The 144,179-nt window shown below is 40.3% G+C and overlaps 1 pseudogene; it reads left to right on the plus strand.

Annotated features, from left to right (window-relative positions):
* Positions 1-141,679: 141,679 nt before the first annotated feature.
* On the plus strand, positions 141,680-142,690 carry LOC147458437 (uncharacterized; annotated as a pseudogene).
* The last annotated feature ends 1,489 nt before the right edge of the window (positions 142,691-144,179 follow it).

Genomic DNA, 144,179 nt, shown 5'->3' on the forward strand with positions numbered 1-144,179 from the left:
ATAGACCCAAAGTAGTCACCCACAAGACAATATAACCATTAACTCCATCATCCATAGTATTGTTTTCAGAATAAAGATACAAAATTGACAAAAGTAAATTGATGAAATAAATCCATGACAATTGTACACATCATAGGCAAAATCACTTGATTGTTAAACTTTGCAAATGTAATAGTTACAACACCATTGTCATTATTGAAAAGACGTATAAAAGTCCTCTCATGATACATATGCTAGGACAAAAAGAAACTAATGCTATCTAGCCACGGCTAGACTGATGTCGTTTAATCAGACGTCTCATCGCGTCCAAGCGGTGTATCTGTCGGATTCAGCAAAAAAAAAAAAAAGACATCTTTCTAGAAGTATAAATGTATAAGGACGTTTATAAAACAATACAACAAATAGAAAAGAGTAAACCCTAATACTAACCATGCCACCGTGAGAACTTAGAATGTCCATCAGGGCGTTTAAGCCCTTCCTGCGTGCATACTCGCACTCGTACAATGTGGGGTCACTTCCTGTCATCGACGACTATCAAAACATACAAAGAATCCATTATGTTAAAATTAAAAACCCCTGAACCCTAAGCTATCAAACCTAAAGAGCAATGCAAAAACACTTAAAAAATCAGCCTCAAATGATGTCCACCCGCTGCTCCCCAAGTGGTGCGAGCTCTCTGCCTCTACTCGCGCTCTGGCTGCCTCCTTTTGTTGCTTCCAGTTGTCGAGATTCTAGCGCGCTGCTTTCTTCGGTCCAGTTCATCTGGTCTATTCCATCCATGCTTGATTGCTTTTTGCACTTTGGAACGCTTGTGCTTGCAGTATTCGTGCAGGTCTTCATTGAAGTGATCATCCCGTGTTGGAACGAGAAACTTTTCATGAAGCATGCTGATGACTCTGTCTTTTAAATCACTTGGTACTTCACTCCAGGTGTTTAGTATGTAGTGTCTAAACACCTGAGAGCAAAGACCGTGCATGCACGAGATTACCTTCTCGCCTTCATCATCCAAGATGATACCGCCGCTGAAGTCGACGGAGTAAGGCAAGCCCTCTCGCCAGTGACGCATGAACCTGGGTGTCTCAGCAACTGGATTTTGGGCCCCGAAGTGAGGAGTGTCGACTGGAGTGACTCCTGGAGGAGTAGCTAGTGGTGTGTAGTTGCTAGGAACGGTCGTCAGTCGTGAAAAACCTGATGTAGATGGCGATGCCGTGGCTGGTGTCGGGGCGGGCAAAGAAGGGGAGGGTAAAGAGCCTCGTTGAACACGAGGCGGTGTCGAGGCATCGACGGCAGCATCCCCACAAAAACCACCACCACCACCACTAGAGCACCGGTGCTTAGAAGAGTGTGAAGATCGTCTCGTCGACACCAAAGCTTTGGAGTGCTCTAAATGCTCCGAAACAGAGGGAGATGTGGTCGGAGTAGGAACGCACGATGGTGCACCATACGATGACGCTCCACGTACCACTGTCTCTACTCGGGTGACAAAGAAGAAAGAAATTGCTCATCATCCATACCTGTATTAAACACACGAACATTTAAACTTAATATTGAATGAATGGAGAAGAAAACATGGACAAGTAGAGAGAGAGAGAGAGAGAGAGAGAGAGAGAGAGAGAGAGGACTCATAAAGGGGGAGGGATTCCTGTGTTGAGAGATTTCATTGAATTTCTGTGAATTTGTAAAAGCACTGCGCTCCGGGTGCGATGGAGACTGAAGCTGCATCGCAAAGGTCTGCTCATAGAAGTTGCTTGCTCCACCACTAAATCTAATTGATCGGATGAAAGAGACGCTGAGAAGTATTAGTAGTGCTTCTTGGTGTCTCTTTCACCCGATTAGCTAGATCTAGTGGTGGGACGAGTAGCATCTATATTGAGCAAACCAGCTTCGTGATTGCAGCTTTAGTCTCTATCCCACTCGGAGCGCAGTGCTCATCGTCCCTGCTTGTGAGAACATACTTAAAGCATACGTACCTAGACTGGATGCAATGACCATCAAATACAATGATGCAATGATGCAATGACCATTAAATACAATGACGCATATAGACAGAAATGGACAAAAAGCCACGTGAATACAATATACATTATAAAACATAGCTAGATTGTTCAAATATAATATTTATGGCTTTAAAAGGTCTCTCTCTCATCCGCGCAAAGCTCAGTATAACTTCCTATATCCATTAGGAGAAACTTGGACTCAATTTTGGGCCCTGTAAGAAACGCCAACTCAGCATAGAGAGAGGTAATTATGAAAAATGCAAAAGTTTTTTTTTGGAATTCTATTTCTCATAGTACATACGTAAAAGTTTGCTCAATCACTTAAATGCATGCTCGTATAAAATGCTTTTCGAGAGCCCAACCTAAGTGTACACAAAAATCCATGTCTACGAATCTTAATGAGTGATGTGATGTGCGATGAGAGAAAACACATAAGAGTTGTTTTCAAAATACAAAAATAATACCACGGATGCATCCGGAACGTCCAAAAACCTTAGGACAACTCTTTTAAAACGCTGAAATCTGACGTCTCTGGCTCAAGATATAGCATTTTTAGGCCTAGGGCCTCATGAGGTCAGTACCAATCGAATAGAGGCCCTTGAGACCCCTCAAGGGCCTCTATTCGATTGGTACTGACCTCATGAGGCCCTAGGCCTAAAAATGCTATATCTTGAGCCAGAGACGTCAGATTTCAGCGTTTTAAAAGAGCTATCCTAAGGTTTTTGGACATTCTGGATGCATCCGTGGACTTAAAAAATGCTATATCTTAATCCTAGGGCCTCATGAGGTTAGAACCAAGCGAATAGAGGTCCCAGAGACCCCCTAAGGGACTCTATTCGCTTGGTTCTGACTCCTTCATAGTTTTAAATAGTACCTATCAATCACTATCAAGTACGATATGTTTGAATTTAAATTGCGAGTACTTTATAAAGTGATTGATACTTGTGCGAGATGCACAAGTACAAGTACTTCATTTATAGGATAGCAACATCGGGTCATAAAAAGGTGTTCGGCGCTTGTGCAAGACGTCATTATCAAGCGCCTTACTTTTTTGATGATAGTGATCATTTCACCAAAATGGTTTTCATGGACATTTTCAAAATGATAAAAAATGTTTTTTCAACGTAATGTTAGCCTTCTTCCTATTGGCTAAGGAGCATTCTCTCACTAGAGCTAAAAGGACCAAAAATGAGTCCATTTCTTTCCTAATGTATATAGAGCTCCCCATTTAAACAGATGTCCTCCGTTTCATTTGTAGATCCTCTGCATGCACCCCATAGAGAGTAGCAGCTTGATGCTCGTCTGGCACCACCTCAGCGGCTTCTGACTGAGCATCTTCTTCGATCTCCTCCATTGATGCCGCTGTGATTGGCACATGGTAGCCTTCATACGTCCGTGCACTACGAGGGGATACCTCTATGATGTACCACCAGTTTGATGCAGAATTTGTAGGATGAAATATCACCTGCCAGAGCCACATAACTTACATGCGAGCTTCCAAGCACATACCTTCTAAAATGGGATGTTAACTATTTACATACTTACTTGTTCACAATGCTCGGGTAGTACAAAAGTATCTCTTAGGTCAGTCCATTTCTCAGTTGAATCCACCTCAAGGAAACCAGACTCTCCTCTACGCACAGTAGAATTACGACCCTCCATGATTATCTTGAACCATTGCACGTCGAACAAGTCGACAAAATATCCTCTAATATCGACCCTCAAAATATCTTGTAGCGTGGAAGTAAGTGAGTTCTACCACCACATGATCTGCATCAGAGGACCGTCGTCGATTAGACTGTTGAAATTTTGTCATGATTCCACAATCTTGAGTAAAATGCTTTTTGTCAATCCGTTCCACCCTAAAATGTCGACCTTTACACCATGCTACTGTGTATGACTTATACTACAACCAACAAAGATTATGAGTGGCCATTCAAACATCTAGAAAGTCACTAGTCATAGATTGCAAACTTACCTTGGTCGTGCAACCTCGATAGTACTCCCACTGCTGCTCAGTCACTTCTTCACCGCACTGTTGTGCGCTTTTCAATTGTTTGTGCAACCATCTTAAGCTCACGAATGTTGGTAGGCACTTCAGACCCGTCGGATAGTGCATCGGTGGTCGTCTTCCCCGTCTCCACTCGATTTGTCCCGTTTTTCGCTGTTGCTTTGCATCCTCATATTGTGAAATCCACTTTTGCGTCATTGGATTGTGAAGCATGCAAAATTGGTTTATTTTAGCCTCTATATCTTCCGTCATCTTCTTCTCAACACCGATTGCACATGACAATCCCAGATGTGCACTCATCATCAATGGTTCGCCATAGCGTGTCCCGGGATTTAACAAATCCATCTAGCCACTCTCCAATGTACACTAGGGAATCTGATACCAGCCAACCTTTTGCCATGCTACCCTCCGGACGTGCCTTGTGACGCAGATATCCCTTGAGCATTTTCATGAAACGTTCTAAAAAGAACATGCATCTGGAATGTACTGTTCCATGTATTTCCACCTTATCAACTATGTGAACAAGAAGATGCACCTGAATGGTTAGCATGGTAGTAGGAAAGTGTTTCTCAAACATGCACACAACCTCTGTAGCGTTTAGTTTGGCGAATGGTATGGAGTCTATGTTGATCTCCTTTGGTGAGATCCATTGCACCAACTTCGCAAGTTTGTAGATTGTGTTACGGACGTCAAGAGACAAACATCCCTCAATGGCCAACGATAAAATAAACTGCAAAACACGTGCAACAATGATATTAAAGTCCACACACGAATTTGTTACACAATTCCCACTATGATATATTCACCTACGAACATACCTGACACATTTTATGCCAGTCGTGTGACTTCAAACCGGTAAGCTTTCCTTCTTTATTAAAACACGTTCGGAGCGAGTGCATTACGCTAGTAGGGGTCCGCAAAGATTGAATGGTCTCTATTACTTTGCGTTCTTGGGCTCCTGGGAAAATCCATGGTGCTTTAGGGAGTTTTATCGATCCATCGGATGCTGTCTACGGCCAATATTGCTCCATACGATCCACATTTCTAAGGTCAACCCTGGCCCCCAAAGTACCTTTCTTGCCGATCAGATGGTCCCATAGTAGATTACCCACATTCTTGAATATGTGCATTGGATCGAGAAAATGATTGATCATGATTTTGGGCCAGTATGGTAACTTTTACAATAGAGATAGTCTCTTCATCCCTGGAGGCAAACCATGCTTCTGCAGGCAGACATCCTCAATGGATCTCTTCCCAAAAAGCCGTCGCGTAACACATGATTCTCTGGAAGATATGCTTGATGACCTTCGTAGATTTTCTTCTTTAATGAGGGCGCCCGACATGCATTCAATCTAGGTCCACATGTGACACATGCTCTGTATCTGCTTGTTTGAAGCCCTCCATGTATACATATGATAATAGATAAGCTTGAGAAAAACCAAGATTTATAGTGTTTGAGTGAGGAGTGTAAATCACTTGAGTATTCTGTTAGTCCAGGATAGTCATGCATGGTCCACATTAGAATTCCTATGATCAAAGCATTTCATCGACCTGTGTGTTAGCTCATATCCACCACTTCTATGCCAATCCACAATTGTTGTAGCTCTTTCAATAGTGGACGAAGATACACATCCATATTCTTCACTTTATATCACCCCGACACAATCAAGCTTAGCCATAGGTGCCCCTTCTTCGTAGTCAACCACAGGGGGAATGTTGTAGTTGATGATGACAACGGGCCATACACTGTAAGATGTTGATCTTTGACCAAATGGATTTATGCCATCCATAGCCAGGCCTAAGTGCAAAATTTGAGCTTCCCCGGCAAAATCCGACCATGTTTCATCTATATATTTCCAGGCTCCGCAATTTGCAGGAATCCATAGCACACGATCCGAAGATTTATTCTCCTCTGTAACAAGACTAGGTGCCCTCCTGTTGTAGTGGTTAGATGCAATTGGGATAGCTGGCGTAATGGTTAATTATGTGCTATCCATGTATTTTACTAATTGACTTGATGATGATTTTGTAGAATGGAATGCGGGGAGTTGATGAAGAGGCGACGGCAATTACTCTTGGCCATTTTATATTTGCAAAGTATTTTAGAATATCATTTCAATAAGCCACTATGGCTCTGTAAATAGTTGTAGTGGGAACTCCCCTTATGGGTCATGCAAGAACTAATGAGCTTCACTCATTTACAAAACTGAAGTGGTTGTAAAATAAGGGGCCTCAATTTTTGGCACCTTAAACTCACAAATAATATATTAAATACCAACTGCACAAGAGAGGTGCCGTGGAGTTTGGGGCTAGATTTAGGCCTTTCTCTTGCAGATTCTCCTCACTACTCTCTTATGCTATGGTTATTTTGCTATGTACTCTCTAATCTAGTCTCCATCTCTTACACATCTCTTACACTCTCTTACAAGCATGTCTATGTCAATTCTATGTTTACTGTGTGTGTGTGTGTGTGTGTGTGTGTGTGTGTGTGTGTGTCATAGTCTAGGTGTGAGTGTGTGTGCTTGGAAATTGAAAGAAGAGGTGGACAAGTTGATGGTGATGCTTGGGAGCTTGTGTTGAATAGTTTAAGCGGTCGGTCTCCCCCTCTTCTCTTAATAGTGGTATCAGAGCGAAGGTTCCGTTCACTTGGAGTAATTATGCGAACAAGAAGACTCCATTTCGTTAATCAAGAAGCTATGGTTGCAAAAGCCGAGGTACATTTATAAATTTTTATGCAAATTTTCATGAAGGAGTTCTAGACATCGAGCAAGGATCAAGGAAATCTATACCGACCACAATTCAAAAACCGACAAAGCTTTGAAATCGGCAAAGCTTTAAAATCTTTCCACGAAGACTTGAAGATTGAAGGAAAGCAAGAAGCGGCAAAGAAGAGAAGATAAAATTTTGTAGGTATTCGAGAGGATTTCAAGAGCTTTTAATCTGGGCAAATTTTGACCTCAACTAGCACCTCCAAGAGGCTCGAGCTTCTCCAATCAACGTGGGAACAGGCCCTTGATCGCAATCACTCAGTCCTGTCGACCTCAGTCAAACCGTGCTACGACTGCACAACGTTAGTCGCTTGGGCCTCGGGGTTGTTTCACTGGGCATGCACGTTGACAACAGACGCTTCTGCGGGTCGCCCTCGGCCCTGTCTACATCGCGCTATCTGTTGAAGCCTGCACGCCACCATGCAAGGCTTTATAGCGTCTCTACACACTTTTAAAAAAAGGTGTGGCTTAATGTAATGGCTAGGCATTACTTGGCCGGCCGCCCACTGAAGCCCTCAAGGTATTTTTAACAAAATAAATAAATTTCCAAAGGGTTTTCCCATGCTACTTCGGCCGCCCAGCGCAGAGCTTCAGCTTCCGTTTTAAATTTAATCTCTTCATCACTTCAAGGGGCAGTCATTCCTCCCTACTGTTCGACCACTGAAAAAGTCCAAGAAACCCACTGACGACAAAGAAAAACTTGCGCTTCAATTGGCTTTCCGCAACATTTGATATTGCCAATCGCCCTTAATTTTACGATCGATTATTTAATATTTTTGATCGCTTCTAATCCATAGTTTTTCAAGAAGCACATCCAAAGATCAAAGCAGACGGCGAGCAAAGGCCGTGAATCATTAACGACTATCCGCCCCGACACAGGGCACGGATCGGACAGTGACCATACCGTAAAATTGACAGTTGTATTATCATTTTGGGGTAAGGGAGACCGGACGTACAAAATTCAACTGGCTCGGTGACGCACCGTCGGACCGTCCACTTCTCTGGCAATTTCCTAGAAAATCGTCATTCCGGACTGGACGCCACCGCTATTTTCTCAGCTAAGTACATTACATTTCTGTTATTTATTTTACTCCAATTTTTGCCCACACAGTACAAAGCTAAAGCACGACGTCAATGGGATTTAATTCGACAGGGCTGAAATGAAGATGTACAGGGTTACATTGACCGTTTTTGGAATTGTTTAATTCAATTGCAAGCTATTGAATATGTTAGTCGCAGGAAATTGAAGCGAAAGTACATATCAGGCTTGGCACTACAAATTAGTGTTGAGGTAGATATGTAAAAACCAGATTCTCTGTCAAAGGCTATTAATTTGGCCCTCAACGTAGAAAAGAAGAAAGCTGGACAATCCTCTCACACTAATCAACCTGCTAACACTAACCATAACAAGAGACCTCCTTTCTCTACTAACTTTGACAGAAACAAACACCAAAGCCATACTTTTTTTCAAAAGACGTAGATTTGACAATTCTCCTACTTTTGCTCAACCTCACACAAGCAGCAACAACAACAACACCCAACAACGAGACAACCAAAATTCTTTCACCCAACGTTCTCCTCCAAATTCTAATGGTAACAAAAAGGTGAAGTGTTTTAAATGCTTTTAGTATGGTCACTATGCATATAAGTGCCCAAATGGTCATGCTAAGGGCAATGGTCAATCCAATGGCCATGCCAATGGAGTCAACAGAAATTCAAGTCAAAAACCCTTCAACAACAATCGCCCCAACGGAGCTACTCTTAACCTCATCGAAGATGCCACACCTGACGACAATGAAGTCTACGGTGAGGGATATGATCTTGATTATGATAAGGATGACAACCCATCATCAGGTACTCCTATATCTCCTCACACTTTGTTTAAAGTGCAAGGCACTGTTAAGGGTGAAAATGTCACCATCCTGTTAGACGATGGTAGTAGCCATGATTTCATTTCCACACGATTGGCACAACAACTATCACTCTCTGAAATCTCATCACCTCACAAGGTCAAAACTGTTTTTAATAATCAACGTTTTAATTGTAAAACTCAAGTCACTGTTGAAGTTTGCATTGGTGAATTCACACAAGCACGTACATTTTTGGTAGCACCATTGCATGGTCTTGATATGATTTTGGGAATGCCATTTCGTCATGAATTTGACCCGTTGATTAATTATAAAACACGTACAATGTCTCTCACTCATAATAATAAAAATTTCTCCATCCAAGCAACACTGGCACATAAAAAATTTCCACTCCTCTCTCACACTCAAGCTAAACGAGCAATTCGAAAACAGGGTAAATCAAATTTCTGCTGAAACTGAAACTTCACGTAACTCTACACACGATCAATTTCTCTCACAATTTAAAGATTGTTTCATGCATGATCTGCCACCTGGAATTCCACCATCACGCCTAGAAGACCATAAAATTGACATTATACCGGGTAGTGAACCTCATTGTAGAGCACCTTATCGTGTAAATCCAACCGCACACAGGGAGATACAAACTCAAATTACTGATTTACTTGACCGAGGCCTAATCCGACCTAGTAGTTCACCATACGGAGCTCAAGTACTTCTTGTCAAGAAGAAAAATGGAACCTTTCGTATGTGTATCGACTACAGGGCTCTAAACAAGATCACCATTAAGAATAGGTTTCCTATTCCTAGAGTGGATGATCTATTAGACAAACTGAAAGGGGCAAACATCTTTAGCAAAATTGACCTCAAATCAGGGTACCATCAAGTTAAAATGTTTGAACATGATGTCTACAAAACTGCTTTTAGAATACAAACTGGACACTATGAATTCCTAGTCATGCCATTTGGTTTGACAAATGCACGAGCCACCTTCACACGCATGAAGAATATAATTTTCATTGACCATCAAGATTTTGTGATTGTATTTTTTGATGACACTTTAGTATTCAGTAAATCTGAAGAAGAGCATAAACAACATTTAACATGTGGATTTGATCTGCTTGCTCAAAATCACTTGTATTTGAATCCTGAAAAGAGTTCATTTTTCCAATTTGAAATTGAATATTTGGGACACATTGTATCGGGTAAGGGAATACATGTCGATCCAAAGAAAATTGAAGCCATTCAATCATGGCCTAGACCCAAAAACTTGCATGAGCTATGATCCTTTATCGGACTTTGTAGCTATTACAAGAAATTTGTTCGTAATTTTTCTTACAAATCACATTATTTGACTCTCCTGTTGAAGAAAAACACGCTTTATGAATGGATTGATTTGCAAGAAAGTTCATTTAATGCACTTAAACATGCTTTGACTAATGCACCTGTATTGCAATTGCCTGATTTTGAAAGACCATTCTTTGTGGTAGTCACTAATGCTAGTGGAAAAGGTATCGGTGCAGTCCTTATGCAAGATAACCATCCAATTGCTTTCGAAAGTCGTAAATTCAAACCGTCTGAAGCAAAGTTCAGCTCTTATGATAAAGAGTTGACTGTTGTGGTACATGCACTGAAAATTTAGAAACCCTGTGTAATGGGTACTGACTTGATCATTAAAACTGATTAACAAAGTATCAAATATTTACTATCTCAGCCCTTAATAGATGATAGACATATTAAGTGGGCCAATTTTATTCAAAGTTTTCAGCCCAACATTCAATACCAACCTGGTAAAGAAAACGTTGTAGCTGATGCTTTGAGTAGAAGACCCTGACTTAATCATCTATCAACCATTACGGGAACTTCATTTGACACTATGCTTGACACTTATGCACATGATGATGACTTCAAAACGACATGGTTGCACATGCTTGATAATTTTGTACCCACATTCCTCGAATACACTATTCAAGAAAACTTCCTTTATTTCAAACAAAAATTGTGTGTGACTAAACCTTTTCGTACATTAATTATTGAAGAATTGCACAGACCACCTTATGTTGGACATAGAGGATTTGCTGCAACTTTTCAAAATTTATGTCGTGGTTTCTATTGGCCTACTATGAGAATGGATGTTAAACAGTATGTTTCAACTTGTTTGATTTGTCAAAAAATCAAAGCAGCTACAAGTAAGAAATTGGGACTTTTACACCCTCTCCCCATTCCTGAAAGACCTTGGGAACATATGTCAATGGATTTTGTTAGTGGTTTCCCACTCACAATGCACAAACATGACATGATATGGACTATTATTGACCGTTTCTCTAAACAAGCATATTTCATTCCTTGTAAGAAAACACTCACAGCACATCAAGCTGCACTTTTGTTCCTTAAGACTGTTTTCTCACATCATGGTTTGCCTAAAGTGATTATTTCTGATGGAGATTCAAATTTTTGTAGTGATTTTTGGACTACTGTGTTTGAAAATCTTGGCACAACACTTGACTTCACTTCTGCATTTCATCCTGAATCTAATGGTCAAATCAAAGTCACCAACCGCACATTGACTTGTTAAAGGCTTCTGCTTCTTCTCAACCTAAGAAATGGGATGATTACCTACATATTTTGCAATTTTCATACAACAACACCACTCACACTGCCACGGGTAAGTCTCCATTTGAAATTGTATATGGTCACTCTCTTCCTACTCCCGCTTCACGTCTTTCTAATGTTGTGCCTGCCGCTGATGATTTCACTACTGACTTTCATGATATTTATGCAAGTGTGCATTCTGCCATTAAACACTCACAAGAACTTTACACCAAGCATGCTAACAAGCACCGCAAGGCAAACCAATTCAAAGAAGGGGATCATGTTTTACTTCGCATCCAAAAATGAAGGATCAAAAGTGTTGATACCAATGTCTTTGTTAAGCTTGCTCCTCGTTTTTATGGACCTTCCAAAATTTTAGCTGTCATTAATGATGTTTCTTTCAGTTTAGAACTACCTGCACATTGGCACATTCACAATGCCTTTCACATTAGTCTTTTACACCCATTCCAAGGACCCCTACCTACACACCACATTTATGAAGACCCACCTTCACTTGTAGATCAAGAAGAGAAACTCATCCTTGATAAAATAGTTGATCATGAGACCACCACTACACGCACTGGAATGGTTTATAACTGTTACCTTTTGACTTTCAAGGGCCACCCTAGAGAGGATGCCAAATGGATGCCTAAAAAGTTTTTTCGCAACTTTCCCGACCTTCTCCACACTTTCCATCACTCATGGTCCAGCTGATTTCTCTATTGAGCAACTGAGGACAGTTGCTATCCTTGGTGGCAAGGATGTTACGAGACTGGGCACCCTCCTGTTGTAGTGGTTAGCTACAATTGGGATAGCTGGCGTAATGGTTAATTATGTGCTGTCTATTTATTTTACTAATCGAGTTGATGAAGAGACGACGGCAATTCCTCTTAACCATTTTATATTTTCACAGTATTTTAGAATATTATTCAATAAGCCACTATGGCTCTGTAAATAGTTGTAGTGGGAACTCCCCTTATGGGTCATGCAAGAACTAATGAGCTTCATTCATTTACAAAAGTGAAGTGGTTGTAAAAGAAGGGGCCTCAATTTTTGGCACCTTAAACTCACAAATAATATAATAAATACCAACTCCACAAGAGAGGTGCTGTGGAGTTTGGGGCTAGATTTAGGCCTTTCTCTTGCAGATTCTCCTCTCTACTCTCTTATGCTATGGTTATTTTGTTGTGTACTCTCTAATCTAGTCTCCATCCCTTACACATCTCTTACACTCTCTTACAAGCATGTCTATGTCAATTCTATGTTTACTGTGTGTGTGTGTGTGTGTCATAGTCTAGGTGTGAGTGTGTGTGCTTGGAAATTGGAAGAAGAGGTGGATAGGTTGATGGTGATGCTTGGGAGCTTGTGTTGAATAGTTTAACCGGTCGATCTCCCCCTCTTCTCTTAACATCCTCATGCCATGATGCTAGGGCGGCCATGGACTCACATTCGAAGAAATGCTTGATGCGAGGAAGCAGAGGAAAATGTCGCAAAATCTTTTGCGGATTTTTTGTTCCGTGGAGATCTACTCGATATCTCTTGGAATCACATTTCGGATACTTGTCCATGTCTATGTATTCTCCTCTGAAAAGAATGCAGTCGTTGGGACAAGCGTGGATCAAATTGTAATGCATTCCCAAGTTTCGCAAAATCTTTTTTGCTTCCTCTCTGGAATCTGGCATCACATTATCAGCTGACAGTATGTGCTCTTTGAGCAATCTACACAACGAAAAAAATACGGTACAATTGTGTAAAAATCTATCAGATCATTATACATCTAGAGTTTTTTATTAAAGTAAACTAATTGTAATAGATCACCTGAAAAGCGCTATGACGCTAGTGTCACTCCATTCAAACTTTTTCTGCATGTTGAGAAGAACCAGGAGCGCCTTCAATCTAGACACACATGCTCCATTATACAATGGCATATCGGCTTCACTTTTCATATCATCATAGATAAGACTTTCTGAATCCATGATCGTCTCAACCATTTCATCGATCTCGGGCTCAAACATTGCCTCGTTGGGAATGTGGTCTACATGATCATCTCCCAAGCTGGTAGAGGCTACATCTTGTGGCCTCACATATGATGCTTGACCAAAGCGCCTGCGAACACGTCTATTGGGTTGTAGGATTGCTGCCTGTTGGCCAGCGTCAGAGTCTGACGAGTTATAATTGGCAACAACTCGATCTATAATAGATGGATCGAACTCGCCAAATTTGCAAACGTGCTGCAAAGAGACGCATCTTGTCCGTCGCACATCATGCTTGCATTGATTAGAAGGACATAAGATCCTCGTTGAGAGATAGGTGTTTCGGTTGGACGGTGCCACATCCTCGTCACTGCTCATAATGAGGGTAAAAACCTGATAACCTGGACAAAAAAATTAATCTTCTATTGGAATTCTTTGTCTTTTAACCTAAATCTAAAAAAAGCTAGTCCATCGAACATAAATTTAGATCTAATTTAATCTTAAACTCAAAATAAACCTAAAATAATTTAACGTAAATCTAAATCTAACGTAAATAAACCTAAATCTAATCTAAAGTCAATCTAACTAAAAATAAACCTATCTCTAATCTAATCTAACCTAAATAAACCTAAATCTAATCTAACATAAGTCTACATCTAACCTAACCTTTAACATCTCTTGGGATAGTTTCCTACGACGTTAAAAATCTCTTCTTCTGGTGTGTGTGTGCCAATAAAAAGAGAAAAATGGTATAACCTTTTTATCACCCAAGTGTGGTAGATTGGTTATGCCATTTCCCTCTTGAATAACAGGTCTTGAGTTCAACTCCTCGTCGTCTAGATCTTTAAGGTCTCTTGGGATACTTTCCTACGATGTTAAATTAAACTCTCTTCTTCTCGTGTGTGTGTGTGTGTGTGTGTGTGTGTGGGTGTATGTGTGCACCAATAAAAGGAGGAAACTGGTATAACCTTTCTATCACCCAAGTGTGGTAGATTGGTTATGCCATTTCCCTCTTGAATAACAGGTCTTGAGTTCAACTCTCGTCGACTAGATCTTTAAGGTCTCTTGGGATAGTTTCCTACGACGTTAAAACTCTCTTCTTCTTCTTCTTCTTTCTCTCTCTCTCTCTCTCTCTCTCTCTCTCTCTCTTTTCCTCTCTCAATGTGTGTGTATGCATTCTTTGTTTATGCATGTGTGTGTGTGTGTGTTTTTTTTTTTTTGTTTATGCATGTGCTCTCTCTCTCTCTCTCTCTCTCTCTCTCTCTCTCTTTCAAAAACACAATGTGTGTGTGTGTGTGTGTGTGTGTGTGTGTGTGTGTGTGTGAGAGAGAGAGAGAGAGAGAGAGAGAGAGAGAGAGAGGGAGAGAGAGAGAGAAAGAGGGAAAGGGAACATGAGAGTGAGGAGAGGGAAGGAGCATATCTGGCTCTCCTTCCTCTCCTCGTGTGTGTGTGTGGAGAAGAAAGAGAGAGAGAGAGGGAGAGTGCGGGTTACCTTTGCTTGCTTGAGCGCACGCCGAAAACTCAGATCTGAGATCTGAATTTTTGAACGCTCTCGGTTATTTTTTTACCCCTGTCGGCGTTGCTATGGGCGTCGCATGAGCATCGCTAGTTTACTTGTAACTTAGCGACACTCATAGCGACGCCTATAGCGATGGCGTGGGTTTTGACTTTTGAGAGTCGCATTGCGAGCGTTGCTAATATTAAGGACCTCTTGTAGTGTTAGTGATTGGTTTTCTAACATATATTGAAAAGAAGAAAAATGTTTTTAAAACTGAACATCTAGTTTTTATGCTTTCAGTATTAAATTGAGAGAAATGTCAGCACAAGTGGTACGAAGAAGGCAAAGAATAAAATATCCCCTGGCAAAGAGTGGGATTATGTTCATAAGATATGCGGTCGATATATGGAGTGGTAATGTAAATTTTGCTTCACTACAAAATTAAGCGGTGCACCACGTATTAGGGAACATTTTTGGGTAGCATTAAAAAGAATTGTAAGAAATGTGAACATCCTCAGGAACCTGTAATTGCATAGCGTTAGAGAGAAGAGCTCGCTGAAAAGAGTGGCAAGAGACAACGGATACATAACTCTATTATGGATGCATGTCAAGAGCACTTAGAGCCAAATATTAACTTTGTTGATTCTGTGATGACACCAACTAACCCTGCAGAACAGCCTGCTTAGAGAGAGAAAATATCAAGCAATGTTCCTTTTAAGCGTCACAATGAAGGTGGACTTGGACAAATGCATCAAAAATCATTGCATCAAAGCTTTCGAATGCAGTCTCTAGAAGAAGCACAAACCGCACTCGTCAAAGAATTTTTTTTCAATTGAAAGTGCTGTAGTCATGGTAGACATCAATCATTGGAAGGCCGCATGGAAGAAAATTGGTGAGTTTGGCCCAAGATTTTCAGCCCCTTTGTATCACACGATACGAAATAAGCTTGCTTTATGGAGGAGTGTAATGGATGCATACCATATAATGATGCTCGTTATGTTCGTGATTCGCAACCTTGGGGGGGTCACTTAATAATTATGTGATTATCACGTGAGTGTAGCAGAAGGGGTTATTAAAGTTCCTTTTTTCTCACATTTTCACATACAAAAGCGTACCATATGGAATTGGGAAATTTTTTACAGATTGAATAGAAAAAGAGTGTATTTTATTTTTCTAAATTTCATAGATAAGGAGTTTAATAAATAGTCCCTGAATGCACGTGATATACATAATTTATACATAGTGACCCCCCCGAGTCCGCAACCTTGATCAAAAGGCGCCAATAATGGAAAAAGTGTGGATGACATGGTGGTAAGTCCAATAAAGTCTTGAAAATCTTGAGGAGCTAAAAGAGTCTGTAGTAGAGAAGGAGTGGTGACTACCATTCTCTATTGAACAACGAAGAATTTTGGCCAAGTATTTTCATGCACGATGGAAGAGTGCTCATAGTCCACTCCATAGTGTGGCTTACATGCTTGATCCGGAGCATTGGAATTTGGATCTGATGTCCAATATAGAGGTGGTCAGTGATTTCTATCACGTGGTCAACACGTTCTACTCCAATGTTAAGGACCAAATTGATTGTATCAAAGAAATGAGTGCATTTAGAATAAAAGAAGGTCCTTTGTGAATGATTTTTTACATTCAATGGCAAAAGAGCAACCTATATAGAAGTGGTGGAGAGCATTACTCGACCTTATGTCCTCTTGCAATGAAAGTACTAGTGCAATGTGCAGCAAACTCAAGTTTGGAGAGAAACTGGAGTATGTACAAGTATATTCATAACACTATTCACAACAAATTATTAGTAGAAAGAGCAGAAAAATTGGTGTATGTATTTTGCAACGAAAAGATCTTGCATCACATTGAAAGTACTGGCTACGAGGAGGAAATTCCAATTTGGGTATATGATTGTCAAAATGAAGACGAAGAAGAGTATGGTGGAGTATCTCAATGCACTATAGACAAAATAGACGAGAATCTGATAAAAGATGTGGAAGTTGAATTACGAGAAGACCCACAACACTCAGACTCAAAACAAAATAACAACTTCACATATTCAATATAGCTTGAGAGTAGAATGTAGACTGTGTCAAAAACCATTGTGAAAGAGCTTGTATTCAACGTGTTTTGATCATATATAATGCTTCATAGTAGCGATTATACATAATCTATCAATCTCAATTGTTATGCTCAGAACTTGCATCTTCGTTACCAAATAGATTTCTAATTGTGCTAGGGGTGTCTTGGAGGGCTTGCTTGAACTTATACTCATTTTCCATGCCAAACATATAATATATTCCTTGTGGAATATCGTGTGAATAGATTGCACATTGAATACTATTTTGTATTAAGTGAATTAAACACACGAGGTGATAATAATGACCACATGCCAATGTGATAGAATCCACTCTATCCATCAAAATTCTTGTAGCATACTGGACACTGGGAAGATGATGAAGATGCATCTACTTGTGATTCAAGGAACAACTCTCGATGCAGGATAAGGTGACTAATGTGTGTCCCTTGTACAGGCAAAGGATTCACTCGTTGTGTCAAATTATGAACATCCTGTCTTAAGCGATGAATACTTTTCTCCATTTGGACTTGGGATTCTTGGGGTGTTTGGGTTGCTACAGATAGCTTTGTTATTTTTGCATTTTTCTCTACCAGCTCATCCCTTGTGAATGTGACACAACTCTCCCTAATATCATGGGTGGCTACAGTTGTTTCCTTTGAGGAAAAGTTTATTGGTCGTTGCTGCACAAAATGTACATACAATATGTTTGCAAAATATAACGGACAATCTACATTGTGAAATGGATGGACAAAAACTTCCAAGTAGATCCTCTCAGCATTATCTTTGATCTCTTGGTGAAGGCACTCTGATACTTTTCACCATCCTTTCTTTATCTCCGCGTTTTCACATGGCCATATTGTTTTAATCATATCCTTGATCACGTATTTATTGATATCTTTCCATTACAAATGGTTTTGATTTGCCCATTTTGATAGTCGTTGAGCAGTGCGTGTCGCTTATTGTAATGACATACCGTGCACTAGAGATTTCATGCATTGAAACACATTAACTGCCACTTGCTGTTGATCATCTGGCACCATTTGGCTACCACAAACTTGTTCTTCATCAGCCATAGTATCTTAGAACTGCAATGGACAACTAGACCAATATTCAATATCTTTGACAAAAATTTATTCTCACAATTTAGTAGTTTTAAAGATACCACAAGGTTTCGTAGTTCAGTCAAATATTGTGCAAATGATGCGAGAAACAAAATCACAACTGATCCAATTGAACCACAAGATAATTGACTAAAGACATACGAATTCAAATATACTTTAAATGACTCAATGAGGTGAACCACCCAAAACCCAAAAAATAGACTTCAATGCAAATAAAATACCCAGACAACAAGAAAAAATGCGAAGTATAAAATATTCAGGCCGGGTAAAAAGACGGCACAAGTTTAACGAGCGATCGCTAGACAAGATTAGGGTCTGTTTTTAGATACTCTTTGGAAAAGATCAAAACATTTGATGCGTTTCTTCTAGCTTCCCGCTCTCTTAAATTCATCCAACAGTCCACTTTTATCTAAATAGCCCTCGTAGCATCTTGATCAGAGTGGTAAAATACTTCTTCTAGACTTTCCTAGCTGCACTTCAAAAGTTTATCATCATGTCAAAAAGAAAACCTAATGTATAAATTTTGCTTTCTTTTGTGTATGCATCTGTGCACAGTGGATCATTTATTTGTGGAGCAATCCACGATCGCCAATCCACGATCGCTTTGCAATCTCTCCTTCCCCTGCTTCCTTTGCCTCCAAAATTGCAAAGTCCAATTGAGCGCTTGGATGCAAATAATTATTTGAGATGCACTTGGATGGCATTCTAAGAATCATACCCCAATAAATGATGTTGACGTGGGGTTTATTTATGCGAGTAAAGTCTAACATTATGTTGAAAGGATGCAGGTCGTTGTGCAGTATGCAGGTCGTTGTGCAACACCATTAATTAAAACGTGTAAGATTACTGGCATCTTCTCAATCATTGCTTTGATTTGTGTAGTCTCTATCTATTGTAAGTGCTGATCTGTTGGTGGCAGAGTCCTCCAGCCATATTATAGCCAGTGCATATAACATCTAAACGCTCCGTGGGCGAATGGCAGTCTGCACATCATGTCCCCCAACTTTCCCCCGTTGTAGTATGGAAAGATTGTGATCTAGGCCCACCTCGTTGGTAAAGCCAATGCATCTTACAATGGAGGGGTGAAGTGTTTGCATTCCTTGCTCTGTCTGAAAGCTATCAAATTTTGCATCACTCCATCCCTTGTAGAATTTTCCTAAATATGTAATGTGCTCTGGAAAGAAAGAAATGCCTTTAATGGTATATAATGTGCATACACCAAAATAGCCTGCTCCAACCCTTGCACCTTTCACCAGAGCATCATAGGGAATGCCGAGCAGATGAGTGTACTTGTCATTCAATGTTGTGCGTATGATTGTGCCGGTGCTGCTGGCATCTGATCAACCGCCCATAACCGCTTGCGTATCTTGGGCCATATTCAATCTCTTGGGCAAGGAAGATTTGTCTTGAGATTTCACCCGCTTCATCTTAACCTTCTACTCCTCCCATAATTTGTCCCACAGCTCTATCTTTGCCATATCACAAGTGGGAGGGAGATCTTCTTTCTTGTCTCTGCCAACAGACTTTCATATTGCCCAACACTGTCCTCACCTTGTTGTGGGGGTCAAGTTCTCGGATCCCTATAGGAATCAACAACTCATAGTGGCCTTCACCTCGCAACCTATGCTCTATGTTCTCCTATAAAGTGCTAGTGAGGTCTTTAATGAAGACATCACTTTCATTGATCTGATGTATGCGACCATCTGCACATGATGATATTGCAAAAATACATTCTTTTTGAATGGCATGCATAATAATTTTCTTTTGATCTGGCGTCATTTTTTCAATAAACAATAAAAAAACATATCAATACAGTTTTATGGGTGCACTGTCACTCTCACACTAGATCATGCAAACCATAACCGTGACTTGAAGTCTTCAAAAAATGTGCATGATTATATTGGTATAGATTGAAAACCATTTTCACTTTAACATGCTATGTTTAATTGTGTAAAATACATTAAAAACAAGTAACTATTAAAAAAACCATCCATATCAAACAATACAAGTTAAAAACCCAAAACATTTCAACTAAACCAAAGTCATGTGTTCAGATACTTTGCTGCTGCCACACACTGTGACGTAGAGCATGCTCCCACACGACCCCCCCCCCCCCCCCCCCCCCTCTCTCTCTCTCTCTCTCTCTCTCTCTCTCTCTCTTTCTTTCTCTCTCTCTCTCTCTCTCTCTCTCTCTCTCTCTCTCTCTCTCTCTCTCTCTCTCTCTCTCTCTCTCTCTCTCCCTCTGAGTGGCTCAATAAATAACACCCAGTGGGCCCGATTGGGGCCCTATATATATTTAGTTATAGGCCCGTCAAGATTTAGGGTTTTCTTGACGGACCCGCAGGGAAAACATAAATGCCCAGCGGGCCCGCAAGGAAAACTAAATTACCCGACGGGGGTTTCTAGGTTGCTCTCAACCCGGCTTGTTTATGATCATGTTGAGTGTGATTATGTAAATATTTTGATAAGACCTTGTGAGCACACAAAATTTTACGTGACTACTACGTAAATACTAAATCCCTGCCTCCTTGTAGTGCACACATGATGATTACTCTAGGCATGCATGGATGTATCCTTTGAAAGCAAAGTCCGAATTTTTCATGTGCTTCAAACACTTTTGCTTATGGCTAAACGTTGAATCTAGTTGTATTGTGGGCACCCTCCATTCAAATCGAGAGGGGAAGTATATGTCAAAAGAGTTCAATACATTTCTAGTGAGTAATGGGATAAAACACTAGTGCAAAGTGCCTTATACCCCTCAGTAAAATGGTATTACAAAGAGGACAAATAGGTCACTTATGGAGATGGCATGATGTATGGTCAATAGCCAAGCTCTACCACATGCTTTTTGACTTGAGACTCTCATGTGTGCTACATATGTCTTAAGCAGGTGTTCCACTACAACATTGCAATCTATCACTCCATATGAAGCTTGGTATTGCAAGAAGCCATCTATGGTTGAAAGCAAGGGATGGTGGTACAAAATTGGTTTTCTTGACACCACCAAGGCTTGATGGGTTCCTTTGTAGAACAAGACTAAACTGAAAGAGGGTAAAAGGGAAATAAAGGAGAAAATCAAATGCAAAATTCTTGGAGGTTTATTACTTGAGTCTTCTTTTTTGAAACGTCCCGTAACACATTGGCTTGGGTGGGGCCCAAGACGTGGGTGGGATTCAGCCTCTCTCTCTCTCTCCCTCTCTCTCTACCTCCATGGAAGTTGAGGCCAGTACCATATCTATAGAGACGATGTTGGAAGCCGATCGCAATCCATTTAGCAACATCGAGTTAGAGATACTTGCATTTACAGAGGGTACTATAATGTGAAACATGAGCATTCATGAACTTGTCAGCCAACGAAGAATTTTTGCAGGGCTATTGGGCAGGAAAGAAGCGTGAGCAACGACGCAAGGAGCACAACCTTTCTAAGATAACTGGACTTTCTACAGCCAAGTCAAGGAAAAATTTATGCAAAGTCATGGTTAGATGTTGGCATTGATAGACCCAAGGACTAACAACAGTACAACAACAAGAAATTCTAGACCAGCTCATGCATTATCAGCCATTTTCCAAGTTGAGGAGTTTGGATGTGCAATTGGGTCTTCTTTTCGGCCTTCGCAACACATTGACTCAATTGAAAGTACCCCACTTTTCAAGTGAGATTTTTTTGAAGAGAACCTCTTTGACGATGATACTAAACAATTGCGATCAAAAGACAACGTCAGTGAACTAATCCAAAATTGCTGCTGTCTTGGGTTTTCATCGATGAAACACAATGGAAGCAAGAAGTCGATTGGAAATGAAAGATGAGGATGAAGTGTTGCCACTTACTGCTTGTCACAGAAAATTGCCTCTGCATACAAGTATCACAAGTGAAACTAGAGATTTGGTGACTGCTTTCTAGAAATTTGAGACGAGAGTCCCACCTAACAAAAAGGATATTTGCACGCATAGGATCGAGGCAAAATGTGTCATCAAACATCCCATACATCTTAGATGACTCTCAAGTAATATGTTTATCCTACTATGCAATTCTGGTGGCCTTGGTTTCAATTGGATTAGTGCTCATAAAATTTATAGTCTTTAGGCGGCATTCATGTTTGGTTGTACAGTAACAAATTGGTAGGTTTTTTTCCAACAATCACTCTAGGCCAAACAGTACCAATTTGGTACTTTTTGGGTAGCAGTCATTGTAGGTACCATTTCCCAGCTCCATAGTACCAATTTGGTGCTTCTTTGGATTTTGCATTGTTCCCAAGAGGATGCACAATACAATTTTTTGAACGCAATGCCCAAAGGTATGGATGCACATTCTCAATTTGGTACTTTTGATTTTCACCCAAACTTGGTAGGGTAATACCAAATAAGGTTTTGGAAACAAATCTGGTGCCTTCATTATATCCTGTAAAGTACCAAAGTAGAGAGATTGTACCATTTTTGGCTCTTTTTTGTATCTAGAAAAGTTCCCAATTTGGTACTCTGGATCCAGTTTTTAATTAAGCAATAGAAAGAAAAGTACCCAATTTGGTACTATGCAGGTTACTTTAGGTGTGTCTGCATACTACCTAAAGGGATCCATAGTACCAATTTGATACTTTTGGGAGATTCTTACACTCAAATGTATAGTACCAAATTGGATTTTTGGTGCTTGTAATGTTGCCTGCAAAGTACCAAACAAGATGCATAACACCAATTTTGCTGCTTCTTGGAAAATAAAAAGTACCCCATTTGGTACTACTAAATTACATTGGCATTATGAAGTATGTAGATAAAATTTTTTGTTTGGTGCTATGAATTCAGTTTGGTACTATGAAGTGTAAGGAAACGTACCCAATTTGGTACTATGCAGGGTGCTTTGAGTTGCCTGCATATAACAGTATCAATTTGGTACTTTTGGAAATCACTCACACTTGGTAGTATAATACCAAATTGGGTATGGAAACAAATTTGGTGCCTTCAAAGTATCCTGCAGAGTATGGCAACAATCTTACCATAGCGCTTGTCATCCAAGAGGCCAACGACGTTTTGCAATTTAATATGAGGCTGTAAGGTGCCGAGGAGGTACTATGGAGTTTATAGAAAAGTACAAAATTGGGTATAAAGTATAGGGGATCCATAGTACCAAATTTGGTGCTTTGAAGTAGCATAGTATTAAAGATTATATGCAATTAATTCTTTTGTGCACCAGTCTCACCGAAGGTAGTATAGTTCAAAAAACAGAGTATTTGCTTTTAGGGGACTTGCATAGGTCACATAGAACCACAATGGTGCTTTTTTGTACCCAATTTGGTACTATAGTTTGATTTTTGGCAGTTCAATGCCAAATTTGGCATTTTAGAACGAGTTGATGTTTTACAGTACCAAATTTGGTACTGTGAACTGCTTTGGTGCTTTACTCTTTTTTTGTAATATTATGAGCTCTAATGTGGATTATTTTTTGTTTATAGGTGGAGCTCTACAAAAGGTTCAAGAGCACATATATTCCTGCAGTGAAGTTGTCACTTAGGTCCTTTGAGACACTAAAACCATTCTTCGTCTGAAAATTGAAAGAGCGCTATACTTGCTGCTGTGTTTACCATATACAAATGGTATACTTCAAGGATGATTTCAACCAAATGCGCCAGAACAAGTTTGGGCATCATGCAAAAGAAAATCCTTGTACATGCTCCATTTGTGGTACATATAATTTCGCAGGTCAGTGTTTTGCAAACGAGGCAGTTTTTCAGCACATAAGTAACTTGTTGGATTCCATATTGTGCCCTCGCCCTACGGATCATGAATATCATGCAAAGATATTCTTTCTTGGAGAGTGCCCTAAATGTGGTGTAAGAAAGTTTTCATTCTGCCTAAACGAGATTGCAATAGATAGCAGGGAGGTGACTGTTAAGGTATTTAAGGATATTGGACAGGTTAAGTTTGAAGGAAAAGAGAAGAACAAAAAGGACTTGGTTGTGGAAAGGATGATAAGTGAAACTTTCATTCATCTTTTTTCAGATCATCTGAAAAGATTTGTCATGCATAACTTTGTGTTTAGGTGATATGCCCAACAATTCAAAGATTGCTTGCTTAAGTTTCCCAAAGATGTTTTCATTTTTTTTGTGTTGATTTTGTAGAGAATTACAACTTTAAAGTGCAGAACGAGATCCATTCCATGCATTGGTGGTCAACACAAGTAACAATACCGGTGCACATCTCTTATATCAAGAATTTAGTAGGAGCTACTAGGAAGACTCTGTATTTTTACATATCGGATGATAAGCTCCATGACACTCTGTTTGCTTAGCATTGTTTTATATTGCATGACAATTGGATGAAACAACAAGGACACTGTTTGCGTTATCATTGGGTGTGGTCAAATGGTTCCACTTTGCAATTCAAGGCCCAATGACCACACATTTTGTAGCTAGGTATTATCAGTTTGACATGATTGTATATGATGCATAACTTCTCCGCTTTAGGACTTGGAAAAGGAGAGCATGATGGTGCAGGTCTGTTATCAAGAGAACTCTTACTCATAAAGAGCTAAAACCCAATGTGGCTGACTAATGAAGTGTGTGGTTGATGTGGTCAATTTTTTGAACGCGAGGTTTTAGCCAACAAGGGTAGGTGGGGGTGTTAGCACAAAGAGGGTCTTTTGGTTGGTTTCACCCAAATGAGGTGATGCATTCTCCACTATGGGACTGTAAACCAATTGCAAGCTCTTGCTCTCTCCAATGTTGTGTTGACGGCTACTCAACGCATAATCCATGCTTGATATCCTTAAAGAGCTTAAATTTGATGAACCAGGGACTTATCTGACTACTTATGCCAACTATAAAGGTGTCAAGATGATCACTAGATTACTCAAGTCTTGTATTGTGGATGATGATTCTCCCTCACTTAAAAGACCTAACTCTCTAACCACCCCCAATAACTCTTTCACATCTTTTTTAACCCCCATTACTTCCTCCAACTTTAACAAGGGAAAGTCTCGTAGTTTTACTAGAGGAAGGGGTAGAAATACTCCCATCCAACACCTCCTTGACTTAGGATCATCTATAATGTGTACGTTGCTTTTGGCCCTTGTGGAAGGATGCATCTCACAAAGAAGACTGCTACTTTGGAGTCTATCTACTTACATTGTCTTTTCCATTCTGGATTGGTTTCCCCCCAAAACAGTATTCTGTGAGTTCTTTGACTTACTTTTTGGCAAGCATAAGATGCTTGATAATGTCCTTATTGGCTGGAGGTATCAGCAACCTATTAAGAATCTTGTCTACAATAATGATTTTTTATGTCACACCACTATCCTAGAATGCGCTTGTGATAAGTATATCACTTTTTGCAAAGATTTTGGTGATTTGGGAAAACATGTCTGCACTTGTGATCTTAATATTATTGATGACACCACGGTCCAAAAAATCCATATCTTGCCTTGTCAGCTTCACTTAGCTGACCTTGTCAATTCTCTTCGACTAGAGAAGATAGTCCTACTGGACTTAACTAAATTAGTTGAACAATGTTTTTTTCAGAAGACCTCTTCCCTGCCATACAAATAGCTGTCTACTAACAATACTTTCAAAAAATCACACATAACTGGCTCGTCGTAGGGCTTGATGAAAGTGCCAACTATCCTACTCTTATGTGAAAAAACTTGGCTTGGAAAGAAGCACATTCTCGTGTTTTGGAAGGGAATTCCTGTTGGTTATCCATAACCCTAGCATGATTACTGATAAGATCACTAAGTAGCTTAATGATATTGGATATTCTCTTAAGACAGTCAAGCTTTCTGTGCTATTTCCCACATATAAACAGCATAAACATAAATTCAATTGGACATCTGATGCCTCAAATGGAATATGCACCAACATTACTAAAAATATCACCCTTTGCCTCGACCTTATACTTTTTTATTTTGAATATATGTGTGCAACTAAGCAAAAAATTTGTTCAAACTTCCTAAAGATACACTATAACCCCTTCTGGCTAGTTAAAAACTTCATTGAAGTCACTTTCAACTTACCTAGAAAAATATTTTATCTCTTCACTGCAGATATCACTCAATGCTACAAGAATATACCCCTGAATGGTGAATCAGGGCTAAAGAATATTTTAATTAAGATGATCAGGATAGCTTCTAAGCGTGCTAAAGAAAAATGATTTTTTACCGTCTCCCTCACTAATATCCAAGATGGATTAAGAAGTCCCACTCACCTCACCCCCTTCCAGTTTGATGAGGAAATATGGTGTATTGCATTACCTGGATTCTTGACAACTTTTCTATCATCTTCGGAGACCAAGGTTTGAACAAAAGCCTAGGCATCCCTATGGGTTTTTCATGCTCACCCCTTATGTGTAATTTATATTCAGCATTCTTTGAATACAAATGGTTTCTCAAAACCATGAGGGATAAGGATAATTGGTCATAAACTCTCCCTATTTAATCATACTTACAGATACATGGATGACATTCTAAGCCTCAACAATATATCTTTTTCAGCAGAAATTAACCTTATTTACCCTAACTACCTTAAAATTGAACCAACTTATAGTAAAGGTTTCACTACATGCTCTGGTTTCTTTTCCACCTCTGCTCAATTCCTAAACTTTTCTATTACGCTACATAACCCCTGTAATGGAGGATATGACTACCGTTTCACCTGGAAAAGAGATCTTTTGAATATCTCTTCCATTGAGTTCATCAAAAAGAAAATCAACCAACCTCATAAAGTAGCTCTTAATACATGCATGAACCTCCTTTACTTAGTGTTATATTCATCCTCTAATTGATTCTTAGCTTGGGAAGACATTAGGATTCTTATACACAATTTTATTCTCAATGGTTTTAGAAGGAATGACCTAATTGTTACAATCACCAAGACTATTTCCCAGAATGACACGCCTAGGGGGACAGGACAGGTACACACACACACACACACACACACACACACACACACACACACACACACACACACACACACACACACACACACACACACACACACACACACACACACACACACACACACACACACACACACACACACACACACACACACACACACAACTACTGGGGATTGATTGCTACAACCCTACCTCTCACCCCCTTCGGGTTGTCCCCCCCCCCCCCCCCCGCCCCCCAAGTAGGCATTATAGAGCTTTATTGCTATACTACTTACACTATAATGGGGCAATTCCCTTGCTTAACCGAAGTGTGAAAATAAGACCATGCCATCATTATACGGGGAAGGCGACCCCTTACTCACTGACTATAGACCTCCCCAGGCGATGGCACTCGTCACAGGCCAAGAACGGGGCTCTCACAGTAGAGGGCGGCCGGGCGCATTCACCTCACCCACTCTAGAAGCGTGCATGCCAACCTATATAAACAGAGGTGAGGGCACACCTTGGCCCTCACTTAGCCTTGGATTGGGGTTTTTTCTCTCTGTTGTGTGTCGTTACTGTCTAAACTTGCTGAGCAATGGAGCTGGCTGCTCAAACATCACAGGTGATGTGTTTGTTCTACCTTACTATCAGTTCCAGTTTGTTTCCATTGTGGTACTATGCATGATTATGATACTATATTGGTTGTTATATATACTGTTGATTGGTCTTGATCACAAAATGCTGCACCAGGGTTTTTGGGTCTTGGAGACCTCGTTTGCACAAAAAGCGGTGGTATCTCTGTCAAGTACATGCATGGACTGTTTTTTTTTGCTACAGGATGTTGGACTTCACCGTTGCAGGAATTCACCCTTGCATAAGTTGTTGTATGTATGTGAGTGTGTGTATGTGTGTGTGTGAGTATGATGGTTTGGATTGATAGCATGGCCGCTCTTAACATCTGCTACATCTGGACACATATACTGATTGACGAGGAATTGGTTTTTTCTGACTGAAAAAAGTAAGGCAACATTTGAGGATTGGTTGGGGTTTTTTACCTCTGCTCTACCCACTGAAAGACACTGCATGAACTGGAATAAAGACTGGATATGTCACTGTTTTAACTGGTTTTCTCATTAGGAAGAAGAGTCAATTGTTTAGTACCTTTGGATGGTACACAACATGGAAAACATGAAGTGATACCTTGCACAAACTTGGTTGGATATTACCTTTCTTTGTTTGAAGGGATGCTAATAACTGGTATAATGAAATCATGGGTCTATTACTTCTGAAGGTAAGTATATAAACAGCTACTTTGGGTTCTTGGCATAATAATTGAGCTATGGTTCTTAATCTATTTTCTGATAAACAACATAACATGAGGCATGACTGGCATGATTGGAAACAACTTGTTTAAAACACTCTCTGTTAGAATGTTGCCACACCTGGGCATGCATACAGTATTGTCCTCGAGAGTCCATATGAGGCAAAAGTTTGGGGTATTATTTATCTCATCTAGTACCTTTTTTGTGGTTGAAATAGTAAGGCATCTTACTCAAACAGGGACGGACACTACCATTCTTTATAATGCTAATGACTTGTAGAAATCTTAAGATTTTGAAGGTAAGTATATGGATGACACTTTCAGCTTTGGCATAGCCATTGAGCTATGGCTCATGATATAAGGTCCCTCTTTGTAAAGATGAAGTCTCGCTACTCTGTTGACTGGTTATACTATCTTTTTACTCGTCATAAAAAGGGAGGTATTCAAAACCCTCATCTAGGTACCATTGGTAAATGAACAAAAGGATAACTAGGCATCTTACACTGATAAAGTCGGACATACCTCTCTTTGTTTAAAGGGAGGCCTATGAAACCTTGGGATTGCTACTTCTGAAGGTAAGTATATGGTTGCTACTGTAGGCTTAAGAATAGCTACCGAGCTATGGCTAACAAATAAACTTCACTATTTTAGATTTTCTAAAGAATAAAATCTTGATATTTGGATTCTTGGTGGACTTCGCCACTCAGATTAGAAGGTAGATTGAACCACTCATTTTGGAAGTAATGAATAAAGACTGCTAACATATAAGTTCTAATAAATGACCTAGCTTGGCTAAAGTAAATTAAATTTTGTAAGATGGACATGGATAACGACTGATATGGTCCATTGATACGTGTAAAACACATCCAAGGCTAACTGAATTGTTGTCTTGTTTGGATGGATGCAGGTAAGGACTCTATCCTATCTTGGAGGGTTTTATTTTCTTTGGCAAGCTACCCTACTTTAATGAAGCACTCACTGAGGACCGGGTAACGATTTTTTTTGCCTGGGCTAATTGTCACACACACACACACACCCACACACACATTATACCACTTACCTATTAAGAAATCCCGATCTTACTTAAACTCTTGGGTTTTTACTAAAACCTACCACCTCTGATCTCCACCATGGGGCATGACCCTTGCAAAAGCATGAGTACTACATCGTGGTACTGCCTCGGGTTAACCCGACAGTGAAAGTACTTGGGTTGCCTCTGCATTACACCTCACAGGCGGCCTCCCCATCTTTGCTAGGGATCCCTCCACGCATGGAAATCCGCACGCTATGCAGTTATGGCGACCTCCCTCCCTGCTCTATTTCAAAGGTGAAGGTGCAACTCTGCCCCTCACCTAGCTTTGTTTGTGCTCCATTTTTACATAAAGAAATACTGCGTTTTTGGCTGTCTACTGCACCTAAGAATGGAGCTCATACACAAATAACACAAGTCTACTACTTTTACTCATGGTCTTTTTCGCACCTATTTTTTCTGTATAATAAGGAACAAATGATTGTTTTTTCTGCAAGGCTTTAATCCCAATATTGGGATTCTGTGTCACGTTAGGACACTTGTGGTTCTTTTTTGGTATGGATTACTACTTGCTGTTGCTTTTAAACTCTGGTTTTTTTTTAAAAAAGAGGAAAAACCTACCTACTAGCTATTGTTCAATGACTGACCACTAGTTTGGTTACGGCTCTATCCTGGTAACTGCTTTGAACAAAACAGATTTTTTGGTGTTTACTAATTTGATTGCAGGTTGGCATGCTATTTGTGGCTTTTTGCATAGGTTATTATTCTATGTCTTGATAAACCTTATGTTTTGGATATTGATGGGAGCTTGAAATATGGTGGTGTTGTTCAACCCTCTGCACATTGGTAGTGAATATTTTTTGTGGATAAATGGGCCAAGTGGCATGATACTACTGTATTGAAACATGCCTTTATGGCCAGGGAAAAGGATGGTACTTTACATTTTCTGCTTACTCACTAGGGGTTGATGTTCCCTTTGGTGCTTGCTTTTTGTTTTGGTCTATTGCCTTCCATTACTTAGGTTGGTTTTGTGAGGAGAAACGGGTTTTTACCATCGCACAATGTTATGGAACATTATTATGGTATGGGAAGTTGCCATGACTGCACTCCATGATGAAGACTTTTGGGATTGTTCCCGAATTTTGGTTGAGTTACTACTTATTGGTATTTACATAGACATTATGGGTTTTTTTAATGATAAAAACAAGGCTTGGCCATGCTACATACGGGTGTTTGATGATTTTCTCTGGCCCTACTGCTTTCAGTTTACTGGTTGAATGGCTAAAATTGTCGTGCTAAAGTACTGCAAGGATCTCCTCTTTCATTCACATAAGGATTTGGAAATTGTGTAGCATAATTCTTCTTTTTGTTAGACTCATGTTCTTACTTGATTCAGCAAGGGCATCTTGCCACCTGGGTAGACCATAATGATATATAAGGTAAGTGACTTGCAAAATGGTGGATTTGGATAACATGGTGGGCCTAAACTTTACCCAACTTAAAAACAAACATTGAACTAGCCTATGGGGGATTGGAAATATTATAGGATTTTTTAAGACAAATGAAAACCTATTTCTTCAAAACTTCATATGATGGTGCTTTCATTAATCTAGGAAGATTAACTGTGATAATAAAAGTGGGGGGGATTCAGACACTTGGACTAGAAGGGGTGATGGCCTTCTAATCAGAATGATATAAAATTCTTCTCTAAATTAAAGAAATTTTGGGTTCTTTTTGAAAAACATTGGTCATGGACTTAGCTTGAAAATGTTTTAAAGAAAGTTTGTAAGATGGACATGGATAAAAGCTGGTATATTGCATTAATACCTATAAAACACATCCAAGGCTAACATATCTGTTGTCTTGTTTGGATGGATGCATGTAAGGACTCTATCTTATCTTGGAAGGTTTTTTTGACTTTGGCAAGCTGTCCTACATTGGATTACATACTCACATACTATTTGGGAAGTTCATATGCTATTTGTATACTGGAATGAGACCTCATTCTTACAAACATTGTACATAAATAATTCTAAGACTGAGTTGTTTTTTTTCTTAGCTTTTCATTTTTCTAAAGCGAGCTGTCTTTTGAATGTAAAAGTTCAGTTATGTTTTATTTATATGATAAAACAGCTACACACACATCCTATACATAAGGCTTTTCTTTCTAGAAAAACCAGGATACTGGCTTTGGATCTAATTCCAAAATTTAGCTCTAGGATGGACCCACAGTCTGTATATCCCTTGACTGGTTGACTGGTGTTAGGTGGTCCTTCATAGACTTTATTTCTGGTCTCTTGCTCACGGTTATTATAGTCTTTGACTTTGCCACTTTAAGGTTTGTAGGAATAAACTACAGTAATTGATCTTCTTCATGTTTAAATTGTTCCTTTTCAAGACCACAAACCCTTTAGAATGATAGCTCGCATGATTATTAAACACAACCCTAAGAATCATACAAAGATTCTCGAACAGATTAAGTTGTACCTTAAAGACCGTAAACCAAGAATGCTTTGGCACTTAGAACTAGACCCTTCCTTGTTAGAAAGGCCAAAGATTGTATTACTTACTACAGTAAGTAAATGTAACCTCAATGTATTTTTTTGAAATATTGCAGACTCTTGCTCTCTCACAAGGATTGGAATTGACCTCTGAGCCCCTCTTGGTGGCCACGTGACTTGTCCTCAGATGTATTACGAGCTTGGATGCCTCTCAACTAATATATGACTCGGCTCTTACCACAGACATGAAAATGTCTATCTTGCATATGCTCTCTTTTAATGATTGGGTTAAAGTTTTAGCTACCCTAGACAAGGACTCCAAGGAAGGGGTAAATTTGATTTCCCAATACATAGCCCAACTTCCCATACTTTCTTCACAATACCAACAAGAGCTTGCCCTATTCTCTTCCTCTGGTGCTAATCTATCTAACATTTAAGGAAGTTGTGCGGCCTCAATCCATCTTTTTTTTGTACACCGGCTACCCCGACTATCCCTCAAACTGGTAGTATCTTTTGTAGGGATAGTGCAGCTCTTGAAGCCATCAAAGAATTTCAGAGTAATATTTGTTCCTTCAATGACTCTAACCTCTTGGAAATGGTGCCAAAAATCTTTATATTCTTCCTGTCTTACCTGTTAGACAGATTGAAACTGAATCTTTTGGGGTTGACCATCAGATTTGGGTCTTGCCCAACGAGGCGTTCTTAGCACCTATTCTGAGTGAAACATGGGTATACATTGCGAACCTCCCTGCCTCTACTACTATGGAAGACTGCAGACTCAAGATCTTAAAAGGTGGAAAATTTCTTGACAAAGGGGAGCTCATCAAAACACCCTTCAACCTCAATCTCATGGACCATTCTAAATGCCCTTCCAATATTGGCCTCTACAACCGTATTAAGAAAACATGTAATTTGCTAAAAGTAACCCGGAATTCTACACAGAATCCATCTGGAATGTTTTTTAGTCTTATATGAAATGTGCCTGTAGATTTCTTGACCCTAAAGCTTCTTGCGAATCCAGCATCATGTGGTTTGATCATGCCATTTGGTTCATTCTCAACCATCTTCACCTACTCTTCCCTGAAAAATGAGTGGATTTTCACCTCTCTCTTATTTGTTCTTGGTTGGGTGGCCAAGCTAGACAAATAGTAATTGCTCAATTTACCTTTAACATCTTTTGTGGATTAATGCTGGATATCTTAAAAGAATTAAAGTCTGATGAGGCAAGGATCTACCTAAATATTTATGCTAACTACAAAGGAGTTAAGATCATCACTAGCTTACTCAAACCTTGTATTGATGAGGATGATTCCCCTGCTCTAAAAAGACCAAATCTCTGACTACCCCCAACTCCTTTACTTCTTTTTTAACTCCTAGCTCTTCCTCTAACCAGGTAAGGCTCGTAGCTACACTAGGTGAAGAGGCAGAAACTCCCCCATCAGGAATTACCTTGAATTGTAATCCTTGGTGATTGTTAGCAGCACCTAACACAGGCTACACCGGTTATGCATCAAGCAGGATACATGCTATGGATGTGCATAATATTTTACACTCACTTTGTATAAGTCTTGGGCTCACTTGGAGTTCCAAAGTTGTATATTCTAGTTAGAGGGATCGAGCTTAAACCCATAGTAGAATGTATTGTGGTGAAAGCCTTTAAAAGGAAGCCTTTATGCAAGGAGGCTTTATTCTTGAGTATCCACTCTTTGAGAGCTCCCTCTCTCTTGAGTGTTCACTCTGTGGCCTAGCCTTGAGCTTAATGTCCATGCTTAAGAGGCTAGAACTAATCGATTGTAATTAGGGTAAACTCTTCTTGATTAATCTAATTCCTATTTTCTCATTAGTCTACTTCTTCTCTACATTTCATTATGTCATGAAGTAGTATTACACTCATTATTCTATATTTGAGAGAGGTATGTACTCTTGCTATTAACCACTCCTATTCTTCTACAAGCATTCATTTTGTGATATTTAGCATCACTAATTAGGTTCATTAAGTTGGGTCTTAATCTTGTAATTAGTGTGTGTGCCCTATTGTTTTCTTGTGTGTAGATAGGTTTTATGAAACTCTAGCACCATTCACCTCGTGTGTGTAGCTATTCTTGAAGTATCGTGATTGACATGTGGTGATTGGATAGGCCAATACCAATGTAATTAGTGCGTGCTTATCATTAGTGTGGTTGGGGTTTCTAGTGTATGGTAAGTTGGACTTCGGTGGGCTTGATGTGTGTAGGAGTTGATTGATTAGTGATTAGAGTATGTTTAGAGTTAGTCTTGCCATGGATAATCTCTACTTGCATTGGAGAGGTGATCTCTTGAATCCTCTATTTCTATTCATCCAATGCTCGTGCTTCCATACCCTAGCCGGGTTGCTGATCCACGGATTTGATAATTTTGCGTGGGTTGCAATTAGGTCATTGCTACGCCTCCCAACATTTTGCGCCATTGCGGGGACCGATAACCTAAGCTAGTGAGCTTAGGATGTGTAGAATAGAGTAATTTCACAACTAATTTCTCGGTTTTTGAATGTGTGTAACTCAATTTTGGTGTGATTTGATGATATTGTGCAAGTAATTGATGCTAATGTTGAGTTATGAATACCCCAAACCCCCAATTTCACTAATTTCATACTAACCCTTGCTAATTTTTCTTCATTTCCATGCTAATTGTACTAATTTCATACTAATTTCTACTAATTTTTGACTAACTTTGCTAACTAATCGCTAACATTGAAGTGTAATGTATGTTAAATCCCCTTTTAACAGGTGGAATCATCACTCTAATCAAGTTAATTGTACCAATTTATGCCTAATTTGATGATTTGAGTGTTTGATTTTTGGCCTACGATGGTAAATTTTGGAGCCGATTTGATGGTGCACACACTTGTGTGTGCAATTATGCGTCTTTGTGTGGAGCAAAGGAATATCTTGGAGTGTAATTACAATGTAAGTGCACTCACTTGATTATGTCAATTCTTCATTGATTAATGTGATTCAATGTGCTAATTATTTGCTAAAATTAGGTGTGTAATTCAATTGACCTACACTTTGCACCTAATTTGATTCACTTGGAATGAAATTGATAGTCAAATTTTGACTAATGAGCTTTATGTGTATCAAGATAATGCTTAATTCTCATCAAGAATACATGTGTGTGCATAAAAATCATTGTGTGTGTAATGCATCAAAGAGGAAAAAAAACTGTCAAAAATTTCAAGTGTGTGTGCACCTAATCTTGAGTGTGTGCATGCATATAAAGTGATGGAATTGATGGTATCTGAGTATGAAATCATGTAATGATGTGCATGCTAGGCTAATTCAATCATTGGATAAGCGTAATTGCCAAAAAAATGGGCAAAGATTGAGTGTGTGTGCCTATCCAAGACTACTTGATTATTGACAAATCTTCGAGCTACAATTTCTACATGTCACATGAAAAAGTACCTATCATACTATATATCAATGGATAGATCTTCAAAAGGAGAATCTAAAAACACAAGGTCTAAAAAGTTTTGACCTAAACTACAAAAATTTTACCAGTCCCCACTTTTTCATTGGTAGAAGTAAAATAGGTCCTTTTTTTTAAACCACCAAACCACGCTTTCACCCCTTCACTTGTGGATCAAGAAGAACAACTCATCCTTGCACAAATAGTTGATCACGAGACGTATTGAGCTTAGGAAATAAACGTTCCTTGCCTTTCCTTTTCCTTAATCTGGCCTTTTCAAAGCGCAAAAGCACCCAATCACCAAGTAAAAATACAAGTTCACGACGGTGACGATCAGTAGCTTTCTTTTGCTTAGCCCGAGTCTTCTCAAGAGCAATCTTAATGCCTAAATGCATTGCCAATTGAGCCAAATTTGATTATTTGCACTTAATTTTTGAGTGTGTGCATTGCTTGATTAGGTAAAAATAGTGCTAATTTTTTAGAAATTAAGCATGCATGCATTCATTTATGCTTGATTGAATTTGCAATTTGTGCATTGCAATGTGGAATTGATGTAATTTTTGCATATAATTTCGGCCTAAATGTTGGTATGTGTGCCAATTAATGGCATGTGCAATCCAATGGGTTAATTGGTATTTTTTACCAATTATGATGATTAATTTGGCCAAATAGTTGATGTGTGTTACACAATTGGCTTTCAAGATTGAGAAAGATGACTCAATTGATACACGATTGAGAATGATATATGTGCATATTTATGCCAAATTGATTGGAGATCGTAAAACATGTATTAATTTGTGCAATCATGAATTGCCATAATCAAGTGTGCATAGACTTACACGCAAATGGAAAATTTAATTGCGGTTTGAATGGCTTTAATATAGGATATGAGCAATCAAGATTGTATGATTAGTGGTCGTGAAAATGGAAAATAATTTTGCCTTGCATTTTGTGTATACAATGCTTGCTCCGAAGTTATTTTCAATTGGAAAAGCAAACGTGTTCGGGCTTGCATATGAGAATTGGTGCATGAGTGACACTAAACAACATTTCTAATTCAATTAAGGAATTTATTGATACACAAAAAATTGGCTTGAATTTGGTTGAGGAATGCTTCAATGATGTGGAATGGAAGGAGATCTATGTGTGACCACTAAAATAGACCGCCAAATTATTCCATATGCCTTCACAATTGAAAAAAGTAAAAATATAAAAAACAAAAGCATCAAAAGTTTATGTGCCTATGCATGATACTTAAGAATTGTCATGATTAATTGGATTTGTTATGGTGTGTGCGCCCTCATGAGAAGTGTGTATGCCTATGATGTGCCCAACTGCTTTGAGCGTGAAGATGCTCTTAGTGAACTTTTTCACCAAAAAAATAAAATAAAAAAATTGACCCTCTAACTTAGCATACCATTTCCTCTATTTGTGCTACCAACGAGGCGATGCTATTTGCTGAGATTCGCTACAGAACACACACCCCTCAATCGTTTGTGTGCTCCAGAATCTCATCTACTCCCACTTTCCCTCTCACCTACTTGCACACATTGCTCGTAGGTTGAAACATCCATGATAGTCTAGTTGAGAAGACCCGGCCTTGCCTTGCATTAATAACCCCACACTCGCCATTAGCTGGCTTTGGTGAATCACCCATCACTTGCAAGAACTTATTATAGCTCCCAATTTTGGTTGGTTCTGTTCCAAGATCCTGAATCTAGCTCGCACTTTGTCTCGACTCTCATTTCCAATCCCCATTGGTGCAGTCACTATGTCGTCTGACCTACCACACTCTGGCAACAGGCAAGACAACACACACACACACACACACACACACACACACACACACACACACACACACACACACACACACACACACACACACACACACACACACACACACACACACACACACACACACACACACACACACACACACACACACACACACACACGGTCCCGCACACACAAACACACACACAAACACAGCCACTTGCCCACCCTCTCTGCGGATCTCCACACACACACACACACGCCCGGGATCCACACACAAAAATCTACAATTGACGACTTTGGCTCATCCCGATTCCCACACACACACACACACACACACACACACACACACACACACACACACACACACACACACACACACACACACACACACACACACAGACACACAGACAAAGACACCTTCACTTCAGCTGGCTTGTAGCGTTCACCTGTTGACCCCATCCACGTCTTGCTCGTTGATTTTTGGCTACAGAAAAATGCCATGCTAACCTCATTATGCCGCCAGTGATGATTAAAGAAAAGAAAAGAAAAATATTGAGAATGTAGGGGATGCTTCCCACGGGTCACCCTCCTCCCCTTTTGAAAACCTCATATCCAATCGAAAATGTCATTGAAGAGTCGTTCGACCTTCAACAAAAGAAATTTAGAAAAATGGAAACTTGGTATTGAGCAAAGAACAAACAATCCGCTTACTTGCATGGATGAGTGCGATTATCATATCTAGTGCATGATTTTACTGAGATTTTTCGTTTGTGCACTAACAATTAATCTATTTTGAAGCGGTGATTAGAAAGGACGAGTTTTTAGTGACTAAAGGAAGGGAAGATACAATGCTTGGCCATGCTAAGCTTGCATAACTTCATGGCTAGCAATTTTCAAAGTCGAGTTTCTTATGAATTATGCATGTTATCCTCAAGAGACCGCTCATGATAAGGGAGTTCAAAGTGAAGATCCATTTCGATGATAATAAAAACTTTCTTGTTATGTGTGCTAGATGATGCATGATAATCAAAGTTACTCATATTGTGTGTCTTCATTGCCCAATGCCAATTCTCTCTCTCCTTCCTTGCCCTGTATGTCAAAATTGCTACAAAAGAGCATGAGAGCACATTGGTACATCCAAGGTGTCATGAATTGAGGTTTTTACAAGGATTGGGTTAATTGTTGAGCATGTTGTGATGTTTGTTTTGATCCGATCAAGAGCTCTTTTGCACTGAAAAATAAGCTCTTGTTTTGCTATGGGTCTCACTTTTAAGAGATTATATTAGACATGCAGGCTTGATCAAAACACTTGATGCACAAAATTGGATTTGAATGTTATATATTAGTGCTTGATTTAAAATAAATAAATCCTTGCATAGCAATAAAATTGAGGTTTTTTGAGTGGCTGTACAATATCGTTTTGAGCTTGTGGTTGATCGTGCATTTTTAGTGCTTGTGTTGAAATGACAAATGATTTCATGCACTAACAATTGTGCTTTATTTTGAAGGTATGCGGCAACATTGGGATTTCATTGATCCAAAGTGGGAGTCATCATTGCAAAATATTGCAAAATGTGGCTAGTTAGAGCCATTCCAATTGTTTGGATTAAAAATTGTATATATGCTAGCTCATAGCTTGGTCAAAAGTTAAAGTTTTTCATTTTGAGCTAGTGCGTACCCAACGTTTTTGAGAGATTTCAAGTAGAAAATTTGGCTTTTGAGAGCCATTTATTTTCATTTTATCAAGTTGCAGTCATCTCTAGCTCATAGATTGCTCTAAAATTGTAAAATTTCATGTGAGCTAGTTGTTAGCCAACTTTTTGAAAAGCTTTAAATTGTAAAATTTGGCTTTCAAGAGTCACTTTATTTCATCAAAGTTGCATTATTTTCAGCTGTTGGCTTGTTTTAAATTACATACTTCAAGTGAGCTAGCACTTAAATCAACTTTGAATCATGCATGAGAGATGGTAAAAATTGCAAAATTTTCTTATGTAGAAGCATTTTATCTCTCTCATTGTTGTTATGTATGCATAAATTTGCTACAAAGAGCATCATGTTCATAACCAAAGGAACTTTTTTCCCTTGGGTTTTTTTCCTTTGGTAAATTCACGTATGCAAGACCCTAGCTTTAGGTTTTCATTAATGTTTTTGTGTGCATTTGGCTTTCAATAATTGGATTTTTGTAGCTTGTGTTTACACTTAACTTCAAAAAGATTCTTTTGCAAATAAAAAGATCAAGAGACTTCTCTACACAAAGGGGATGTTTGCTCCAGGATGCACAAAGAGCATGAAAAGGTGTAATCCTTCCATGATTTTGCTCTTTTTCTCATCTGTCCATTCTCTATGCTTGGCTTAAGTAATTTTATCTTCTAAACTCTGGTTCTTTCATGTTCAAAAGCTAGGCATACTAAAGTTTCAACACTTTGCTTTGTGAATATTAACTCATCAAAAATTTAGGTTCTATTTTGTGCTAATCATAGGTAATTGGGCTTGACCTTAGGTTAATGTAGGTTCATTTCTCATTAGTCCTAGATTCTTAGTGATAGTCTTAATACTCCATTCATTTTTAAACATGACCTAGGACTATGATTAGGCTTTTTAGTCCTTTAGTCCAATTTCCATTAGCATCTCATATTGGAAGAAATAAAAAAGTGCTAAAAATAAAACAATAAAGAAAAGAAAAAACAAAGTGTCAAGAAAAAGTAGCAAAAATGCTACTAGACACATGAAAAGCAATTTTCTATGTTATGTTGTGTCTATGTGAGGCCTAGCGCCTTATTAGCACTTGGCAAGAGAGGGGAATCACCTTGGCTCGCTTGGTCAAGGCCCTACACCAATGCCCTGGGTTGATAGGGGTTAGCCGTCGCCTTGGTAGGCTAGTAGGCTTTTGGAACACCTTCTTGAGGGTTCAAGGAGCCGAGAGTTGCACCTAGAATTTCCTTGGGGTGGAAGCTTTGTGAGTGTGCTTTACGTTTCTCAATGAATGACAAAAACCAAACTTCCATGAGCTTCAAAAAGCTGTGACAATGTACTAATAGATTAGGAGCTTTTTTTAAGCCCATAGACATGATAGACTTGAATGATTTATTAATATTGGTCACATGGTTTTATGGCTAGTAAGTTTATGAACTTGCATTAGCCTAGGGTCATAATTGATTGTTTGTGTTTCATGCATAAAACTAAAATTTCAAGTGGTTTGGGTATTTTTTTGCTTTATGCTATCTAGTTTTTGACTATGATTCGCCCATCTTTTAGAAGAAGAAAAAAAAAAATCACTTTGCATGATTGTTCTTTGTACTTCATGTTGTCTATCCTTGTTGGCCTTTGATGCTCATTACTTGTTCTTATGTTTTGTAGCTCAACATTTCTTCCACGGACTTGCTTTCTACCATGTCACCGTGTCTTGCTTCACTGGCACACGAGGACGTGTGCAAAATTAGCAGCGGCTAACACAGGCTACACTAGTTATGCATCAAGCGGGATACATGCTATGGATGTGCATAATATTTTCCACTCACTTTGTATAAGTCTTGGGCTTACTTGGAGTTCCAAAGATGTATATGCTAGTTAGAGGACTCAAGCTTAAACCCATAGTAGAAGGGATTGTGGTGAAAGCATTTAAAAGGAAGCCTTTATGCAAGGAGGTTTCATTCTTGAGTATCCACTTTTGAGGATCCACTTTATAGAGCTCCCTCTCTCTTCAGTGTTCACTCTATGGCCTAGCCTTGATCTTAATGTCCATGCTTAAGAGGCTAGGACTAATCCATTGTAATTAGAGTAAGCTCTTCTTGATTAATCTAGTTCCTATTTTCTCATTATTCTACTTCTTCTCTACATTGTAGCAACGACCTAATCGGAACCTACTATCAAGTCCGTGGATCGGTAACCCGTCTAGGGCATGGAAGCACGAGCATCGGATGGATAGAAATAGAGGATTCAAGAGATCACCTCTCCAATGCAAGTAGAGATTAGCCATGGCAAGACTAACTCTAAACATACTCTAATCACTAATCAATCAACTTCTACACACATCAAGCCCACTGAAGTCTGACTTACCATAGACTAGAAACCCCAATCACACTAATTATTAGCATGCACTAATTACATTGGTGTTGGCCTATCCAATCACCACATGTCAATCACGGCACTTCAACAATAGCTACACACACAAGGTGAATGGTGATAGAGTTTCATAAAACCTATCTACACACAAGAAAACATAGGGCACACACACTAATTACAAGATTAAGACCCAACTTAATCAACTTAATTAGTGATGCTAAATATCACAAATCGAATGCTTGTAGAAGAATAGGAGTGGTTAATAGCAAGAAGTACATACCTCTCTCAAATCTAGAATAATGAGAGTCTAATACTACTTTACGACATAATGAAAGGTAGAGAAGAAGTAGACTAATGAGAAAATAGGAATAAATTTAATCAAGAAGAGCTTACTCTAATTACAATGGATTAGTCCTAGCCTCTTAAGCATGGACATTAAGCTCAAGGCTAGGCCATAGAGTGAACACTCAAGAGAGAGGGAGCTCTCAAAAGTAGATCCTCAAGAGTGGATACTCAAGTTTGAAGCCTCCTTGCATAAAGGCTTCCTTTTAAAGGCTCTCACCACAATCCCTTCTACTGTGAGTTTAAGCTTGAGCCTCTAACTAGCATATACAACTTTGGAACTCCAAGTGAGCCCAAGACTTATACAAAGTGAGTGGAAAATATTATGCACATCCATAGCATGTCTCCCACTTGACGCATAACCGGTGTAGCCTATGTTAGCCGTTGCTAACAATGATATTGCAGGTTACTATAAGTCCTTGCGATCGAAGAACTCTCAACAAGGTTGCTCTTAACCAAGGTTATATCTACATACACTGTCTCTTCCACAATGTACTTCTCGATTGGATACAAACTAAACCCCTTTTCTGTGAGTGCTTCGATCTTCTTTTTGGCAATAAAAAATTACTCGATAATATACTCATTGGATGGAAGTATCAATAACCCGTAAAAAACTTGGTTTATCAATAACCCATAAAAAATTTGGTTTATAGTAATGATTTTCTTTAGCATGAATCTATTCCCAAATGCACATGCTACCAATTTACCACATTTTGCAAGAGCTTTGATACATATGGTAGGCAATTTGTACTTGTGATCTTACCATTATTAAAAATATTAAAGTACGTAGAATCTTGGCCAATGGGCTCAATCACATACCTAACTCCCCCAAAAACCCTTACCTTTCTCTATCAGCTATACTAAGCTGCCACACTGACCTTGTCAGTGCTCTCCGACTGGAGATTACAGTCCTACCGGACTTAACTAAAGTAGTGAAAGAATGTTTCTTTCAAAAAATATCACAAATTCCTAGAAAATGGTTATCCTCTGATGATTCGATCATAGCTTGCTCTTGACCCGCTCTTGACTTTCAAACTATTTCTAATAAATGGTTCATAGTCGGGCTTGACAAAAGCTCTAAGTGTCCCAGTCTTATCTACAAAAACCTTGCTTGGAATGTTGTCCACGATCGGGTGTCTGGAAAAGAATTCTGTAGAATTAACTCATCATTACAAACAGTTACCAATAACATCTCAAAACACTTAGGAAATCTAGGCTATTTTGTACAGAACACTCAACTACCAGTATTGTTTCCCACCTATAAAATACATAAGCATAAGTCTAGATGGATATCTGATGCCTCCAATGGTATCTTTTCTAATATCACCAAGGATATCACTCTTTGCCTTGACCTAATACTAGCTGAGTTAGAATATATTTGTTCCACTAAACAGAAAACCTGCCACGACTTCCTACAAGTACAATACAACCCCTTTTGGCTAACAAAAAACTCTACAGAGGTCTCACTTAACCTCGCTTAGCAAATCTTCCACATTTTTATAGCAGATATCACACAATGCTATGAAAACATCCCCCTTGATGGGGATCTTGGCCTTAAGAATGTTCTAGCCAAGGTGATTAAGACGGCTTTCTCCAATGCAAGAAAGAAGTATCTTTTCTACATTTCTCTTTCCAAAAAACCTAGGTGGTTAAAAAAGACTTACTCCACACACCCCTTACACTTCAATGAAGAGAAGCTTTGTATCTACATCTCATAATTGCTTAATAACTGTACTATAGTTTCTGGTGAACTCTGTTTCAACCAATGCCTAGGCATCCCCATTGTTACCATATACATGTGGTAGTGATGTGTGTGAACACACTAGGACCGCCGGGGCATTTTTTCCCTCTTTAGGAGGTTTTTTCCCCCGTGCATTGTATATACGCCCATCACTCTAGGGCTATCTATCTTTCCATTGCACACTAAGTAATACACTCTCTATTGTGTGCCTTGAGCTTCCTTCGTCTTCTCCAAGCTGTGTGTGTTTCTCTGCAACCCTAATTCCAACAATTGGTATCAGAGCAGGTCACGTCCTCCCGGGCTTAGTCGCCAGCTGCTCCAGCACACGCCTGCTCACTTTCTCCGATTTCAGTGAGCTTTGGCAAGCGTTCGCAGGTCGACAAATATTTTGGGAAAGCTCAAAGAGCTTGGTCTGCTCAGAATTTTGATTTGGGCTCATTTCGGCCTCCGTTTCCATTACGGGCAGTACTGCACAGGCTATTTCGTCATTTTGTGCAAATTTTCTGTCAGTGCCGTTTTCTGCATAACAGGTGCCTTATAGTCTTCTACGGTTTGTGCTATATAGCACAAGTTGTTCCCGCTCCATTTCTCCTATTTTCGGGCAGTTTTCACATCAGGTGCAGCATTTACCATGGCTGACAACAACAACACAGATGTGTTCAAGATGTTTGCTGCTGAGGACAGGTTGGATGGGGACAACTACCCTATGTGGGCTTATATGATGCAACATGTTCTTGTGTCAAAAGGTGTCTGGAACATTGTGCAGGGCATTGATGTACGTCCTGGTTCTGAAGATGTAGGCGATATTGAGGATGTTGCAGGTCTTGCTGCAAGGATTGCAGCTGTTAGAGTTGTTTTGCCTACAGCAGAACAAGCTCGTTGGGATGTTAAGGATGCGCAGGCTCATGCATTGATTGCGTTGTCTGTGAAGCGCACCATTATTCCTCACATCCGTTCAGCAAAATCTGCAAAACAGGCTTGGGATATTCTAGCAGGTCTTTATGCCAGCCGCAATGAGGCTAAAATTGCTTTGCTGCGTAAAGAGCTAGAGTCGAAGATTATGCATGAGGAAGATGATATGGACACTTTCCTTGCTAGTGTCAAGGATATCAATGAGCAACTCATTTCTGCAGGTGAAGTCATTTCTGACAGTTCCCTTGTGCAGACTGTTCTTGATGCCTTACCAGATTCCTACCAGACTTTTGCTAGTACTTGGAGACTGATGACCCAAGGAAATCCTGAAGTTGTCAAGTTTGATGCATTATGCACATTGCTGTTGCAAGAGTCACTTTCTAGAAAAAACAGGACTAGGCAGCGTGCAGTTGAACAGGCTTTTATTACTTCTCAAAGAAAGGGTGGTAACAGTAATGCAGCCACTTCTTATGGTTCTGCTGCGAGTGGCAAAAATTCTGTTCCTAATGCTTCTGCTGGCAGCACTTCGTCTGGCAATTCTGGTGATAAGGGCAAAAAGAAGATGCGTTGCCATTATTGTAAAGCCAATGATCACTTGATCAAGTCGTGTCCTAAGTTGAAGGCCAAAGAGGCTAAGAAGAAAGAGGGTGGTTCCACTGCAAATGCTGGTTCCACTACAAATGCAGCCATTGTTGAGTCTTCTGTGAAAGGAGATTGTGATGCTGATGTTGATGCAGAATGGGCTTTTAGCGCAGAGTGCACTTACAATCCTGCTGTCCATGATGCATGCTTGTCAGTTGCTGCAGATTCACATGTGTGGTATTTCGACAGTGGTGCTACAAAGCACATTACCTCACATCGTGAATTGTTTACCTCTCTCGAGTCTGTCCCTCATGGGAATTCAGTCACTTGTGCCAACAACGCCTCTTATCCAGTTCAGGGAGTTGGAAAGATTGTGCTCACTGCTGCTAATGGCAGTTCCTTCACACTTGTTGATGCAGTTTATGTACCTGGGATCAAGAAGAATCTATTGTCTGTATCCGCACTTGCTAGACTTGGACTTGTAGTCAAATTTGTGGATGACAGATGTACAGTTCATGATCTCAGTTTTGGTGATGAAATTGTTGCATCTGGGCTTTTGTGCCGTGGGCTGTATAAGCTCACTTTGTATGACAAGTGTGGACAAAATTTTGCAAATGCTGTTGCAGATTCAAGGGCTATTTCAGATGCAAAACTTTGGCATGCACGTTTTGGTCATCTGAATTTTGCCAGTTTGCTGCGTTTGCAGAAATCTGATATGGTTGCTTCTTTGCCGCCTCTTGAAGCACCTATCAAACATGTTTGTGAAGGCTGTATTCTGGGTAAAATGCAGCGTTCTAAGTTTCCAAAGGATGGTTCAGTTAGGGCCACATGCAGGTTGCAGCTTGTGCATAGTGATGTTTGTGGGCCCATGCAAACTCCGTCCTTGGGCAATTACCTGTACTTCGTGACTTTCATTGATGATTACTCCAGGCATGCATGGGTATTTCCGCTTAAAGCAAAGTCCGAAGTTTTTATGTGATTCAAACAATTTTTGGCTATGGCTGAAAATGTCTCAAAATGTACTAAGGGCACCCTCCGTTCCGATCGAGGGGGGGAGTATATGTCTCATGAATTTAATGCATTTCTGGCTAGTCGTGGGATAAAACACCAATGTACAGTGCCTTATACACCTCAGCAAAATGGTGTTGCTGAGAGGAAAAACAGGTCACTAACGGAAATGGCACGATGTATGGTCAAAAGTCAAGCTTTGCCGCATTCTTTTTGGCTTGAGGCCATCATGTGTGCCACTTATGTACTTAACAGGTGTCCTACGAAAGCTTTGCAGTCTATTACTCCATATGAAGCATGGCATGATAGAAAACCTTCTATTGAGCACATGCGTGTTTTTGGCTGTTTGGCATATGCTTTGGTGCCACAAGTGCAGCGTAGAAAATTGGATGATAAGGCTGTCAAATGTATTTTTGTTGGTTATAGTGCTGAAAGCAAAGGTTACAGGTTGTATCATCCGCAAACAAAACGTATTTTGGTTTCACGGGATGTAGTGTTTGTGGAAGATTCTGTTCAACCCTTGCTGTCATGTACTAGAGACAGTAATGTAAGCTCACAGGACATTTATGACACTTTGTTGCCTCTTTTCAGTGGTGGAAATACGAATGTAAGTTCCAATGAGGCAAATGTACAGCCTATGGGGGTTTCTGAAAACGTTTTAGAACAGCCTATTACTGATGCAGATGTACATGATGTACTTGATGAGGAAAGGGCTGAAAATGAGCAGGCTAGGGGTATGCCAAAATGGCTGGTGCACACTTTGCGTGACAGTAAATTGGATGCACCTTTATCTAGTCGTACTCGTTCAGGCTCTCGCCATGCATCTTATGCATCAGATTGTTATGCTTTGGCTGTGTCTAGTTTACATGATGTTGAGGAGCCTCTGTCTTTTGATGAAGCACAGAATTCAGAAAATTGGATTGCTGCCATGAAATCAGAATATGATGCACTTATAGAGAATGACACATGGACTTTATGTGATTTGCCTCCTGGCAAAAAGGCCATTGGTACGAAGTGGGTTTACAAGTTGAAACGCAAGCCGGATGGTGAGATCGATCGCCATAAGGCTCGACTTGTTGCAAAGGGTTATGCACAACAAAAAGGCATAGATTATGAAGAGACTTTTGCTCCCACTTGTCGTATGACTACTGTGCGTTTTCTATGTGCATTGGCAGCTCATTTTGGTTGGGATGTACATCAATCAGACATTGTTACTGCTTTCTTGAATGGTGACATATTTGAGGAAGTTTATGTAACGCAGCCTCGCGGTTTTGTCATAAAAGGACAAGAGGACAAAGTGTGCAAATGTAAGAAGGCTTTGTATGGGTTGAAGCAATCTCCTCGTGCTTGGTATGAGAAAGCTGACACTCATTTGGTTAAACGAGGCTTTCGTAACAGTCCAACAGAAAGCACATTGTATGTAAAGCGTGAGGATGATGTATTTCTCATTGTGGTTCTTTATGTTGATGATTTGCTGATCACTGGACCAAATGAGAGACATATTGCTGAATTTAAGGCTGATTTGAATGCTACTTTCAAGATGAAAGATTTGGGGCTGTTGCATCATTACTTGGGTATACAGTTTAAGCAGTGTGATGGTGGTATTGCCTTGTGTCAGAAAAGTTACATAGAGACATTGCTATGTAAGTTTGGACTTGAGGATTGCAAACCTATTGCCACTCCCATGGAAACAGGTTTGAAGTTGAGTCTACATGATGCTGGCGATCCTGCTGATGTCACTCTTTACCAAACTGCTGTTGGCTGCCTCATTTATGTATGCAACACGAGGCCAGATATTCAGTTTGCAGTCTCGCAGGTCAGCAGATTTATGCATAGCCCAGGGTCTAAGCATTGGCAGGCTGTCAAGAGGATTTTCCGCTACCTTAGTGGCACTTTACATCTTGGCTTGTTTTATCCCAAGGGGGGATCATTGCCGCCAGACTTACATGCTTTTTTGGACTCAGATTGGGCTGGTTGTTTTGACACGCGAGTGTCCACAAGTGGTTTTTGTTTCATGCTTGGCAGTTCATGTATATCATGGTTGAGCAAGAAGCAACCTACTGTGGCCACTTCGAGTTGTGAGGCTGAGTACAGGGCAGTCTTCACAGCTACGGTTGAGTGTGTATGGCTCAGACGCCTTATGGCTGACTTGGGTGTTGGACAGGACACTGCCAACACTATCTACACTGACAGTCAGAGCGCATTGGCAGTTGCGAGGAACCCAGTTTTTCATGCTCGCACAAAGCACATTGAGGTGCATTACCACTATGTCAGGGAGAGGCTCTCAGCAGGAGAGATCAGCTTGGCTTATGTGCCAACACAGGACAACCTTGCAGATCTTTTCACAAAGGCATTGTCTCGTGAGAAGCTTGAAGCTTTCCGCAAAGCTTTGGGCTTACTCCCCTTTGTGGACTGATCCTGTCCTCAGGGCATGGCACTTCCCTTTACTCATGTGCCAGCTCTCGTTCACCGCATCACTCCAGGGGGGATTTGTTACCATATACATGTGGTAGTGATGTGTGTGAACACACTAGGACCGCCGGGGCATTTTTTCCCTCTTTAGGAGGTTTTTTCCCCCGTGCATTGTATATACGCCCATCACTCTAGGGCTATCTATCTTTCCATTGCACACTAAGTAATACACTCTCTATTGTGTGCCTTGAGCTTCCTTCGTCTTCTCCAAGCTGTGTGTGTTTCTCTGCAACCCTAATTCCAACACCCATATGATTCTTATGTTCTTCGCTTATGTGTAATAACTACCTGGACTTCTTCAAATACAAATGGTTTCTCCAAGCCATGGAATATAGGAAGAAAAAACTCTCACTATTTAGACATACTTACAGATATATGGATGACATACTAAGCATAAAAAATAAAGTATTCCTCAAGGAAATAGGCCTGATTTATCCTCATTTCTAAAGATTGAACATGGTTCTTTACACAATTTCATAACACCCAACGGGGATTTTTGCACTTTGGTAGAGTTCCTTAGCCTGTCTATCTCCCTTCATATTCCTTCTATTGGAGGATGCGACCTTAGGTATGTATGGAAAATAGATCTCCTTAAACTACCACCTTTGGAATTCATTAAGAGGAAAAGTAATAGGCCTCACAAAGCAGCACTGAGCACTTGTATCAACCTACTGTATTTAATCATCTACTCCTCTTCCAACTATCTCCTAGCCTGGGCAGATATAAAACTACTAATAGCAAAATATTGCCATAACGGCTTTAATAGAAAATATATAGTCAACTTAATTTTTCAAACTCTTACTTAGCATGACTTGCCTGGGTTACACTTTATTACACTTTAATAAGGTAGTAGGCCCATTCCCAATGGGCCTACTAGCAACTCATTGTGTTTGGTGCCTGCGACGATAGGGCGGCTACACGCACACGCGCGCGCGCGCGCGCACACACACACACACACACACACACACACACACACACACACACACACACACACACACACACACACACAGAGTGGTACTTTAGACCTCCTAGATTATTTTTTATTAACTCCTAAAGCTTCACTTCAATAAAGTCCATGGGACTTGGCCCAACTTAAGGGACGTGTTGGGGTAGCAGTTTTTTCTGCCTAGGCTAATTGTCACACACACACATGCACACACACACGCACATGCATGCACACACACACACACACACACACACACACACACACACACACACACACACACACACACACACACACACACACACACACACACACACACACACACACACACACACACACACACACACAATACCACTTACCTATTAAGCAATCCTGAGCTTACTTAAACTCTTGGGTTTTTACTAAAGCCTACCGCCTATGATCTTCACCATGGGGCATGCCCCGTGCAAAAGCATGAGTACTACTTCGTGGTACTGCCTCGGGTTAACCCAATCGTGAAAGCACTTGGGTTGCCTGTTCATTACACCTTGCAAGCGGCCTCACCATCTTTGCTGGGAATCTCTCCACGCATGGAAATCTGCGTGCTATAAAGTTATGGCGACCTCCCTCCCTGCTCTATTTAAAAGGTGAGGCCACAACTCTACCCCTCACCTAGCTTTGTTTGTGCTCCGTTTTTTACATAAAGAAGTACTAAGTTTTTGTCTCTCTACTGCACGAAAGAATGGAGCTCACTACACAAGTAACACAGGTCTGTTACTTTTACTCATGGTCTTTTTTGCACCTATTTTTTAGGGTGATATTTTTGTACTGTGGCATGACACCTTGACTAGTTTTTTTACTGTATAATAAGGAATAAATGGTTGTTTTTTTTGCAAGGCTTTAATTCCAATATTGGGATTCTCATTGCTATCTGTGTCGCATTAGGATTCCACACTGGTGATTCTTTTTTGGTATGGGTTACTACCTGCTGCTGCTTTTAAACTCTGGTTTTTTTCAAAAAAAGAGGAAAAACCTACCTACTAGCTACTGTTTGGTGACTAACCACTGGTTTGGTTACGGCTCTGTCCTAGTAATTGGTTTGAACAAAACAATTTTTTTGGTTCTTACTAATTTGATTGCAGGTTGGCATGCTATTTGTGCCTTTTTGCATAGGTTATTATTATATGACTTGATAAACCTTATGTTTTGGATTTTGATGAGAGCTTGAAATATGGTGGTGTTGTTCCACCCTCTGTACATAAGTAGTGAATATTTGTTGTGGATAAATGGGCCAGATGGTACGCTACTACTATATTGAAACATGTCTTTATGGCCAGGGAAAAGGGTGATACTTTACATTTTCTGCTTACTCACTAGGGGTTGATGTTCCCTTTGGTGCGTGCTATTTGTTGTGGTCTATTGCCTTCCGCTACTTAGGTTGGTTCTGTGAGCAAAAAGGGGTTTTTACCATCGCACAGTGTTATATAACATTATGATGGTATGGGAAGTTGCCATGATTGCAATCCATGATGACTTTTGGGATTGTTCTCGAATTCTGGTCGAGTTACTGTTTATCGGTATTTACATGGACATTATGGGTTTTTTTAATGTAAAAACAAGGCCTAGCCTTGCTAGATACGGGTGTTTGATGATTTTCTCTGGTCCTACTACTTTCAGTTTTACTGGTTGAATGTCTAAAATTTTTGTGCTAAAGTACTGCAAGGATCTCCTCTTTCATTCACATAAGGATTTGGAAAGTGTGTAGCATAATTCTTCTTTTAGTTAGACTCATGTTCTTACTTGATTCAACAAGGGAATCTTGCCACCTGGGTAGACCATAATGATTTATAAGACAAGTGACTTGCAAACCGGTGGATTTGGATAACATGGTGGGCCTAAACTTTACCCAGCTTTAAAAAAAACATTGAACTAGCCTATGGAGGATTGGAACTATTATAGGATTTTTGACACAAATGAAAACCTGGCGCTTTCATTAATCTAGGAAGATTAATTGTGATAATAAAAGTGGGGTGATTCAGACACTTGGATTAGAAGGGGTGATGGCCTTCTAATCAGAATGATATAAAATTCTTCTCTAAATTAAAAAAACTTTGGGTTCTTTTTTGAAAACATTGGTCATGGACTTAGCTTGAAAAGGTTTTAAAAAAAGTTTGTAAGATGGACATGGATAACAACTGGTATAGTCCACTAATACCTGTAAAACACATTCAAGGAGGCTAACATATGTTTTCTTGTTTGGATGGATGCAGGTAAGGACTCTATCTTATCTTGGAAGGTTTTTTTTACTTTTGCAAGCTGTCCTACATTGGATTACACACTCACATACTATTTGGGAAGTTCATCTGCTATTTGTATACTGGAATGAGACCTCATTCTTACAAACATTGTACAAAAATAAATCTAAGACCGAGTTCTTATATTTTCATTTTTCTAAAGCCAACCATTTTTTGAATGTAAAAGTTCAGTTATGTCTTATTATTTATGATAAAACAGCTACACACACATTTGAATAGTGATACAATTATAGCTCTACACCTAACAAAATTAGCATACAAACAAGATCTCAATGCCTGACAGAGTCGGGGATTTTTTCCAACAAGAAAAACCTTGGAATGGGCGCAAATCATAAAATAATCTATATACTTAGCATTCTAGGACCCCTACTGACAAAATTTAACTTTTCCCCCCCTTAGGGCATCCACTTATTCTCCGTGGGATAAATCCATTCATTAGAGAGCTTGACCTCTTTTGGTAAAAACTACATGTAAGTTGCTTTTTTTAACCTACCCCCAATGGGATGCATGGTGTATTCTTATCACATCTTTAAACCTTTGTTGGCTAGTGTGCACATTATGCCCCACTCCCAACCTCAAGTTCATAAACTTCTCTCTGCTAGACATGCAAGCATCGAGCTCTTTACCCTTCTCCCACTGTAGCTCTCATGGAAACCGCCGCCTAGAGCATGAGCCTCAATATTCTAACCTACTAATGGCCAAGCATAGAATGGATCCTCCCTACTGGCGTTATTGAGTTCATCAACCAGATATGCTCCACTATTTAAATGAGGTGAGGGTTGCTCTACGCCCCTCACTTAGCCTTGTACTTTGCTTTTTGTGTGTGTATGTGAAAGAGAGTTTTTGAGGGGATCTTCTGCTCAACTATCTACTGCATAAGGATGGAATTGGTGGAACAAGGGGCCACTTCACAAGTCGGACCTTATCGGAAACAACTCATGTTTTGGTTTTTAAAGCATTGATTCTGCTCTTGCTTGGATGATGAAGTATACATTGCGTTGGGATTGGTTTTCCTCATTACTCTGCACTATATAATTTTAAATATTGGGTGTTAATACACCATGGTCTGACAGGTACCCATTAAGTCCTTGTGTGATTATTATCTATTGGATTTATTAAACTATCTAAGGTTTACTACACCTTATTTTGTTTATGCTAGGGATATGAAATGTGCTCTACATAATTCAGAAGGGCTTCTGAGATTCACATGCCTTGTGATTTATGACGGCACGGCTGTAGGTATCTCTACACCAAGGCTTTGGCTGGCATATAATCTAAAAAAATTGGGATTTGGCCATCTTTTTGATATATAGGGTCATACCCATGCACTTCATGGGTAAGCATGGTAATATGTATGAGGCCTAGCTATATGGCTTGTACTTCTGTATACTAACTCACTATTTTGGGCTATTGGATGCGGTTTTAGCCGTTGATTCCATTAAAGGGCAAGATACACTAGGGATTCATCTACGTAATGGCTGGGTATATTGGAATCACTGTATATAAAGGGGCCATGTCCGATGGGACTCTGTTGCATTTGATACCTGGTTTTTGTTGGGCTTGTAGCGTAATAATGGTGTCACATTTGTATTGTGCACTATGATATGGTTGTATTCCATACCATGATGGAGGTTTTTGATAATGATGCCGTGACTAAATAGACTAGATTTAATGGGTTTCTTCACATAAGGCATGGCTTCATTACACGTATTTGTACAATTTCATTATTTTTGAGTTCTGGTTCCTCTTACTCAATCTAATCTAGTGGATTTGATTGGCTTGATATGCTTAGCTGAGTTTTTTTTCCTAAGCCAAGCAACAGACAACTGTTTGATGTATAACACATGGTTTTTTTGAGGGTCGTATCTGATGCTAAGGAAAATGCTACTATGTTTTACCTGATGGTTTTTAGGATAGAGGTGGTAAGAAGGTTACCGCGCGTACATTTGATGTTAGCAACAAGCTAACACGGATACCATTTTTCGGAGTTCTCTTCGTAAAACATTTATTATTTTGATAAATTGAGAATATTGTAACTCCTATTTTCTCGGATAAACTTTGTAATTAATGAGCCAGGGCTACAAGATTCCAGATTGTATCAGCCAGTCATTTCCCAGCTTTGGTAGAACTCCAGATTATTAGTTCTGACCACCCAAAAACCTTGGCTAAGGTATAAAGCCAATTTTTGTAAGTTTTTTATAAGTTTTTGGATAAGAAATACACAGTGTGAGCTAACAACGCTCACTCATCTCCTTCTCGCGCTTCCTACTCCCTCCCTGGTTGTCACATTGCAGTCGCGTTTGTTGCATTGCAACCGCATGTAAGAGCTCTACACATTGACGTAAGCAGTTCACAGTATTTTGTAGCTTTTGGCGTCACCGACCCGCGGACTAATTTCATCATAACTAGGAATTTATACTTTCAAATCAAAAGCTAAGCATAGGCGGAGTATTCGGGCATCATTGCTAAGCATTTAGATGCATTCTGGGTCGAAAACGACTAGGTCAAAAATCCACTGCTGTTAATAATCGTGATTTTGAAACTTGACCTAAAGTGCGGTTTGAGACCATAAGCAAGTGTGATTAGGTCTTATAAACATGTCCTAGAAGTTCTGTTATGTTTGGATGTCATTTAATGCTATAACGGATGTGAATTGTTTGTCGATGAGCGATTGCCTTTTGGTGATTTCAGTCACTTGAGTGTAGCTTGAGTTTGATGCGAGTTGTTAGTTGTTTCTCGAGAGATTGAAAACCTCTTGTAACCTCTATGCACTAGTCGAGTCAGCTTCGTCCCATGGATTGACAAATTAATCATGGTTCTCGCTAATACTACAATAAGATAGGATGGTGAGGTTAGACATGCGTCCCACATTTGGCACCATTGCCGGGGATCGAAGAGACCTAAACTAGTGAGAAACACGAGCGTCTTGTGAAGTTGTCCTTTAAATTTCTCTAGGTTTGCCTAGAGTTCAAAACTTTCTTATAGAAGCTGCATAGCTTAAGAATGTCGTCTTTTGCTGTGTAGAGGTAGCTTGGAAGTAATCATACTTGCTGGGTGCCTTTAGGATTGAAGGATTGTGAAAATAGATTAGGATTTAGAGAATGATTGGTAGACAAGACAAGTCTTAAGATCAGTGCTCAGAAAAACATAAAAAACAAGAAAACGAGTGTTTGTAGACACTGTCCACAACCCCATTGCATGAGAATCTAGAAGTAGGGTAAGTAGGATCCAAGGTGGATTTCAAAACATTTCTCTCTCTGAAAGAATCAACTGTGAGTTGTTATTGGAAGTTGCAGAATTTCAGGTCTACGGCTAGAAATAGCTCGAAAAGACTCAAAACCACTCAATTTGATTGGAGAGTAAGCTTAAGAGTTGTCTGAACCAATTGGTAAGCTCAAAGACACTTCGAGGGAAAAATTTCAAGAGTTGGTCAAAACTCAAATTATTTACTTTTTCTTGATATTTTAGGCCAAATTAAGTTTTGACTTGATTTATAGGCTTAAAATAGCTCATATAAGGACTGTCTTCAAAAAATTGCAAAAAAGTGTTCATTTCAAGCCTGAAGTTAATAATCGTGATTAATATTTTTTTGCTCTAAATGGACCAAGGTTTATGCCATTGACTCATTGCATGTGTACTAACAACTTCTGTAAAGGCCCAAGAGATTTAGATCACTAAACTGGCAAAAAACTAGGTAAAAACTAAAGTTTATACTAACTTTTTGAATCTTGAGTGTAAATTGGAAAAAAATTTGTCCAAACTTGTTGAAAATTGATTCATAGGCTTATGTTGTTGTGATAAACATGTGTACATGCTCAGTTGACCAAAAATTTGCAAAAAGTTGTCATATGTAAATAATCACGATTATTTACATCTATCTCATTTTTCAACTTTTTTGACCAAGTCAGCATACCACTAGTTTTAAGATGTTGTAATAAGCCCACAAACCAAATTTGGTAAGATTTGGATCACTGGATTGAAAATTGTGATCAAATTTGCAAAGTTAGTCTGCGGACAGATAATTGATGACCATTTGACAAAAAATTGTCCAAACTTGATGAAACTTGGCTAGTGACCTTAACTTAAGGTGCTTAACAGATCTGCATCAAAGTTGGGGCAAAAAGTTGTAAAAATATAGCTGGAGCAAATAATCATGATTATTTATATTTACTTCAAAACTTGAGAAATTTGCAAGTTTGAGTATAGCACAAGGTCAAGCATACCAAGTGGACTTCACAAATCAATTTTGGTGAAATTTGGATCACAAAAGTGAGAATTAAGCCAGATTCTAAAAATCAGACTCTGCGAACACAAAACAGTTGATAAACTTGATCAGGATTTGTCCAAACTTGTTGAAACTTGTCGAGAGACTTTAACAAGTTGTATACTTGCCAAACCAATAAAAAAAGTGCAAAAAATTGACAAAAGTAAATAATCACAATTATTTACTTCTGCTATCCAGCGACATCAATTTTGACTTTTGAACTTATACAGTGTTAGACCAACATAATATAAAGCCACTGGGTAATTTTGGGTTCAATCGGATCAAAAATTGGTACATATTCACTCAGTTTCCAGGTTGCACATCAAACCTTTGATTTTTTACTAAGTCGAATCTGAAAGTCAAATTTTGACTCCCATAGCTTGATTTGAAGTGATACATAGAGACCAATCACGAAAGTTAGCAAAAACTCTACTGTCTTTATAGAAGAATAGTTAACTTGATCAAATTCGTACAGGAATCAGGTTGCAAACGAGGAATCAGTGGCTTGACAAGAAGTTGCAATCGAATCAAGTAGAAATTGACGACAAGTCAATCCAAAGTTGAGTACTCTATCTAGGGCTTCATAAGTCTATATGAAGCTTAGATCTGGTCGTGTACTAGGAAATCAGGGCATAGTCGGAGAAATCTCTAGTAGAGTATCCATCGAAGAAAGCGTGAATCAAGGCAATTCCTTGCACACAATTCTTGAAGAGGTCTCAGACACTTTTTCAGACTCAACATCCGAAATGTCTTCTTACTCGACTCACTCGGAAACCAGAATGACAATGCGCTATAAGCATATACTATCTTTTTCAAGACTAACCGCCATGGACCCAAGTTTACTTGGACCCTAATGAGAAGTATGATATTCGCATTGATGACCATGGTATTGAGTTCGAAAGAGAGGTTAGGGCAAACAAACAAGGAAAAATGTACATGGATAGAAACGGAACTCAGTATGTACAAGTTGAAAACCCTGATGTGGTAGACAAATGGGGTTAGAAGTAAACACAATAATCCCAGATATGTCAACAAAAGAAGGACCACCAACTTTAGAATTTGAGGGATACGATCAAGTCTCGATCAAGTAGATTTGAAGCCTTTGAAATGGCTTAGTACGGATAATCCTATGATCGGGGTCTATGTTGGGAAGATAGAAACATAAAAGATATTTTATGGACTTCGCATGCCAAACCAGGACAATTAACGACTATGAAGATCATCTATATCTTCAAGATCAAAGATAAGGAATTAGCAGACCTACCAACCTACCTGTTTAGGGATTGTTATAACAACAACTTTGTTATGATGACTCTTGAAGAGGTAGAACAAACCAAATACCAAGGGTATTCCATACGGGATTGGATATTGGGGCAAGGACCAGAAACAATTCCAAGAGCTGAACACCGTGAGAGATCATCTGAGAGTAATGTGAAGAAACCAGAAACGAGTCTTACCATACATCGAGCGATATTTTCCGAGCGAACCAAAATCCGAGCTAGTATTATACGACCTCACACCCTTGACCAAGTTCTCCAAGCAGCAACGAACTGCAAAAAGTGTACGCGAGAGTTTATTTCAGAGGCACCCTAGTGTGACAAGGGACTTAGAAGCCATTCTAAAATAGGAAAGTGAATGGAACTTTTTGTCTGAAACTCTTCGATGTGTATAAAAATTAAAAAGAAGTGAGACTCTCTCTCAATGTTAGAAAAAACTCGGGATCTAGTGTATTTTAATCGGCTAAAATTGTAAAATCTCAGCTAGATTTTGAGCTTGTCTTTAAGAAAACCGGGAAATTTACACAAGTTTCAGTGTAATTACTGGCAAAGATTCAAATTTTTGCCTAAAAACTGGGAGAAATCCAAGTTTTCCCTCATTTTCATCGATTAGGGAAAATGTATTTTTCTAGCTAGCCCTGCTCTCTCTCTCTCTCTCTCTCTCTCTCTCTCTCTCTCTCTCTCTTGTAGTAAAAAAAACTCTTTCTCAAAGGGTGTGCATCAACACGTACGTAGACCTTTTGAGGGAGATTTTTTTGAAAAAACACATTGAAGAGCTTTAAAAAACAAGAGAGAGAGAGAGAGAGAGAGAGAGAGAGAGAGAGAGAGAGAGAGAGAGAGAGAGAGAGAGAGAGAGAAAAGAAGACTATATTCACTAAACTCCATCCTACCGATCTCTCTCAATCTACTAGGTAGAATCTCACAAGATCCCACCTCCTCACATTAGTTGGGAACGTCGTCTGTTGTCTGTCACCTAAAGCTCGAGCTCGTGACCTACAAGAAACGAAGCGTGCATTGATCTATCTCCTGTAAAGTGAAAATACAAGAGATAGAACGAGAGAGATTTGGCCTCCTCCCCCATGCCTTGACTCTACCTATCCTACCTGCGTGGGTCTCACTATTGCAGGTTGGGAAGAGCTGCAGACGCAATCTCTATCATCCTGTCTTATTCGTTCATACTCATTCCCTGTCCATGCAGTGCCCAGCCTAGCATCACGTTGCTTTGAGTCTACAAGACCTTAATTACTTTTTATATTAAAAAATCCATTGCTAACTTGCTTCTGCACATGCGTTCCCTCCATGTCCGGGTGCCTACACACGTGCCCTCATACGACACAACCCTCTTTCATTTTCTTTTGCTTTTGTACATTCAGCGAGACAACTTTCCCCTAGACTTTCCCATTTTCATTTAGATCAACCTGAGCATCTCCTATTATTCCCATGAAAAGAAATGGAAATAAGATTGTAGGGACATACTCACTACTATTAGAGGGACATACTAGGTCAATTGTACACACATTAATTAATTAGACAAGCAGATTCGTTCTCAGAGTTTTGTGAAACCAAGTAGTCTTGCTCTGGCCTAGTTCCCGCGTGTCCTGGCTCCCTCCTGTGCCCCAGACACCTCGGATCCTGCACCCTCTTTTGGCCATGCTCACTTGCCCTTCCAAGTTCCCGCCCTCCGTCTCCTCGCCACTCTTGGTAGCTCTGCCTCAGGCGATCCTCTCTCTCTTTTACATGCACCTTCGACCTCCTGCATGCTAGAAAGGGGAAGTGCGACACTCAGAAGCAAAATTAGTCTGCGCAGGCTTGTAGACAACCGCACACCGCACCATCCTCCCTTACTTGCCATGTCCCCTGAGTGACATTCAGCTCTGGTCTACAGCACCAACCAGGTTTGCACACGATGCCCAAGTTTGCACACGATGCCCAAGAGAGGCATTGTCTCCCCTGCGCGAGCTTAATCCCTGGTCTGCAGCACCATACAATGTCGCACGAGCTCATCGGGAGGCCTTTTTCATCTTGCGATGCCTACCTCTAATATGTTGCACTGTGCGGCCTACAAACAAATCACATCGAGCTTCACGCTTCCACCGACAAATCTCTCTCCCTCCACGCGACAGCTCTGCCAAATTATCCCTGATATTTTTGTCATAAATTCCCAAAATGCTCTTCAAATTTTTCAAAATTCCCTGAACACACCCCTCATTTTGAGATTAAATTTCTCGAAAGACAAAATTATGAGTAACTTTTCATAAGAAGACTATTATCTATCAAATACAAGATGCTAAACTTGGAACTTGAGTTGGTTATGTAGGCTTGGTCAATTTTGCCAGGTAATTAAGCACTCAAAAGCAAAAAATTTAATGTATTTAAGGAATTTTCACAAATTAGAGGGGTATTTTAGTAGGAAAAGGTGAGACCATTGTCTAACGCGCCCTGTCCCCCTTTCCCTTTCTTTTTGCATTTCATTAAACTTTTCACTTGTTCAATCCCCAAAGGCATCACCCGAGATACCCTTTCAAACAAACGAAAAAAAGATTATGGGGACAAAGATCACTTTGTATTCAATAGAGAAAAAAAAGATTGAGTTTTTTTAATATTAAAAAAAAGGGCTCTAAAGGATCTGCGCATCCTTTAGGGAGGCTATTTTTAAAAAAACTTCGTCTTTTAAAACTCAATCCTTCCTTTAGGGAGGCTTTTTTTAAAAAAACTTCATCTTTTAAAACTCAATCCTTTAGTTTCATCTTTTAAAACTTAACATTGTATTCACTAAAACTCAATCCTCCTAAGGGGTACACTTTATAGTTAAACACGTTGTATTCACTGAAGGGAGTTAAGCACTTTGTATTCACTAAAACTCAATCTTTAAGGAGTTTAAACACTTTGTATTCACTACAAAAAACATAAAGTTTTTGTTTTTAAAAGCCTTCCTAAAGGATCCGAGCCGGAGCAAAAAAGATCGAGTTTTTTTTATAAAAAAATCCTCCCTAAAGGATCTACGCCGCCGGCTCAAACCCTTTAGAGAGAGTTTTTTTAAACCAAAAAAATAATCTTTTTTTGTGAGACCGAAGCCTCCTGCGTTGTGCAACCTACGAAGCCTTTGAGCTTGGGGGGACTCGAAGGGGACGTTGCTATAGGGTAGGGTGCAAGTGTGCATCTGTTGGAGAATGTTGCATGGAGATCTCATGCCTCAAAGTCTGAAGAGTGAGGCATCGGGTAGGCTTGTCTTCTTGTTGTTGCTTTTCCTTGTCTCCCCCATATTTTTTATCATACAAGAGGCATCGTCTCTCCCGCCTTCTCGTTGAAAGGGTAAATGGACGACTTGGCTATTGTTTCTTCACGGGATGTTCTCGGTTTTTCACTTCAAGTGTTCCTTGCTAGGGCAAGGCTCCCTTCTAATAGCCTGTGGTTTTAGCCTGTGGTTTCGGCTTCAAGGTGAGTGTCGGCTCTGATCTTGGAGGATGTTGGTGCTTTTGATTGGCTAGCTTGTGATTCCAGCCTTGGTTGTGGGTTCGGCTCGGTTATTCATGGTGGTCTCGACAGACTTTAAGTTTGGGGTGGTCTGCTTTTCTTTGCAGCGATGTAGGTGCTCTTGTCTAGATCTTGTTTAGTTGTTGCCCTTGGTGGTGGCTTTTGTCGGTCAAGCTATTACGTCGGCTCTATTTGGAGGTTCCCTTTAGTCGAGCAGTTTGTCCATGGCAGGGGCGTCGTCCTGGTGTGTGGCAACTATAGATGCCTCTAGTGATGATGGAATTTGTGGGCCCCGTCCTCTCGACATGCTATGTGCATTAGTATTTTGTTTGTTTCGGGTTGGCCTCTCGTGTTCTAGATAGTTTGTTAAGGGTCATCTATGGTCAAATGGTGGTTATCATAATTGTTTATGTATTTGTCGATTAGGACTCCATGTTAAAGGTCATGATCTTATTGTTGTTCTGTTGTGCTACTATGATGCCATGGCTCATTTTGAGCATCCCTTTTTTTGTAATTTTTTTTGCTACTTAATATATATACTACTCACTATTGTGAGTATTGAAAAAAAAAGTGAATAGTCTCCTTTATACTCTCTCTCTCTCCTAAATGTAAAATGAATATACATTTCTTTTCTAAAGCTCTTGTGCTATAATAAAAAAATCCCTCAAAGGGTCTCCATTGGTGCAAGGAGATTTTTTTAACTATACAATGAGAGAGAGCGAAAGCTAGATTGAACGACTACATCTGTTGTTAATGAAAATTTGTGACGATTAGCAATTTTGAATCTCACCTTGTCTTTCATCAACAGTAGCCCACAACTAGTAAGGCCTTGTTGTGCTACACACACATCAACACTCTTGTCCTACCTCTCCAATAAGGCTACACACCGTTAAGAGTTGGATGGAAACATGTCCCACCACCTAGTCATCATAGGTTTTCCAGAAGCACGCTGAGAGAGAGAGAGAGAGAGAGAGAGAGAGAGAGAGAGAGAGAGAGAGAGAGAGATTTGCCTCTCAAAAAAAAAAAATCGCTCTAGCCCTTGCCCCCAACAATATTTGCACTTGAGGATGGTGGTGGCACTACTAGATGTGGATGTGGTGGCGAACACACAACCTTGCTGAGAAGGAGCAGGGTCTTTTTGTGTGGAGGCTACATCACATGAATTTCCATAGTCATCAAAGATGTACTGCACATTTTGTGTGTGTGTGTGTGTGTGTGTGTGTGTGTGTGTGTGTGAGTGAGAGAGAGAGAGAGAGAGGTTTTTCACATATAAACAAAGGGTGTGGATTCTGGAGTCTTTTTTATTGCATGCACGATGAGAGAGAGAGAGAGAGGGGAGGGCATTCAAAAAAGTGGGGAACAAAATCTTAATGGATTTAAAAAATATTCTCCCTTTCAAGAAACACGGGGAGACAAGCATGCAATAGTCAATACAACACTAACTTCTTGCTTGCAAAGGACCTTCAATTTTGTCTTTTGGGATCTTGGTAGATTCTCCTAAAATCTAAATAAAACTCAACGAGGATATTGATATTGGTCAACAAATAGGCGACGGTCTCAATTCGCAACACCCTAAAATATTCATGATAGTCGGCTACTAATAAGATTGGCGCATGAGCAAATAGTTGAAAAATACTAAGTTCTGCTATAATTAAGCAAAGAGGTGAAAAATAGTCAAATACATTGCAAAAGTAGGGGGGGAAGGGGAGGTTTTCTTGGAAGGTCAAGCACTAATGCATAGGAAGGCCTGCAGACATCATATAGCGATGTGATTTTCACAAACTTACAAAATTCCTTTGGGGAATAGAAAATCTACGAGGTTTCTTTTATTTTATAAAAAAATACACAAGAAAGAACAAGCTCAAATGTCAGTCTTGCTAGCACACACCTCTTGCTTAGCATACCCATTCTTAAATTTAACCGCCATCTTTAGGAGGTCTTGGGAAAATGTATTTAGTCTCTCAAGTGAAGAAATGAATGACTTGCATAAATGAGTGACTTATAAGAACTCTTGGCTATGTGTGTTTTGATAAAGTGCCTTTCATTAACTCGCTCGGTTTTATCATCGCTCGAAAAAGTTTGCTCGGAGTTTGGGATTCCTCACTAGAAACCACCTCATCACGTAGAAATCCAGGTGACACTAAGGCCAGTCCAGGGCTACATGAGTCACTATTTCCAATAGACTAGTTTGAAGGACTCGGAACATGATCAACTGCCAGAAGACCTAGAGTTGAACCAAACAGACGTGTCAGACCAGCTGATTTCAGAAATAGATCAAAAAATATAGTGGATTAGGGGATCCATACGACCACTTAGCAAGATTTAAGCAAGTGCTAAGAGCAAAGCGTATATTCGATTTGCATACTCAATTCAAAGGGTTTGGAATGACATTAGAAGGAAAAGCATTGACATGGTTCCAAAACATTCCACCAAGGTCAATCATGAATTTGAACACATTAGCTCAAGGATGTGTAGCTACTTGTTTCAAAATGGGGATCAAACATAATACAGTAGCTCAAATCTATAGCTTTAAACAGAAACATGGTGAGTTTGTTAGGGATTGTGCAACTCGAATAAAACAATACATTGCCAGATGCCCAGAGCTGGAGATACCTACAGAAGAACGACTTGTATCTTTGTTTCTGGAGGGACTTCTAAACAAAGAACTTCATGCTATACTCTATTATAAAAAGCATACAACCCTAGAAGCATGTGTGTCAGATGCTATTGACTTAGGAGACAATTGCGAAATTTTCAATGAAGAAGATGTCCCTAAGGATAACCAAAGCAAGAAAACAACATCCACTAAACCACCACAAGTGGGAATGGCTGCTGCATTACCACTCTTAGCCATAGAAGATATGCTTAAAAGGATGAACGACATGATGAACAACATGCAAAAAGCACCTATGAAGGGACTGGTACAAGGGATACCTCCACGGGGACAACCAATTAGGCCACAAAAATGGTGTGCAATTGAGGGTAAATGGATCAACCATGAGACCCATGAGTGCTACTTTAGACCAAAGTATGATGGGAATGTTCAGTACGTGCCCATGAGGCCACAAGGACAACCCATGTACATATATCATCCTAATATGGCCCAAGCTCAAAGACCACCAATGGGTATAGAACGACCTCAACCTCTGTTGAGACAACAACCTACATATTCAGGACATAATGCAGTGCCTGTAAAGTACATGCACTCTGAAGGAGTCATAGATGAACAAGCATTAGTTCCTGTTACACCCTATGCAGATCCTAGTCCATCTACAATAATGGTAGAAGGAGATTGGTATAATTCACATCCACCACCAATGGAAGAAACAGTGACTTATGCTCCACCAGAGCTCACACTAATGTATTATGTAGCTATTCAAGGTGTCAGACCTCCCATGGTAAGACCCATGATGAAGCCAAGAACAGGAAACTGTCATAACTATGATGCTGATGATCATTGGAAAAATGAACGTCTAGAGCCTGAAAAAAACCTCAAACCAGTTGAAGCCTATTGCATACAATTTCGTAAAAAGGGAGGAGACTTTCCAGAAGATTGTCCTAAAAACCCTTTGAACAAGGGTAAAACCGTAGTAAACGTAGTCCAAGTGATACCTAGTAGCTCATCAGAGAGTGAACGGATTGTTCCAATCAAGGTAATCACTAGAGCCCTGGCCAAGATAAAGAAACACAACTCCTCTGATGATTCGGAAAATACAAAAGTTTCCTCTCAAACAATCAAAAGAATCAGAAGCAAAAGATATGAGATGAGAAAACAAAAACAACGGGTTGAAATCGAGGAGAAAGCAAAAAAATCTATTCCAAGAAAAGTTAAAAGAAATTGGAAGTGAATTTAAAGAAACAAACGTGAAATCTGGAGGATCCATTATGGTCGATAAAATTTTTGAGCCTATTAATGCCGCCTTGGAAGCCTACCAAGTGGAACTTAAAGCAGGCCAAAACATGTAAAACAAATGGAAAAACTATCCTTCTCCAGACATGGAAGCAGCAAAGCTGGAAGCTTATCAAAATTTGGTAAGAATCATGCAAGAAATACTAGAAAAACAAAAACCCAAGCTTGAAAGTATCGCAAAACCTGAAGAGCTTGTGGTGAGAGACACTCAAGAAAGATCCGATGTGGTGGCATAACTCCACCTTGAACCAAAAGAACCAGAGCTTATAGTGCCTGACAACGAAGATGCCTTAGACGGAACTCCATTTGTAGAGGAAGACTGGCCATGACACTTATGAAAAAAAGTGAGAGAGATCAATGATGGGAGCCTAAATCTAAAGTTAGCTCCTATAGAAGAAGTATGGTTGGATAATCTACCTTTTGATATGAACATGGATGTACAATCCTTGTACGGGGATTGCGGATCAGAAGCTTCAGGAATGTCGAAACCATTGACCTTGAAAACATTACCTTCTTACTTGGGAGATAACGAAGATGAATCTATCGTGTGTAAGACCTCTCAAGTAAAAAGAGTTGAACAGACCCTAGAAGTAGACAACAGTCATTTAATCATGTCTACACCTATCCAATGCACTCTTACCTTGAGAGAAATATTAAAACTCAGACCATACTTATGGAATGATCTATAGAAAACCCTAGAAAAGGTGGGGATACTGAAGTTAATCTCAAAAAATTTAGGAATATTAAAAAATGAAATGGACAACAAAGAGATTCGATCAGTTCCCATGAACAAAGTCCGAGAATATTATGAAGGAGAGGAAGGAAACACCACCCTCCGAGTGAAATATAATGACATTGAAACCATGGAGATACTGGATAGTGGAGCTGGCATAGCCATAGCCACTAAAGCAGTATGGGAATCCTGGGAACAACTAGCTATTTGACAAACTCAAATCAAACTGCAATTGACTGACGGACACATTGAGAGACATTTAGGGCTTCTTGAAAAGGTGATAGTCAATTCCTGTGGAATTGAATACCAACACACTTTTGCCATAGTAGACTTTGGAAAAAAATTCAACTATGAAATCATATTGGGAAGACCTTTCATGCAACATGTATAGCTTATCCAAGATTTGGGAAACAATTATCTATACTTGAAGCAAGTGGGATCTATAACAAGAGTCAATTTAAAAGATCACACTTATAGAGATGTCTTGAAAACACCCATCCAAGATCTTGATTGAGTCTCTTCAGCTGAAACTAAACTTCTATCCTGGTTAAACAAAGACACTCCTATTTGGATGTGTGGAGCTTCAGAAAGTGGAAGCTTAAGCCAAGAAGAATGTATCCAAGAAAGGGACTGCACAGACGAAGCCTATGTACCTGAACCCTTTTCAGAGTATTTTGTTTGAGCCATTTGAGGGACTCAAATTTTAGCGACAATGGATGTATGTGTGAATACATCTATGCCTACTCAATTTTGAAATGAGGATGGCTACGACATAATTTCCATCCAAATGTTTTCAATCCTCAACATTGAAGACGAAGATGAGGAACCCAAGGACTTAATGAAAGCTCAACAAGTCTTTTCAGACCTCTATTACAATGCAACTAATGAGTCAGATGAACACTCAGCTAACTCAAAATATTTGGGGTCAGAAAAAGAGCATATGAGAGCTAAGCTACTTTTAAAAGGAGGGGAGGAAAAGTTTTTTGACTTTCCAAACTAGAAATCAAGAAGAAAAAAAATGGTATAGACGAAAGAGAGACACCAAAATTGTGAAAACACAACCTATGCCATCAATCTCCAGTAGAACACAATTTCTGATGCAGATAGATGCAAATGATTGTGTCAAGGACAAAATAACTGGCAAATATCCTTCAAAAAAAAACTCAGAAATGTCTCAAACATTGAGAAAAACAAGGAAGGGTACTCAAGAAAACCCACAGGATAAGAAACCACTCATGACTCGAGTCGAGTGGAAAAAGAAATATCAAGAGTTGAAAAAAGCTCTAAAGGAGATTTACACAAACAAAATGGAAACCACGAAAGAGGATGGTAAGGATGTAATGTGTGTTCTATCCCATTACAAAAAGTATACTATCCAAGATTGAAAAATTATAGTCGAACAACCTGTTAGGGAACTACGAAAAAGGGCGAGTCTTACGAAGGACCTGAAAATGCTAAAAGGATAGACTTGGCTGAACCAGGAGAAGAGCCCAGACCTGCTTACATTGCGAATGACCTAACAGAAGAAGAAGAAGAGTTTTTGCTAAGCTTGTTAAAGGCATACCGGGATATATTCACTTGGTTGTACAAGGATCTCAAGGGTGTTGATCCAGAAATCTCTCAACATACCATACCCATGAGAGATGATTCGAAACCAAGTAGACAAAGGCCATACACGTATAATGAAACATTGGCCAGGAAGATAAAAGAAGAGATTGAAAAACTAAAGGAAGTTGAATTCATTTACGAAATTGAACACACAGATTGGGTGTCTCCGATTGTGGTAGTACCCAAGAAGAATGGAAATTGCGAGTGTGTGTTAATCTCAAAAAGGTGAATGCAGCTACCATTAGAGACAACTTTCCTGTTCCGATAACTGAGCATGTTTTAGAACGAGTTGCAAAAAAAGAAGCTTATAGCTTCTTAGACGGCTTTTTGGGATACAATCAACTTTTGGTTGACCCAAAAGATCAACATAAAACTGCTTTTGCAACAGAATGGGGTATATTTGCCTATCGGGTTATGCCATTTGGGTTAACTAATGCTCCAGCCACGTTTCAAAGATTGATGAGCCATGCTTTTAAAGAATATCTTAGGAAATTCTTAGAAGTATATATGGATGATCTATCCGTACATTCATCAATCCGGGCTGATCATTTTGAACACCTCAAAAAGGTATTCGAAAAATGTAGGATTTGATTAAATCTTGAAAAGTGCAAATCATGGGTAGACAAGGAAAAATTCTTTGACATATAGTGTCTAAAAATGGCATAGCTACCGATATTGAGAAGATTCATGTCATTGCTGATTTTCCAAGACCAAAAATAGTCAAGGGGGTACAAGTCTTCATGGCGCATTGTGGATATTACCGACGGTTCATCTACATGTACGCTATAATTACAAAACCCATGCATATCTTGATTACACACTTTGAATGGACCGAGGCATGTGAAGAATCCTTCATGAAGCTTAAGAAAGCTCTCACCTCAGCACCAATATTGAAAACACTAGACTGGAATAGGGCATTCTACGTATATGTAGATGCTTCCAATTTTGCTATCGGTTGTTTACTAGCTCAACGAAGAGATGGGACAATTGACTTTCCTATTTCTTATGCTAGCCGACAATTGAACATGGAAGAATTGAATTACACCACCACCAAAAGGGAAGGATTAAGAATGATCTATGCCGTTAAAAAGTATAGACATTACCTATTAGCCAACAAGTTTGTGTTCTTTGTGGACCACCAAGCTTTGTTGTATTTTGGTCAACAAGCCATGCAGCACAGGGAGAATAATGAGATGGTTCATCATTCTTCTGGAATTTTATTTCACTGTGGTTGTAAAAAAAGGCACTACACATTAAAGAGCAGATCATTTGTCAAGGATTGTTTTAGGAGAACCACCTAAAGGGTAGAGGATGATCTACCAGATGCCTATTTTTTCTCCGTGGAAATGATACCTCGATGGTCGGAAAACATTGTGTCATTGATGACAATAGCTCAAGTGAATTCACAAATACCACTTCCTATCACGATTAGATTAATCAAGCAATCGGGTATGTATCAATTACTAGCTGGCAGGCTATACAAAAGAAATCGGGATGGGATATTGCTTTCATGCATTAATCTTGAAGAAAAAGAATAGTACCTAAGTCAAGCACATGTTACCATACTAGGACTTCACTTTGCGAAAGACCAAACTATGCAACAAGTCTTGAGACTTGGAGTATTTTGGCCGACTATGAGAAGAGATGTTTGATATTTTGTAAAGGATTGCCCTCAATGTCAAAAACAAACACCCATACCTCATGTACCATTGTTTCAAATGTCACCTATTCCTAAGTGGAGTAACTATCTGGTTACTTACTTATCGAGACGAACATTTCTTGAGGATATATGAGTAAACGCCGTCAAAGAGAAATTGAAACTGAAGCAAGAGACTATTCTCTTATTGGGAACCAATTGTATCGGAGAGGTAAAGATCAACATTTGCGTCTTTGTGTAAATGAAAACGAGTATATTACAATTATAGAACAAGCACATGCTGGATAAGCTGGAGGTCACTTTTCAAGGGAGACCACCGCAAGAGCAATCTTGATGGCAGGCATATGGTGGTCAACACTTTTTGAAGATGCCAAAGAATATGTTCAAAGGTGTGATTCTTATCAAGGAGCAAAAATGCCAACACGAGTAGATAGCATGCCCTTAAAACCAATGATGGGGGCTAGAGCTTTTGCAAAATGGGGTATAGATTGGACCGATACAGCCACTTGCTCATAGAACCCAAGCTCAATATATCATTGTAGCTACGGACTATTTGACCAAGTGGGCCAAGGCTAAAGCAACTCAAATGAATGATGCCAGAACCACTACTGCATTCTTATATGAGTATGTATTCACGAGATATGGACTGCCAATAGAAATTTTCAGTGATCAGGGAACTCATTTCCTCAATGAGGTAATCGAGTATTTGCTTAATGAGTTTATGGTCATCCATAACAAATCAGCTCCCTATCACCCACAAGCAAACGGACAAGCTGAGCATACAAATTAAATTCTTAGCTTGGTACTAACTAAAGTGGTTAGTTCAGGAAGGACAAACTGGAAAATGAATGTCTATGCTTCTCTATGGGCTTATCGAGTTTCATTCAAAACAGCTTTAAATGCTACACCCTTTAACCTTGTTTATGGTCTTGATGCCATACTTCCAATAGAATTTCTATTGGTGACATTAAGGGTAGCACAGAATCTTGAGTGGATTGGACATGAATTGTCAGAAAGACTTGAAGATTTGGAAAAGCTATATGAGCAAAGGCTAATTGCTGTAGCTCATATCTATGCACAAAAGCGAAAACAAAAACAGTTTTTTGATTCCCACTTAATGACAAAAAACTTCAAGAAAGGGGACTTAGTTTTAGTCTATTTCCTTAAGCAACACATTCCCAAGTTTAAGAAAAAGGGAAACAGACTGTTTATCATTGAAGATATATCTCCAAATGGAGCAGTAAAATTGTCCACCCTAGATGGTGAACCAATGGCTAATTGGATTAGTGGATGTCGTTTAAAGAAATACAATTTTCTGCTAACCAATGAATTGCTAGAAATAATGCATGCGGCCAAGAAATTGAAGATTAAACGACAACAGGTTATTGATGAAGCCCAAGAGGAAGCTTGGCTTTGGGTACTCAAGTAGAAAGCTGCTCTTAAGAATCAACAGATACCGATTCTTATTAACACTCTGGAAATAGATGATCGACAATGGGAATTACCTAAAGATGCAGTTTCAACAGATGATGACTGGTTAGACGGAATGGACCTTCACATCAAAGTACAACTCAACAATCATAGCACCAATGCTTTGGTCAACACAGGAGCTAGAGTAAATGCAGTAAGTTATTCCACGTACAAAAAGGAAACAAGTCAAGCATTGACATCCAGAATAACGACAATCAAAAGATGCAACAAGAACCCAACTAGACTCATGATTAAGCCAAGAACTGGAAACTGTCATAATTGTGGTGCAGATGATCATTGGAAAAATGAATGCCCAGAGCCTTACAAGAACCTCAAGGCAGTTGAAGCTTATTGCATACACTGTTGCAAAAAGGGAGGACACTTCCCGGAAGATTGCCCAAAATTCTTTAAACAAGGGTAAAACAGTAGTGAACGTAGTCCAAGTGATACCTAGTGGCTCATTTGAGAGTGAACCGATTGTTCCAATTAAGGTAGTCAACAGAGTCCAGGCTAAGAAAAAGAAACATATCTCCTCTGATGATTTGGAAAATACAAAAATTTCCTCTCAAAAGACCAAAAGAATCAGAACCAAAAGGTATGAGATGAGAAAACAGAAACAAAGGGTTGAAATCAAGGAGAAAGCAAAGAAGCTATTCCAAGAAAAGGTGAAAGAAACTGGAAGCAAAATCAAGAAAACCACCATGAAATCTGGAGCATCAATTTTGGTTGACAAAATTTTTTAGCCTATTAATGCAGTCAGACATGGAAGTAGCTAAGCTTGAAGCTTATTAAAATATGATAAGAATCACTCAAGAAATGCTGGAAAAACAAAAACCCAAGCTCAAAAGTATGGAAAAACTTGAGGAGCTTGTGGTAAGAGACAATCAAGAAAAATCCAAAGTGGTGGTGGAACCCCACCTTGAAACAAAAGAGCTAGAACTTATAGTGTCGGACAACGAAGATGCCTTAGACGAAATTCCATTTGTAGAAGAAGACTGGCCAGGATACTTATGTAAAACAGTTAGAGAGATCAATGATGGGATTCCAAATCTTAAGTCAGCTCCTATAGAGGAAGCTTGGTTAGACAACCTACCTCCTGATATGGACATGGATGTACAATCCTTGTATGGGGATTGCGGATCTGAAGCTTCAGGGATTCTAAACCATTAACCTTGAAAACATTACCCTCTTACTTGGGAGATAACGAGGATGAATCCATAGTGTGTAAGACAACTCAAGTAAAAAGAGCAGAACTACACCCATCCAATGCACTCTTACTTTACGAAAACTATTAAAAATCAGTCCATATTTATGGAATGATCTAAAAAAACCCTAGAGAAGGTGGGAATAACAGGAAAACTGAAACACAAAATGGAGAACAAAGAGATTCAATCCGTTCCAATGAACAAAGTCGAAGAATACTACGAAGGGGAAGAAAGAAACACGACCCTTCCAATGAGATATAATGACATGGAAACCATGGAAATATTGGATAGTAGAGTAGGCATAGCCATAGCCACAAAAGTAGTATGGGAATCCTGGGGACAACCATCCATTAAACAAACTCAAATGAAATTGAAATTTGGTTGATGGACATATTGAAAGACCCTTAGGATTGCTTGTAAAGGTGATAGTTAATTCCTGTGGAATTGAATATCAACACATTTTTGCCATAGTAGACTTTGGGAAAAAACTCAATTATGAAATCATATTGGGAAGACCTTTCATGCGACAAGTACAACTCATTCAAGATTGGGGAAACAATTATTTGTACTTGAAGCAAGTGGGATCGATAACAAGGGTTAATTTAAAAGATCACACTTATAGAGATGTCATGAGAACGCCCATACAAGAGTTCGATTTAGTCTCTTCGGCTAAAACTAAGCTTCCATCTTGGTTGAACAAAGACACTCCTATTTGGATGTGTGGAGCTTCAACAAATGTGTTGAAATTAGGGTTGCAGAGAAACACACACAGCTTGGAGAAGACGAAGGAAGCTCAAGGCACACAATAGAGAGTGTGTTACTTAGTGTGCAATGGAAAGATAGATAGCCCTAGAGTGATGGGCGTATATACAATGCACGGGGAAAAAAACCTCCTAAAGAGGGAAAAAATGCCTCGGTGGTCCTAGTGTGTTCACACACATCACTACCACATGTATATGGTAACAAACCCCCCCTGGAGTGATGTGGTGAACGAGAGCTGGCACATGAGTAAAGGGAAGTGCCATGCCCTGAGGACAGGATCAGTCCACAAAGAGGAGTAAGCCCAAAGCTTTGCGAAAAGCTTCAAGCTTCTCACGAGACAATGCCTTTGTGAAAAGATTTGCAAGGTTGTCCTGTGTTGGCACATAAGCCAAGCTGATCTCTCCTGCTGAGAGCCTCTCCCTGACATAGTGGTAATGCACCTCAATGTGCTTTGTGCGAGCATGAAAAATTGGGTTACTCGCAACTGCCAATGCGCTCTGACTGTCAGTGTAGATAGTGTTGGCAGTGTCCTGTCCAACACCGAAATCAGCCATAAGGTGTCTCATCCATACACACTCAACCGTAGCTGTGAAGATTGCCCTGTACTCAGCCTCACAACTCTAAGTGGCCACAGTAGGTTGCTTCTTGCTCAACCATGATATACATGAACTGCCAAGCATGAAACAAAAACCACTTGTGGACACTCGCGTGTCAAAACAACCAGCCCAATCTGAGTCCGAAAAAGCATGTAAGTCTGGCGGAAATGATCCCCCCTTGGGATAAAACAAGCCAAGATATAAAGTGACACTAAGGTAGCGGAAAATCCTCATGACAGCCTGCCAATGCTTAGACCCTGGGCTATGCATAAATCTGCTGACCTGTGAGACTGAAAACTGAATATCTCGCCTCGTTTTACATACATAAATGAGGCAGCCAACAACAGGTTGGTAAAGAGTGACATCAGCAGGATTGCCAGCATCATGTAGACTCAACTTCAAACCTGTTTCCATGGGAGTGGCAATAGGTTTGCAATCCTCAAGTCCAAACTTACATAGCAATGTCTCTATGTAACTTTTCTGACACAAGGCAATACCATCATCACACTGCTTAAACTATATACCCAAATAATGATGCAACAGCCCCAAATCTTTCATCTTGAAAGTAGCATTCAAATCAGCCTTAAATTCAGCAATATGTCTCTCATTTGGTCCAGTGATCAACAAATCAGCAACATAAAGAACCACGATGAGAAATACATCACCCTCACGCTTTACATACAATGTGCTTTCTGTTGGACTATTACGAAAGCCTTGTTTGACCAAATGAGTGTCAGCTTTCTCATACCAAGCACGAGGAGATTGCTTCAACCCATACAAAGCCTTGTTACATTTGCACACTTTGTCCTCTTGTCCTTTTATGACAAAACCGCTAGGTTGCGTTACATAAACTTCCTCAAATATGTCACCATTCAAGAAAGCAGTAACAATGTCTGATTGATGTACATCCCAACCAAAATGAGCTGCCAATGCACATAGAAAACGCACAGTAGTCATACGACAAGTGGGAGAAAAAGTTTCTTCATAATCTATGCCTTTTTGCTGTGCATAACCCTTTGCAACAAGTCAAGCCTTATGGCGATCAATCTCACCATCCGGCTTGCGTTTCAACTTGTAAACCCACTTCGTACCAATGGCCTTTTTGCGAGGAGGCAAATCACATAAAGTCCATGTGTCATTTTCTATAAGTGCATCATATTCTGATTGCATGGCAGCCATCCAATTTTCTGAATTCTGTGCTCCATCAAAAGTCAGAGGCTCCTCAACATCATGTAAGCTAGACACAGCCAAAGCATAACAATCTGATGCATAAGATGCACGGCGAGAGCCTAAACGAGTACGACTAGACAAAGGTGCATCCAATTTACTGTCACGCAAAGTGTGCACCAGCCATTTTGGCATACCTTTAGCCTGCTCATTTTCAGCCCTTTCCTCATTAAGTACATCTGCATCAATAATAGGCTGATCTAAAACATTTTCAGAAACCCCCATAGGCTGTACATTTGCCTCATTGGAACTTACATTCGTATTTCCACCACTGAAAAGAGGCAACAAAGTGTCATAAATGTCCTGTGAGCTTACATTACTGTCTCTAGTACATGACAGCAAGGGATGAATATAATCTTCCACAAACACTACATCCCAAGAAACCAGAATACATTTTGTTTGCAGATGATACAACCTGTAACCTTTTCTTTGAACACTATAACCAACAAAAATACATTTGACAGCCTTATCATCCAATTTTCTGTGCTGCACTTGTAGCACCAAAGCATATGCCAAACAACCAAAAACACGCATGTGCTCAATAGAAGGCTTTCTATCATGCCATGCTTCATATGGAGTAATAGACTGCAAAGCTTTCGTAGGACACCTGTTAAGTACATAAGTGGCACACATGATGGGCTCAAGCCAAAAAGAATGCGGCAAAGCTTGACTTTTGACCATACATCGTGCCATTTCCATCAGTGACCTGTTTTTCCTCTCAGCAACACCATTTTGCTGAGGTGTATAAGGCACTGTACATTGGTGTTTTATCCCACGACTAGCCAGAAATGCATTAAATTCATGAGACATATACTCCCCCCCTCGATCGGAACGGAGGGTGCCCATAGTACATTTCGAGACATTTTCAGCCATAGCCAGAAATTGTTTGAAGCACATAAAAACTTCGGACTTCGCTTTAAGCGGAAATACCCATGCATGCCTAGAGTAATCATCAATGAAAGTCACGAAGTACAGGTAATTGCCCAAGGACGGAGTTTGCATGGGCCCACAAACATCACTATGCACAAGCTGCAACCTGCATGTGGCCCAAACTAAACCATCCTTTGGAAACTTAGAACGCTGCATCTTACCCAAAATGTCCACACTTGTTATACAAAGTGAGATTATACAGCCCACGGCACAAAAGGCCAGATGCATCTATTTCATCACCAAAACTGAGATCATGAACTGTACATCTGTCATCCACAAATTTGACTACAAGTCCAAGTCTAGCATATGCGGATACAGACAAGAGATTCTTCTTGATCCCAGGTACATAAAGTGCATCAACAAGTGTGAAGGAACTGCCATTAGCAGCAGTGAGCACAATCTTTCTAACTCCCTGAACGGGATAAGAGGCGTTGTTGGCACAAGTGACTGAATTCCCATGAGGGACAGACTCAAGAGAGGTAAACAATTCACGATGTGAGGTAATGTGCTTTGTAGCACCACTGTCGAAATACCACACATGTGAATCTGCAGCAACAACTGACAAGCATGCATCATGGACAGCAGGATTGTAAGTGCACTCTGCGCTAAAAGCCCATTCTGCATCAACATCAGCAACACAGTCTCCTTTCACAGAAGACTCAACAATGGCTGCATTTGTAGTGGAACCAGCATTTGCAGTGGAACCACCCTCTTTCTTCTTAGCCTCTTTGGCCTTCAACTTAGGACACGACTTGATCAAGTGATCATTGGCTTTACAATAATGGCAACGCATCTTCTTTTTGCCCTTATCACCAGAATTGCCAGACGAAGTGTTGCCAGTAGAAACATTAGGAACAGTATTTTTGCCACTCGCAATAGAACCATAAGAAGTGGTTGCATAGCTGTTACCACCCTTTCTTTGAGAAGCAATAAAAGCCTATTCAACTGCACGATGTCTAGTCCTGTTTTTTCTGGACAGTGACTCTTGCAACAGCAATGTGCATAATGCATCAAACTTGACAACTTTTGGATTTCCTTGGGTCATAAGTATCCAAGTACTAGCAAAAGTCTGGTAAGAATCTGGTAAGGCATCAAGAACAGTCCACACAAGGGAACTGTCTGAAATGACTTCACTTGCAGAAATAAGCTACTCATTGATATCCTTGACACTAGCAAGGAAAGTTTCCATATCATCTTCCTTATGCATAATCTTCGACTCGAGCTCTTTACGCAGCAAAGCAATTTTAGCCTCATTGCGGCTTGCATAAAGACCTGCTAAAATATCCCAAGCCTGTTTTGCAGATTTTTCTGAACGGATGTGAGGAACAATGGTGCGCTTCACAGACAACGCAATCAATGCATGAGCCTGCGCATCCTTAACATCCCAACGAGCTTGTTCTGCCGTAGGCAAAACAACTCTAACAGCTTGAATCCTTGCAACAAGACGTGCAACATCCTCAACATCGCCTACATCCTCAGAACCAGGACGTACATCAATGCCCTGCACAATGTTCCAGACACCCTTTGACACAAGAACATGTTGCATCATATAAGCCCACATAGGGTAGTTGTCCCCATCCAACCTATCCTCAGCAGAAAACATCTTGAACACATATGTGTTGTTGTTGTCAGCCATGGAAAATGCTGCACCTGATGTGAAAACTGCCCGAAAATAGGAGAAACAGAGCGGGAACAACCTATGCTATATAGCACAAACCGTAGAAGACTGTAAGTCACCTGTTATGCTGAAAACAGCAGTGACAGAAGTTCTGCACAAAATGACGAAATAGCCTGTGCAGTACTGCCTGTAGTGGAACCGGAGGCCGAAATGAGCCCAAATCAAAATTCTGAGCAGACCAGACTCTTCGAACTCCTCCAAAATATTTTTCGACCTGCGAACGCTCGTCAAAGCTCACTGAAATCGGAGAAAGTGAGCAGGCGTGTGCTGGAGCAGCTGGCGACTAAGCCCGGGAGGACGTGACCTGCTCTGATACCAATTGTTGGAATTAGGGTTGCAGAGAAACACACACAGCTTGGAGAAGATGAAGGAAGCTCAAGGCACACAATAGAGAGTGTGTTACTTAGTGTGCAATGGAAAGATAGATAGCTCTAGAGTGATGGGTGTATATACAATGCACGGGGGAAAAAACCTCCTAAAGAGGGAAAAAATGCCCCGGCGGTCCTAGTGTGTTCACACACATCACTACCACATGTATATGGTAACAAAATGGGAGCTAAGAACGAGAAGAATGTATCTTAGAAAGGGATTGCACTGACAAAGCATATGTACCTGAACCCTTTCTATAACATTTTTTTGAGCCATTTGAGTGGACTCAAATCTTAGCGACAATGGATGTATGTGTAAACATGTATATGCCTACTCAATTTTGCAATGAGGACGACTATGACATAATTCCCATACAAATGATCTCAACCCTCCATATTGAAGATGAAATTCAAAAAACCAAGGACTTCATGAAAGCTCAACAAGTCTTTTTAGACCTCCACTATGATGCAACAGATGAGTTAGAAGAACATTCAGCTACCTCAGATGATTCGGGGTCGAAAAAAGAACATGTGAGAGCTAAGCTACTCATGAAAGGAGGGGAGGAAAAGTTTTTTGACTTTCCTAACCAAAAACTGAGAAGACAGAAATGGTATAGAAAAAAAAGAGACGCCAGAAACGTGCAAGCTAGACCTATGCCATCAATCTCCAGTAGAACACAATTCTTGATGCAGATAAATGGACATGAATGTGTCAAGGACAAAATCACTAGCAGGTATTCTTCAAACAAAAATCCAAAAATTTCAAAAACATCGAGAAAAACGAGAAAGGAAACTCAAGCAAAAGCCAAAAAAAAGGACAAGAAGTCAACCATGACATGAGTTGAATGAAAAAAGAAGTATCAAGAGTTAAAAAAAGATCTCAAGCAGATCTATACGACCAAAATGGAAACCACAGAAGAGGATGGTATAGATGTAATGAGTGTTCCATCCCATTACAAGAAATATACTCTCCAAGATCGAAGAATCATAGTTGAACAACTTGTTAGAGAACTACGAAGATAGGGCGAGTCCTACGAAGGGCCTGAAAACGCAAAAAATATAGATTTGGATGAACCAGGAGAAGAGCCTAGACCAACCCACATTGCAAATGACCTTACAGAAGAAGAACAAGAGATTTTGTTAAGCTTACTAAAAGAATACCAAGATATCTTTGCTTGGTCTTACAAGGATCTCAAGGGTGTTGATCCAGAAATCTATCAACATACCATACCCATGAGAGATGATGCAAAACCAAGTAGACAAAGGCCATACACATACAATGAAACATTCGCCAAAAAGATCAAAGTAGAGATTGAAAAACTAAAGGAATCTGAATTCATTTATGAAATTTAACACATAGATTGGGTATCTCCAATTGTAGTAGTACCCAAGAAGAATGAAAAATTACAAGTGCGTGTCAACCTCAAGAAAGTGAATGTAGCTACCATTAGAGACAACTTTCCTCTTCCAATCACTGAGTATCTTTTAGAATGAGTTACAGAAAAAGAAGCTTATAGTTTCTTAGATGGCTTTTTGGGATACAATCAACTTTTGGTTGACCCCAAAGATCAGCATAAAACTGCTTTGGCAACGGAATGGGGTATTTTTGCCTATCGGGTTATGGCTTTTGGGTTAACTAATGCTCCTTCCACCTTTCAAAGATTGATGAGCCATGATTTTAAAGAATATTTAAGGAAATTCTTATATAGATGATCTATGCGTACATTCATCAATCCGAGCTGATCATTTTGGATACCTCAAAAAGGTATTCAAAAAATGTAAACTTTATAGGATTTTCTTAAATCCTAAGAAATGCACATTCATGAGTAGACAAGGAAAAATTCTTGGAAATATAGTGTCTAAAAATGACATAGCTACTGATACGGATAAAATTCATGTTATTGCTAATTTGCCTAGACCAACAACACTCAAGGGGGGTCAAGCCTTCATGGGACATTGTGGATATTACAGACGGTTCATTTACATGTACGCTATAATTGCAAAACCCATGTATAGCTTGATTACACACTTTGAATGGACTGATGAGTGTGAAGAATCCTTCATAAAGCTTAAGCAAGATCTCACTTCAGCTCCAATATTGAAAGCACCAGATTGGAATAAGATGCTCCACATACATGTAGATGCTTCCAATTTTGCCATTGGGTGTATACTAGCTCAATCAGGAGAAGAGAAAATTGATTTTCCTATTTCTTATGCTAGCTGACAATTGAACATGGCGGAAAATAATTATACCACCACAGAGGATTAGGAATGATCTATGCTGTAAAAAAGTATAGACATTACCTATTAGCAAATAAATTTGTGTTTTTTGTGGACCACCAAGATTTATTGTACTTGGTCAACAAGCCATGTAGCACATGAAGAATAGTGAGATGGTTCATCATTCTTCTGGAATTTGATTTGACTGTAGTTGTGAAAAAGAGCACTACTCATCAAAGAGCAGATCATTTGTCAAGGATTGCTTCAAGGGAACCACCTAAAGGAGTAGACGATGATCTACCAGATGCATATCTATTCTCCGTGGAACTTATACCACGATGGTCGGAAAATATGGTATCATGACCATAGCTCAAGTGGATTCGCAAATACCACTTCCTATTATAATCGGATAAATTGAGAAATTGGCTATGTATCAATTACTAGCTATTAGTCTATAAAAAATAAATCGAGAAGGAATATTGCTCTTATGCATTGATCCTAAAGAGAAAACCCAATACTCAAGCACATATTACCATAGTAGGACTTCACTTTCCGGAAGACCAAACTATGCAAAGGATCTTGAGACTTGGAGTATTTTGACCAACTATGAGGAGTGATGTTCGTTCTTTTGTAAAGGATTGTCCTCAATGTCAAAAAAAAACACCCATACCTAACGTAACATTGTTCCAAATGTCACCTGTTCCTAAGTAGAGTAACTATCTAGTTATTGACTTATCAAGCCGAACATTTCTTGAGGATATGACTAAACGCCGTCAAAGAGCAATTGAAACTGAAGCAAGAGACTATGCTCTTATTGGAAATCAGTTGTATCGGAGAGGTAAGGATCAACATTTACATCTTTGTGCAAATGAAGACAAAGTTGGATTAGCTGGAGGTCACTTTTCTAGTGAGACCATTGTAAGAGCAATCTTAACGGCAGGCATATGGTGGCCAACACTTTTTGCAAATGCCAAAGAATATGTTCAGAGATGTGATGCTTGTCAACGAGCAAAAATGCCAACACGTATAGATAGCATTCCCTTAAGACCAATGATGAGAGCTAGAGATTTTGCAAAATGGGATATAGACTTTGTTGGGCCAATACAGCTACTTGCTTATCGAAACCAAGCTCAATATATCATTGTAGCTACATAATATTTGACCAAGTGGGCTGACGCTAAAGAAACTCAAAAGAATGATGCCAGAACCACTGTCGCATTCTCATATGAGTATGTATTCACAAGATATGAACTGCCAATAGAAATTGTCAGTGATAGGGGAACTCATTTCCTCAATGAGGTAATTTAGTATCTACTTAATGAATTTATGGTCATCCATAACAAATCAGCTCCCTATCACCCACAAGCAAATGGACAAGTTGAGCATACGAATAAAATTCTTAGCTCGGTATTGGCTAAAGGGGTTAGTTCAGGAAGGACAGACTGGGAAATGAACCTCCATGTTGCTCTATGGGCTTATCGAGTTTCATTCAAAATAGCTTTAAATGCGACACTCGTTAACCTTGTTTATGGTCTTGATGCCATATTGTCAATAGAGTTTCTATTGCGGACATTAAGGGTAGCTAAGGATCTTGAGTGGACTGAACATGAATTGTCAAAGAGACTTGAAGATTTAGAAAATCTAGATGATCAAAGGCTAACTGCTGTAGCTCACATCTATGCACAAAAGCGAAAACAAAAACAATTTTTTGATTTTCATCTAATTACAAAAATCTTCAAAAAAGGGGACTTAGTTTTAGTTTATTCCCTTAATCAACACATTCCCAAGGTTAAGAAAAAGGGAAACGGACCATTTATCATTGAAGATGTATCTCCAAGTGAAGCAATTAAGTTATCCACCCTAGATGGTGAACCAATGGCTAATTGGATTAGTGGATGTCATTTAAAGAAGTACAATTTGCCACTAGACAATGAACTAGAAAGAATGCATGCAACTAAGCAAAGAAAGATAAAACTACAGCAGGTTATTGATGAAGCTCAGGAGGAGGCTCGGCTTTGGGTACTCAAAAGGAAAGCTGCTCTCAAGAATCAACAAATACCTATTCCCATCAACACCTTGGAAATAGATGATCAACAATGGAAATTGCAGAAAGATGCACTGTCAAGAGATGATGAATGGTTAGGTGGAATGGACCTTTGCATCAAAGTACAACTCAACAACCATAGAACAAATGCATTGATCAATACAGGAGCTAGAGTAAATGCAGTCAATTATTCCACGTACAAGAAAGAAACAAGTCAGTCTTTGACAACAGGAATAGCGAGACTATTAAAGGATGCAACAAGAATCCAACACCAACATTGGGAGTAGTCAACTTGAATGTGATAGTACATGGATGTTCATGCACTCATCAGTTTATATGTTTTACCTGATGAACACATGAATGAGACAATGATTCTTGGAATCCCTTGGATGCGGACGTACAAAGCAGTACCAGATTGGGATACAAATCAGCTCAAGATATCACCTAAAGGTGGACAACTCATTGTTCCAATTGCACCAAGCAAGGAGGAGTGGAAAGGGAGTAATCAGCAGAGAAAACAACCAAGCAATCAATCTTCTCCATCCTATCGACAAGTAAATGCTCCAAGTAGCATGCAAGGAGTCAGGCAAGTATGGGTACAAAAAGCACAGCTTACGGACAAGCCGATTCAAAATTGGGTGCCCAAAACATCATCGCCAATACCAAAGACGATTCCAAGGTTCAAAACACAGAGACGAGCATCTTCGAGCAAGCAACCTAACACAAAATGGATTTGGAAGAAAAAGGAGCACTTATCTCCCCCACAAACTGGAAAATTGATCAAGCAATGAGAGTTAAGTCTCAGAAAACTCAACCACACCATTCTAACCAAGACGAACCAAGATATCAATGGTGGGTATAAGCTCAACAACAGTCAAAACTGATACCAAAAGCTCCAGAAATCAGCATGCCAAAGCATCCTCATGGTACAATCAAGCGAAGGGCACACAAGCTATAAGATTTTCTCTTTAAAAGATAGCATCAAAAAGCCTCGACATTAGAAGCCCTTCAGTTGGTTACTCAAGACCCAAATCTTGCACAGCATGACGGTTGTAACTGCATTGATCTTCAAAGCATGGTAGATCCAACCACGGCTATGCATAGACACAATTTTTCAACCCAATCACACAGTCATCCCGGAGTATGCCATCTAGGAGGGGTGGAAGGACACTAAGTAATTAAGCGCAATGTTTGAAGAGGGAGGAAAAGGTTTGATGTTAACGTGTGATTTTTTGCAAAATTACCTAATAATGTCCTTATAATTCATCAACAGGGGAATTTAATTGATAATATCTCCTCGATGAATGTAAATAGTGTATATACTATCAAAAAATCTTAAAAAATTAGTCATTTTTTGTTATTTTTCATCATTTTTCTTGATATTGAGACTTAAAAATGGAAAAATCCAACAAAAAATAATAAAGCCGTGTTTTTCTTAATTATTGGATTTTTACTTTACTTTTTTAGTGCATTTTGTTATTTTCCTTGATTTTTTCAATAAATAGGTCAAAAATTATTAATAAATAGCAAATGAGCTCAGATGGAAAAATTGAAGATGCGATGATGATTAGAAAGACAAGGTGGACAGTCACAAAAAAATTCAATCAAATCGGCAGATGGAAGCGGGAAGCCTAAATTAGGCGGCCATGCCTATTTTTGCAGAATTCTTGCAGAATGAGCTACAGAAATCCGATTGGGAAATTTTTTGAGTTTAACATAGATTTCACGGCTTAGTAGGACTAACTGAGGAATTTGGGAAAAAATGGTTTGGGAAGTCCGAGTATAGATACCCAAGGTAGGCTAAAATGACCTCATTTCACTTGTTGCCTTTGGAAAGAGAACTTTTCGACCTTCTTCGTGCGCATTTTTTCGAGTCCACAATCGCCTTTTTTCAGCGCCATCTCACACGAGACATGAGCGGTAAGTTCTACACTCATCAATGATCCATTATGTAAGGCCGGTAGCTAGTCTAAACCCCTAGAAAAAACCCTAGAATCCGAGTAGTGCATGAAGACCTACGACCAAAAATCGACCATAGCAGCCTGTCGGCTAGCCAAATCATATGAGACTTGAATTGTATCATGCCCCAGCATAATAGAACACTTCTATATCAATAGTTGACCATTTGGCAAGGATCGAGGGGGTCCCCAATAGAAAAGCTAGGTTTTTGGCAGATGCCAGAATTGGATTCTGACTCCGCAGACAGCTTACATACGAGGTCTATACACAATGTATATGATTGGTTTCATAAAATCAATCAAGCCAAGTCCTCAAAAAGCAGAAAATACTCGAAAGCTACAAAGCATCAAATTCGACATCCTAAGTCAAATTGACTCCAAATGGGCCAAAATTATATGAGTTGCTTCATGACTATGTAGCGGACAAGTCCACAACCTCAAAAAAGACTAACCAACTCTACAGGCCATGTAGCCACAAAAATCAATGATTTCAGAGTCGACAATGCACAAAGTGATACCGGCAAGACCAAATTTTACCAAATTCAATTTAGGACTTGTTTTAGGTGTATAGAATGTGTTTAGGTCAAAATTTTCAAGTTTTGCAAGAAAAAGTTGATTGTAGTAAATAATCACGATTATTTACTTTTGCAATATTTTGGCTTGAAAATGGTATCATCACCTCACCTATCACTTGTACACACCTATTACATGCCATGTATGAGCCAAAATAATAAGTTATAACTTAGAAAATTGTCAAAAAACGCAAAGAAGTCCTTGCAAGCCAAATTTTGGGTTATGACTCATGGTTTTTGATCTAAATCACCTCATATCACATACACAGGGTCTACACCATGTCTAGAACCAAGTTGCACAAAAAAATATTCAATTTGATAAAAAAAGTTAATAATTGCAATTATTTACTTTTTTGTCAAGATGGGAGAAAATGCAAATTTGCCATCATGGGACCAAAGTACATGATGTTCTAAGCCCACTAACCAAGTTTGAACAAATTTGGAGCGCAAAATCTCAAAATCTATTGTTTCAAAGACCTAAAGACTAAATCTGACACCATTCTCACCCTGTGCACTCAAATGAGCCCATATTTCAATCAGTGTATCTAATTGATATATACTTCAAGCCTATAATGCCAAATTTGCAAAAAGTTGACAAATTTACTCAGTTGTAAAGAATCACGTATTTACTTTTGTTACAATTTTTTGTTTGGACTTCATAATTTTGACCTTTGCATGTTTTTATGCATCTATGCATGTTCAAAAATTGATTTGAAGCAAATTGAACTCAATTTGTTAGCAATTCAAGCTGAAGGACATTTCATAGCGGAATCTGCCAAATTTGCTAACTTTGACACTCTATTCACTTAACAGGATCCATGCAAGCTACAAAGAAGGCTAAGAAGAGGGTCTCTCAAAAGGAGAATCTGCAAGAGTTGCCACCATACCAACTAGACCCCAGTTCAGTAAAAACAGCCAAAGCGACCTATCTGTTGAAAGAACAGTTAGAGGAGAACAAAACCACATTATTCATAGATAGGTTCAAAAGTGAAGAAGGACATCAGGTAGAGCTACAACTTTTTTCAAGAGAAGTCTACGATGTCACAGCAAAGCCGGAAACAAAAGAAGCTAACAGAAGGCTTGGATTCAGAGAGTTCTACAACCAAGAGCCATGTGGAGTGGATTTCCAAAAAGCTTATGAGCTCCTATCCACTAGCAAGTAAGATGGAACAGCTCAGATCTTTGACCAACAAGGGAACAAGGTCGAAGTGGTAATTACGAAGGAGATCGTGGCCGAAGCTCTCAAACTGCCCATAGAAGGGATGACGATGAGATCTAGAGATAGAAAGAGGGCAGGTACCTTCACCAAGGAAACCGTTGCTGCAACATTTTTTGATCTTATCCAGAAGCAAGTGGAGGAACCAGCGAGGTTATACCACCAACACTTCCACTTTCTTGCAAAGAGACCGCCAAGGTACACGACACCCAATCATGCAATTGCAACCACATTTACACAAGTGTTAAAGTCGACAACTAGTCAACCCATCGACCACGCACAGTACGTGTTGTCCACATTGAAGGACAAAGAAAGAGGGTAGGATAACATATCTGGGAGCACCTGAGGTACTCACATGAATAGCATACCATGCTATTGGCATGGCAGACAATTTTCCACCTGTCTCAGATCAGAAAACATGGATCATGTTTGCACAACCATCCCCTCGAGCTACAAGATCCACCAAAAGAACTTACAAATCCGATGAAGAATTTCTGCCAAGAGCTCTCTCGAACGGCATAGCAGTGAAAGCTCCAACAATGAGAAAGGAAGAGCACCATTGAAGAAATGAAAAGAAAAGCAGTGGCATCACATCAAGAGGAGCCTCAAAAAAAGCTGGCAAGATTTGAGAGAGAGAAGCACTCTTATGAACGAAGCCGCAAGCTCAAGGCAAGGACCCTGCAAAATGGGTACATATAGAAGTAAAAGGACCAAGAACAAAGCACCCTACATGAAGAGAAGCAGAAGATCCAAAGGATTTATTGGAAAGAATGTATCAGGAGGTAGAGGCATTGAAACTGAAAGAAGCTCAAGAAGCAGAACAAAAAGATAGAGCAGATGCGACCGAACAAGAAAAACAAGTAGTAGAATCAACCACACAAGGAGAGACCCAACATGAACAAGGTGACATGTCTCCCCGAACTTCTTCACCTGATTCAGAATAGAACAACCACCCCATGCCAATCCCACCACCGTCATGAGCACATAGAACCACACAAGCTAAGCCCACTAAGAAAAAAGAGCGTGAACAAAAAGAAGCAACTACTCAGGACCAAGCCAAAGCAAAAGAACCAAAACCGCAAAGAGAAGCAAGTCTTGAACCAAAGGAGTTGACAAGATTTGAGAAAACAAAGGAACAAGAAACAGAGGAAAACCCTTCTACCCCCAACAAAAAACAGTCCAGGCATCCACGAAGCCTCAAGATGACAGAAGAGGGCCAAGCACAACCTCAAGGGCAAGAACAAACCCGGCCCCTCCCACAACCAGCCACCACGACCTAACCAAGAGAGTCACAAGAGACTACGGAAATGTCTAGGTAGCTCACAAGAAATGAAGACTAACAGAAAAATGATGAGGTAATTCTGCAAGTCAATGAATATGTAAAGCAAATGCAAGATATGACAGAAAAACTACGATCAGCAGCACTTAGCTGCAACACAAAGGCTAAAGAATTGGAGATGGTGATTGACGCTCTCCAAGGAGAGTTAGAACACAGATTGAATGTCATCACTGATCTACAAAAACAAGAATTGAAAGCTGAAGCTGAACAACACCAGCTAGCAAGAGACAAACAACAAAAGGAAATGGAGGAGTTAGGTGAACTTCTCATGAAGTTGATAGATGCTTGCAAAACCAAAGATGAACAAATGACAGAGGTTACTAACGAAATTTTAACTACAACTCTGTCAGTGCAAAAGATCCAAGTACAACTAGATGTAGCAAACGTCTCATTGCAATATTCAAAGCAGAGTATCAATGGTCAGGAAACCTTTTTGTGATAAATATGAGAGAATCTCGCATTAGCCTCGATCAAAGGAATAGACGAAGTGTACAAAGCACTGGAAAAAAAAGAACAAAGATCTCAAACTAGAGCTAAAGCTGGAGCTGTCACAACGTAGAGACCTGGCATTAATGCAGGTACAACAAGAAGAAGAGCTACTCAAAGAAATAGCCGAGCTGAAGAGAGTCAACCAGCTGCTGAGAGATGCACGTCAAGAGATATAGGAAGAAGTAGATACGTCAGAGCAGCCACACATTGATATTCCCTCGGTCTCTTTAACAGAGATGGAAACACATCCATGAAAGGGCTAGGCGGCAAGGAAGAATTTCAGGTCTCATTAGCAGAAGCAGATGAAGTGCCAATGGTCAAACTTTCAAAAGCTAAGGAAGATGCACTTAAGGAGAAGGTTACACAAGAGATGGATGAGCAGTGGAAAGCAACGATGGAATGGGAGTTGAGATATCTTCACTCTGTCAATGTTACTCAACTCACTCCCAGTCAAATCAATGCACAATGGCATCAGCAATCCTTGTCATATCCCTTGATAAAGGTGGAGTTGCTCCAGGTCAAGGAAAGACTTTATAAAGACGTGCAAGTAGAAGGTTCAGATGAAGACCACCCTAAGTGGAGGAAGAGCGGGTTGAACAAGAATCCAAGATACCTGATTCTGTTCACAAGAGCACCTGCGGAACTTCAAAAGGATCCAACTTTTTGTCTTGTACCAAGAGTAAGGACATGGCAAGCACATGGGGCAATAACAAAGAAGCGGCCAACATGGCTGGATTATCCAAGATTGCCAACTCCAGAAAAGGGATTGCCCACCAACCCTAACGGGCGCCATGTCATTCTTCAAAAGTCTACCTGATCTTTCATGTGCTATGCTTTATAAAATTTGTCGAATGCTGCTCACATGCATTGAAGTTTTTCATGAGCCAGAGCAAGTAGGAGCCCCGTGGATGTATTTCCTTGAGGGCAATAAGGGTTTATTCTACGATCTCAGTGGCCAACCTTCCGAAGAAGTCCTCTATGGCTTCTACTCCTACTGCATGTTCTTACCTTCCCATAACATGTTGGCGTTTGAGGAAGGATTCTACATAGGGTTTTTCACTTGGCGAACAAAGATTTTGGGCCAGTTTATCTATTTCACAGATAAACTTTATAATTGATGAGCCGGGGCTACAAGCTTCCAGATTATAATGACCGCCAAAAACCTTGGCTAAGGTATAAAAGCCAATTTTTGTAAGTTATTTTCAACTTTTGGATAATGAAATACACAACATGAGCTAACGGTGCTCACTTCTCTCCTTTTCGTGCTTCCTACTCCCTTCCCGATGATCACATTGTAGTCGCGTCTGCTGCATTGCAACCGCAGGTAAGAGCTCTACGCATTGACATAAGCATTCCACAGTATTTCGTAGCTTTTGGCGTTGTCGACCCGCGGCCTAATTTCATCATAAGTAGGAATTTGCACTTCAAAATAAAAGACTAAGTATAGGCGGGGTATTGGGGCATCATTTCTAATCATTTAGATGCATTCTCGGTCAAAAACGACTAGGTAAAAAATCCACTAGTGTTAATAATCACGATTTTTGCACTTGACCTAAAGTGGGATTTGAGACCATAAACATGTGTGCTTAGGTCTTGTAAACTTGTCCTAGAAGTTTCGTTACGTTTGGATGTCACTTGATGCTGTAACGGATGTGATTTGTTTGTCGATGAGCGATTGGCTTTTGGTGATTTCAGTCACTTGAGTGTAGCTTGAGTTAGATGCGAGTTGTTTGTTGTTTTCCGAGAGATTGACAACCTCTTGTAGCCTCTATGCACTAGTCGATTCAGCTTCGTCCCATGGATTGACAATTTGATCGTGGTTTTCGCTAAATCTGCACTAAAATAGGAGTGAGGTTAGACACCCGTCCCAGAGATGACCTCTGCTCACCCTCATGTGCAAACCTTGGTGCAAACGCCACCGACAAGCAAAAATGTACACTTTTTGTTGTGCGGAGTACATAGTGGTAGAGGCATATGACTTGTGATGTCCGTGAGCACCATGGCAGGTGTTGCGTGAGGAAGCAAAGGATGAAAAGAGAGAGGGGGGAGGGAGAGGGAGGAACATGGGAGGGGAGAAGGGGGCATGGGGGGGAGAGGGAGAGAGAGGGGAGGAGGAGGAGAGAAGGGTGTAGGGAGGGAGAGGAGAGGGAGAGAGGAGGGAGAAGGAGGAGAGAACAAAGGCTTTTTTGTTTAAGGAGGGGGGATTTTTTTTTTCAAAAAGTGGACTTTCAATGTTTGTAGGTTTTAAAAAAAATCAAAAAATGATTTTTTCATATGTATATATATTGAAGAGGAGTTTTAAGTAAAAAATAAGTAAAAATAACTTTTTGAAAAAAAGTCAAATTTTGGCTCTTAGTGACCCACGTTTTTGCTGATGTGGCCACACCCCTTTACTCCCTTTACTTTCAAAAAGCTAGAGAGAGAAAGTGACCTCCTAATCCTACATGTGTCTTAAAAAAAGGCTAGAAAAGCCTACTCAAAACTAGCTTCTTGAATTCCCTTGTCCCCTTAACCCTACACAACATCAACCTTAATCCCTAAAAATTAGGATTCCTCACAAGGCCCATGCAAAGTCCATATTTCTCATAATGCTGACGTCCATCCCAACCAAATTGAGCTACCAATGCACATAGAAAATGAACAGTAGTCATACAACAAGTGGGAGCAAAAGTCTCTATAATATATGCCTTTTTGTTATGCATGACCCTTTGCAACAAGTCGAGCCTTATAGCGATCAATATCATCATTCGGTTTGCATTTCAACTTGTAAACCCACTTTGTACCAGTTACCTTTTTGCTAAGAAGCAAATCACATAAAGTCCATGTATCATTTTCTATAAGTGCATCATATTTTGATTGCATGGCAGCCAACCAACTTTTTGAATTTTGTGCTTCATCAAAAGACAGAGATTCCTCAACATCACATAAGCTAGACACAACCAAATTATAATAATCTAATGCATAAGATGCATGGTGAGAACTTGAATGAGTATGAATAGACAAAGGTGCATCCAATTTATTGACATGCAAGTATGCACCAGCCATTTTGGCATACCATAAGCTAGACACAACCAAATTATAATAATCTAATGCATAAGATGCATGGCGAGAACTTGAACGAGTATGAATAGACAAAGGTGCATCCAATTTATTGTCACGCAAGTATGCACCAGCCATTTTGGCATACCTCTAGCTTGCTCATTCTCAGCCCTTTCCTCATCAAGTACATCATGTATATCTGCATCAGTAATAAGTTGATCTGTAACATTTTCAGAAACCCCCATAGGTTGTACATTTGCCTCATCAAAATCTACATTTGAACTTCCACCATTGAAAAGAGGCAACAAAGTGTCATAAATGTCCTCTGAGCTTACATTATCGTCTGTAGTACATGACAACTAGGGCTAAACAGAATCTTCCATAAACATAACATCCCATGAAACCAAGATACACTTTTTTTGTGAATGGTACAACTTGTAACCTTTGCTTCCAGCATTATAACCAACAAAAATTCAGTTGACAACCTTATCATCCAATTTTTTGCACTGTGTTTGTGGCACCAACGCATAAGCCAAACAACCAAAAACACGCATGTGCTCAATAGAAGGCTTTCTATCATGCTATGCTTCATAAGGAGTTGTAGACTGTAAAGCTTTTGTAGGACACCTGTTAATACATAAGTGGCACACGCGATGGCCTCAAGCCAAAACAAATGCGGCAAAGCTTGACTTTTGACCATACATCATGCCATTTCTATAAGTGACCTATTTTTCCTCTTAGAAATACCATTTTATTGAGGCATATATGACACTATATATTGGTGTTTTATCCCATGACTAGCCAAAAATTCATAAAATTTATGAGACATATACTCCCCCCCTTGATCTAAATGGAGGGTGCCCATAGTATATTTTGAGACATTTTCAACCATAGCCAAAAATTGTTTTGAAGCATGTAAACACTTTGAACTTTGCTTTAAGCGGATACCCCCATGCATGCCTGGAGTAATCATCAATATAAGTCACAAATTTAAGGTCATTTCCCCAGGATGGAGTTTACATGGGCCCACAAACATCATTATGCACAAGCTGCAACTTGCATGTGACCCTAACTAAACCATCCTTTGGAAACTTTGAATGCTACATCTTACCCAAAATAAAGCCTTCACAAACATGTTTGACAGGTGCTTTAAGAGCGGCAAAGAAGCTACTATATCAGATTTCTACAAACGCAGCAAACTGGCAAAATTTAGATGCCCAGAACATGCATCCAAAGTTTTGCATCTAAAATAGCCTTAGAATCCACAACTACATTTGCAAAATTCTACCCACACTTTTCATACAAAGTGATCTTATAAAGCCCATGACATAAAATTCTTGATGCAACAATTTCACATCAAAGAACATCTGGAGATGATAGAGCTATAGTTTAAATATCAAAAGATGTTGACATGCATTTGGGTCTAAGAAACAAAAGAAGCCATGGGTGCCACTGAAGAATGAGCACAAAAAGAGATACCACATCTCAAACAACAAGTGGACACTCTAGAAAAGAAAAATCACAAGCTAAAGATGCACCTTGAGAAGGAGGAAAAAGATGCACTGCATTTACCAAGATTTGGAAAATATAATTGACAACAAAGAGATACAAGATGAGTACCAAGCATTGGAAGTGGCTCTAGAGAGGAAAAAGACAAGATATTCAAATCTTTGTGACTCTTCTGATGTGGTCAAACACACCCACCCTCTTGGAAAATCAAGATTCTACACACTTGCTTCCACCTCACAACCCTCTATAGTAAGCTCGGAAGAGCTAGGCACTAAGAGCAGAGCTACAACAAGAAAAGTTGCAAAGGAAACTTCTAATGACAGGCATGCGCACAAAAAATGCACAAAAAGAGCAAAAATCAAGGAATTACAAGAGCAGCCCGGAAAGGCAAAAGCAGATTTGATGGCCCAAGCGGAGATGCATGCAAAGGATCTACAAACTAATGTTGTGGATTTGGGTGGCACCTCACAAACAAAGGCACATGTACTAGTCACCCAAAAGCGCATTTGATGGCCCAATCAGAGATGCATGCAAAGGAGTACCAAGCTAATGTTGAGGATTTGGTTGGTACATCACAAACAACGGCACATGTACCAATCACCCAGACACAGTACCTTGAGTTTGAAAGTACGGAGCAACCACCATTAGATCTACCATGCATATCATCCATAGGAGGAATGCAAGATTTCAAAGAAGAAAAGCAAATAGTGGAGGCTCAAGACGAGAACACTCTTTTAGATGAAATGGAAAAATCCCACAACTTTGGGACTGATTTCAATGCCTATGGATTCCTATTTCCCATTTGATTTGGGAAAATTTCATTTATTTTGGGAATATTATAGATAAGTTTTTTGTTGAGGACTTGTGTTACATTAGACAAAGAGATAGATTCTCAAGAAAATGGTGGTGGTAAGAAACACCTTTTATTGTCCCATCCACAATTTTATTTTCATGTTCGTATTAATTGATACTTTATAAAACATACATAGACACAGATAACAAGAAAAACAATATATGAAAATGAAATGCTATTCAGTTTCTCTTATTAAGCTAGCTTGTGCTTTCTCCATAACATTGGATGGGATTTTAATTGCTTCTGCAAGTCTTCCACCCCTTGAAGTCCATGACCACACAATTGCATCAACACACTCCCAACTCTTTGGGTCAGCAAGATTGCAGCACCAATTCTTTTTTCAGCAATCCTCATATTATTCTTGGATTGTGGGATTTTTTTTTCAATGTTTTGGTGCCCATTATTGAATGAAAAATTTCTTGTAGTTAGGCGATGAGCTCTCTACATCAACATGTGACTCTGTAACTCCTAGACATATCGGATATTCTGGATCTGCGAGTCTCACAAGAACAAAATCCCCTTTCCTTACATCAATTTGAGGCCTAAAAGCTTCCTGTGGCCTTGCAATTTGAGGACCAACATAGTGATCATTCAATTCTTCATATCCTTGAAACTCATCTGTGTCTTCCTGTATCTACTACACTCGATGAATCCCTATAGTCTTTGGCCAAAATGATGTATATTCACCAATTTGTTTATTGGTTGGTTTTTCAAGCTCACTAATTATTTTTTGCCAATAAATAATAACTGGCTCCATGTATTTTGTAGAATCGTGCTCCTTTCCCTTTAGTAGAGTCCATCTTTTCTAGAATTCAAGATATGTCTTAATCCTTTGAATAACAAGCGGACTATCCCTCACATAGTCTGCTATAGGAACCACATCTAGACAACCTACTGGCAATTTTGATTTCCCTTTATCATCTTTTTTCCACAACTCAATTCCTGACTCCCTTGGCATCCAATCAGGTGATTTGGGGTAAATTTTGTACTACGTTATTGGGATTTCACCTTGCATAAAGAAACAAAATTGAAGTGTCTTAGATTGTCCAACAAGAGCATCTTGCCCATCACACATGTACCCTTTAACAAAGGATTCGAAGTCAAGAACTTGCGTCACCAGAAATGGTGTTGGAGCTGAACTTTCACATTTTTGAAAATGTACCATCAAATGTGGAAAAGTGTTTGTCATTCCTGTTCGCAATCTCTCTAAGAAACTGCCAAACATTCCATCTATGTCCTCATGTGTATGACCCACCATTAAGAATCCCAAATGCACGGTTTTGAAAACACCTTTTGCTACCAGCAAGGATAAGTATGCAAATAAATATCGATTCTTATTCTCTCGTGCATAATTATCTAGCTATAGAAAAAGATTCTCAGGCAATTTTCAAAACATGGGAGTGGACATGATATCCACAACACATTGAGAGGAGGCAAGTTAGCAATCTGTTCATTACATCCTTTACTAGCCAACGATGGTTTTACTACTACTAACGTATTCCTCTCATGCTCTTTCATCATTCTGTTTTGGTGGTCTAGAGTTGTCCTTGACTTCAATGCATTGAAGAATGTTACATTGCTGCGTGGCATACCATCATGGCATAAATCTCCTATCTCATGGTTTTTTGTTCTTTCCAAATTCTATAAGCATAATGCAAGGGAACCAATTGTACCATGCAAATCTGAAGGCCATAGACCATTCAACAAGAAATGGCCATACATCCCATGACCATGACCATGTGTTATCATACATGTTAATGATACATGCAACTGATATGTGTCATAAAATATAATATCTAACTTTACCAATGATTTTCTCATATTAAACTGATCATTTAATGTGGGAGAATAAATGGGAACAAGAGTTAGAATAGAGATATGTGCATCTAGACCTGTCTCAACACGGGACCAAAAGGAGAGATGGTTGCATCTCAATAGGGGTCCAAAAGGAGATGGTCCATCAAAGAGCAATGTGAAATAAGTGCTTCTAGACTTACCTCAGCAGGGGACCAAGAGGAGAGATGGTTACATCTCAATAGGGGTCCAAAAGGAGGTAGTCTATCAAAGAGCAATGTGCAACTAATGAAGCTTAAAAGACCTTAGGGTTAGCTTCATTAAAGACCTCCAATGGTTACTGTTAAAAGTCCTTTGACCTTAAGCAAGCTAGGACTGAGCTCGAGGTGGGAACCCGACCTAAACTTAAGCAAGCTAGGGCTGAGCTTGAGGTGGGAACCCAAACTAAACTTAAGCAATCTAGGGCTGTGCTTGAGGTGGTAACCTTAAGCAAGCTAGGGTTGTGCTTGCGGTGGGAACTCGACCTAAACTTAAGCAAGCTAGGACTGTGCTTGATGTGGGAACCCGACCTAAACTTAAGCAAGCTAAGGCTTTGCTTGAGGTGGAACCCCACCTAAGGTGCTTGTCATGATTGATGACTAAGGTACTTGAGGTACTTGTTACATTTAATGAGGAAGTTTCTTGAGAAGCTTCCTATGCATGGGGGGTAATATGCTAGAGTCAAAAAGAGAACCTAATCACTTAATGAGGAAGTTGCTTGAGAAACTTCCTATGCATAAAATCTCAAAGTTAGGGGAATTCTAAAAGAGCACATGGGACACATGTCAAACTCTCACTAAGCTTAACCACATGGTGCGCTTGAATGCTATTGGTTGGTCTAAAGAGGGGTCCAATGAGATTCTACTTCCATCTAACAAATATCTAGATATTTTCAAGCTCTGTCTCTCTAAGGGGTAAGGAGGACACTTGTCAAAAGACTACCCATATGCTTGACTGCATGCCGGATGTGATTGGCTAAGGGGAGAGGGATCCAATGAGCTTGTAGCAAGTAGAATTTTTGCCCAAAGGAAGAGAGGGGGGCGCTAGGGGGATATACTCCACACACACACACTCATTTGCAAGGCTATTCTCACTTGGTGAAAGTTGGGGAACACCACCTCCTTCTCCAAGCTTGTGAGAGTGAAAGCCTACACCAACACTCTTGGTCATGGGTTGCAAATCCAACCAAGAGCTATGCTTCAATGATTAATCTTACCATCTTCTCCATCTTCATTACTATGCTATTATATATGCTAGCAAGAAGATTAATAATAAGTGAGGAACTATTTCTTTCTCCTATGGAATGTTTCTTTTTTCTCTTCCCTATCCTCATTCCCCGCTAGCTCTCTCCACCTTCGAAGGTGTTTGAGGCCTTGGGACTGAGGCTTGGGATAGTTAATACTTTATTCAAGTTTATGTTATGCTTGTGATGCATGAAGCTTTTCATCTTCATTGCATCACCTAGGTTACAAGGAACACAAAGATTGTATTGTACCAACTCTCTCTTGATGGGAGAAATTATAATACAAATGCCTATTGGAGGGGGGACCGGCTCCATATGAATCCGGTCCTCAACTATTGTCATGTTCTCTAAACTCTCTCTCTCTTGCAAAAGTATTGTTCATGCCAAGTTAACTAGGTACCATGTTTATGTTGCTACCATCAATTAAATTCACCCGCTATGCTCACAAAGTAATCTTCCCAAAGTGCTTCACCTAATTTCCTAATTCCGCATTCTCAAAGTTCATAGGCCATTTCCATTACATTGGTATCAGAGCATTAGGTTTTGCTTTTCTTGCTTAAGAAGAGAGGTCCTTAAGTAGCATATTAATGGTTGATTTTGTTAACTATATTAGGGTAAGTGGGACTGGGATCTATTATTGGTTTTGTTGAGCCCACTATGTGGGATATGGTGCACACCTCGAGAGATTTGGTCTTAATAATGGATTCTTTTTAGACTTGCCTACGGCTTTACCATTATTGAGCCATAAGAAGTCCGAAAGGAGCTATCCCTCGGCAACTTAGCTATGTTAGACTCACTCCACTACTCTCTATAAACTAACCAATTTGAGCCGTGGGTGTAGATACTTAAGTGCCTATTTTCAAAGTCTAAGAGGAGTAGCAACTAAGGTTTTGAATTGCCAAAGCATACACTAAGTAAACACATAAGATCAATTAACATGGCTGACAATAACCAAGAGAGTAGAATGAACATTGATAACTATGATTTTGCACATGAAGGTGCTAATGATGATGCTCCCATGTTTGTTAATTATCTTGTTACTAGGTTGCAACAAGCTAGGGGCAACCCCTCTTTGCAAGACGAAGTTACTCAACAACTTTGTGCTTATGGGATTTTCTTTCCTCTCAAAGTGGAGAGAGAGCTTAGGAGGCCTCTTGGTGAGACCCCCAAAAGAAGACTCTCTCCCATGCGAGAGGAGGAATCCAAAGTATGAGAAAGTAATGACTCCCTAGATTCCTCAAAAGATGTTGCTCCATGAAGATGGAGGTATAGATGATTGCCAACTCCTCCCAAGAGGAAATAATTAACCCATAGTCCTTCTCCTTGTCACTCTAAAAGGGAAGAGAGGAAACAAAGGAAGAAAAAGGTATGAAAGAGGTCACCCTCTTATCCTTCTTCTTCACCTTCCTCCTCTACCGATGAAAGCTATGGCTATTCTCCTAGAGAATACAAGAGGGGAGGACATCGCAAATCTTACCCTGCATGGCGAAGGTCACAAAAGTTAAAGAAGTTCAAAGATGGAGGAAAGAGTATCTCTTTTCTCACCTATGATGGCACCTTCAATGCTACCGACAAAGTATTGGCCTTCATTCAACAATTTGATGCGGACTATGGAGACGAGGGCTTCACGGAGTCCTCCAAGCTACACCATGTAGCTATGCACTTCAAAAAATTGGCTCATCAATGGTGGGCTAGCCTTTGTGGCAATGGCAAAGCCCCAAAGACATGGAAAAACTCTACGAGTTTCCATCATGAAGCAATTCCTTGCAAGTGATGCAAAGGACAAAGTGCTTACCAAATGGTGAATTTTAAATCTTCTCTCTCATGAGTCTATCCACAAATATGTGGAAAAGTTTGGGATTTACATCTCAAGAGTACTATCTTTCAAAACATATACTTTTTCGTGCAAAAGAAACAATTTTGTGAGAGATTACCCAAAGAGATGGCCGAGTATGTCAACTCTCAACGGCCTAGTTCTATCACCAAAGTAATTCACCACACCATGGTTGCTTCGCGCATCAATTTCCAACAAGGGGCTAGATGGAATGTCAAGCCCATGGAAAATAAAGACAAAAATGATGCCAAGGCGAAAACCAATGCCCAAAATTCTTACAAGGCTATTCCAATAACAACAATAGTTGGTCCAAGGAGAAGGGAGTTTACAAAGGTAAATATAAACTCTCTCCTAAAGAGCTAGAATCTTTTAGTAAGGACCACAAATGTTTCAAGTGTGGGGAGCAAGGCCATGGTTATTGTCCTTGCCCCAAGAGAATTGCCCACAATGAGACTCCTAGAGTCTCTATGTTTGAAGCTCCAAAAGAGGATGCTCATTGCCAAGGATTTCTCCTTTCCTGTGCTTGGGGAAAGATGCAAGAGCATGATGCCTTTATTTTGTTTGACCCTAGTTCAACTCACAACTTCATATCCATGGAGTTGACCGCTAAGCTAGGCATACAAGCCCACAAGATGGGAGATGAATTGAAAGCCAATGGAGCTATCAAGGGGCAAGACGTCTCAGTTACTTCTTTCATTGGAAAATTAAGGCTTCATGTCCAAAGCTATTTGGACAAAGATGATTTCTTCATCTCCCCTCTCAAACATGAGAATGTTATCGTTGGGGCACCATGGTTTGAGCACATGGCTTCCAATATGAAGTTCCTTGAAAGGAGAATCTACTTCACTACAGGGAAAAGAGCATGTACATAGATTCTAATGAGTTGGGGAACACCATATCCCTGCAATAAAGGGAATCAAGAGGAATTAGAGTTGTCTAATTTTCTAAAAGGATTCCAAGATGTTTTCATTGATGGCATCCCTAGTGAGCTATCTCTAAAATGAGGGATGATGACCCTGCAATTGAGCTCCTATCAAGAAGCTCACCGCCTAACAAGCCTCTTTATCGAGTTTCACAAGCTCAACAAGAGGAGATCATGAGGCAATTGCATGAATTCGTTTTAAAAAAAGAGGGGGGGGGGGGGGGGGGGGGGGGGGGGGGAATGGTGAGGTCTAGCTCCTCTCCATTTCGTTCACCATTGCTTTTAGTGCAAAAGAAAGAAAACACATATCACATGTGTGTCGACTATAGAGCACTAAATAAGATCACTATCAAAAATAGATTTCCTGTGCCACGGGTAGAAAATCTACTAGTTTTGGCCTGAAAAATGCTCCAGACGCATTCAAACTCATGATGGACAAAAATCTTCAGGACATCCAAATTCTCTTGAAGAGTACAAGCAACACCTCCAGGTAACCTTTCAAGTTTTGAGAGAGAATAAAATTTTCATTAATCAAAAGAAAAGTGATTTTTTTCTACAAGATATTCAATACTTAGGTCACATTATCTCTAAAGATGGCACCCGTATGGATGCAACAAAGTTAGAGGTAATAAAAAGATGGCCTAATCCAAGGAATCTACAAGAGGTACGAAGCTTTGTAGGTATGTGTGCCCATTACATGACTTAACAAAAAAAGAACGTTAAGTATTCATGGACTACAAAAGTGCAGGAAGCTTTTGAGAAGTTTATCTCTCAACGTGTGTTCACACTACTAGATCTCTCAAAGCCATTTGAGGTCCAATCTGATGCTTGTGGTGATTGCCTTGGAGCTATTTTGCTTCAAGAAGGGCATGCCATAGCATATGAGAGTCAAAGACTCAACTTCAATAAGTGAGTATTGGGCAAATACAAAAAAAGCTATTAGCTATTCTATATGCCCTAAACACGAGGAAACGCTATCTCTTGGGAACTCCATTCATCCCACGAATGGATCACAAAACCTCAAGAACTTCATGACGCAAACCAAGCTTTCCGACAAACAAATGAGGTAGGCAAAATTTCTTTTGCAATTTAAATTTCATATTGCTCACATTGTTGGCAAGCACAATCAAGTGGTAGATGCACTTTCACAACGACCATGGGTCAATGTGATGTCTATGGAAACTCACAATGATCTATCTCTTATGATAGATGAGTCTGCTACTGACCAAGACTTTAAGTATTTAATTACAGCCGTTATCTTCCAAACAGCAATAGGCTATGTGTTAATCACCCATATAATACGAAAGTCATGTATGAATCCCATACTTATCCTTATGCGGAGCAAAGAGGGATTCCATAGTCTACTTTTCGAGGAGTAGAAATGAATTTTTGTTGGTCTACCATGAAAAGTAAACATACAAGAGTATGTTTCAAAATGCGTGGTATACTAAAAGTTGAAAATTGATCAAGGGAAGCAATTTGCATTGTTTTAGTTGACAGGCTTAACAAGAAAACACACTCTATGCTTGTCAAAAATACTATTAAGGCACATCAAATGGCAACCCTCTTCAGATATCAAATTTTCAAGAATCATGGATTTCCAACATCTATAGTGTCAGACAAAGATCCTAGAATCCTAGTACAGGACTAGATCTAAGGTTCATAAAGACTTGTGAAGCCCTAGATAGAGTACTTACTGTCGAATTGACTTGTTATCAACTTTTTCCACTTGACTTGATTGCAACTTATGTCAAACTGCAGATTCCTTTGTCTGCAACTTGATTCATGTATCAATTTTGATCAAGTTAGGTATTCTTTCACAAAGACTGTGTGATTTTCGCTAACTATTGTGATTGGTCTATGTGTGTTGAAAGGACGCCCGTTCAACAACGTTTCCATTAAAGATTCCTCAAAGATTCTGTAAAGATTCCACATGAAGATGGTGGTGAAGTAATGAAGATGAAGATGGATGCTGCAACATGAAGATACAAGTTCATGGACGTCATCGAATATCCCGTTATTATTATTTTGAGCCATTACGGCCACTTTTGTAATGTTTACAGGAACCTCATATTTTAAGTCGGCACTTGTATTTTGGCTGCAGATGCTTGTATAATGAGTAAAGCCAACTCAGTTTCTTGTAATTAATCTCTGTAGAAGCCTAGGGACAATTCAGGTCATTTGGTCGGACATTAGGTTTGAAGGCTTGGTATATAAGCTGAAACCTAAGGCTTTGTAAAAAACACATTACATTATCTCAAATAATATACAATCGTGGGTTTTGCAGCACACAGTAGTGAGCTTCACGCACACACACCGTCACGCACACTAATCACATTGCAGATATTAGAGTAGGAGCGTGTTAGCATCGAGGAGCTCTCCGCATCGACGCAAGCAATGCAAACTGAGGACCACATCGCGAGCCCGCCTGCTACGAGCTATATTTGGTCGTAAGTACCTCAAACGACATCCGTTCTGAATGATCAAGTAGTCGTTAGAATTAGGGCGAGAAGTTCTTCGTGTTGATGTCTTTATAGATCAGTTCCGGACACTTTGTAAATTGCTGTTTTGAGTCTATCGCGACAACGATTAGAGGTCTTACAGTTATGGTTTTCAAGGTTTAGGTGTTTGGCCATATAGGATATATCCTTGTGAGTCTTACCTTCCGATTTCAAGTCATTCCGATATGATTTGAGACTGTTTTGAGCTTGTAGTGTTTTGTAGGATGCGTTGTCTGTTTCTTTGCTTATGGTAGTGTTGTGGTAGGATTAGTGACTGTAGAGTGTTGTTCGTGTCTAGCTCAGGGTTGACAACCCAAAGATTGCCTCCATGCCCTAGTCGGGTTAGCTACGTCCTCGGATTGACAGTTTGTTGGTCTGTGTTCTCGCTGTGCTCCATCGTCCGTCGCGGCGTACCCGCTAACATTGGCGCCGTTGCCGGGGACGAAGCGCCTAAACTAGCGTAGACCGCATCACTCGTGTTTGGTAGTATAGCATTTCTCTAGTGTTTTCTAGCGTGTTGTCACCATTTGGCTTCTTAGTGGGATGTCAGAGAGGGGATCTCTTGACTGAGCGATAGCCAGGGAGCCTACGTCTCGCCGAGGTGGTCCACCATGAGGTTGAGGTATGGTTATATTATTTTGTTGTGTGTTTAGATTAGGTTTTATGGTTTGTGTGTTTGGTTGTGACTTATGGTTGTGAAGAACTCGAAAGAAAGAAAAAAAAAACGCAAAAGGTAAGCAGGAGGCTGTATGCTTGCCAGAAAGCAAAAACAACCATTCAACCATCCAAAGTAGGACTTTAGGTAGTGTAGGACATCTGATGTTGATCTAGAGCAATTTTGACATGAAAATGTGTTTGAAAGCACAAAAGGCGGAATTGTGCTGATTATGGTAAAAGTGCTCTAAAATGGTCGTTTGAAAGCCGATTTGAGTGCTTGCTTTTGCATTGGAGACCTTAAGGTAGGGGGAAAACACAGATTTGGTCCAATCCAAAAGAAAAAAAAACTCTAAAAAACCCAAAAAACAAAAATCTGAAACCAAATCTGCAATTTTCAAAAACGTTTGACCTCAAGACCTTGTTTTGCATATGCTCCAGAGCTTGTATGTGAAATTTCAAAGCATTTGCATCAGTGCTTGTGCATCTAAGTGGGAATTTTCTTTTTTTGAGTGTAAGGAAGTGAAGTGTGAAATGCTTGAATCCAAAGGAAAAGAAGTCCAAATTGAATGAAACTTTGGGGATAGGCTTCTAAGGGCATTGGGAACCAAACTGTCAAAAAACAGAGAAAAAAATACTTCCCAGTGGCTCTCTGCCCAGTCTATCGTGATAGACTGATGAATTGGAGATAGACTCACAAACAAGCAAAATCCCTCATACCACAGGTAAAACACATCAATACAAGACTGCTCCCAAAAATTGAGTGTACTTGGACACTTGCTTGAACACTAAACCTCAAGTCTGGTGTTTAGAGTCTAAGTTCAGAGACATAGTGGTAAAAATACCTTGACCAATAGCCCAAACATTGCACAGCTTTGTGTATTCACTATACAGAGGATAAGGAAACTAGTTGTGAAGAGAAATTTGTAAAAAGACCAAAACTGGGAAACTTTATGAGCCTATCGCGATAGGTTGGGGATATTTAGTTGTGGACCTTATTTTGCAAATCCCTCATAGGGATAGCTTAAGCAGAGCCTACATAGCATACACACAAAATTTCAAGGTGTTTGGATCACTAGAAGTGAATCTAAAGCCCAGATAGAGATTCAGGTTCTGACAAAAACACTAAAAATGGCCCAAAACACAAACCAAGTGTCCAAATTGCATGAAATTTGAGGGATAGACACAAGAGAGTAAGGGGAATCTAAAAGTGAAGTCACAATTTTGAGTTGACTTTTCCTGCACAATTTGCTGTGTCTATCGCGATAGACTCATGACATTTTGAGTGGGACAGTTTTTGGAAATTGTGACTAGATAGCTTGAATCCACTCCTCACCTAGACCTTAACCATCATTTCAAATTTGAAATTGGACATCAAGAAGACCACTAAACCTCAAGTCTGGTGTTTAGAGTCAGACTTCAAAGACAAATTGGGTAAAGGGACTTGACCAAATTTCCAAACCTTGTGAAACTTGGTATACATGATCTACAGTGGGTAAGGAACACATCTGTGAAGAGAAAATTTGAAAAAAGTGTCATTTTAGCATACTTGGTGAGTCTATCGTGATAGACTAAGAACCCAGTGATAGAAACTGAATTTCTCAAAAACCTGTGTGGCATAGCTTGGAAAGGTGCTATCAAGGACACATAAAAATTTTGAAGTCATTTGGACATCAGAAAGTGGGTCTAAGACCATTTGAGAGGATTCAACTTGTAGAAAACACCAGATTTGGTCTAACTGACAAAGTTAAAATCCAAACCACTTGAAAATTGGCAGGAGGACTAAGGAGATGTGTTGGAACACAGTGGTATAGTCAAAGTTCAAGTTTGACCTATAAAAAGGGTACTTGTTCAGTCTATCGCGATAGACTCAAAGCAAGGCCAAAGAAATTTTTCAAAACCCTCTGGAGCATAGCTTGTTTAGCCTCTCAGGAGGTTACACACAAAATTTGGTGGATTTTGGACATTGGGAAGTCATCCTAAGTTTATTTTCTAGTGATCAAATAGACTCAGAATTCTAGAGTTGGAGTTAGAGACCTAAGAAAAAGTCCAAAACAAGTGAAAATTGGTGAGCAAGGTGTACAGAGCATAGGGAACACAGTGGTAAAGAGAAATCTGGAAAATTTTCAAAACTGAAGAATTTGTTGAGTCTATCACGATAGACTAGGTTTTTTTCACAGAAATTGAAAATTTTGAAAACTGACCTTAGGGCCTTGTTCTACATATTGTTGTGAGCCTATGGTTAAAATTTGAGTAAATTTGGAGCATTGGAAGTGCATCTAAGTGGATTACTTCATAAGATCAGAAAAGAGACTATTGTTTGATGCAAGTTACAAAGGAAGAGTATTCCAAATTGGTTGAAACTTGGTGAGTAGTATCTCAAGAGAAGGGGGAACTCAAAGCTGTAAAAACAGTTGAAAAATTGTATCCCAGTAACACTCTGGTGAGTCTATCGCGATAGACTCAGAAATTCACTGTAGAAAAATCAAAATTCAAATCTGACTTCATATTTGGGTTCAGAAGGCCCATTATACCCTGTACACAAAGTTTGAGTGCATTTGGACATCTGCAAGGGGTACTTGGTGAGTCTATCGCGATAGACAACTGAGGAAAAAATTTTGAGATTTTTTTTTGAAACCAAGTATACCACTGGGTTTATCATTGCCTAAGGAGTGCACACACCAATTTTGGGCTCAAACTGACCACTTGCAAAAACATCAGATAGAGCAACTTTCCAAATTACATCTCACTATTTTGGTCCAACACCATTTCCTGAAATCACATTAGATAGACCACAAATGAGAGTTGATGCGAGGTCATATTATGGTGACGTAGGATCGGTAGCCTCCGAAGACAGTAGACCTGCATCGTTAAGAACTTTGCCACAGTACATGGAATATTTTGAGGCAAAGTCGGAGAATGTGAGAGTTCCATCACAGAGGCTAGGAGGGACAAACGAATTGGACACAAAAATTTTGACTGACCTGCTATCCACGCCAGTGAAGTGCACAATTACGTTGGCAGAACTTTTGAAAATCAGTCCAAGTATGTGGACGGATATAGGAAAATGCTTGGAAAAAATTGGGATCAAAAGCCCGTTAAGGTTCCTAGAAAAAGAGCTAGATGAGATCGAGAAGCCTAGATCAAATGTAAGATCGGTACCTATGAACAAAGTAGGAGAACACTGTGAAGGAGAAGATGGTAATGCCACTTTGCCTGTCGAGTACAATGGGATTGAAACGATAGCTATACTTGATAGCGGAGCAGGAATTGCCATAGCAACAAAACGAATATGGGAAAATGGGGTAGGCCCGCCTTTAGAACAACCAGAATAAAATTACAGTTAGCTGATGGGCATGTGGAAAGACCCATGGGATTGCTAGAAGCAATAGTGGTGTCTTCTTGTGGTATAGAGTATGTGCATACTTTTGCCATAGTTGACTTTGGTAAGAAAAATAACTATGAAATCATCCTTGGAAGACCATTCATGAGGCAACTCAAGATTATACAAGATTGGGGTTATGATTATCTATACTTGAGACATGCTGAAACCACAACACGTGTAAATATGAGAAATCATAGTTACCAAGATGTAACTAGAACGCCCGTGGAAGATTTTGATTCTGCAACACAAAGTGGATCAACAGACCATCCGTGGATGGGCAAAAAGAAAGAAATCTGGATGTGCGGAGCATCGGAGTGTAGTGACTTTGGGAGAAATGAGAATTCCTTCGAGAGGGTCTTAGAAGATGATGCTTACATAAGAGAACCTTTTTTGGAAGAGGCGTTAGAACCGCTAGAGTGGACTCAGATATTGGCTACTTTGGATGTCTGTGCTAATGAGACCACACCAACAAAATTTTGCGATGAGAATGGGTATGACATAGTCCCCTACTACATGCTAAGGGTTATGGGTGAGACAGATGACGAATCTGAGTATGAGTTCGAAACAGGGTTATCAGCTATGGGGATAGCACAAAACCAGATACCTAGCCCGAATACTGGTCATATAGAAATAGGTGCTCTTTGCGATCAGTGTGCGATAACACACTTGATTACAACCTGTCCAACTCGAATGCATAGTACAAAAGAGGAGCCGCAAGTCAACAAAGCAAAGTTGCAGGAAGAAGGGCTAAGATCCAAAGAAGATGCTTCAGGTCCAACGCCTACAAACGAACAATATGAAGACTTGGAAACAATCAAAGAAGAGGTGCAACAAGTGACAGGAAGTTCAGACACTATTGGTGACATTTCAACAGCTGAAGTTGAGGAAGAAGAGCCTATGACTCTACAGGAACCAAATGCCGATTTTGTCTCTCCAAAAGACATATCAGAGGAAATGGTGGTCAAGCAGGAGCTAGAACACACAAATGAAATCACAAGTGTGAACAATGAAGAAGAAGATGACAAGGAGTCCAGGCGAAAGATTTCTCAAGTCACTCAAGAGAACATAGGCAATCTAGTACCAAAGAAGATCAACTTTTTGCTAAGTGCACAAGACGGAGTCAAGATGAATTTTATGGCAGAAATTGATACAAATTCCACGACTAATGTCATGTCATATGGCATGTGGTTACTTCTAGGTAAGCCAAAGCTTTATGATATTCAGATAAAGGTAAATCTCTCACCTGAAGTAGATGTTATAAGCATGGGGATTGCAGAAGCTACTCTCCAACTACACTCACAGAATGTCAAAGAAAAATTCTTTGTGGTAGATTCTCGAAAAATGGGAACACACTTGATTTTGTCCAAGCCATGGGCACAAGTCTTTGAAGACAAGCCGGAATCTTCAAAAATGGTCATCACAACAAGCTGTCAAGTGGCAATAGAGGTCAAGCATACAACAATTCAAAGATTCTTGGCTATTGAAAAAGGCAAAGCTAAAGTAAGTCCACAGTCTCTAGCCCAGCCAATGCAAGTGCAAGACAAAGCCTCTACATCAAAAGCCAAACCATCAACAAAACAATGGAAACCCAAGCAAAAAGTCTATCAACCGAAGTTTCCATCGCCCGAAAGTCTCCAAAGGAAGTCAAAACACGTCAACCAAGTGCTAGTATCCAAGGCACAGATTAAAGTTAATGATCCAATTTGGATACAATCACGGGAACAACCTCAACAAGAAAAGATAACAGGATGGATCACATCAAGCGAGTCAATTATTGCACAAGGCTACAAGAAAGGAAATTCAGATGTTTGGGTCAACAAGCTCAAGATAACAGCCTGGCGATATCCATCCCATGACAACCACTCAGTCAGGAATCAACAAAGCCGTCAATGTCAATCACATAACTCAACCAAGAGAAAGGACAGGTACAAAAAGCAAAAGAGAAGGTCTTCCATTGGACAAACCATACGACAAGTCTGGGTAATGAAATCAGAATTCTACCAGACTACCCAACAAAGTCAAGTGAAGATCACCTCCAAGCAAGTCCAAAGATTCATTCCAGTTGAGTTACTCGAAGCACAAGGATTCTATGAGGGTAACTTTCAAATCTGGTTACCTAAGGTAGTAGCTTATCAAGGAATCACTAAGGAAAAGCAAGAAACATCAAGAAATGAAGAGCAGCCACCCGCTACACCCAAGAGTACTACAACCTATAGATGGATCCCTCGTCAATTACTATAAGAGCAAGGCTTTTACAAAAGTAGCAGCCATATTTGGAAATTAAAGACAAGGTACCATCAAGTCAAAGAAGAAACAAGGCAAGTGGCAAAGGAGATCACACCAGGCCCAATAACAATGTGCGTTCCAAAATCCGCGATTGAGGCTCAACAACAAGAAAGATACACAACTCCTTTACAACCTCTTAACAACAAAAAGAAAGCAACAGTAAATGCGGAGGTCACAGTTTTGAAGAACACTATCTGGAAGAAGAAGACTTCATCAACCATTGCTTCAACATCAATAACTGTCTCATCAAGCGACCACAATTTGCTACCAAGGAATGAAGAGCAGATATATGCCAATGTATTGGACAACATGGCATCTCAAACAGAAACTAACGAGAAAGGCCTAAACATCAAAAGCATATGGAATTGGATTTCAAGCTGCGATCAGGTAAGTCCAAGTCGCCATTAAACTTACATGGCATAAGAGTCTAGAGCCGGGTAGCTAAGCCACTAAATGAGCGAAGTGTCAGACCCAATCTTCAAGTTAATATTTTTCTGTGGTCTATGAGTCTAGCTAATAGGTATAAGCTCAAGCTGGAGAGTTGAGCATACATAAAGTCATGTCGCTCATGCTGGAAGAGGTGAGCATAAGAGTCAAAGTCCATATAATATATAAGGTGGAGAAGGCAGAGTAGTCAAAACAAAACACTCACACACTTGACACATAAGGAAGAGTGAAAAACCTCGACAACGAAAACCCTTCTTGTGAGTAGTGAAAGCTTTTGAAGCACTCATGCTATATGTTTTGATCGCTACACTAACTCCATGAAGAACCCATCAATACTCTTCTCTCGCACCACATCTTGTTTAACATGCATAACTCTGTGCAAGCATATAGATGTCCCATCATTGGACATATGCATTAGTCACTCTTTTTTATTCCACCCATGCACTTACACAAACAAATGGCGATGACCAAGCGGAAACAGGTCTTATGAGCCTTTGCTCAACAACAACGACTCTGACTTCAAGCTACTAACACTTATCCATGTATATCAAGCCCATACTAGTAGCCATATAGCCATATGTACTTTAACTCAGCAGAACTCTATAACATCAGAACCTAAGTACATATAGCCTCGCAATTAATTATGACTAAAGACATTTTTTCCCACTGGGTTTTTCCCTTTAGTCTTATCCAGGTATCCAAGACCTTCATTTTGTATATACGCTACATTTTACTTTTACTCTTTTATTTTTTATAACAACAAAAACAAGAAGAACCACGATATCCCCACACTACTAATTGCAAATCTACTGACAAGTCAAAAGTGAGAGGCCAAGAAACAGCTTGACAAAGCTTCAAGTCAACTTACATGTACAACTGCCAGATAACAACCACATGAAAAGAAAACTAGAGCTACAATGACAACAAACTGCTGCACCAACAAGTCGATACAACCTCATGCAATTCAAGATACAACAACCAATCGGAGGGGGAGAGTTTCACGCTTCAAATACACTACATGTACAACTTCAAGGCAGCTTTAACATCATGCAAAGAAACCAACTGTAGAAGAGGCTGCCACAACAACTTCAACCAACACCAAGACATCAAGAACTCGTCAAGGCCAGCAAAGACATAGGGTCTTGTCGGGGATGACAAGAATTCGGAGGGGGAGAGTGTTGAAAGGACGCCCTTTCAACAACGTTTCCATAAAGATTCCATTAAATATTCCTCAAAGATGTTGTAAAGATTCCACATGAAGATGGTGATGAAGTAATGAAGATGAAGATGGATGCTACAACATGAAGATACGAGTTCATGGACGTCATCGAATATCCCGTTATTATTATTTTGAGCCATTACGGCCACTTTTGTAATGTTTATGGGAACCTCATATTTTAAGTCGGCACTTGTATTTTGGCCGCAGATGTTTGTATAATGAGTAAAGCCAACTCATTTTCTTGTAATTAAGCTCTGTAGAAGCCTAGAGACAATTCAGGTCATTTGGCCGGACATTAGGTTTGAAGGCTTGGTATATAAGCTGAAACCTAAGGCTTTGTAAAAAACACATTACGTTATCTCAAATAATATACAGTCGTGGGTTCTGCAGCACATAGTAGTGAGATTCACGCACACACACCGTCACGCACACTAATCACATTGTAGATATGAGAGTAGGAGTGTGTTAGCATCGAGGAGCTCTCCGCGTCGACGCAAGCAATGCAAGCCGAGGACCACATCGCGAGCCCGCCTGCTACGAGCTATATTTGGTCGTAAGTACCTCAAACGACATCCGTTCTGAATGATCAAGTAGTCGTTAGAATCAGTGCGAGAAGATCTACGTGTTGATGTCTTTGTAGATCAGTTCCGGACACTTTGGAAATTTCTATTTTGAGTCTATCGCGACAACGATTAGAGGTCTTACAGTTATGGTTTTCAAGGTTTAGGTGTTTGGCCATATAGGATATATCCTTGTGAGTCTTACCCTCCGATTTCAAGTCATTCCGATATGATTTGAGACTGTTTTGAACTTGTAGTGTTTTGTAGGATGCGTTGTCTGTTTCTTTGCTTTATGGTAGTGTTGTGGTAGGATTAGTGACTGAAGAGTGTTGTTCGTGTCTAGCTCAGGGTTGACAACCGAGAGATTGCCTCCATGCCCTAGTCGGGTCAGCTACGTCCTCAGATTGATAGTTTGTTGATCTGTGTTCTCACTGTGCTCCATCGTCCGTCGCGGCGTACCTGCAAACAATGTGTATCACTTCAATTAGAGCTAATTTAGTCAGCAACGGAGACTTCCAGACCCTAATTTTGCAAAAGGTCAAAGGATTAATCTGCAGCCTGGAAACTGAGTGAGCATGTACCAATTTGGATCCGATTGAACCTAAAATTTTGTGGTGGCCTTGTATTATGCTGTCTAACACTGTATAAGTTCAAAAGTCAAAATTGGTGTCTCTGTGTAGCAGTAGTAAATAATCACGATTATTTACTTTTGTCAATTTTTTGCACTTTTTGGCTTGGTTTGCCAAGTATACAACCTGTTAAGGTCCTTGGACAAGTTTCACTAAGTTTGGACAAAATTTGTTCAAGTTTATCAACTGTTTCGTGTCTGCGGGCTTGATTTTCAAGAATCTGGCTTAAGTCCACATTCACCAAAATTGATTTGTGGTCCACATTCACCAAAATTGATTTGTGTGTTCTACTTGATATGCTTGACCTTGTGGTATACGCAAATGTGCAAGATCATCAATTTTTGAATCAGATGCAAATAATCGTGATTATTTACTTCAACTAATTTTTTGTAAGTTTTTGTTTTAATCTTGGCACAGATCTGTTAAGCACCTCAACTTAAGCACCCTAGCCAAGTTTCATCAAGTTTGGACATTTTTTGTTCAAATGGTCATCGGTTTTATATGCGCAGACTGACTTTGCAAATTTGGTCACAATTTTCAATCCAATGATCCAAATCTTACCAAATTTGCTTTGTGGGCTTATTACAACATGGTAAAGCTATTGGTATGCTAACTTAGTCAAAAAAGTTGAAAAATGAGGCAGATGTAAATAATCATGATTATTTACTTCTGGCAACTTTTTGCATCTTTTTGGTCAAGTGAGCATGTACACATGTCTATCACATCCATATAAGCCTAGAATCAAATTTCATTGAGTTTGGACAATTTGTTTTCCAATTTACACTCAAGTTCTCGAAAATCAGTACAAAATTTAGTTTTTACCCAGTTTTTTGCCAGTTTGGTGATCCAAATTTTACGGCCCTTTACAAAAGTTGTTTGTACACATGCAATGAGTCATTGGTATCAAGCTTGGTCAGTTTTGAGCTGAAAGTAAATAATCGTGATTATTAACTTTAGGCCCAAAATGAACATCTTTTTGAAATTTTTCAATGGACAGTCTTTTTATGAGCTATTTTAAGCCTATGAATCAAGTCAAAACTTAATTTGTCTTAAAATGTCAAGAAAAAGTAAATAATCTGAGTTTTTGCAAACTCTTGAAATTTTTACCTCAATGTGTCCTTGAGCTTACCCAGTGGTTCATACAACTTTTAAGCATACTCTTCCAGTCAGATTGAGTGGTTTGGAGTCTTTTCGTGCTATTTCTAGCCCTAGACCTGAAATTCTGCAGCTTCAAATAATAACTCACAATTGATCTTTTCGGAGAGAGCAATGTTCTGAAATCCACCTCGGATCTTACTTACCCTACTCCTAGGTTCTAATGCAATGGGATTGTGGAAAGTGTCCACAAACACTCATTTTCTTGTATTTTACGGTTTTCTGAGCATTGATCTTAAGACTTGTCTCCTCTATTAATCATCCTCAAAATCCTAATCTAGTTCTACAATCCTACAATCCTAAATGCACTCAGCACGTACGATTACTTCCAAGCTACCTCTACACAGCAAAAGGCGAAAATCTTAAACTATGCGGTTCTAAGAAGAAAGTTTCTACTCTAGGAGATCCTAGAGGAAGTTAAAGGATAACTTCACAAGATGCTCATGTTTTTCTCTGTTTAGGTCTCTTCGATCCCCAATAGCGGTGCCAAATGTGGGACGGGTGTCTAACCTCACTCCTATCTTATTGCAGATTTAGCGAGAACCACGATTAAATTATCAATCCATGGGACGAAGCTGACTCGACTAGTGCATAGAGGCTACAAGAGGTTGTCAATCTCTCAAAAAACAACAAACAACTCGCATTTAACTCAAGCTACACTCAAGTGACTGAAATCACCAAAAGCCAATCGCTCATCGACAAACAAATCACATCCGTTACAGCATTAAATGACTTCCAAACGTAACGAAACTTCTAGGACAAGTTTATAAGACCTAAGCACACATGCTTATGGTCTTAAATTCCACTTTAGGTCAAGTGAAAAAGTCGTGTTTATTAACAGCAGTAGATTTTTGACCTAGTCGTTTTTGACCCAAAATGCATCTAAATGCTTAGCAATGATGCCCCAATACCCCGCCTAAAGGAGTACGAGCGGAAGTGCGATGCGAGAGAGAGAGTGCGATAAGAAGAGCATGACGATATGGTGAACTCGCTCTACTGTAATGTGTAGAGCATAGTGAGTTCTTATTAGGTTTTTACAAAAGAACATGTGTACATACCTGGCGGCCCGCCCACTTACCTGGGCGACCACATTGGGCTTTATACCCCAACAACCTCCCACTTAATGTCCAATGTGGTACTTTAAGTGTGAGAGAAGCTACTATACAAGCTAATATACAAGAGATGTAGAGAAGTGATGTACTACCCTACACCTAACTGCTTGCGAAAATGCGCAAAGCTCTCTGAGGGAAGTCCTTTTGTAAGTAGATCAACAGGATTTTCTATGGTGTGAACTTTGACAAGCTGAAGTTGCTTATCCTCGAGCATTTCCCTGATGAAATGATACACATGCTTTGTCTTTGAGTGATAAACTGGATTGTGAGCCAATTGTATAGCACTTTGACTATCACAATATAACACAGACATCTCTTCTTTGATTCCCAAATCTGTTACTAGTCGATTAAGCCAAATTGATTCTTTGCATGCCTCTGATGCTGCAACATATTCAGCCTCTGTAGTAGACTCAGTAACACAATCTTGTAATCTAGAACGCCATGATACTGCTCCACCAGCCAATGTAAAGACATACCCTGACGTAGACCTTCGATTGTCTAAGTCACCTGCATAATCTGAGTCTGTAAAACCCTTTACACTTAGCTCCTGACTCCCATAGCATATACGCATACTCTTTGTAGCTTTCAGGTATCTCAATATTCCTTTCACTGCCTCCCAATGTTTCTTGCCTGGGTTTGACATGTATCGACTTACTACTCCCACTGCAAATGCAATGTCTGGGCGAGTAGCAATCATTGCATAGATCAAACTACCCACTGCAGACGCATATGGAATCTTATCCATTTCAGCCTTTTCTTCCTCAGACACAGGACAATCTTGTTTGCTAAGTTTCACATATGGTGGCAATGGAACACTCAGTGCCTTTCCCTTCTCCATATTGAAACGTTGCAAAACCTTGTCGATATACTCTGTTTGAGATAACCAAATCAACTTCTTTGATCTGTCTCTCTCAATGCGCATACCAAGTATATGACTTGCCTCACCCATGTCTTTCATGTCAAACGATTTTTCCATCTTTGACTTCAAAGCTGAAATTTCTTTCAAGTGCTTGCCAGCAATCAACATGTCATCCACATACAAAATAAGGATCAGCCAACTGCCATCCTTAGCCTTCTTTGTATATAGATAGTCAACTTACCTGGGCGACCACATTGGGCTTTATACCCCAACACTGCCTATACTTAGTTTTTGATTTTGATGAAATTAGGCTGCGGATCGGTGACGCTAAAAGCTACAAAGTACTGTGAAATGCTTACGTCAATGCGTAGAGCTCATACCTGCGGTTGCAATGCAACAGACGCGACCGCAATGCGATATCCGGGAAGGGAGTAGGAAGCAGGAGAAGGAGAGAATTGAGCGCCGTTAGTTCACGCTGTGTGTTTCATTATCCAAAACTTGAAAATAACTTACAAAAATTGGCTTTTATACCTTAGCCAAGGTTTTTGGTGGTCAAAACTAAGAATCTGGGAGCTCTAATTAAAGATGGGTAAAGACAGGTTGATACAATCTGGAAGCTTGTAGCCTCGGCTTATCAATTACAAAGTTTATCCATAAAATAGGAATAACAATATTCCAAATTTATCAAAATAATAAGTGTTTTTACAATGAGAGATCCAAAAAATGATATTTGAGTTAGATTGCTGCTAACATCATCCCAGGAACGTCGTACCGTCGCCGGTGAGACGAATGTTGATGGTTCTTCAATATCTTGGGAGGGGAGAAGTAGGCTTGTTAGGCTATTGCAATTGGTTGAGTATGGGTACAATGCATCTTTGCATTCGTGGATGCACAAATGTCAAGCTCTTTAGGTCAAAACAGTGGCATTACAAGAAAGTATTTCCTCTTCAAAGAGAGATGTTGAAACTCTCCAGCAATAATTGCAAGAAAAGGATGTGTACATTATGAAGCTTGCCAATACCATCACACATTTGAAAGAAACACCCCTTGGTGCAAGGTGACAATATACTTCTTACTTTTGGTTGTGTTCTTCTTATCATAGACTTTGAAGTCTAAAGTGTTGTCTCTACTTGTTTTGTAGTGCTTGGCACAAAGGTTGCTTTTGTGCATAAATAGTGAAAGGTTGCAGGTTAGAGAGGTCAAGTGTCACCACTTTTTCTCTAAAATAGCCTTCTTTGTTACATCTTGCAAGTAGGTGCTTCAAATCCATGCTTATTAGAGGTGGGTAATCTCATCGTAATGTATATTTTAGGATTATTGGATGGAAATACTTGCAAATTTGTAAAGCATATACTTATCAAGTGTCTTTATTATATATCTTGAAAATGTTGAATTCATACATGTTTTTGTTTTAAGAACATGTCTCTAACGCGTCATGATACAAGGTGACCTCTTACTATGCTAGTTGAGTGGCGTTGTTTGCAAGAATGGCTCAACAAACTGGCATAACATGAAGCTTTTATGATGGCACAAAGCTCTCCTCTAGCAATGTGGATCCCACTATACCAAAAATCATTATGCTAACATGGGGAGATCCCTAGTAGGACAATACAATAGCTTTTCATCAACAACACACCCTTTCCTAACATGAGGGCACCCCCACCAAAGATGTTTTTATGTGATAGGTCACCCCATGAGCATACTATGTCATGGAATGGATGTAAGAACTATGACCGCACTACCCCTTGGAAGTTGTTCACGAATGTATATCAAAGTTAATGAGAAGAAATTTGGACCTTTTTGTTTGCTGATGTTTAGGAGCACTCTAGATCTACCATATTTTAGATTGTTGATAAATTAAATAAGATTTGTAGTCATTTAAAGTGTAAATTTATTTTTGTAAGATTATACATGAGAAGACATGATAAAGTACAAGAGATCTTGACAGAATAAACCTCGATGCCATACCTCTCCTTGAACCCTTTGATTTCTATTGTTGTGGGAAGTCCAAGGGAAGCCTATTTTCAAATTTTTAGCAATAACGTTTTTTTGAAGGAAATTTTGGTTATTTTAAAGTTTGTACACAGTCTAGGAGTTTATTCTGATTGTTTTCCTTCAATTTCAAATTTTGACCGAGGCCACTCCTTGGAAGCCACTTTTGAAGGTGTTAGGGCGAGATTTTGGGAAAGTTTTGTATGTAGGAAAGACAGACCTTAACACAATAAAAAACATTGGTTCTTTGAGTATTTTCAGATTCCATGGTTTTAATGCTCGTTGGAGCCTGTAGATTAAGGAAACAATAAGAAATGTCTGTTTTACATCACTTTTTTAGAGATTTCCAACTTGCACATTGATTTTTGGAGAATCCGAGCAAGATATGATTTTTTTGCATTACATGATGGCCGAAGAGCGTGACGAGATGAACAAATTCATGTGAGACAAGCACAGATAGATTCGAAGCTGATTAGAAGCTAGAAGCTGTTGAAAACAGCCTAAAAGTTCAACACTAAATTATATTTTTAATGCTTGGTGATTCTTGTGTGTAAAAACCATGGGCAATTTTTTGGAATTGGGGAGGGCAAATAAACTTCTTTTTTAAGTGGACGTTTTTTTAACTTTAGAAGCATGCAATCCTAAGAAGAGGTGGGGGTGACGGCGGGGCCGGGGGGTGGGGTTACGGTTGGGAGCTTTCACTCCAGCACCTCTCTCTCTCTCTCTCTCCCTCCCTCCCTCGCACGTCCCTCTCCCTGTGTGTCTCTCTCAGTTTTGAACCTTCTCGCCTTCCTTGCTGCCTCCATAGCCATCGAACTGCTGTGTTGGAGCTCTCTCTCTCTCTCTCTCTCTCTCTCTCTCTCTGTGCAAATGGATAGTAGCGCAAGAGATTACTGTCTTGGTGATGCTCAGGACCTTTCTTTCGATGACATAGAAGGTGATGCTCAGGACCTCTCTTTCAACGAGGTAGAAGGTGATGCACAGCTCCTCTCTATCGACGAGATGGAAGGTGATGCACAGTTCCTCTCTTTTGACGAGGTACAAGGTGGCCCAAGCAATGTTCAGCAGATGCACATCAATTCCATTAGCACTAGTATTCCAGCCGGTAATCAGGCTTTTCTTCGTGATTATTGGTTGCAAAGAAACGCGCACGGAGAAGCAAGGAAAGACATCCTACGTCTGCTCTTGGATTACGGGAAGCCAGGTCAAGAAAGAACATTTGTGCAGCGGTGGCACGATGTTGGCGCAAGCAAACAGTAGGGATTGCAAAGAATGAGCATAAGGAAATATTCCGGCAACTCGTGGACCACCAAACATTTTCCTTGCTGCAACCATCAAATTTCAGCAAAGTCGAAGACACTGTTGTATCGGGTGTGCGCAACACTTTGACTCAAATCAAGGTCCCTCATTCAGCAAGTGAACTTTTTGTAAAGAGAAGCTCTTTGGCAATGATTCTGAACAATAGTACAAACTCACAATCAGTAAACCAATCCAGAATGGCTAGTATCTTGGGGATCCATCGAAGGAATATAGCTGCAGCAAGCTCATGGCTAGAGAATAAAGATGAAGATGAAGTGTTGCCATTGAGTGCTTGTGAGAGACAATTGCCACGAGGAACCATTATTACCAATGAAACAAGAGATTTGGTGTATGCCTTTTGGACATCAGAGAGCAGAGTTTCACCCAACAAGAAAGACATATGCAAGATGAGAATTCGAAGGAAAAGTGTCGTCAAACATCCTATACATCTACTCGACGAATCTCAGGTACCAACAACTTCTAGTAATTGTACATCTTGTTTGGTGCTACTTAAGGCTTATTTGGTCCAGACAGTACCAAATTTGGTAGTCTGTTGTACGGCAGAGGGTGTTTACAGTACCAAAGAATATCCATAAAGTACCAAATCCTAGCTATCGACTGCCAAAGCCTATCCATAGAGTTTAAAACCCTCTCTATAGAGTACCAAAACCTAATTATCCAGTACCAATGCCTATGTATAGAGAACCAAAAGTCTATTTACAGAGTACCAAACTCAACGGATACCACCAAAGCCTCTCTGTAGAGTACCAAATCCTAACACTATAGGACTAGGATCTATTTACAGGGTACCCCACACTTCTGATAGTACGAAGCCTATATGCAGAGCACCAAATCATGTATATCGAGTACCAAAGGCTATCTATGGAGTACCAAAGCACATCTGTAGAGTATCAAATCCGGTGTATCTAGTACCAAAGCATATGTATGCAGTACCAAAGCAGATCTGTAGAGTACCAAATCCGGTATATCGAGTACAAAATCCTAGCTATCGAGTGCCAAAGCCTATCCATAGAGTTTCAAACCCTCTCGATAGAGTACCAATACCTATTTATCCAGTACCAATGCCTATGTATAGAGAACCAAAAACTATTTACAGAGTATCAAACTCATCGGATACCACCAAAGACTATCTGTAGAGTACCAAATATTCTCTGTAGAGTACCAAATCCTATCTGTAGAGTATCAAAGCCTATCACTATAGGACCAAAGTCTATTTACAGGGTACCCCACACTTCTGATAGTACCAAAGCCTATATGTAGAGTACCAAATACTGTCTATCGAGTACCAAAGGCTATCTATAAAGTACCAAAGCACATATGTAGGGTACCAAATCCGGTATATCGAGTACCAAAGCCTATCTATGGAGTACCAACTCAGATCTGTAGAGTACCAAATCCAGTATATCGAGTACAAAATCCTAGCGATCGAGTGCCAAAGCCTATCCATAGAGTTTCAAATCCTCTCGACATAGTACCAAAACCTATTTATCCAGTACCAATGCCTATGTATAGAGAACCAAAGTCTATTTACAGAGTACCAAACTCATTGGATACCACCAAAGACTATCTGTAGAGTACCAAATCCGCTCTGAAGAGTACCAGATCCTATCTGTAGAGTACCAAAGCCTACCACTATAGGACCAAAGTCTATTTACAAGGTACCCCACACTTTTGATAGTACCAAAGCCTATATGTAGAGTACCAAACTCATCGGATACCACCAAAGACTATCTGTAGAGTACCAAATCCTCTCTGAAGAGTACCAGATCCTATCTGTAGAGTACCAAAGCCTACCACTATAGGACCAAATTATATTTACAAGGTACCCGACACTTCTGATAGTACCAAAGCCTATATGTAGAGTACCAAATAATATCTATAGAGTACCAAATCTACGGTACCACATTGGGAACTTTTTGGTACGTTGAACTTGGGTGCACGTTTGTCCACTATTACAGTACCAAATTTGGTACTTTTGGGTACTATTGAACTTGGGTGCACATCTGTCCAATATTATAGTACCATATTTGGAAATGTTGAAAGCCAGTTTTGACACTACTACAGTAGTGAAATTTTACCAGTACCATGATGTTGGTTTTTTTCTGAATCTTTTTGTTTTTGTGCCATAGGTTGAGCTGTACCAAAGATTCAAGAAGGCTCACCCAACAGTGGTAGCTTCTCTTAGATGCTTCGAGGCATTGAAGCCATACTTTGTACGGAAGTTGAAGGACAGAAATACTTGCTGCTGTGTGGTTCATGTGCAGATGCTCTATTTCAAAGCGGCCCTTAATCAAATGCGGCAGAACAAGTTCGGGCACCACGGAAAAGGTCACCTTTCCACTTGCTCCATTTGTTGCAGAGGTGATGAGAGAGGAACGTGTTTTGCAAACCAAGCAGTGTGTCAGCACATCACCGTTATGTGGGAATCCATCATGTGCCCAAAGCCTCCAAATTGTGAATACCATGCAAAGAAATGCTTGATGGGGGACTGGTCACAATGTGGAGTATGGAGGTTGACATTTTGTCCCGATGAGATAGCAGAGGATAGCAAGGAGGTGTCTGTGAAGGTTTTCATGGAGGTTGGAACAGGACAGGTTCACAAAGGTGGGAGTGAGAAGAAGAGAAAGGACTTGATTGTGCAACGGATGAAAAGTGGGACTTTTCTTATCCTATTTTCAGCCCATCTGATAGGCTTCATCAGGCACAACTTTGTCTTCTGCTGGCAAGGCCAACAATTCAAGGACTGTTTGCAAAGTTTTCCTAGAAATGTTGTAGTATATGTTATTGACTTTGCGGAGAATTATTCCTTTAAAGTTCAGAATGAAATTCAATCAATGCATTGGTGGTCTACCCAAGTCACAATACTTGTGCACATCACTTATTTAAGAAATGCAGCAGGTGGTACACAGAAGATGCTACACTTCTACCTATTGGATGACAAGCAGCATGACACATTGTTTGTACAACATTGTTTCTTGCTGCATGACAAGTGGCTGAAAGAACGAGGACATTGTCTGCAACAACATTGGGTTTGGTCAGATGGTGCTGCTTCACAATTCAAGGCCCATAGACCTTACTATTTTGTGGCCAGGTACTATCAAATGACAGGCTTGCACATGATTCATAACTTCTCTGCATCCGGCCATGGAAAAGGTGAACATGATGGGGCAGGGGCAGTCATCAAGAGAACTTTGACGCATGAGGAATTGAAACCAGATGGTTGGCATATGAAGTGTGCAGCCGATGTTGTCAACTTTTTGAAAGCAACTTTTCAGCCAAGAGAACAGTCTCAGAGGTGTAATACGCAAAGAGTCTTTTTTCTTATTGGTGCGAATGAAGTGCAGCGCAATCTGCAATGGGACTGTGAGCGCATCGTTGGCTTCCGCTCATTTCATTGTGCTGATGGCTATTCACTGGACAACCACACCGCCATACTCTTTCGATCACTTTCATGCTTTTGTGATCCGTGTATGCGTGGGTTGTGGAGAAGATGCAGGAACAAAATGCACATTGAAGAATGGAAATATGTTTGCATCAAACCCTTGCTAGAGTCCGGGGATACAATTAGGGATGACGAATCAGATGACGAGGAGGAGGGTGGAGATTCAACATCGATTCCGATGAGCCAAGTGTCCAACCTGCCACTATATGAAGGATGCCCTGAAATGTTAAGTGGCATGTTGTCCATAGGGGATAATTTTGCAGTAAAAGCAGCTGAGGCAAACGAAGACTTCTACATTATCAAATGCACAGAAGTGTTGTACCAAACGGTGAAAGCACAAAAGGATAAGTGGCATAAAAAAATTGTTAGAGGAGGGAAGGTTGTTGAAGGCTTTTTTTATGGCCAAGTTGAAGGAAAAGCTGATACATACCGTCTATTGGATCACACATCTCCGGTAATGATCTACTCACATCTTGTTAGGGCCATACGTTTCCCGATGGAGCCTATTGCAGGATCCCTAGGTCAAATTTTACAATACAAGTTGTCTACTGAAGTATATGAGAGGATACACAATAGCATGCCATATCATGATGATGAGAGTGACGAAGGTGCATCCATGTTACTTGAGGGCAATGAGAAGCCCTGATTGAACTGAATCCGGTAGTCAATAGTACCAAATCTGGTAGTCAACAGTACCAAGTGTATTCCGCACTATGTGCTTTTTAGTGATTGAGTCAACTTGATTTTTTGGCCGTGAGCTTTATCTGTTCTCTCTATCTAGTTCTGTGTTGGTATGTTACCTTTCATTACATTACTGTTTCAGTTGTCCTCACTATATGTGCATTTGGTACATTTTGGTACAGTTGAACTTGGGTGCACGTCGGTCCACTATTACAGTACCAAATTTGGTACTTTTTGGTACTGTGTTGAACTTGGGTGCACTCCTGTCCACTATTACAGTACCAAATTTGGTACAATTTGGTACTCCTTGAACTTGCTGTATCACTTATGGTTTACTTTATTTCTTGGTATTTTTCAGTTTGTCTATTCGTATTTGATACGACCACCTTGAACAATGTCTAGAACTACGTTGATAACATGAAAGGTATGCCAAACATAGATGCTATCTGCCTCAAAAATTAAAATGTTGGGCAACATGGTTAGCTCCAAGAGGTTTCAACAGAATTAGTTAGAGGTTTCAACAGTAGAGATCAAGATACCAAGACAGTCTGAACAAGAGAAGTGGTTTCCATTATGTATAGTATCGGGTTACAAAATTCCACTATTTACATGATTATGGAAATCTGCTACCTCGGGGGATCAAATTTATAGGATTACCCCTCCATCTATATGAAGTAATCAGTAATGTACCCAGAAATATCGTCTTCAGTGTCAAAGACTGGGTTTTTGCGAGTGTACGCTATTGGGTACCGATCCCTTATCCACCCGAGCAACCAAGGCAAAACAAAATCCAGCAAGTAAAATGGGTAATCGTTTACTACTACCATGGGATCGTATGATCGGATTGCTATACAGTTTTCATAGTCATTTTTAAGAGACTTGTATCTACAATCATCTACAAGAATAGTGTTGTTGGCATCGTACTTCGGGTGCCTTGCCCACAGCGTCCATAGCTTCTTCAGGAAAATGGGCTTATCGCCCATGTGTTTGGGCACAACCGGCACCTCCGACATATGGCCCTGCCATATTTCATAGTCCTCTTGGGAGAGAATATCTGCTAATGCCAAAAAACGAGGTTAGAGGTATGCGTAACTTATGTCCTGCAACATTCAAAGCGGGCATGCTTTACCTGCAAAATATTTTTGCCTTCTATGGTTGGGGAAGCACGCATTCACCATGTGTAACAGTTTTTCCCTTCTACAGCAGGACCACAACACTAGGCTGGCTTTCTGTTTAAGCCGTAGGATGAACTGCTCCGCATCCGGCCTTACAAGACAAATTACATTCCCTCCGAGATGGACTACCCGTGGCATGCGCTCCTTTGGCAGGCACTCAAGTTCCTCAGGGATTTTGCTGCAGCTGGTTAGTAGCACGCCATTAAGATTAAGCACAATCATCCGCCCACGTCTAGCAGCCACATCAGGCTCCAACAATGTGCTTGTCGGTGTCTCGTCTAGCCACCAACTTACTACAACACCAAAAAACATAATGAGTGGGGACAAATACACAGTGCAAACATCATATCTAAAAGTAAAAACTGGTCCAAAAACTATCAAATTTGGTACTGTATTGCACAAGTGATAAGGACTATCCGAAATCGCAAGTTCAAGAAATACCAAATTGGTATTGTAATAGTGGACAGACGTGCACCAAAGTTCAACAGTACCAAAAAGTACCAAATTTGGTACTATAATGCACATATAGTGAGGACAACTGAAACAGTAATGTAACGAAAGGTAACATACCAACACAGAACTAGATAGAGAGAATAGATAAAGGTCAGGGCCAAAAAATCAAGTTGACTCAGTCACTAAAATGCACAAAGTGCGGAATACAATAGATTCTCACTGGCTACAGTTTGCATGCACGGGATAATTGATCATGGGCGCGATTGCGCTTCTTTCTCTGCAAACAGAAAAGTTCCTACAGGGGCACGGAATCAGGGGAATCACCTCTCCGCTTCGAAACAGCATTGGCAGCAATAGAGTCAACGCCCCCATTGGTGCTGTCCACAACAGTATCGTTCACAAGTACTTCTTCCTGCTCATCCTTGGCCTCCCTCCGATCTTTGTTGCCTTTTGACCCCTCTTTGACCTCCCCTTCACTCCCCTTTGTGGTTTCCACCCCCTCCCCAACACCCCCCTTTGTGGGTTCTTCCTCTCCCTTCTTGGCCTTTGCTTCATCGAGCTTTGTGTTGGTAGCATCCTGGCTTTCCTCCGCATCCAGCTCCACAACAACAAGGACTTTACCTTCCTCCTTGTCCTTAGTCTTTTTACCATCTCTGGCCTCCTCCTCAATTTTACTTTCGTTACCACCTGTCTTTTTATCATCTCTGGCCTCCTCCTCACTTTTACTTTCGCTGTCACCTGTTGCCTCACATCTTTGTCCCGTCACATTGTCTTTCCCTACAGAATTACCTTGCTTCAGATCGTGGAGAACATCTAATATCTCCCTTGGCACCTCATCCACGTCCCATATTCGACTTGCAGCTGACTTTGTGGCGTGCTGGTCAGCAACTACAGCATCTTGCTCCTCTGCAAACACAAAGAAAGACAGCACATACTAACTTGTATGAAAACCTCACTGAGTTGCAAGTGCGCATATGTATTAAAAAATGCACAGATACTTACTCTTGACAACTTGAAGCCCACTGGCCCAGGACTTTGCCAAATCAGAGATTACCATATTACAACCCGGCTTGACACACTGATCCCTGCTTTGTAATAGAGCACTGAAGCACAAGGGATGATACTGGTGTCGGCACTCTAGCATGAAGGTTCCGACTACATGTGCGCACTCCAAGGGCTCACCGCATGCAACACACATACCAAACACCGGGATCACATTTATCGAATCATTAACCTGGGGCCTAGGATATAGTAGGAACCTCTTCCCAAGCCTGATATCAGACAACATCTCCTTCACAAATAGGGTATGCTCTTGACCTTCCTTCCATTTTTTCTCCAGAGTGTCATACTCAGCCTGTTGACAACCAACGGTCCCAATTAGTTTCAAAAACTACCAAGAAGTCATACCTTGACTGGTACTTCTAAGTATTGTACTACGAAACAGAACCCAAACTACCAAAACCACCAAAACTACCAAAAACTACCAAACTCGGGAATCATATAGTACCAAAAACATATAAATACCCTCAATGCAGAACTAAACTACCCAAACCTTATCAAAACTGCCAAAAGCCACTTTTTGCAGCACTTTCAAATAGTACCTAAAAGTACCAGAACTACCAAAAGCCACTTTTTGAAGCACTTTCAAATAGTACCTAAAAGTACCAAAACTACCAAACAAGCTTTTTGCATCACTTTCAAATAGTACCTAAAAGTACCCAAAGTACCAAAACTACCAAAATCAAACTACCAAACAAGCTTTTTGAAGCACTTTCAAATAGTACCTAAAAGTACCAAAACTACCAAAATTGAACTACCAAACCCACTTTTTGCAGCACTTTCAAATAGTACCTAAAAGTACCAAAACTACCAAATCAAACTACAGAAGCCACTTTTTGCAGCACTTTCAAATAGTACCTAAAAGTACCAAAAGTACCAAAACTCCCAAAATCAAACTTTCAAATAGTACCAAAACAACCAAAACTACCCAGACTACCAAAGAAACACTTTTTGTAGCACTTTCAAAAACTACCAAAATTACCAAAATCAAACTACCAATTACACTTTTGCAGCACTTTCAAATAGTACCTAAAAGTACCAAAACTAGCAAAACTACCAAAGCTATCAGAATAAAACTACCATAACACCTTTTGAAGCACTTTCAGAAAGTACCTTAAAGTACCAAAACTTCTTCATAGTACCAGAAATACCAAACCATAAGACAAAAAAAACCATAAACTACCTAGAATAAAAACAGTTCTACCATGAGAACCTAATACTACCAATCCCAACAAACCAAGCATAAACAGTTCTACCATGAGAACCTAATACTACCAATCCCACCAAACCAAGCATAAACAGTTCTACCAAAGGTACCTAACACTACCAATCCAACGAAACCAAGCATAAACAGTTCTACCAAAAACTCCCAAAACTACCAGTACCTGTTGCTCTAAAATCTCCTTGTCGAGCAATGACGTATCTTCACTGATTCCGTATCGACGTAGCATCCTTTGACAGGAAGCCAAATCAGCTTCTATCACATTGATTTCTGCGTCATCGCTAGTGTTGGCCTCTCTCAGTGTTTCCAGTTGGGTCTCATATTCCTTGATGTCGTCCATAATCTGCTTGACAAGTTTATTGGAACCCTCTGCCCTCAAGAGTGTTTCCTTCTTCTGCTTCAGAGACATTGTCAGCTCTTTCAGCCTATCGGCTACCCCGACACATGTCCGAGGGACTCTCCCAACCATAGCTTCAAGGTCCGCAATATAATCAGGTGTCTTCACCTCATGACGCTGTGGGGGGACTTTCTGTGTAGGGGGCATACTACCGACTGGCGTAAGTCGGGGATTCTTGGTATTTGACGGGTGGCCTCCTTGGGACGCATCGTTTGCCTTTCGCCAATTCTCAACCTTCTTTTCCAAGCCTCTTGGTCGGGAGGAACACATGTTGAGTACACTCTCACCAAACCTGGCCCATGCAACCCTATGGCCCGCAGGGTCCTTTGTGGCTGCATGACACTTCTCATATGCAAAGCAGCGGGCAAATTTTGTAGTGATCTCCCTACATGATGGTGGGGCTTGGTCCCGGGGGATTCACTGTGTTTTTCCGTATGGTACCACGTGAGTGTACAATAGGGGGGTTCTTAGATTTTGTACATAAGCGTATACAATAGGGGTAGCCCCTCATTATTTCATACTCATACCGTACACATAAGGGATGGGGGGGAGGAGGGTGGTTACATTGGGGCTCCATTCAACTACCCGAGCCACCTTAAATACATCAGTAAGCCTCTCTCTCTCTCTCTCTCTCTCTCTCTCTCTCTCTCTCTCTCTCTCTCTCTCTCTCTCTCTCTCTCTCTCTCTACATCGATAATACTTTCATGGCGTGGTGAAAGTAAGGACAAACTTGAAATTCTCTTGTTTTTTTGGTCAAAATTAGAAGCTTTTGTCGGTAATTACATTAAAACTTATGTAAATTTCCTCGTTTTCTTAAAGCCAAGCTCAAACCCCTCTAATTTGTCAAAATACCCTTCAAATTTTTAAAATTCCCAAAGTACCCATGTATCTATTTTGGTTGGAGTGATCAACCTTTTCTAATTTTTATTCCTTTTTTACAATTGAGATGCATTTTTGAGTGGTTAGCATGTAATTTGTCACATATTACGTCACAGAATAGGTGATTATGTCCACAAAGATAACACATTAGTGTAGTCATCAACAAAATGTCAATCATTAAGGAACAAGAATACATCCTAATTCCTCTCTATCCGGCCATACATTGGCTAGAGAGAGAGAGAGAGAGAGAGAGAGAGAGAGAGAGAGAGAGAGAGAGAGAGAGAAGAAGAAGAAGAAGAAGAAGAAGAAGAAGAAGAAGAGAGTTTTAACATCGTAGGAAACTATCCCAAGATACCTTAAAGATCTAGTGTTAACCCTCACGGCACACGGACACCCTATGATCTATAAAGTGTATTGTTTAGAGTCAGGTATCGGGCTTGTCGGACCAATAGGAACAAGGTAAGGGTGATCGCCGATGACAGGCGCACTCTAACTGGAATATTCAAGGAATTAGTTGGCTAAGTATGGGCGCCCAAGTGTGAATGGGGTGAGCTCATATAAAAGCCACTAAACCTAATTTTTACTCATTCTCTCATTGTGCAATAGAAGCCGCTCTTGCTCCATCTCCACCTTCTCCTTCACCATCTCCTTGTGTGTGTGTGTGTACGTGAGAGAGAGAGAGAGAGAGAGAGAGAGAGAGAGAGAGAGAGAGAGAGAGAGAGAGAGAGAGAGAGAGAGAGAGAGAGAGAGAGAGAGTGATCGAGCGTTGCGGCGGCACAACGGCGGCGAGGCGGTTGAGCGCGGCATAGCGGCGTCTCCCTCTTCTTCGCGGCGCGGGAATCCTTCATTCACAACTACGCAGGAAGGTGAGTGACACACCATTCTTCCTTGTGAGCTTGTCTGTTGTATGACTGTGTGTTAGGAGCCTTTGTGGCTCGCACACGGCGCGTAGAAAGTCCCTAGCCGTGACATTTTTGGCACCGCTGCTAGGGAGCTGCTGCGCGTGAAGCTCCAATGGCGACCTGTAAATTGTATTGAAGCTATTTTTTATGTAGGAAAGGCGCGGCTTAAGTTTGATTATTGTTGTTATGCAAAAACAGTAGAGAAAGACACAATGTTGTTGACTGCATTCAAGTTTTCTGTGTTCTGTTAAGCTCTGTTTTGCTAGTTCTATTAAGCTCAGATTTCACCTTACACAGTTAGCATTTCTTGTGTTTATGCGTTTTCTGCATTTTCTGGTTTGCACTGCACAGTTCTGTCAAGTTTCAATTTTTTGCATTTTCTGGTTTGTGCACACTTAGGCGCACAGTTAGTTAATTAAGTAGGTTAGTAATTAGGTGAACCACTGATTAGCAGGTCAGTAGGTAGGTGAGACAGTAAATAGTTAGGTGAGGTCAACGCGCACCAAAACGTGTACCAAATAATATCCAACAAAATAATAATAATAATATATATATATATATATATATATATATATATATATATATATATATATATATATATATAATAATAAAAATAAAAAAAAATGAAAAATAAAAACGTGAGTGAGGGGGAGGTTATAAAATCGAAAAATAAAAACGTGAGCGAGAGGGAGGTTATAAAAACGGACGGGTTGGTTTGTATAAAAGTGAGATCGGGATCATTTGACCCAATCCCAATCCCAAGCCCAGCCCAAGCTCTGTCTCTGTCTTGTGATGTAGGGTAGTCTCACTCCTATATATATAGGCTAGACTCACAAGGAGGGAGTGAGGAATGTGGGATAAGTCCTACACTCTCCTCTCCTTCATTGCACACTAGGACTTGCTATTTGGAGCCTAGTTTCCCAGCTAGGAAAAGACTGTTTCGGGCTTTTCTGGAGCAAAATAGAACCAAACGATGGGCTGTAAATCACAGCGCGTCCCTCCTAGCGATACGCTCGTTTCGAGCTATCACACGGCCCATTCCACGACACGCTCTAAAAAATCTAGCAAAAAAACAAACAAAAAACACGCAAAAAACTAGTCACAAGGCCTCCTAGAGCAGCTTTTTGACACCTTAGGGTATCAAAAGCACATGCACTTACGCTCTGGGCGGGTGCTAGAACACGAGCATATTGAGGGTGCCTCTGTTCATACGGACACCCATTACCCATCCACGATAGGCTCTAGACCCTCAGCGGGGACACAAGGTAGCACCACCCAAGACCTTAAAATAGCCGCTAGTGATTCCTCCTTCGACTCAGAAATCATGGAAGCATACCCTACCCAAAACACTGAGAGAGAAGGCCATGCACCTCCCGAAGCTCCACAGCCCAGTACTAGTATGTTTAGTCGTTTCATGGAAACATTAGGTAGAGCTACTCGCTCGGAACCTGATGCAAATGAAGCACACGAAGGGGGTGGGGAAGTGGACTCTCCTTTCACATAGCACGTGGACCCCACACCCCCAAAGAGTGTCCATGTGGATATCCTGCCAACTTCTTACTAAGAAGGCCCTGTTGAGCTGCCTCCTTCAGAAGCTCCCTCTAGAGTACTGTTGGTGACAAGTAAAACCATGGGGAGCAACATTGCTTCTACCTCACAAGAAACCGTTAACACGTCGACTCTAGAAGGATTGTTCATTAATGATCATTGGACATACGACCTCCACACTGAGGTGTTGACGGATCTACACTCTGGCCATGCCTACCATGTAGGATGGATAAAGATTGTACGATCCACCTCTAGTGCCACGAGCATCGAAGATCAACAGAAAATGATCTGTAATGTTATCCATGGCATTATTCAATTAGAAAGGCAAAACCGAGGGGTAAATATACTCTCAACTGGCCCCATGAGATTTCTGGATACGAGCAAGGCTCAACAGCCTACTCTATCACAAACGGAGACTCCTCTAATGAGTCCCATGGACCCATCTTAAGTCATTTCACCTGGGGTCTCTATGCAATCTAAGCCTCCGAGCGACAACTTTAGCTTCCCTAACTTGGCTCAACCCTCTATTAAGGAAAACACAGTGCTCACTCCAGGGATAGACCTGACAGAGAATGTACCGATGACATCTACGGTTAGCGCAGTGCCACTACCTAGTGTCGTAGTACCTAATATGGGGCCTCGACCGTATGTGCCTCTAGCCCCTTATGCACACATGGCCCCCACACCTCCAATTGTACCACTTGTTTATGCTCCTCGAGTGCCACTCCCTAGCCCTTATCCGAGTGGACCTATGCCCCGTTATGTTCCATATCCTGCATCATCCACACATATGCCAAGACCGGTACCCGTCCCTCTCCCACATATGATTCCAAGAGTACCTCCACCGGCCCTGCCTCCTCACATAGGTGACTTGGCAGCGTTTTCTCAAACCATAGGTCGATCTATCGTGGAAAATATGTGTCATGCATCTGATAGAGAGCCTAGAAGTAAGGCAGTACAAATTGCTAAACTCACGCAAAAATTCAATGGGGACGAAGATGCTAGAAAACACATTGAAGTGTTTGAACAAGTATGTGATTCCTTAGGGGAACGCAACGAACTACATAAGTGCAATGCCTTAAGCTTGTCATTAAGTGGGAAGGCTGGAGATTGGTATAGAACCCTAAGGGTGGACGAGAAAAAAATCTACCCTACCCTTCGAAGGTTGTTTCTAAAGGAGTACATACGAGAAGGTGTGCTTTGGGGTGTAGCATCTCAGCTACAGAAGGCCGAACGTAAGGAAGGAGAGTCAGTAAGGGACTTCATTAGTCGTCTAAAGCACTTAAACTCTCGCTGCCATGTAAATGAGCGCTTCAACAATAACCAACTGCTTGATCAATTCATTCGAGGGTTGAGGAATGAAGGAATCTATAATGTACTAGTGATTAGAGGTATCACAACCTGGGAAGATGTCACTGCCAATGCAATCCAATTAGAGGACAACTTGATGATAGCAGGCATGAGGGTGTCTACTGACACGAGATCCACTAGCTCACAAGCCATTGAGTATGAACCCATGACTGCAAAGCCCATTGCCAATGAGCCAAAGGTATTTGAGACATTCTTGACAAACCTCACCAAGGCAATCCAAGAGTCTCTTAAGGATAATCGACCCCCTCAAAATAGTCACATGTATCCAAGAAGGGAGCAACAATGGTGTTCCATTTGCTTAGGTCCACATAGCACTAGTGAGTGCCCTACGTTTAGAGTAAAATTTAATGGAACTTGCAACGCATGTGGTAGGTATGGTCACCAAGCTAAGGATTGTTTAATGATCAAACGTATGATGGCAAATAGACCACCTGTAGCCTGGACGGATGCGCCTCGAGCTCCTGTATTGATGCCTGCTCCACCTGTTGAGCAACTACCGCAACACATGGTCCCTAGATCTCAAAATGTTGTACAAGCTACACCGCTACCACCTCCTGTGCTAGGACCGCAGCCCCCGCATCCAAGAGTCGCCCCTATGAACCAAGTGGGTTGCGAGCCATCTAATGCTTATGCAGATGGCTATGAGGAGGAAATAGACACTAGTATTGCCTACGGACTTGATACATTGGAAGAGTGTCCTATATACTACATGGAAGATTGTTGGGGGAAAGTCAAGCTGGTTTATCAAGCTGCTACTCTCGCATCCAGAGGTCAAAATATCAACACCCAGGCTAGGAGGCCACCTCTTCAATGCTACGAGTGTGGTGGACCACATCGGGCAGCGGAGTGCCCTATTAGGCTGCAAAAGAATGCTGCACAGATGCAAATGAATCAAGGGAGGACGTCTGCAATGCCAATACTCACATGTAATCATTGTGGCATAGATCACTTGATTTCCCAATGCCCCTATAACCCAAATGCGCCTAAAATCGCACCCCTAAATTTGGTCGAAATTGCTAGTGTGACATCGCCAATACCGCCTGTCGCACCCGCTTATGCGATTACACGGTCCATGCTTCAAGGGCCAGGCCATATCCTCGAAGAGAGAGATACCGCGTCAGTTATCCAAGCAAAGAAAAAGAAGACACGAAGGAAGAGGTCGCAGAATACGGGAAATTCAAAGCCAAGTTCCAAAACAAACATAGGAACAGGAGATGACCCCGTGTATAGGAATGACCTCGAGGATGATTCAGATTCAATCGAGACAATGGAGACTAGAACCAATACCACAAAGGGAAAGACCGACAAAGAAAACCGTAACATGGAACCAAATGAAAACCGAATAAGAGAAAACCATAAAGAGCCTCTGAAAACACCACAAGTGTTTCCAAATCCAATCCAAGACCCCCAAGATAAACCGCAGGGGCAAAAAGGGAAGAATCGTAAAAAGAAGATTGGGACGTACCCAAACCCAGTAGACGAGATTGAGCAGGTGAAACATCTAAGAGGTTTAGTGGAGGAGACTCAAAGGAAACTAGAACCAGAACCCATTCATGTCAAAATTCATGACACAGTGTTTCCCACGCAAGTTCATCCACCCCACATGAACCATAGACCGTTAGCCATACCTAGTATCATCCAAGAAGGGAGTGAGGACGGGACATCAGAAAGTGAGCATACACCTTTCTTGTTGGAAAGGATGTTTAATGAAGGAATACCTGATCCCATTGAGGAATATGAGATTCCATCCTCACCAGTTCCTAGTCAAGGACCTACACCCTGCAAAATGCCAATGAATGTTGCCAAACTAGTGGACTTCATGTCTTCTGAGGTCCGAACCACGATCATAGCAAAGCTGTATGGAGATCCTGAGTTATTCTTTGCACTTCGAGCATTCCTTAATGGAGAGCTACAAACGGGATTACCGCAGTTTGCACAAACAAATAGGCCTGACTCGATTATAATTGATGAGGAAAATCATGTGCAATCACTTGACTTAGATGGACACGAGTCTGTGATCGAGGTACCCATTAACGAATTAGGGCAGTATTTTGAAGGCGACGAGTCTAATGCAACCCTACCCATCACTACCAAGGGATTAACTATAAAGGGAATTCTTGATGGTGGTGCAAGAGTTAGCATCGTTACAAAATATTGTTGGGAATCCATGGGAAAACCCCGCCTCAGTGTTACTAACATTGTGGTAAAGATGGCAAATGGTACCATAGCCAAACCTATGGGGATGCTCAAGGATCTTAAGATCAAAGTTCTAGGACACAAGGTACGACATACGTTCATTGTAATGGATTTCTCTAAACACCTTATGTCATATGAAATGATTTTAGGAAGACCATTCATGAGGGAAGCACAAATGGTTCATGATTGGTCTAAAAATCATGTCTATTTGCAATTCCAAGACCTTGTCCTTAGAGTGGATTTGGTGACTGGTAAGGTACACCCCTTAGGGAGTAAAACCATTATTGATCATCGCTCTGACACCACAGTTCACTCGGCCCCACTACAATATTGTTACACTTGTAAGAAGGATACAGACATTGGCCAAGATTCTCCTTACATGGATGTGTTACCGGGTATGACGGAATCAGACAACTTGGACTGGGTACACCTAGTTGCAACCATAGATACCTGGGGAAATAGAAGAACCACTTGGGTCACACCAGAGGGGGAGTAGGTACCACAAATTGCACCTCTGAACATGATAAGTGCCATACATGCATCTTCTAAGGGCAAGGCAATTGTAGACCAATCTGACAATGACACCGATAGCTCAATAGAAGACTTTGACCAACACGACTCAGACACGGACTCCCAGAGTGAAACGGATTTTGAATCTCATGAATTAGAGAGTGGAGCAAGTTCATAGTCAAAACATTTGGAAGGACCGAGCACATCAACCGATGATAGCTCCTCCGAGAGTGAAGAGGACACCAATGAGGACTCCTTTAGTGAGCCAGATCTAAATGCAAATCAAAAGCAGGTCTCGAATAAGAAAAAGAAAAACTTTAAGAGGCGTCGATATCGAGCCAATGTACGTGCTAGGATAAAAAAGAAGAGATCCTCAGCAGAATGGCTCAGTTATATAGGAGCATGTGATGCTCATCGAAAATTGGTAGACGATTGGGGTGAATATCTCCAAAATGTTATGTGGTGTAGACCACGACCCCATGACATAGCCCAATTAGAGATCATAGACAAGCCAAAGTTGAGCCGCACTGCAAGGAGGCGTCAAAACCAAGAGTTAGCTCGACAACACAAGAAAGCAGAAATAGAAGCACAGACCAAAGCACAACCAGAATCCACAGAGTTGCATCCTGCACCAGAACATTTCAAATCTTACACCACAGGGGAAGCAAAGGTTGTGTACACAAAAGCCCAAAGAATACCTATCGATGGGAATAATGGAATCTATGATGGTCCGGCAATAGTTAAAGAAATAGAATTAGCCGATCCCGGTGAAGAATCAAAACCTGTTTTTATTGCCCAAGACCTCACAGAAGTTGAAGAGGCGATCCTCAAAGAGCTTCTCAAGGAATTCAAGGACATATTCGCTTGGACATACCATGATATGAAAGGTGTTCCACCTTCTGTGGTCCAACATACAATCCCTATGATTAGTACTGCGAAGCCCGTACAACAAAGACCCTACCCGATGAATCCTAAGTACGCAAAGATCATTCAAGAAGAACTAGAAAAGCTTATCAAATGTGGGTTCATATATCCTATTGAACACTCTGAATGGGTGTCTCCAATAGTTATCGTGCCAAAAAAGAATGGGAAACTCAGGGTGTGCGTGGACCTCAAAAAAGTTAATGCAGCTACTAGAAGAGACCATTACCCCCTACCATATTCCGAACATGTACTCGAAAGAGTTGCAGGCAAGGAAGCTTATAGCTTTCTAGATGGGTACTCAAGCTACAACCAAATCACGATAGCGCTAGAGGACCAAGCTAAAACTGCCTTCATCACAGAATTTGGCGTGTTTGCATTTCGTGTGATGGCTTTTGGCTTAACAAATGCCCCTGCTACATTCCAACGATTAATAAACACTGCTTTTAAAGAATATTTGAGAGAGTTTTGTGAAGCTTTCTTAGACGACCTTTGTGTTTACTCTTCTTGGAAAGAACATCTATCATGTTTGCGGAAGGTGTTTGAAAAGTGTAGGTTATATCGTATCTCATTGAACCCGTTCAAATGCCAATTTTGGGCCAAGCATGGAGTTATTTTAGGGAATATAGTATCTAAGAATGGTATCTCAACCGATGAGAGCAAAAATAAAGTGATTCTAGAGTTACCACCACCAACCAATTACAAGGGAGTTCAAAGGTTCATGGGACACGTGGGTTATTATCGACGGTTTATTTTATTTTTCGCTGAGATAGCACGTCCTTTGTACAAGCTTCTCATTGAATTTAAATGGACTGAAGAGTGTGACCAGGCCTATGAACAATTGAAGAAAACACTAGCAAGTGCTTCGATTTTAAGGACACCTAACTGGCATGTCATTTTCCATGTGCATATTGATGCATCAAACTTTGCTATTGGGTGTGTTCTCACTCAACCAGGAGAATATAAATTGGACTATCCCATTAGCTTTGCAAGCCGTCAATTGAACGATGCTGAAAGGAACTACACCACTACAGAGCGAGAAGGTTTAGCAATGGTTTATGCAGTAAAGAAATTTCGCTACTACCTTCTGGCAAACAAGTTTGTATTTTATGTGGATCATCAAGCGTTGCTGTATCTGGTAAACAAGCCATGCTCCACAGGAAGAATCACACGATGGTTGTTAATTCTTCTGGAGTTTGATTTCACGATTGTAGTGAGACCCGGTAAAAGGCACGTCATGGCTGATCATTTGTCTCGCATACCCAATGGTGAAGCCCCTATAGGAGTTGATGATGAATTACCCGATACTTCCCTATTCATAGTTGAGACTATGCCTGAATGGAGTGAGAACATTGTTAACTTTTTAGTTAATGGTTTTCCACCCAAGGAACTTCGTAAGGATATCGCTCGAAGGCTAGTAAAAGAATGTGAACCCTATTGTTTGATTGCCGGAACTCTGTATAGACTAGGCAAGGACGATATTCTTAGGCGTTGTGCCCGCGAGGATGAATATTTGTATATCTTGCAAGAAGCACATATGGGCATAGCAGGAGGACATTTTTCAGGAGACCTGACTGCTAGAAAGGTGCTGCAATCAGGCTATTGGTGGCCAACTTTATTTAAGGATGCATCACTTTTTACAAAAGGGTTTGATGAGTGCCAACGTTACAAGACCACACAGCGCAAAGACAGAATACCCTTACATCCTATTAAAGTAACCCAACCATTTGAAAAATGGGGCTTAGACTTTGTAGGTCCAATTAGTCCCGCAGCTCGCAACACTCAATCTCGATATATTCTAGTTGCTACGGACTATGTAACAAAGTGGGCTGAAGCTAAGGCTTCACAAAAAGCTGACGCGAGGACAACAGCTAAGTTTCTTTTTGAGAACATTATCACAAGATTTGGTTGCCCTTTTGAAATTGTTAGTGATAATGGTGCCCATTTTATAAATGAGGTAATAAGAGAGCTTACCACGACCTTTATGATATCCCACCATAAGTCTACACCTTATTACCTGCAAGCTAATGGACAAGCCGAGAGCACCAACAAGACTCTAATCTCTATTTTAACCAAGATTGTAGAAGCTCATCGCACTGATTGGGATTTGAAGTTGACATCTACTCTATGGGCTTATCGTACTCCTTATAAAGTGGCTATTAATTGTACGCCATTCAAAATGGTATACGGCCAAGAAGCGGCTATGCCTTGGGAGTTTGTCATTCCTAGTCTTAGGGTAGCTTCGCAAGAAGGATGGAATGGTAACCCCTTAACCGAGCGTTTGTATATCTTAGAAAAACTAGACGAAGAGAGACAGTTGGCTGTGCAAAATGCTCTTGTGGAAAAGGATAGGAGAAAGAAGTGGTTTGATCGCCATGTGAAGGACAAGGACATCAAAGTTGGTGATCAAGTCCTTATGTATGGAGTACGTAAAGAGAAGAAAAAGTTGAAATATGCTGGTAAAGGACCATATAGAGTATGTGAAATTACCCCACAAGGTACCTTTCGTGTGGAAACTCTTGATGGAGGTGAAACCATTGGATTCCTCAATGGGAGTAAATTCAAAAGATATTATGATCCTTTAAGCTAAGAAGAACTACGGGCCATTCATCAAAAGAAGGCCGCCAAAGCACAAACCGAGTTAAAGAAGATACAAGCTCAAGCTGAGGCTAAGGAGCGACAACAACGTATAAGACAAAAACGAGAGGCTAACCTTGGAGTCACAAATGCATTCCACGTGGAAATCGAAGAGGATTGGTTGGACTCTGACACACCTCTACAATACCCTATTGAGTTAAATAGTGCCTATGGAAAAGTGCTATATAACGCCTTATTGGACACGGGTGCTAAATATAATCTACTATCCTATGGGGTGTGGTGTCAGTTAGGGAAGCCACCTCTATCTGAGAGTATTATCCAAGTCAAGGGTGTCAACAAGAAAAAAACTACGGTTTTTGGAATTTGGCACACTTCTGTCAGTTATGACAATGGAATTGTAGCTCAAGACTTTTTGGTCATGCCTACTGGAACTATGGAGGGTAATATAAACCTAGGACGCACGTGGATGATAGCCACCAAATGCACTATTGATTGGGGGACTGAGGGTGTCACAACGCAAAAACCAACTCTTATCCCTACCACTCAAGCCATAGTCCCTGAGATGTTGCCTAAGGAAATAAAACCCAAGACATTGCATGTCCAGGAGGTTGAACCATACGTCCCCATAGCCCAACTCTCTAGATCTTCAAATGATGTAGTTGAAAGAAAGCTTGAGACACACAAGAACTATCCTAATATAACAAAGAAAGCATACAAGTGGGTCCCTAAAGCTTCTTTAGTAACCATGGCTGATGCTAAAAAACGGAAGCCTCGTAAGAAACGTCCCACTCGCTCCAAGAAATGTAAGAAAACGTGGCGCTGGATTCCTAAACGACTATTAAAAGCCCAAGGATACTATAAAGGAAATGATCAAATCTGGGTGCCCAAACGTAAATTGTACTCTTACCTGTCACCTGGCCCATGTAAACCCAATCCTATGGCTCCAAAACAAATTGAAAATCGTGGAAAGGAAAAAATCACGGAATGCGACACACCTGCTCCAGAGCTAGTTTGGGTACCAAAGAAAGAACGATTTGTTCCACCTAGCTCAGGAACACGAAAAGAAAATGAAGCTTCTTGCTCTTCATGTAGTTCCTATACGGAAATAGAAGCTTCGACACAACCTCCACCTACCATTGTACATATCCATACAAGCAAGAAAGAGTTTGCACCTCCCATTGTAGATTCACCACCTCCAACAATGTTGCAAATAAAATCATGGGAGAGTACCTTACCACCCTTGCAACTAGATGAAACACATAGGGTGATCGAAAACTATTGGTTAAAGCCTTTACCCATAACAAATTGGAACAATTGGTTTCAAAAGGTGACGACATCATTCCAAAAAGTATGATCTACCCAAGGAAGGGGGGAGTGTTTGCTGACATCCGTCATTCACTTGCTTCCCTCTCAACCTTCCTCCCTGACCTCTCAATCTCCAATCTTAGGGAATGTATATATAAAGCCTTATACTCACAAAAACAAGATAAAAAAGTAAAATAGCAAGAGCCATAACACAAAATAATAAAAACAAATTATACACAAGAACACGACCCTTGTAATATTTGCACTCTAACCATCATCTATTTGCGTGTACAGATATGGCTAGTACGCTAGAGTCATCCACTCCTGCCTTGGGTGAGAGATACCCTCGTTACTTTTCACAAATGTTTCACATGGTCTTTCCAATGCTTGCATGTGAATGGGATTTGATAGGTACGTTAGCATGTGAGAGGAATTTTGAGGAGTTAGAATGGCTGATACGTCTCTTGACCACGTCTGATCCATACTTAGTAGAGAGTGTTTCTCCCATTGCACAAGCTTACCCTTTTGACCAAGATGACTATAGGCGTCTAGTGACCTTCTTAGTAAACATGGGTACCTATGATGAAGAAGAAAATTTACATGACTACACGGATGGCACATATGGTCTCATGGATGATGACTTTGTTTATCTCGACGACGAGGATAGGGGTTTAGCCTTAGGGTTTCCCCCCAACCTCTACAATATCCTATTCCCTTGACTCTTTAGGGGGAGTGCAAATAATTAGGTTAGGGTTCCTTATGTTTTTTGTTGTGTTCAATAAGTGTTGGTACCTTTTCCCACTAATGTGCCTCTTGGAGGTATTCCTTTTGTTTCCTAGTGTGTACAGGAGCGTGTTGCTATTGATAGGATTTGGACCTTGATGGAACCTTTCTCTCGTTCACACTTCAAATCAAGCGCGACCATCAACACAAACAGGTGTTTTATGTCCATTAGCATTGCCCTTATCTTTTTGCATCCATGTTTTTCTGCTTTGATTGTGATTGGTAGCATAATATTCAGCGCATTTTCTTAGTATCAAACATTTAATTCAATGTAATGTTTTGTCATAATCACTTGTCTAGGATTAAAAATCAAGCAGTCCGACTAAGCTAGTTTGACCAAGCTAGGTATTAGAAATCTTCTCTTAATACCATGGGGAATGCCTTCCTAATAAGCAATGGTTACTTAGGTTCTTAATCCGATTTAGGCAGCATTGTGTGAAATGTACTAGGGCTTTCTAGTGGGCTTAACCCTATTGACCTTTAGCTTAAGTATTATAAAGGGAGTTTACTAATGTGATGAGCTTGGGGAGGATAATGGTGTTATATGACCCCCCAAAGTTACAAAATTAAAATGCTAAAAATGAACAAACAAAAAATCAAAGTGCAACAATGTAAAATTTTAACCTGGAAGATAAATCCCTGCTTAAATTGGTACTTCACTCACATGTATCGCCTATGGTACTAGAGCCCTAGAGGTTCCCAGTGTGGGCGCTTTTCCTTGAAAAGCAAAAAACCCAAGGCAGACAAAATAAGCACACACATCAAAATTGAATCAATGTGAAAAGACTTTTGGGGGTCAAAGAAAAGGTAATCAGTCAGGCGATGATTTCATGAGAAATTCCTTTTATCGTAGCTTAACTACAAGGTCTTCTAGGTATAGCCTCTAGTCAGCCCTCGAACATCAAATACTTGGCTCTCGCGATTAAACAACTTAATTGACCAGAAAAAATTGAGAAGTTACCCATGGTATTAATAGTCGAGCTCTAGTGCCTTTTGACAGTTAAATTAGCGACCCCGGACTTGTTTAATTTTTTACCTTTAGATCTGTTTATGCATTTGATTATATTGCAATTTAATGTTTATTGCTGACAAATTGTCTAAAATTCTGTTACAATCAATTTGTCTGTCTAAAATTGCATATGATTTTTAATTGTATATGAGAATGCAATTACTGTGGCAATGTTGTTTGATTTTGCAGTGATTGAAGAAGGCTACGCACATCCATGTCGACTGCTCTTCCATCTCGACGAACGAGCTTCAACTGGATAGCTTCCGAGGACAGAATCTACATCAGGAAGGGGGGCATGTTAACCCTCACGGCACACGGACACCCTATGATCTATAAACGTGTATTGTTTAGAGTCAGGTACCGGGCTTGTCGGACCAATAGGAACATGGTAAGGGTGATCGCCGATGACAAGCGCACTCTAACTGGAATATTCAAAGAATTAGTTGGCTAAGTATGGGCGCCCAAGTGTGAATGGGGTGAGCTCATATAAAAGCCACTAAACGTAATTTTTACTCATTCTCTCATTGTGCAATAGAAGCCGCTCTTGCTCCATCTCCACCTTCTCCTTCACCATCTCCTTGTGTGTGTGTGTACGTGAGAGAGAGAGAGAGAGAGAGAGAGAGAGAGAGAGAGAGAGAGAGAGAGAGAGAGAGAGAGAGAGAGAGAGAGAGAGAGAGAGAGATCGAGCGTTGCGGCAGCACGACGGCGGCGAGGCGGTTGAGCGCAGCGTAGCGGTGTCTCCCTCTTCTTCGCGGCGCGGGAATCCTTCATTCGCAACTACGCAGGAAGGTGAGTGACACACCATTCTTCCTTGTGAGCTTGTCTGTTGTATGACTGTGTGCTAGGAGCCTTTGTGGCTCGCACACGGCGCGTAGCAAGTCCCTAGCCGTGACATCTAGCCGACGAGGAGAGTTGAACTCAAGACCTGTTGAGAGAGAGAGAGAGAGAGAGAGAGAGAGAGGGGGGGGGGTTGGAGAATGTTAAAGCTGGTATTTATTATGCTAGTTCAAATGTAGAAATGACATATGTGAGAACATAGATTTTCACTCTATATTTGTTTCACCACCTTTCATGGAAATGAACTACACCAAATACTTGGACAATACTATAGTGCTCAAAGGGTGTCGGGTACAACTTTACCTATTTAGCTCTTCAAAAGGTAACGCTTAAATTAACTTCTCTATCAGTTGGAACAAATTATTACCTTCTGTTTGATGACACCATTCCATGAAACAATAGTTAGTCTAGTAATGGTTCCTTTTGTGATAAGATCCCATTACCATATTAGAAAAGCTCAAAATATTGTCCAAGCCTTCAAATTTCTCATCAATCGAGCAAATAACGACAATATTATAGGATCATGTTTGACCTTGCCTCTCTTGGAAAACTATGCACATCAAGGTTGCCTCAATCTCTCTCTCTTACTCTGCTAAATCTTCCTCTCTCTCTCTCTCTCTCTCTCTCTCTCTCTCTCTCTCTCTCTCTCTCTCTCTCTCTCTCTCCCTCTCAAATTTGTCTTCATCTTTGGAGACCTCTACCTTTCTCAAAAGTGTGCTTTACATCGATTGAAGAAAGGCACCAACCAACCTTTCATGTGCCAAAAGGGTGACAGCCGACCTCCCCTACATGTGACAGGGTGACAGCCGACCGCCCCTACATGTGACGAACCCCCTACTGGCTCCTCAAAAAAGAAAATAGCCCCGAGCCAAGAATATTCCCTTCTCCCTTGCCTCTACGTGAGCTCCTCCTTCCCTCCTTGGGCAGCCTACCTCCCCACTTTCCCCCTCCTCCTCCTACCTCCGTTCCCCTCCTCTCACTCCCCCATTTCGATGGCACAGGCCTGTTGTTAACCCTTCCGTTACCTCCCTAACCTAGAAGGTTGCAAAACTCCAACCCTAACTTTCTTATTAGAGCATCATAGATCCCTTTCTTCTCCAAAATAACACAAGCCATTCTCTAAGATTTTTCTATTTTTATTTGCCTCCCAGCTATGGCAGAGGTGAGGGTTGAAGGTGTCTGCAAGGTTGAGAACTTAGATAGTGTCGAGCAACGGTGATCCACCTTCCCCAGAGTCCTATCATGCACCCTACACAAGGGAATCTATATATATATATATATATATATATATATATATATATATATATATATATATATATATATATATATATATATATATATATATATAGAGAGAGAGAGAGAGAGAGAGAGAGAGAGAGAGAGAGGCCTCCTCTACAGGTGATTAGCCGTGATGTCCTCCACCACCCTTCTATAGGGTTCTGTTCATGCAATCCCTTGAGTGCCATATGGCATCTTACCTTTCCTAGCACATTCTTTTTATCTACCTATTTTTGCTTCAACCTTCTTTCTAATGAAGCATCTCCAGTCATTCTGTCTAATAAAGCATTAAAAAGGATTGGGTACACCCTATTTTGCACACTTCCCTTTTGATAGAGCGGGAAATCGGCCAGTTTTCATAACCTCTATAGCAGGAGAGCTCCAGGTGGCCATAGCCAAGTAGCTTCTTATCTACTGCTGTCTCACTCTCCTCTCAGCCTTGCCAAGATGCGTGAGATCTTGCACGTGCAGGGGGCCAATGCGGCAAATAGCGACTGGCTTTGCTTATAATTGGGAGAGAGAGATAAGACGATAAATACAGAGAGAGGTCTGTGTTCGGGACGTCCATGATGAGAGATGCCCCAAGCCTTCAATCCTTTCTTCGTCTTTCACACTCTAGCTGAGCGAGCTGCATAGGGCTAGAAGCTCCGTGAGGTTGTGAACTTGTGAAAGAGAGAGTGGGTACGCGACGTACATGAGAGATGCCGATGAATAATGACACTACTGCTCAGTTGCATTAATCAGGCGTTCATATGTCCCCTGCAAATACGAGAATATCTTCCTTAATGAGTCGCAGAAATTTTGGAATGATCGCAATGTTTACATGATTACAGTGTAAAGTCCAGAAGAAACATAAGGTTCAGAGTGCACTACCGACAGATCATGTCATCTTCTTGTACTCAAGAGTATAGTTTGACCGATGGAAACACCTAAGGTTACTCAACAAAGAGAAATGGCTATCATAGTTAAGTGGTCTCTTGTGCATTAGCCACTGCACATGTGATTTATCAAAGCTTGAGAAATCCACGAAGGGCCCCGACATCTTCAAGCACAATGGAGCATGATGTAGTAGCAGCCCTCCTCCTGCATTTCAAGCCTCACATGCAGAAAATGGCATGGTGAGTGCAAACTTTGCTCCTGCAAGGTGAAACTACCAATCGGTGTTGTGTTATGCGTGCGTGCGTGCATGTGTTTTCCTCTTCTTGAGGTTTCCCACCAGTAAAGCATTACGAAAATAATGTGTGTGTGTGATATTTTTATCTTCAATTGCCTCCTTCAATATAGCCTGCAATATAGTTGTACAAGACTCATCACAGGGGTTGTATTCTTGGGCATCAAAATTAATGCATACACTGAGAAAGATATGACAATATGATTGACAGGGAGACTAGTCATCTCTCTCGAGAACATTTCTGATGATTTTGTGTATGTATGATGTTGACAGATAGAGCGCATCACAGCTATGGCAGCCAAGTACATTGGTGACGGTGGGCGACATTTTCTACCTCTTCACCAACAGGGTCAGGAAGCCCACTAGATGCAGCATTGCAGGTCCCACTCCTCACAATGGGAGGAGGGGCTCCCTTGGCCGAGCCAACAATTGTAGAAATAGAGGCACCGCCTTTTGGATTGACAGAAGCCGAAAAGCCCTTGGTAGTAGAATTGGCAGTGGCATCTATGGAAGAGCTTTTACAGGTGGCTCAAGCTGGGGAACCCTTGTGGGTAGCTGGTGGTAGTCAAAAGCCTGGTGCTGTCGAGGTGATGGAACAAGAGGTATACCTTCAGAGATTCCCAAGAGGGATTGGGCCCACGCCTCTCGGCCTCACTTCCAAGACTTCTCGACACACAGGACTGGTCATCATGACTTTTACTTCTCTGGTGGAGTCTTTTATGGATGCGGTATGTTTCATATTCAGGTGCATGCATGGTTTCATAAGGCTGGCACTCTTTCTTTCACTGTGAGAATGCATATGGCTAGGTTGATACTAGGTTGAATATGGCTTGATTAAGAATTGAAGAGTTTTGGTCATATTTCTACTCTACTTATTTGATTTGATGGCACCACATTGGTGTTAGCCTCAGTTGATCCCATGGCTGGAATCTTGTTTAATATAGCTTAACCGTTTCTTGTTTCCAGAATCGTTGGGCTGCAATGTTCTCTTCGATCGTCTCAAGGGTAAGAATAGTGGAGGTCCTTTCAATGGGGGTTGCTGGAACTTATGATGGGGCTATTCAACTGGTAAGTGAACTGGTAAAGAGATGAGTATGTATCTGCTATTATATAATGTCAAGAACTTCTTCTAGGGCAGCCTATGTAGAATCTTTTGATAACCGAGTGTGGTTGGTATTGTCTAGAATCTTCTCTTATACAAATAGGTACTTGGTATGGTGGACTGATTCAATGGACAGTGTTCGAACAGGCCCCTATGGGCAAATCTTCTGCCTTGATAACTTCGTCTTTGGCCAGTTCGGAGTTGGCAACAAGTGGGCAAGGGTCACTACACCAAAGTCGCGGAGCTCATTGATTCTGCCCTTGACGTTGTCTGCAAAGAGGTTGAAAACTGTGAGTGCCTTTAAGATCTCATTCTATCGTTCTTTATTCTATTTTATTATGTGAAATGTTGTACGTCATGCCTTCTTTGCCATTTCTCCAATGATACAGTTCCATCTATGTTCGATATAATGATTCTGTTATCAGTTTTGTTTATATTTGACAATGTAGCTAGCCTCAATCGTCTTGTTTGAAAATAATGTTCACATCTTTCCTCAGTGAAGGTTTTAAGAACAATGTTCAGATCTGTCTTCAATGAAGGTTGTCAGATTTCTTTAAGTGAAATTTTCATCGCTGCTGTTCTAACTTCTCTAGCTTTGTAGTATCCCCCCTCACTTGGCAGACATTGGCTTTAGATCTACGCTCACCACTCCCAGCCAGTGCTGGATTCCAAATTTGTTTCAAGTTAGCAAGGCTTTGCCACAAACTCTTTCTTCAATTCATGTTGATCTATAAATTGTATATTGTTTCTATGGTTGAGATGTTTGTCTATACGCTATGATGCAAGCTTCTGTAGTGGCAAAAGCTTCAATGTCTTCATCATTGTGTCATTAATCCTACCGAACTGGTTGATGGTGTGTTGTATACTTGGAATGTCGGGTTTTTTCTTTCTGTTGTAGCTACATCTCATAAAAAATCTAGCTTTTCTCTATTGATCAATTAAGTCTATGACTGCTTTCTTTGAGGCCTTTGTTTTGTAGTTCAAGTTCTCATTCTCAATAGCTTCCTTGTGCCTCATTTTATTAAGCTTCCTCTTTTTAGACTTCTTCGGCAAGGATGATGACGATGCAAGGAGGAGTGCTAACACTCACGATGGGAGGCCAACACCTTGCAAGCAAAGCGATTGCCAGACGAAGGGTGGGTTCTCAGCTCACTTTAGGCGTGACTCATTTTTACCTGCTCAATGCCCTTAGGCTTTAGCTATGGCGTTCGAGTCCTGACCTGCTAATCAGTGATGTTTAGTCTTGACGTCCTGAACTGCTAGAGCTGGTGTTCGATCGTGTGCTGGCCTCCCATCGTGTGCTGACACTCATGATGGGAGGCCAGCACCTTGCAAGCGAAGCGATTGCCAGACGTAGGGTGGGTTCTCAGTTCACTTTAGGCGTGACCCTGCTCAATGTCCTTAGGCTTTAGCTATGGCGTCTGAGTCCTGATCTGCTAATCAGTGACGTTTAGTCCTGACGTCCCGAATTGCTAGAGCTGGTGTTCGAGTCTCGACTTCTTCCAACACAGCCGCCAACGCTGTTGAGTCCCTAAGCCTCTCGTTGTCTATTCAATGCATTAAATCGGCTTTTAGATCATAGTTTAAGGCATCTATCGGTAGTTACACTAAATCTTGTCACATTTTGTCAAATGTTTTCAAGGCAAGCTCAAAATCTAGCTTAGATTTTGCAAGTTAGTGATACTCACAATTTTGGGTGGTAGTGTTGTGTTAACTCAATAAAGAATGTACTTAATCTCAAACTATATGTGTGAGATCATAGCATTAAAGATTTTAAGATCGTTAATTTCTTT

This window comes from Adiantum capillus-veneris, chromosome 5 (genome assembly GCF_014529385.1).
Source record: "Adiantum capillus-veneris isolate H3 chromosome 5, ASM1452938v2, whole genome shotgun sequence".
Lineage (NCBI taxonomy): Eukaryota > Viridiplantae > Streptophyta > Polypodiopsida > Polypodiales > Pteridaceae > Adiantum > Adiantum capillus-veneris.